This window comes from Mustela nivalis, assembly GCF_964662115.1.
Source record: "Mustela nivalis genome assembly, chromosome: Y".
In the NCBI taxonomy this organism is placed as follows: domain Eukaryota; kingdom Metazoa; phylum Chordata; class Mammalia; order Carnivora; family Mustelidae; genus Mustela; species Mustela nivalis.
Window position 1 is genome coordinate 28,779,562 of NC_139041.1, and position 109,115 is coordinate 28,888,676.

The window sequence follows — 109,115 nt, forward strand, 5'->3', positions numbered from 1 at the left end:
TGGCTACTGCTTTTTGTTATTTTTGAAGTCAGTGTGAAGTAGGAAGTAAATAATGAGCCTTTATGAATAGCTAGCTATCCGATAGCTAATACTATCAGTAATAGTATTTTTCTACAGTTTATTACTTTTTCTGTGTTCCAAGATTCATTGTTTATGCATCATACCCAGTGCTCCATTAAGAATAGTTGAGAAAATACAAATTCATTGAATACTAAAGTGGAATGTGCAAAGATACATTACAAGTGGTGGTGGTTAAAAAATGTATAAAGCAGATTAAGAAAAATGTACAACCTTTTGAAAATATAGGGTGTTACATTTGGATCTGTCATGTACTGCTATACCAACAGTGTCAATGAACTTTATTCTCATGAACAGAAACATTATTCCGTAATTTTTGTCAGAAACAGAAGCTGAATAGCGTCTAAAGCATATCATACTGAACTTTGAAAATTGAGTAATCATGAAGTTGTATTACAATTTTTTTTCATAAAAATAAAGATGAAAATTTTCCTGCAAGAGAAGAATTACCCTGAATCACTATTTCAAAACACTAAATGGATTTGGAAATTAACTTCCTGCTAAAGATTTTTTTTTTTAAGATTTTATTTATTTATTTGACAGAGATTACAAGTAGGCAAAGAGGCAGGCTAAAGATTTGATGTTTCTTAATTCAACCTATAATCACAAAGTAATCAGCACTTATATGCAAAACTTAATGATACATCTTTGTGTTTGGTTTCATATTACAACTTGCTCCTGAGGGGGTGCCTGGGTGGCTCAGTAGGTTAGCCGCTGCCTTTGGCTCAGGTCATCTCAGGGTCCTGGAATTGAGCCCGGCATCGGGCTGTCTGCGCAGGAAGCCTGCTTCCTCCTCTCTCTGCCTGCTTCTCTCCCTGCTTGTGATCTCTGTCAAATAAATAAATAAAATCTTAAAAAAAAAAAAAAAAAAAACTTGCTCCTAAATAAAAACAAAAGTGGCCCATAAAAAGATGTACAATTGTCCCTGTGTTTCACATGACCCAGATTCTTATACGTAGTTTTTTACATTTTAAAGAATTAATTTATTTGACAGAGAAAGACAGCAAGACAGGTAATGCTGGCAGGGGGAGTGGGGGAAGTAAAGAAGTGGGAGAAGTGGAAGAAGCAGGTGTCCCAATACAGCATGAGCTGAGTCAAAGGCAGACAACTTAATGGAACCACCCAGGAACCCCACATGGTCTCAATTCTTTCACTAAATGAAGAGTAGTTTCTAATTACAGTAATTGTCAAATGGTGATGTGCAAATATAAACTCTAGAAACGGGCCGCCTGGGTGGCTCAGTGCTTTGGGCCGCTGCCTTCGGCTCAGGTCGTGATCTCGGGGTCCTGGGATCGAGTCCCGCATCGGGCTCTCTGCTCAGCGGGGAGCCTGCTTCCCCCTCTCTCTCTGCCTGCTTGTGATCTCTATCAAATAAATAAAAATCTTTTTAAATAAATAAATAGACTCTAGAAACTAGAAACTGTAAATACAGAAAGCAAATGCTGGATTTAAGACACTCCCTGGGGCATCTGGATGGCTCAGTCGTTAAGCGTCTCCCTTCGGCTCTGGTCATGATCCCAAGGTCTTGGGATCAAGTCCCACAATGGTCTCCCTGCTCAGCAAGAAGTCTACTTCTCCCCTATTTGCTAATTGCTATGTTACAATAAGCGATCACTGTTTTTCTGACAGGTAAGAAACTAAAACTCAGGCAGGGGGCTATGATTATGTTTGTGAGCAACAAAGTCATGCCTGAGGATAACCTGATAGAATGGAAAAGATAGGAAATAACACAGAGAAGACAACTAGGTCGGTGGGAACAACTTTAGGTATCAGGTTTTATACACACTGGATGCCTGTGTGGCTCAGTCATTAAGCATCTGCCTTTGGCTAAGTCATTAAGCATCAGGTCCGGGGATCGAACCCCATGTACAGCTCTCAGCTTAGAGTCTGGTTTTTCTTTTTCTTTTTTTTTTTTTTTTTAAGATTTTATTTATTTATTTGACAGACAGAGATCACAAGTAGGCAGAGAGGCAGGCAGAGAGAGAGAGAGAAAGAGAGAGAGGGAAGCAGGCTTCCTGCGGAGCAGGGAGCCCGATGCAGGGCTCGATCCCAGGACCCTGAGATCATGACCCGAGCCGAAGGCAGCAGCCCAAACCACTGAGCCACCCAGGCGCCCCAAGGGAGTCTGGTTTTTCATCTACCTCTGCTGCTCCCCTAGCTTATTTATCAAGCAAATAAATAAAATGTTAAAAAAAAATTTTTTTTTACACAGAAATAGGTCTACACCAGCTGGATAAGCAGGAATAAAAAGCAAAGCATTCATTTAAGGGATTCAAACCAGGTCCACAGAATGTTATAACAGAAAAGGATTGAGAAAAGTAGTCTGTTGGACTCAATCACTAAGACACACAAAAAGATACATGCAAACTAAAGTGTATCAGTCTTCCTTGAGATATTTACCTATTCATCTACATGAACTTTTAGAACAAATGTATTAGATACCGTATTTTATCACCTAAAAGACCACTGAAAAGTAAGAGGTATAATAATTGTTCGAGTTCAGTTCTATCAAATGCAGGAGGCAAAGTGAACTGCATGTAGGAAAAAAAGGTTGGTACCAGGCTAGCTAAAACCGTCTAAAACAGAATAAAAGGGTGGCTCAATGGGTGAAGCCGCTGCCTTCGGCTCAGGTCATGATCTCAGGGTCCTGGGATCGAGTCCCACATCGGGCTCTCTGCTCAGCAGGGAGTCTGCTTCCTCCTCTCTCTCTCTCTGCCTGCCTCTCTGCCTACTTGTGATCTCTGTCAAATAAATAAATAAAATCTTAAAAAAAAAAAAAAAAAGAATAAAAGGGAAGATCATTTCACCCTACTGAAAGACTTACTCTATGTTAGTTACTTACTGAAAGTTATCAAGACAATGGGGTCCTGCTATAAAAATATACAGATCAATAATGAAGAGAACATTATAGACATACAAGTATGGCCAAGAGATTTTCAACAAAGTGATTCAATGGAGAATGAGTAACTCCCCAATGGCAGTGAACAATTGGACTCCATGAAGGAGTAAATGACCTTGATCTAAGTTTTAGGTGTTATATTAGTTGACTCTTCACACATTGCTCAAAAAAGTATAATGGTTCAAACCAGGTTTTTAAGTTTCCCAACTTGTTACTCTTATAGTGAAAAAAGCTCAAATCAAATCCAGTTTTAAAACACACAAATTGCTGTTTTATTTTTAACAAAACAAATTAAAATTTCTAACAGTCTAAACCAAGAACTTATTTATTTGTTCTATTCTTTTTAGCTTTAACAAAAAATTACACAATACAATGTCTTTTCTTACGTGAAACAAGAAGAGAAAAGAAACGGAGGTAGAATACAGAAGACTTAAAGCACCAAAATATTCTTAAAATATAAGAAGAAAGGGAGGGGGAAAAAAATAATAAAGAGAACACATTTGACTTCGTCAAGTTTTATTTGCCAAAGTCCAAAATGAAACTGGCGTGGGAAATCATTCACTGCATACTAGTCCCAGTAATGCTGGCGAGAAATTCTGGGAAGAGGCACACAGAGCACTGACCCTAGGAAATGAGCTCAAAATATTACTGTTAACACTTAAGATATCAAAATTCTAAAGTGACAAATTCTAGACAAAAATAATTCAGGACCTAGGAAGGTCCAAAAGGCAGTGGGATTAAAAAAAACCCTTTTCTGCTTGCTGTCATAACTCTTCCTATTGAGGGTAGGGGTGGTGTAGCAAGGGGGTTAAGGAAGAAAGAGAGGCTGCAGAATCTGAACCATTTTGTTGGAAACTATTTTTGTTCCCTTTCAAGTTAGGGCTATGTTCTATAGAAGTCAGGAAAATATTTTCACTATCTGTTTCCTCCTCAAACTCTTCTTCTTGGCTCCCCTGAGGCTTAATCTCTGAGTTTCGGGCCTTTTTTGACTGCAGCTCTTCTTGAACAAGATCTTTGCTTTTCCTACTCAGATCTATTTTCAGCTGTCGCCGCTTTCGCTTCTCCAGGTCTCGACCTCTTGTTCGATTTCCTTTATGCTCAGGCTTCTCCAGCTACAATGATATATAGGCAAGCAAAAAGCACTTGTGGACCAGTGGTCAGGCTTAATCTCCTGGCCCTGCCCATGACCCTTTTCCTCACCTCTAGAAGAGTACGGATCCGCTCTATGTCTGGAGGCTGTGCAGCTTGCAGTAGCTGCCAGATGCTATGGTTCTCATCCAGAGTTACCTCAAGCAGATCTCCCTCCAACATGAGTTCCTCCAGCGGGGCACGGGTTGCCTCAGGCAGATTCAATACAGGACCAGTCAATTGTGGCAATAATGAGGACAATACCTCCAGATCTGCAAATTTTAGGGACAGATGTAGTTAGAGGCTATGCCTAGATTTATCCCCAACACCTTGACAGAAACAACAATAAAACAGGTCACCTTTGTGGTATCTACTCAACAGTCTACCAAAACCTAAACCTACATGTCTTACCTGAGCCCTGAATAGAAGCAACCTTCTCATGGTTTGTCATACTGCCCACATTCAGCCGCAACCCTGGAACCTGCTATGAAGAGTAAGAATGGGTAGGGTAACAGGTTATAGAAAAACCAGGTCCTAATAATTTTTGCACCAACCCCAAATATAGGACATTTACCTCTTGGAGGAGGAAGGTACATAGAGGCTAATAAGAGGGAGCAGTCACAGAATGCAAAAGGGGTAATGCAGATTACACCAAGAGAGACTAAAAATTACAGGGCATAAAGTACAGCCTAAATACAGTATGGCAAGGAGGTAAGATATTTAAGGGCAAGAGCTGGACTGGGCAGCTAACCTTAGGCATATCCTTGCCACAGCCTTCTTTGTGTGGCTCACAAGCAGGGGCTGAAATGTAGGTAGGGGACTTCTCCAGCCTGGGTTTATCCTGCAGTTGGTGACGAAGGTCAGCCAGCTGTCCCAACAGAGCAGTCACGTCTTCAGATGCTAGAACCTGCCTGGCACGGCCTTGCCAAACAATAGCTCTCTCGGTGAGGCACTGTAGGGCTTCACCCTCAGGGAGCCGTACTGGCAGTCTCTGCAGGGCTACTAACAGTGCCAGGATGGTCTCCAGACGTGGGCGCCTTGAGCGCATGCACAGTGGACACAAAAATTTGGTGTCCCACTCCCACCAGGCCAACAGTGGTGATGAGGTGGAAGTGGGTCTTAAAGAGCTGAGGAGGCGGGGTACTGAAACACACTGCCCATGAAACCAATCCTGACATAGGTCACATTGCAGAGCTCCCACCCCGACTGGCACCTGCCCACACACACAGATGGAGGCTGAAGAAGCAGCTGTGGTCGATGATGCCAGTGGACTAGGCTTGGTGGAGTTCATGCGACGCAGCTGCAGGATACCTTCCTTCTCCTTCTGCTCCCCCTCCTTGAAGGCCACGATCTGACATGCCCAGGACAGAGGGAGAGGAAGTCAGCAGAGTGAAGCATTTCACTCCCTTCTCTAGTGCTTTTAACATCTCACTCACAAACCACAGACAGCAAGTAGTCTGCCTATCATTACCCAGCTCAGATACTCTTATTGTCACCAGGCTCTTGTCCCCACATATGCCAAAACTCACCACAGAGCCTGGATCCCTGAGGTCCTGTGCAGACAGTCCCAGCAACTCTGTGTCAGATCTGTACAAGCCCAACTCCTTCTTTATCCATCGGCTACGCTTGCTGGTATCTGAGCCAGCGTCTGCACATGGGCAAAGCACCTGAAGCAGGCAGACAGTGGGAGCATGGCTAGGGTTTCCCTTTCCTTCCCCTCACCAGATCTTCCAATTCCTGATGTTCTCACAATAACCAGGCTTGACACAAGGGAGATGTGAGTTGCAGCCTCAGGTCTTACCTCCAGCAGCGTATAGCATGAATTCTTCTTGAGGAAGGTCTTAGAGGCCTTCTCCCTCCATGAATGTGCTGTTAATACTTGAAGCTCTAACTGTCTCAGCTCTTCCAAACCCACAGGTAGGTCTCGGCCTACAGCCACCAGGCCTTCCAAGTCATCCAAGCATGGATAGTGGTCACCATTCTGCAATAGGGACAAGAAAAATTAAAATATATCAATCATTATTGTGTTCAGATTTGTGCTGGCCAATGCTGAGCATCATGCTGTACAGCTATACAGAAAATACAGAGTCTATTATAAAGAAAACAATGGGACAGCAAATACTTTCACCAAGAACTCCTACTTCAGGGGCGCCTGGGTGGCTCAGTGGGTTAAGAACTCCTACTTCCCTGGCCAAAAAAAAACAACCCCTTCTATGTCAACTATTTTGTTCTGGTTTCTCCTGTCTGGCCCCCTTCCTTTGAAATAGTCTATGATCAGGTGTAGACCCATACTTGTTTTTCTCCTTCAGCTATTTTTACCCTGATATCCTCACAGATCTAACCTGCCGTCTCTACACACTAGCACAAGAGAACTCTGTTATTAAAAAGTCAAAGGCAAAATTGTGTTTCTTCTGCCTTTACATCTGCACCATGAAAGAGGAGACAAGTCCTTACTTGGATCTCATCCACATCAGCAATCCAAGCATGTGCTTTAGCCAGAGCGTCTTTGAGTGCTTGGATGTTAGGAAGGTAAACTGGGATATTTTCTGCCTCACGGATTATGGCTTCCAATGTAGCTGGTGGATGCTTCTGCCTAAAAATGTTTGGAAAAACAGGAATCCATCCTTCAATGTTATATGCGTAAGTTTTTGTTTTGTTTTGTTTTTTGTCCTAGGTTTTACCATCAAAAGCTCCACAACAAAAACTTAAAAATAGTAATGAGCAATAATCTCTCAGGTCTCAAAAACTATAAACACTGAAGCAGCCATTTCAGTCTCTTCTTAAGTCAGGCCTGCTATGTATGATTTGAGAACTAGGCCCACAAATATTTCCTCAACTATTATCTTCTATACAGTAGTAAACAGAGGACTGGATATCATGTCATACCAATCCCTTACAGTTTAGCCAACACCTATCTACAGGTCTGGTGTCTGGATTACCTACTAATGCCATCCCCAGGATCAACCCCAGACTCTGAGGACCAGAGTTACCCAGTATATATGGGGAAAGGATGGGCCCGTCCTACCTGGCCTCCAGACAAAAATGCGCCTTTTCTTCCCAGCGCTCTGCAATGGTCAGTAGTTCCTGAAGCTCAGCCCGGGCCTTGTCTACAGAAGGGCTGGAGGCTATCTTGGCACCTGTAACCAAGAGCCCTTGCATGATGACCAGAGAGCCCCTTTGAGCTGAAGGAGCCAGTGCTTGCTTCACCTCATCTAGCCATCGTGCCTGCTCCACCTGCTGCTGGAGTTGATGGGCTTCAGGCACCTCTACACCCAGCTGCTGACCCTTCTCCAACAAGGACCGCAAAAGTGCTACACTGAGGGGCAGTGAGGCCAGGGCCTCCCGAGCCTCAATTTGGTAGGCCTCCACTTGTTCCAAAACATCCTGCAAACATATAGGATAAAGAAGAGACTCTGTACTCATCTAGATGTGCAACCACCTGCCCTCAATCTGTTCCCTTTATATTCTCTCTTAGGCATTTACACTTATCTTCAGCCATAAGCCAATAACATATACTTACTATCAACAAAAACCCTTTATTTGCCACAATAACCCTGCTTTTCCTTTAGTTATCTCAATTTTAATTTTTTCAAGATCACTTTAATGTGATGTTACCCTTCCAAAAGCTTCATAAGTCTGAATTATTTAAAAAAAAAAAAAAATCTGCATATCTCCTTCACATTCTCCAATGTCAAAAGCCAGATAGATATGTAGCCCTGTGTTTAGTATTCTTACTATTTTTGCTTGGAAGGATATCTGCTTGAACTATATAGTTATGAAGCTATTAAAATATAGATATTGGACCACCCAACTCTGTAGTATCTGTTCTAAGCCAAGAATTCCCTCTTTACCTTGACATCCCCAATTTGATGCATGGCACATGGAAGGTTGCCCATTTGCTCAAGAAGTACTCGCAACTCAGGCAGGGTCAATTGCGGGGTTTCAATCCTACAGGAGGTAAGGGGAAAAAAGATTCATTCACTGACCCTGCTAAGGCCACAGTGCCTTTTCAGTAAACCAACATCTTTATTTTATTTCTGTTATGGTACCTCTGAGTCAGCATCAATTCTTGGGAACTATAAACCATTAAATTGAAAAAAACTTGGAGGGCGCATGGGTGGCTCAGTGGGTTAAGTCACTGCCTTCGGCTCAGGTCATGATATCAGGGTCCTGGGATCGAGTCCCATATCGGGCTCTCTGCTCAGCGGGGAGCCTGCTTCCCTCTCTCTCTCTCTCTCTCTGCCTGCCTCTCTGCCTACTTGTGATCTCTCTCTGTCAAATAAATAAATAAATTCTTTAAAAAAAAAAAAAAACTTGGAACATTTTGTATTGAAACTATTAGAGAATACTGAAGATATCAAAGTGAAACAATAAAAGTTTCAGAAGAATGTATGCTTTTCTGGGATACCATTAGAAAAATTAAAATTAAAACAAACATTTCTTTTTTGGAGAGTAACAATGTAAGATGACTGCTACAAGGCCTCACTTGTAGAAGGCCTCACTTGTAGGCCTCATTGATTAAGGATGATAAAGAAATCAAAATGAAATTTAAGAAGGAAACATAAAAGATTCAATAGAATCTTAGAGTAGTACCTTTCAGGGTGACACTAAGAAAAAAAAAGTTAATTACATTTAAAATAAATACCAGAATTTTTAAGAAAACCAGACAAACGAATTAAGAAACAAGGAAGGACTATTATGAGATGATGCAGAAGAGTGAAAGTAATGGACACATTACAGTACACAGAAGAGCAATAAATGAGAGATCATTATGTGAGAAATGCAGTATCTCTAAGTATTAAGTTCTTAGATACCCTCTTTGGTATATCTAAGATATAAATATATATATACATGTATATCTACATATATACCTATAAAAATAAAAATTGAGTAGTCATTTAGTGCCTCATCTCTGACTCATATATTTGAAGTGGACAGACATGTGATTATACACATACTGTGAGAAAAATTAAGAGAGGCCAGAAGTTAGATGATTAGAACTGAAGGTGGATTAAGATTACAAATACTAAAAACTACAGCCACCTAATGAGTATCTCATCAGGTCAAAATAGGAGAAACTGTCTTTCTTTGGAAGGAGAAAAGGAAAACACATTGCCTAAGAAAAGTGAATTGATTACACTTTAACCTTTAATTAAAAAAAAAAAAAAACTCTGAATTTGAAAATATCTGACTGAGATATTGTGATTAATACCTTCAGCTATTTTTTAAATGAATTTACAAAGCATGTGTATATAATCACCCAATTTTTAGAAAGAAAAACTTATCTAGTATTCTACACACTTGGCAAATAATAAATAAAATTTAACATCTAAACCTGTGTATACCTACAGAATCAATCATTAATTTTCTGGAAATCTGATGCTCGAATATTTTTTTTTTTTTTTAAAGAACCAAAAGAAATTTATTTGTAAAATTTCTTACTTGACCAGTGGGGAGAACCAAGAAACACTATACCAAAAAATGCTCAACTAACACCCTAATAGTCTCTAAGCTGGTTCAGACAAGAGAACAACAAAAGTAGCTCTTGATTATTAGGCTGGAAAGATGTACTTCTTTATGTCTTTCAATTGCACAAAGAGATACATTTAACCACATGGTCTGCGCAAGTAGCATAGTAGTATCTGTAGACATAATTGGGTCATAGCTTCCATGGTGCTATTCCTTGTCTACCTTACATAGCTGTTTCACCACTCTTGCTAATTTCTTTGTCGGCTTTCTCTTTTTCTTCTCCTTTGTTGGTTTTTGTTTTTTCTCTTTCTCTGATGTCTCCTTTCTCTTCTGCCCGTCCACTGTCAGTTCTTCTCTCTTCCATGGTTGCCTTCTTTCTCTTCTTCTTTGTCATGAACACTGGTATAAACTGCTTTGTTATAGCCTTCTCGGTTCCGAGCAATTTCAATTGCCAAAAATTGTATCCTGGGGGCAAAGATGGTGTTTTCCTCAGTGTAGCCCTGGGAACAATCCAGTGGCAACAAAGTACCATAATTGAAGTCTTCTACAATCCCGTCAAACTTCAAGCAGAATGGCCTCCATTTCTCTTTAGCCGATTCTGATTTGAGCTCTTCTGGATCCAACACATCTATCCTGAGTTTCTCAAAATTTTCCCGAAACTCAGAATAGATTTGGTCACTCACTTTGGTGAGTTTCAGGAACTGTGGGTCAACTGATAAAATCAGCTTGTAGTAGACTTCAGCATGCTGCATTGCTCTCATGGCCCAAGCCATCTCAATATCAGGATCGTTGCCATAAGACTCGGCTGGGAGAGAAAGAGCATGTGCCACAGACGCCAATTCCCCAGAAACCGGCTCAGCAGTTCCACTGGTCGTCTCCATGTTGCACCCGACAAAGCAAGCACCTGTTTCCCGGAAATGACTATTTGCAAACCTGATGCTCGAATATTTTTATGAAATCTGCTAACTAACAGACTGCAATAGTTCACCTGCATCTTCATTCTCATTGCCACTGATGGAGTAAGTAAGCTTCTTCAACCAGATTACATACATAAGTTTTAGATATTAATGTGCTCACACACATAAATTAACTTTTATACTACATGGATTCTTTATTTATGACCTTTTTTTTTTTCTTTTTGTTTTTTTAAAGATTTTATTTATTTATTTGACAGAGAGAGATCACAAGTAGGCAGAGAGCTAGGCAGAGAGAGAAAGGGAAGCAGACTCCCTGCCGAGCAGAGAGCCCGATGCGGGGCTCGATCCCAGGACACTGAGATCATGACCTAAGCCGAAGGCAGCGGCTTAATCCACTGAGCCACCCAGGCGCCCCTATGACCTTTTTTTTTTCTTAAGATTTTATTTATTTATTTGACCGAGTGAGTGCACAAACAGGAGAAGCAGCAGGCAGAGGGAGCAGCAGACTTCCCACAAGCCCCAATGTGGGGCTCAATCCCAGGACCCTGAAATTATGACCAGAGCCAAAACCAGATGCTTAACCCCCTTAACCAGATGTTTAACCCCAGACCCACCAGGCATCCCATCATTTTCATATACTAAACCCATTTTTGCCCTCTTCTCTAACTTACCTGGCCTCCTGACCACTGACCAACCCCAGGACTTGGGAGGCACAAGCCTCTGCTTCATTTAGGCAGTTCCTCAATCGCTGAAGTAGGTCACTGTTAGGAAACTTCCTCTCACGAGCCTCAGACTCCAGTGCCCTTAGCTCTTCAAAGCCTGAACACAGAGTAGAAGTTGCAGAAAAGTAAGCAGTATTAGGGAAAAGAGGAGGAGAATTGGGAGTGCTGAAGAAAACCCACAGTAACCTCTGTTGCTGGGGGTTCTTCCATTCGTGGTCACTTACTACGCTTCCGGCCATCCTCCACTTCCAAGGCCACTCGTACTTTGTTGGCCCAGGTGTCAAAGGATTCAGCCCGAATCTTTAGCTTATGCAGCATGGCAGGAAGTTCATCCAAGGTGTATCGGTACCTGGAGAAAGGGAGCAAGGAAATGTACATGTGGCTCAGCTCTAAAACCTCCTCTGTCTTTCAAGTAGACCCCATGGCTCACCGCAGATACTGCCGACTACTCGAGCACTTGCAGAGATCATTGATGTGGGAAAGGCATACAAGGCCATCTGGGCAGTCATAGCAGGCCAGAGCTGATAGGAAGCACGTTGTCTTGCATTTCATACACTGGCGCTCATCATCTGGGAGCAGCTCAAAAGCCTCTCGTTCAGCCTCCGTGACGCCCTGGGGGTGTTCAACCCACATATACTGTAAAGACTAGGAGCAGGGCTGTGGACACCCCACCTCAGCCAACACTGAGCCCTGCTGTGGGCTCAACCTTGTAAGGATAGCTGTAGAGAAATCGGAAGAAAAAAATATAAACACATACAGGTTCTGTCTTTCCAATTCAAATGTATGAGTCAGAGATGAGGCACAGAATGACTACTCAATTTTTATCTGTCTCCCTTTCAGAAGTCTACTCTCCTGAATCCCTAAGCCATGTTTCCCACCACCCACCTTCTCCAATAGAGCTTTTCGTAAACGTCGCTCCTCTTGCACCATAATGAACATCTCCTTGTGCACAGCCACAGCCAAATTCAGATCCAACTTCTCTGGAAAAGCAGCCATCTTGCAGATAAGCTCCTCATGGGAGAAAACACAGTAGCGCCGAAGTCGCCGGTAGTGTTCAATGCACTGGCGTCCAGCAGGTAGCTGTAAGTAGTTTAAGACTGTGTGTGGCCATATTCAGCCCACAGTATTTATGTTCTCCACAATGATCTCTGTCCACATTCTTTATCCCTTTCTATCTACAAGCCTACCACAATCCAGACTCACCCAGTCAGCAGTGCAAAAGTTGACAGCCTCAGCAAAATTATAGCCTTGATTAAAGCCACTGTGGTAAGCACGAGGAAATGTGATGACAAACTCTCCTGCACACTGGTTTGTGCGGACCACCTAAAGAAACAGACAGGAATGTACGTCAGGATGAATGAGAGAATGTGCACTTAAGGTCTGTAAATTTTGTTACAGATCTGGGAAGTGACCGGAGAAACACATAAAAGGTCAGGACAATTGATAGAAAGTGCATTTTATGTCTTTATAATTTTATTATATATCTGAAAAGTGAGAGGAGAAACACATAGGCTCTCTCTTCATATATGTAGGCCTTAGAAGAGAAAATAAGAATGGAAGTTTAAAAGTGATATTTGGGACACCTAAGTGGCTTAGTTGGTTGAGCTTCTAACTCTTTTTTTTTTTTTTAAAGATTTTATTTATTTATTGGACAGACAGAGATCACAAGTAGGCAGAGAGGCAGGCAGAGCGAGAAGGGGGAAGCACGCTCGCCACCGAGCAGAGAGCCCGATGTGGGGCTCGATCCAAGGACCCCGGGATCATGACCCGAGCTGAAGGCAGAGGCTTTAATCCACTGAGCCACTCAGGCGCCCTGACCATCTAATTCTTGATCTCAGATGAGGTCTATATCTTAGTGCTAAGGAGGAGGTTCTAGCCCTGCATCTGACTCAACGCCCACATGGAGACCTCTTTTAAAAAAACAGGATATGCAAAGAAAGGGGAAAAGAAAAACAATGTGCAATTCAAGAAGGTAATACAGGGGTGCCTGGGTGGCTCAGTGGGTTAAAGGCTCTGCCTTCGGCTCGGGTCCTAATCCCAGGGTCCTGAGATCAAGCCCTGCATCGGGCTTGCTGCTTAGCACGGAGCCTGTTTCTTTCTCTCTCTTTCTGCCTGCCTCTCTGACTACTGGTGATCTCCGTCTGTCAAATAAATAAATAAAATCTTAAAAAAAAAAAAAAAAGAAGGAAATACAAGTGGTCCATAAATATATGACAAACATTCTTAACTTATTCAACAAATAAAGAAATGTAAGTTAAAAAAATCAGGACATGATAGGGCGCCTGGGTGGCTCAGTGGTTGAGCCGCTGCCTTGGGCTCCGGTCATGATCCCAGGGTCCTGGGATAGAGCCCCGCGTCGGGCTCTCTGCTCAGCAGGGAGCCTGCTTCCTCCTCTCTCTGCCTGCCACTCTGCCTACTTACGATCTCTGTCTGTCAAATAAATAAATAAAATCTTTAAAAAAAAAAATCAGGACATGATGGAAGAGGAACTCCAAAATCTCATCTCTCTACTAAAACAATGATTAAACTACTAAAATGTAGCAGAGTATTTTTACAACTCTGTTGAAAAATCACAACTACAAAGAGTAGGACATTTAATGAAAAACAAAAAAGCTTCTAAATTTTGGCAAAAGATTCTGAGGCAATATATTTTTCCTGGCTACCATCCCTTCATCCAGTATCACGAACTACCTTGGAAGTAATAATATTAAGATCCTGGTGCAATACACTGATACCAAAGAACTCAACATAGATCTTGTTTTCAAAGAACTGAGGTGATATGGTTTGACCTGACTTATCTCCTGGGAAAAACCTGGCTCAAGACCTGCCTTTATTTATACTGCCTCTGAGTTTAACTAAATAGAAATGGATTCCCAGGCTCTGCTAGCTGAAATATATAAAAAGAACTGGATTAGCCACAACCACCTGTGATAAAAGAAGAGACTAGACAAAAAAGATAAATTCTAGAATGCCTAAGAAGGAAAAGGCAGGAGAAGGAGATATTTAGAAAAATACAGGTTCAGGAAAACCCCCATGTATTTTTGGGAATTGAGAAAGCCACATACATGCTATGAAAAAATTGAAAAGACCCTTTGCTCCATCTCTGGTTAATTTTAAGGCTCCACACAAGGAGAAGGTGAAGGCTAATGCAGTTTTAAACAGCTTCACAAAGCAATAAAAAAACAGATCAAAACACAGCCAATCTGTTAAGAGTAAAAGGCTATTATCTTTTCCATTTTTTTGGTTTAAGGAAACTCCATGGTGACAACAAAGAACAACTATAAACTTGACAAGATAGTTAAAATTATGAAAAGCTGCATAGTATCATAAGTCACTAGGGAAATGCACATTATAGCCACAAGATACCTCTTCTCACCACTGTAACATCCATAATTTTTCTTAAAAAACATAGAAAAAGGGGCGCCTGGGTGGCTCAGTGGGTTAAGCCGCTGCCTTCGGCTCAGGTCATGATCTCGGGAGTCCTGGGTTCGAGCCCCGCATAGGGCTCTTGGCTCAGCGGGGAGCCTCCCCTCTCTCTACCTGTTCTCTGCCTGCTTGTAATCTCTGTCTGTCAAATAAATAAATAAAATCTTTAAAAAAAAAAAAAAACACAGAAAAATAATAAGGCTGGCAACACAATGAAAAGAAAGCAAAACCGGGGATAATGTAAATTAATGCAGCCACTGTGCAAAAGAGTAGAGAGGTTTCTCAAAAAAATTAAACACAGAAATACCATATGATCCAGTAATTCCAGTTCTGGTTATATAACCTAAAGGTTATATTTATACCACAAGCATATATACATATACGTGTGTGTGTGTGTGTGTGTGTATCACAGTCATATAACCTTTAGGTTATATAACGAAAACTGGAATTACATATATATAAAACCTCTGGTTATATAACCTAAAGACTGGAAAGCAAGGACTGAACAGATAAATCTGATGCTCAGATTTTGTACACCAATGTTCAGAGCAGTCTTCATGTTAGTTAAAGACGACGACATATAAAAGACAATTTCAGAAATATCTGAACAAGTCCCAAATTTTATTTATTATTTGACAGAGAGAGACAGTGAGAGAGGGGTAAACAGGCTCCCTGCTGAGCAAAGAGCCCGATGTGGGACTCGATCCCAGGACCCTGGGATCATGACCTGAGTTGAAGGCAGAGGCTTTAACCCACTGAGCCACCCAGGCGCCCCAAGTCCCAAATTTTAGAAAAGAATGAATCTATGCATTCAAGTAAGACAAAATCAAATATAATCAAACTGTCAAAAGCTAAAGACAAAGGAATCTTGAGAGCCTCAAGAGACAAACAATTCATCATATAAAACAGATACTCAGTTAAGAGTCAGATTTCTCAGAGAAATCAGGGATGTCAGAGGGCACGGAATAATGTATTTAAAGGGATGAGAGAAAAAAGGAAAGAAGAAATTAAGACACTTCTGGAGAATTAACTGAGTAAATCTATCTCTACGAGATAGAAATCATATAGATAAAAGGGCATTCCAGTATTATACCAGGCACTTTTACTGTTAAATATAAAAACCTATATTGTATTTTTTTGTTTAAGACATAACTAAAGTATGCATAGAATAATAAATATAAAAGTATTTAATGGGTGCATAAAGATATATTTTGTGGGGCGCCTGGGTGGCTCAGTGGTTAAGCCTCTGCCTTCAGCTCAGGTGATGATCCCAGGGTCCAGGGATCGAGTCCCACATCGGGCTCTCTGCTCAGCAGGGAGCCTGCTTCCTCCTCTCTCTCTGCCTGCCTCTCTGCCTACTTGTGATCTCTGTCTGTCAAATAAATAAATAAAATCTTTAAAAAAAAAAAAAGATATATTTTGTAATAGTCCGACAAAGGAAGAGGGACAGAACTACATAGGAATAGAAGTTTTTTTTTTAAACTTACCATTGAAACTAAGTTGGTATTAATTCAAATTACAGAGATATAAACTAAAATAATAATTGTAATCACCAAACAAACCATTATGAAAGTAACTAAAAAATAAACAATAAAGAGGATTAAACCAGTACACTGCAATTAGCCAATTAACACCACGAAGAAGAAAGAAATGAAAGAACTGAGGATCAAAAAAGGTGTAACTACAAAAAACAAACTACAAATTGGCAGAAACTAAGTCCTCCCTTACTGGTAATTACAAAAAATTTCAAAATCAAACTCTCAGAAATAAAGACAATGGGATGAATAAAAAACATGGTTCAACTCTATACTATCTGTAAGAAACTCACCAAGGTAATGACACAAAGAGTATAAAAATCAAACAATGGAAAAATTTATTCCAAGCACAACAGTGAGCAACAGAGAGCAAGTGCTTCTATAATAAAACAAAACAGGCCTGAATAAAAAATTGAGATAAAAAAGATTATACACTGATAAAAGGGTCAATTCACCAAGAAGCTAAGCGAATATGTAAGAGAAAAAGAGCAAAGAATGGATAAAATGAGAAGCTACTTCCTTGAAATGATAAACAGTCTTTGTCACAAGACAAAGATTCAAATTATATCAGAAATGAAAATGGGAATATTAACTACCAAGTTTACAGAAATAGAAAAAAGGTAAGACAATAGTATACATAACTGTCCAATGGCAAATCAGGTAATGTAAGTAAAATGTACAAATCTCAGTCCTAAATATGTGTGGTAGTACATGCTGAGTGCATAAGAGGCAAAGAAACAGTAAGCAAGCCAAGAATCGTGAGGCAGAACAAATTGTTTAACTAGACAACCTCATGATTTCATCAATATTCAAATTTACCTGCTTTTTAATGCGATAACAGTAATGTTGAAAAGAAAAAGTTCAAACAAGAATTTATAAAATGTCAGTAATATCTGAAGGAAGCCTTGAAATGCCAAAATCACTTTATGAAGACAGAAAAACTGAAATGGACATAAGTTATAAAAAAAATTGTGTACGGCTGACCTATACCTTTCAAAAGTAGGTATGACACAATTACAGTATGTTGCAAAGATAGTTAATAGAGTAACTCCAGTTACTTCCTTTACCTTTTATAAATTGCTGGGTACTTACCATTTTCTGCAAAACTGGCTAAAATAAATTAATCCTAGAAATTCCCAAATCTGAAACCAATCTTGAACCCCAATTTAAATTTCATAAAATTAAAATTTATACCCACTGATGTTAAAAGACAACCAATCGTAGACTAGGAGATACATTAAAAAGGTCAAAATCCACCTTTTATGTTATTTAAATAACTATCTGATCTCTCCTCTCCCTTCATCTTAAGGATACCCTAGTGTTCTTTACAGGAATGCAGCTTGACAACAGTACAGAAAGACAGAAAGATATGAGACTAAAGCTAGTACCCTCACCAAAATGCATGTAACTTTATTTCTGTGAAACTAAGTTCTTCCTCATTTCCCTTCCACTCTAGCACAAACATTAAATCTGCTTTGCCCCTTATTTCCAGGTACTTACTGGTACACCATGGGACATGAGGGTGTTGGGATTCATGAGGGTGACAAGTTGGTGGAGCAGGTCAGGCTGGCTATCAAATAGCTCAGGTGTCAGCTTCTTCATCACCTCCTCCAACTGCTCTGCTGCCAATGAGGGTACCCCATACCAGGTTTTTGGCTCACCCCTGCTCAGGTCAAGAGGAGATAATATAAAGTCTGGGCATATCCTTGTACGTGAAAGAAGTCTTAACATCCATCCCAGCCATTTGGATCCCACTCACCAGTGCAGATAGTTAATAGAGTAACTCCAGTGATCCTCAATATGCCAACAAAATGCTGAGAATACCATGCCTACATACAGCCAGGGAACCTTCATGCCTGAGATGTCTGCATTGATGTGGCAGAGAACAGACTGATCCAGCACTGGCATTACATTCAGATTCCATCCACTGGTTGCATATTCCTGTTAAGCCCAAGATTTGCCAGCATAATTAAGAAGCAGGAAAAGACAAATTAAACCAGGCATATGTAGAAGACAGTTCTCAGGCATGCTCTTTGCTTTTATTTAAGAATACAGACACAGTACTCATGGTATTTTCATATTCATGATACCTCATGATAACCCAGTCATGACAATTTCCATTATTTCTGAAAGCACATCTTTCTTTTGGAGAGAAAGAGAAAACACTATCGCTCAAAATATTTATCCACAATCCACAATTCATCTGTCCTAAAACTAACAAGCACTGTTCATAGGTTTTCTCTAAAGTCAATTTTCCCATTATCTGCTAAATTCTATGCACTAGGTACAGCAATTAGGTCTATAAATAACCCTTAAGTAATTTACATTTTCTAAACATCATAATCCTATTTTTCTCTTATGTGCCTCTGTATTACTGATCCAAACAAAACAAAAAAATATGTTATGCTCTAAATCTTGCCCAAACCTTAACTATACTGGGTATTTTCTATAGGATATTTCAGACTCTCTCTCTCCCAAACTCTAAATTTACTAAACTACTTATACAATCTCATCCATTTCTTTCTTTGTTCTGTATTGAAACGTAAGTTATTGATTCATTTGTTGGGGAGTATCTGTCAGTGAAAAACAACATCCATGAAATGTCAAAGTACGAAACTCTAAAAGCTGATCTCTAAACAACAATAAAGAAACTAACAAAAATTATTAAATTCATTTTTTTTTAAAGATTACTTATTTATTTGACAGAGAGATCACAAGTAGGCAGAGAGGCAGGCAAAGCAAGGGGGAAGCAGGATCCCTGCTAAGCAGACAGCCCAATCAATGTAGGGCTTGATCCCCAGACACTGAGATCATGACCTAAGCCAAAGCCAGAGGCTTAACCCACTGATCCACAAGCTCAGAAAAGGTATCTAGATTTCCATCTCTGCCTGATCATCAAGCGCCCCCTAAATTCACCTATATGAGAACTCTGCATAATAGTCAAAGGTTACTGCTAACTAAAAGACAATAATGAAAAAATAATTAAAAATAGTAAAGCTCCGGGGCACCTGGGTGGCTCAGTGGGTTAAAGCCTCTGTCTTCGGCTCAGGTCATGATCCCAGGGTCCTGGGATCAAGCCCCACATCGGGCTCTCTGCTCTGCAGGGAGCCTGCTTCCTCCTCCCTCTCTGCCTGCCTCTCTGCCTACTTGTGATCTCTGTCAAATAAATAAATAAAATCTTAAAAAAAAAAAAATAGTAAAGCTCCATGATATTTTAACCTACTGTTGCCCATCCCCCACCTCATGGCTGTGATAATCTTGAAGACAGCAACCTACATTGGTCATGTGGTTTCCTTATTCCAGAAAAAACAAAATGTATGTTCTCAAAAGATTTTGTCTGCCCTGTCATAAGCACAGCTAATGCAAAAGGCTTATCTTTACTCAGAATTTAACCAGCCTAACTCAGAATTACCTAAGAGTTCAGAAGTAGCTATAAAGAAAATTTCTTGAAAATACGAATAGGCAGAGAACCTGGGTGGCTCAGTGAGTTAAAGCCTCTGCCTTCCACTCAGGTCATAATCCCAGAGTCCTGGGATAGAGCCCCACATCGGCCTCTCTGCTCAGCAGGGAGCCTGCTTCCCTTCCTCCCTCTCTGCCTATTTGTGATTTGTCAGATAAATCAATAAAATCTTAAAAAGAATTATATATGGCCTATATAAGCACTGAAGAGTCACAAACAGAGCCAATCTGGAAAGAATGAAAAAATATTCAGGGACAATGCTACAAAAATACTGTCTGCAAAAATAGTTCTGAAAACTCACTTTAAACAAACAAACACAACTCTAAGGAGCCCAACAATAAGAAAATGAGGGACAAGAAAACTTAATTTCCAGGGGTGCCTGGGTGGCTCAGTGGGTTAAAGCCTCTGCCTTCGGCTCAGGTCATGATCCCAGGGTCCTGGGAACAAGTCCTACCTGAGGCGCTCTGCTCAGGGAGAAGCCTGCTTCTCCCTCTCCCTCTGCTTCTCTCCCAGCCCCCCATCCCATTCGTGTTCCTCTCTCGCTCACTTCACTCTCTCTCAAATAAATAAACAAATAATCTTTAATAAAAATTAGCTACTATGGGGGTGCCTGGTTGGTTCAGTGGGTTAAAGCCTCTGCCTTCAGCTCAGGTCATGATCTCTGGGTCCTGGGATCAGGCCCGCATCCAGCTCTGCTAACCAGGGAGACTACTTCCCTTCTCCCTCTGCCTGCCTCTGCCTACTTGTGATCTCTATCGGTCAAATAAATAAATAAGATCTTTTAAAAAAAATTAGCTGCTGTGAAAACTAATTCAGTTTTAAATTTAAAACAAATTACGAGAAGGCCAACAAGAAGATAAAGAAAAAAGTATGAAAGGCAGGTAAATAATGGTCAAATTAAAATAAGAAGATTCAAAATATGGGATTTTATGATAGAAACAGAGAAGTGATCATAGAACAAGAAGAAGATCTAACAATTATAAATATTTATGCCCCCAATATGGGACCAGCCAAGTACATAACACAACTATTAATCAAGATAAAGAATCATATTGATATGAATACATTAACAGTAGGAGATCTTAACACACCACTCTCAGCAACGGAGAGATCAACCAAGCAGAAAATTAATAAAGAAACAAAGAGCAGTGAATGACACTGAAACAGATGGAACTCTTAAATATATATACAGAACATTCCAGCCTAAAACCACAGAATACTCATTCTTCTTGAGTGCACATGGAACCTTCTCCAGAACAGACCACATACTGTGACACAAATCAGGTCTCCACCAATATTAAAAGACTGAGATTATTCCCTGCATATTCTCAGACCACAATGCTTTGAAACTGGAACTCAACCATAAGGAAGAGTTTGGAAGAAATTCAAACCCTTGGAAGCTAAAGACCATCTTGCTCAAAAATGTTTGGGTCAAGTAGGAAATTAAAGAAGAACTTAAAACAATTCATGGAAACCAATGAGAATGAAGACACATTGATCCAAAATCTAGGGGATACAGCAAAGGTGGTCATTACAGGGAAACACAGAGCCTTCCAAGACTCACTCAAAAAGAAAAAAAAAGAAAAAGAAAAAGAAAAATACCAAATACACAAACTCTCTTTACACTTTAAAGAAGTGGAGAATCAACAAATTAAGCAAATCCCATGCACAAGAAGAGAACTAATTAAGACTGGAGCAGAGATCAATCAGAGAGAAATTAGAGATACTATAGAGCACATCAACAAAACAACAAGCTGGTTTTCAGAAAAAATTTATGATACTGAAAAAAAAAAAAAAAAGGAGAGAGAGAGAAAGGACCCAAATTAATAAAATTATGAATGAAAGGGGAGAGATCATGACTAATACCGAAAAAATAGAAACAATTATCAGAAATTACTATCAACAACAGCTATATGACAATAGTTTAACACCGTAGAAGAAATGGATGCATTCCTGGAAACCTATAAACTTCCAAGACTGAAACAGGAAAAAACTGACAACCTGAATAGACCAATACCTAGTAACGAGATTGAAGCAGTGATCAAAAATATCCCCAAAAACCAAGAGCTCAGGGGCACCTGGGTGGCTCAATGGGTTAAGTCTCTGCCTTCAGCTCAGGTCATGGTCTCAAGGTCCTGGGATGAAGCTGCGCATCGGGCTCTCTGCTTCCCTCTCAAGCCTGCTTCCCTCTCTCTCTCTGCCTGCCTCTCTGCCTAATAAATAAATAAAATCTTTACAAAAAACAACAACAACAAAACAAGAGCTCAGACCTGAAGGGATTCCCTGGAAAATTCTACCAGATATTTAAAGAAGAAATAATAGGGTTGCCTGGATGGTTCAGTGGGTTAAAGCCTCTGCCTTCAGCTCAGGTCATGATCCCGGGGTCCTGGGAGCAGAGAGCCTGCTTCCTCCTCTCTCTCTCTGCCTGCCTCTCTGCCTACTTGTGTGTGCTGTCAAATAAACAAATAAAATCTTTAAAAATAAATAAATAAAAAAGAAAGAAAGAAAGAAGAAATAAAAGCTATTCTACTGAAGCTGTTGCAAAAAATACAAACAGAAGGAAAACTGCCAGACTCTTTTTATGAAGCCAGCATTACCCTGACCCAAGCAAAGACCGATCAAAAAGCAGAACTTCAGACCAATATCCCTGATGAACAGAGATGCCAAAATTCTCAACAAGATCCTAGCTAATAACATCCAACAGTATGTTAAAAAAAATTATCCAACATGACCAGGTGGGATTCATCCCTGGGCTGCCAGAGTGGTTCAACATTCACAATCAATCAATGTGATAGAACTAACTAATTAGTAAGAGAAGAGAGAAGAACCACATAGTCCTCTCAACCGATGCAGAAAAAGCATTTAACAAAATAGATGGGGCGCCTGGATGGCTCAGTGGGTTAAGCTGCTGACTTCAGCTCAGGTCATGATCTCAGGGTCCTGGGATCGAGTCCCTCATCAGGCTCTCTGCTCGGCAGGGAGCCTGCTTCCTCTCTCTCTCTGCCTGCCTCTCCATCTACTTGTGATTTCTGTCAAATAAATAAATAAAATCTTTAAAAAAAAATTATTAAAAAAACAAACAAACAAAAAAAAAAACAAAATAGAGCATCCTTTCCTGAATAAAATTCTTCGGAGTATATGGACAGAAGGAACATTCCTTAACTTTATAAAATCCATCTATGAAGAACCCACAGTGAATATCATTCTCATTGGGGAAAATTGACAGCCTTCCCGTTGAAATCAGGAACACAACAAGGGTGCCCACTCTTGCCACCACTGTTCAATATAGTACTAGAAGTCCTAGCAACAGCAATCAGACAACAAAAAGCAATAAAAGGTATCAAATTGGCCAAGAAGTCAAACTCTCGGGGGCACCTGGGTGGCTCAGTGGGTTAAGCCTCTGCCTTCGGCTCAGGTCATGATCCCAGGGTCCTGGGATCGAGCCCCACATCAGGCTTTCTGCTCTGCAGGGAGCCTACTTCCTCCGCTCTCTCTGCCTGCCTCTCTGCCTACCTGTGATCTCTGTCAGATAAATAAAGAAAAAATCTTTAAAAAAAAAAAAAAAAAAAAGAAGTCAAACTCTCTCTCTGCAGATGACATGATACTTTAAATGGAAAACCCAAGGGCGCCTGGGTGGCTCAGTGGGTTAAGCCACTGCCTTCGGCTCAGGTCATGATCCCAGGGTCCTGGGATCGAGTCCCGCATCGGGCTCTCTGCTCAGCAGGGAGCCTGCTTCCCTCTCTCTCTGCCTGCCTCTCTGTCTACTTGTAATCTCTGTCTGTCAAATAAACAAATAAAATCTTAAAAAAAAAAAAATAATAAAAAAAAAAAATAAATGGAAAACCCAAAAGACTCCACCCCCTAAATATTAGAACTCATAAAGCATTTCAGTAATGTGGCAGGATATAAAATCAATGTACAGAAATCAGTTGCTTTCTTACACACTAACAATGAAAATACCGAAAGGGAAATTAGAGAATCGATTCCATTTACTACAGCACCAAGAACCATAAGACACCTGGAAATAAAACTAAATGAAGAGGTAAAGGCTCTGTACTTGAAGAACTACAGAACACTCAGAAAAGAAATGGAAGAAGACAGAAAGAGACGGAAAAACATTCTATGCTCACGAATCAGAGAAAAAAAAAATGTTAAAATGTCTATGCTGCCCAGAGCAATCTATACTTTCAACATCATCACTATCAAAATAAAAGCAGAATTTTTTAAAGTCTGGAACAAACAATCCTAAAATTTGTAGGGAACCAGAAGACCCCAAATCGCCAAGGAAATGTTGAAAAAGAAAAACAAAGCTGAGGGCATCATATTGACTGATTTCCAGCTTTACTACAAAGCTGTGACCACCAAGTCAGCATGGTACAGACATAAAAAGAGACACATAGACCAGGGGAACAGAGTAGAGAGCCCAGATATGGACCCTCAACTCTATGGTCAATTAATCTCCCACAAACCAGGAAATAATATCCTTTGGAAAAACGGTCTCTTCAATAAATGGTGCTGGGAAACCTGGACAGCTACGTATACAAGAAAAAAACTTGACCATTCTCTTACACCATACACAAAAATAAACCCAAAAAAGATGAAAGACCTCAGTGTGAGACAGGAATCCATCAAAATTCTAGAGGAGGACATAGGCAATAACCTCTTTGACATCTGCCACAGCAAGTTCTTTCACGATACGTCTCCAAAGGCAAAAGAAAAAAAAGCAAAAATGAACTTTTGGGACTACATCAAGATCAAAATCTTCTGCACAACAAAAGAAATAGTCAACAAAACAAACAGGCAACACAGAGAATAGGAGAAGATATTTGCAAATGACACTGCAGATAAAGGGCTGATATCCAAGATCTATAAAGAACTTCTCAAACTCAACACTGAAAAAACAAGATAATCATTCAAAAAATGGGCAGAGGACATGAACAGACACTTCTCCAATGAAGACATACAAACTGATGGAAACCTTCCATCATTAGCCATCAGGGAAATTCAAATCAAAACCACATTGAGATACCACCTTGCAACAGTTAGAATGGCCAAAATTAACAAGGCAAACGAGTGTTAGAGAGATTGTGGAGAAAGGGGAACCCTCTTACACTGTTGGTGGGAATGCAAATTGGTGCACTGGGAAAAGATTCCTCAAAAAATTAGTAATAGAGCTACCCTATGACTTGGCAATTGTATTTACCCCAAAGATACAGATGTAGTGAAAAGAAGGGTCATATGCACCCCAATGTTCATGGCAGCAATGTCCACAATAGCCAAACTGTGGAAAGAGCTACGATGTGCTTCATAGATGAAGAATATGTGGTATATGTATACTCCATACACAATGGAATATTACTCAGCCATCAGAAAGGATGAATACCCAACTTTTGCACCAACATGAATGGGACTGAAGGAGATTATGCTGAGTGAAGTAAGTCAAGTACAGAAAGTCAATTATAATATGGTTTTATTTACTTGTGGAACGTAAGGAATAACACAGAAGCCATTAGGAGAAGGAAAGGAAAAGTGAATTGGGGGAAATCAGAGGAGACAAACCATGAGACTATAGACTCCAAGAAATAAACTGAAGGTTTCAGAAGGAAGGAGGATGGGGGGACGGGTAAGCCTGGTGGTGGTGATTAAGGAAGGCATGTATTGCATGGAGCACTGGGTTTTATACATAAACAACACATCATGGAACACTGCATCAAAAACTAATGATGTATTAACATAACACAATTTAAAAAAAAAAAAAAAGCACCACCTTCTGCTCAGGTCATGATCCCAAGGTCCTGGATTTGAGTTCCACCTCAGTCTCCCTGCTTAGGGAGGAGTCTGCTTCTACCTCCCCCTCATCCCCACCCACTGTGTTTCTCCTTCGCTCACTCTCTCAAATAAATAACCTTTTAAAAAATTAGTTATTGTGAAAACTGATTCATTTTATAATTATTTAAAACAAATTACGAGAAATGAAGAAAATAAAGAAGTATGAAAGGGAGGTAAAGAATGGTGAAGTTAAAATAAGAAAATTCAGGATATGGGATTTTACGATAGAGACAGTGAAGTAGTAGTTATGGTAGAAGCATTCATAGCTAGAATTGATGAAAGGTGAATTCTCATAGAGAAACAAAATAAACCCCTGGTATCTTATTATTTTTTTTTAAGACTTTGTCAGGGAGAGAGAGAAAGAGAGCACAAGCAGGCAGAGTGGCAGGCAGAAGCAAAGAGAGAAATAGGCTCCCCGCTGAGCAAGGAGCCCAATGTGGGACTCGATCCCAGAACCCTAGGATCATGACCTGAGCCAAAGGCAGTGGCTTAACCAGCTGAGTCACCCAGGCAACCCAACCCCTGGTATTTTAAATTAAAAAGTCACATCTCCTACCAAGAAAAACCGCCATAATCCAAAACAAAGAGATCTTACGGCAGAGAAGAAAAATAAATTAGATTACTTATAAACGTTAAGATTCAGAGTTGATGTCTCATAAATCAATAATCCAAGAATATTTTTAATGTATGGTGAAGAAAATAACTCCTACGCCAGATTTACACATATTCAGAGCAATAACTTTTTAAGAATAAGGATAAGGGGCGCCTGGGTGGCTCAGTGGTTTGGGCTGCTGCCTTCGGCTCGGGTCATGATCTCAGGGTCCTGGGATCGAGCCCCGCATCGGGCTCTCTGCTCCGCAGGAAGCCTGCTTCCCTCTCTCTCTCTCTCTCTCTCTGCCTGCCTCTCTGCCTACTTGTGATCTCTGTCTGTCAAATAAATAAATAAAATCTTTAAAAAAAAAAAAAAAAGAATAAGGATAAAGAAACATTTCTTTTTGACAAAACAAATTAAAGATTAAATACCTTTACTTAAAAATTTCTAAAGATTTCATGTCAAACAAAAAGGAACAGTCTTTGAACATCAGAGCTTCAAGAGAAATGGTAAACCAAAAAGAGAAAGTATACACATGAATAGGTGTATATTAAGCTTGAAAATATAAAAGAATAGGGGCGCCTGGGTAGCTCAGTGGGTTAAGCCACTGTCTTCGGCTCAGGTCATGATCTCAGGTCCTGGGATGGAGCCCCACATCGGGCTCTCTGCTCTGCGGGGAGCCTGCTTCCTCCTCTCTGCCTGCCTCTCTGCCTACTTGTGATCTCTGTCTGTCAAATAAATAAATAAAATCTTTTAAAAAAATAAAATAAGGGGGCGCCTGGGTGGCTCAGTGGGTTAAGCCACTGCCTTTGGCTCAGGTCATGATCTCAGGGTCCTGGGATCGAGTCCCGCATCGGGCTCTCTGCTCAGCAGGGAGCCTGCTTCCTCCTCTCTCTCTCTGCCTGCCTCTCTGCCTACTTGTGATCTCTCTGTGTCAAATAAATGAATAAAGGGGCGCCTGGGTGGCTCAGTGGGTTAAAGCCGCTGCCTTCAGCTCAGGTCATGATCTCAGGGTCCTGGGATCGAGTCCCGCATCGGGCTCTCTGCTCCGCGGGGAGCCTGCCTTCCTCTCTCTCTCTCTCTGCCTGCCTTTCCATCTACTTGTGATTTCTCTCTGTCAAATAAATAAATAAAATCTTTAAAAAAAAAAAATAAATGAATAAAATCTTAAATAAATAAATAAATAAATAAAATTTTAAAAATAAATAAAATAAAATATAAAAGAATAAACAGATCTATTTTATAGAGCAAAAAAAAAATGTTTAAGCCTAAATTAAAAAAAAATTTTTTTTAAGATTTTATTTATTTATTTGACAGAGCGAGATCACAAGTAGGCAGAGAGGCAGGCAGAGAGAGAGGAGGAAGCAGGCTCCCCGCTGAGCGGAGAGCCCGATACGGGACTCGATCCCAGGACTCTGGGATCATAACCTGAGCCAAAAGCAGAGGCCCAACCCACTGAGCCACCCAGGTGCCCCAGCCTAAATAAAAATTTTACAAATATTAGAAGAGAGGTGAACAGAACAGTAGAAATCTTACCTCTCTTTGGATGGGGCAAAATTCCAATAAATTTAAACAGTAAGTTGCATTTACTATCTTTTTAAAAATTTTATTTATTTATTTGAGAGGGACAGAGAGGGAACACGAGCCACTCAAGTCCCCTAAGCTGTAATTTAAGTATTAAGAATAAACATATATAGGGGCGCCGGGGTGGCTCAGTGGATTCAAGCCTCTGCCTTCAGCTCAGGTCATGATCCCAGGGGCTGAGATTGAGCACCTCGTCGGGCTCTCTGCTCAGCAAGGAGCCTGCTTCCTCCTCTATCTGCCTGCCTGCCTCTCTGCCTACTTGTGAGCTCTGTCTGTCAAATAAATAAAATCTTAAAAAAAAAAAGGGGGGGGGGGGATGCCTGGGTGGCTCAGTGGGTTAAGCCGCTTCCTTCGGCTCAGGTCATGATCTCAGGGTCCTGGGATTGAGCCCCACATTGGGCTCTCTGCTCAGCGGAGAGCCTGCTTCCCTCTTCCCTTCCTCTCTCTGACTGCCTCTCTGCCTACTTGTGATCTCTGTCAAATAAAAATCTTGAAAAAAAAAAAAAAGTATTAAAGGGGCGCCTGGGTGGCTCAGTGGGTTAAAGCCTCTGCCTTCGGTTCAGGTCATGATCTCAGGGTCCTGGGATTGAGCCCCACATTGGGCTCTCTGCTCAGCGGAGAGCCTGCTTCCCTCTTCCCTTCCTCTCTCTGACTTCCTCTCTACCTACTTGTGATCTGTCAAATAAATAAAGTCTTATAAAAAAAATAAAAAGATGTCTCTTAAAAAAAAAAGGTATTAAGAAGAAACACATATAGGGGTGCCTGGGTGGCCAGTGGGTTAAAGCCTCTGCCGAGCAGGGGTTAAAGCCTCTGCCAGCATGCGGGGCTCAATCCCAGGACCCTGGGATTGTTAGGGCCAATTTAATGTTAAAACCTGTTTAGGTAGCCATATTGTTGTTTACATCCACTGACTTCATTCTGGGAATAAATGCCCCAGAAGTTCCTGGTATCAGTTTCATGTATCGATTCTGGGAGCAAATGCCATAACAATAGAATCCACGTACCTTGGGTCTGAGGTTATACCCTGTAAGACCAGCATGTGAGATTGGGAGGGGGTCGCTCTCTTCGGAGGCGGCCCTGGCCCATCAGTCTGACTTCTAATACTTGGCACAGGATAAAGCTTTACATAACTTTCACTTTGTCTCAGGCTCGTTCCTTTGATAATGGACCCCAACATTCTGGGGGCTCATCTGCAATCAAATGACGAGAACTAAGCCATCATCAGAATTTCTGGGAAAAGCCTCCAGAGGTAAGATCTCGAGATTTTATTCTGCGGGATCTGGTCTATCTGGTTGCGGAGCTCCAGGGGTATAGCCCACCGGGGAGAAGCTGGATGCAGCATTGCTCCCCAGGGCTGGAGTGGATGCATGATGCCCCATTCCTCCACTGTAGATCGCCAGGGTTTCGAGACCCCCTAGGTGCTCAGGGGACCTGCCAGGGGGTTCGAGTCCCCCTAGTGGTCACCGGGGGTTCAAGTCTCCCTAGGCAGTCAGGGACCCGAGAAAATCCCCACCATTAGCAGGTTGTGTTTTTGAGTTCGGATTGTTTCTTACACAGTCTTAGACTTGGTATCTAGTTGAGGAGGGCTGCTGGGTCTGGTCTGCGGTTGCCTTTGTCTTGTCTTTTTGTTGTCTGTTGTTTGTTGTGTTTGAAAATGGGACAAGCGGAGAGTAAGGGACCTATGACACCCCTAAGCCTTGTTCTTCAGCATTTCAAGGATTTTCAAAGTTAAAGCCACCCAGTTGGGTGACAAGGCTTACCCAGGAAAACTCTCTAAAACTGGGAATCCTTTCTCTGCCTTCTGGAAGCACTACCCCTTCTGTTTCTGTACCGACTTGGGTGCAGCCTGCATAACTGGCCTCTAGACTGTCCTCAGTGCTTCCTGCACCATGGCTCCTTCCCTCTTCACTGTCAAGGAGCAAGAAGAGCAGCCCCCCACTCCAGATCTTCCCACCCGTGTCTCAGGTAAACATTAAAAATGGAGTGGGTCCAGGTGTAACATAAGCAGTATTTGAACTAAGTTAAGTTTGTTGGTTTAATTAAGATAGACATGTCTTTTGGGACACCTGCATGGCTCAGTTGGTTGGACGACTGCCTGCGGCTCAGGTCATGATCCCAGAGTCCCGAGATCGAGTACCGCATAAGGCTTCCAGCTCCATGGGGAGTCTGCTTCGCTCTCTGACCTTCTCCTCGCTCATGCTCTCTCTCACTATCTCTCTCTCAAATAAATAAATTAAATCTTTAAAAAAAAAAATGACATGTCTTTAAAGTTATAGCAGTAAATGTGAAACTTCCAAGTTCACCAAAAGTCAAATAAGCTCATTCTATTTGTTAAAATCTGTAAGCAAAGAAATAACTGAACTGATGGTTAATTGTCTCAAAGTTTTAATGGGTAATTATTAAAGTAGCTTTCAAAGTCTTTGATAACCTAAAAGCTTAAAGTTCTGGTTGGATGGCAAAAGGAATTAAATTATAAACATCTAGGTCTTAACCAAATCTAGGATAAAATGCTGAAGCACTGAGTACCTGATGTAGGTTTGTGCTTTTGACTTCTTACTGCAAAGAAACTAAGAATATTTAAATCTTCTGGTTAACATGTTTTGTGCTTAAATGATTCATAAATTTGCCATCTACAGAATTCTGTTGTAACTATTCACTGGTTAATACTTAGCCATCACTAGAGACTGAAGTGTTTCTAAGAATAGAAAATTCTGCTAACTGCAACTAAGACTGATGGAAGTAAGGGTAACAACCCTATATGTAAAAAAGTAGGAGATACATAAGAAAGATAAGAAATGGAAATACATTTTGCTAAAGATAAAGGTAATTTTATACTAAATCAGATGGTGTTTGGAAGAAATGGCTTGGGACAAAACCTGGATGCAAAAGAAAGTTGTAAAAGGTTTGTGAAGGCAAACACATACACAAAAAAGAGGGCCTAACAGAGTAAGTAGTTTTGTCTTAAAGTAAAATGTCTGGTTGCACCAGAACATGAAATGAGGTAATAAAAACTAAACTTGAAGGTATACAGTAAGTCGTAGGCGGCTTGGGAAAGTGACTTTTGGTTTATAGGTTTGAAAGGAAACAATGAAGTAAGTTGAAAATTTGACCATTTTAGATCAGTTTTGATGGATTTATTCACAAGAAGGATAAAAAGACTAATAAATCTCTTCCTGTAAAATGTTTCTGTTCAAATGAGGCATAGTATTTAAGGAAGGAAGACTAAAGCCCTGTATCATGGCAAATCTATATTGGTGATCCACTCAAGTAAATGTTGACTATTATGTAAACTAAAAGGACACTGGCATAAAAAATCTGCTTTCTCTCTGTTCAAAAAGACAAAGTTTTCTTAAATTAATTGATCTACTGTTAAGAGAATGTAAATAATTCTCTCTTTGCCTGCCCAGAGAAACCCGTTTCTATGTTTTATTTTATCAGATCTTAAACATCAGTACTCCTATTTAAGCATGTGCTTTAAAACTTAGATTTTAACAATTGTCAACAAGATTTAAATTGTAAATGATATCTCTTTGACTCATAAGGTTTTTCCCTGGTATACTGTTACTCAGGAAGTATTCCTAAACCAATGATAAACGTTGGGTTACATTTGGGTAAATGCTGGAACTACCCTAGAGGTTCTATACATTTCCTAAAGTTTTAATGTTTTGATAAAGGTCACCACTTGATATTTAACCATATAATGAGTTTTTTCATTTGTAATTGTTTTAATTCTCTTGTAAAATGAATTCCGCCTTAAAGGAAATTCATATGAGAGACTTTCAGGACAAAACCAGGTCTCTGAGATGCTGAAATCCTGGAACTGAAATGGGTTAAAAATTTCCAGAAGTAAGAACTACATTCAAACTAAACCAGAATTAGTAACATGGACTAGATGAACTGAAATATTATAATGTTATGTCTCTTAATGTTTTGTCTTATTTTAAACAATTACTGGTTCTGTAATATTTACTCTTCCAAACAAGGGAAACTTTTTCTTAAGTTATCTGTATCTTACAGAAATGTAAAAGTACTCATTTGTAAACGAATCAAGGCATTCAACTTTTCTCTCTATCTGAACCTTCTGAAATTCAAAAGGTCTCAGTAAGAGATGCCTAGGTGGCTCAGTTGGTTGGACGACTGCCTTCAGCTCGGGTCATGATCCCAGAGTCCCAGGATAGAATCCCACATCGGGCTCCCAGCTCCATGGAGAGTCTGCTTCTCCCTCTGACCTTCTCCTCGCTCATGCTCTCTCTCACTGTCTCTCTCTCTCAAATAAATAAATAAAATCTTTAAAAAAAAAAAGGTCTCAGTAAGTATTCTTTCATCCATGGCAATCAGTCATTTGCATAAGTTCCGTAAGAATCTGTTCTCCTTATAACAGAATACCACTGAAAACACTGGTTATTTTACCAAGGCACTGACTGGAATGTCATATTTTAGAAAGACTCAGATGTGACCAGACAGGTTAAAGGAACTAAGTTTGACTTTATAAAACCTGGAACCATAAAGCCCCCTGAAACTGTTGGCCTGATACCTTGCTTACAGAATTCCCAGCAGCCTCACCAGGTGAGTAAAGGATATCACTTCCTGGCAGGTGTAGGAACCTCAGGATATACTTGGGACCTCCGGAAGAGGAATTCACCCAAATACACAGGTATTGCATGCATGTCTGATGGCAATTACTTGGCTTGGCTTCTGGCCTGGGGACGCTATTACAAGTTCAACCTACAGGTTCCTATAAGAAGCTCCGGCAAAGCAGATTCTAAAAGATCTATATAATCACTCAATGTTCTTGCTGAGCTTATGTAAATAATTCGGCCAAGTTTGTTAAAACTAGACTTGTTTTTCAAATAATTAGTCCTGATTTAGCGATCTCTGAAATGAAGGTTATTTTAGAGAGAAAAATTACCATACCTTTATGGATATTAAATTCTAGATTTGGTTATTTTTACATGTTTATTTATCTAAGCTAGACAACTTAAGGTAAACTTCAGAGAAGTTGCACAATAGCTTGTTTAGATGATATTGCCTAATATTCTGTAGGGATAATAACAAAACCCATATATGGGGTTATATAATAACAGAACCCATAACACAAATATATGTTAGTTTTTATGAAAACCTTTTCAGGCTGGGTAGAGGCTTTTTCTGCCAAACAAGAGATAGCAGGAATAGCAGCCAAAGTGCTCTAGAAAAAATAATTCCTAGTTGGGCCCCCTGGTTTTACTATTACTAATGCTTCTTTTTGGCCCCTGCATTATTAATGCCCTAATGTCATTTATACAAAAAACTGGGGCAATGGGGCGCCTGGGTGGCTCAGTGGATTGAGCCGCTGCCTTCAGCTCAGGTCATGATCTCAGGGTCCTGGGATCGAGTCCCGCATCGGGCTCTCTGCTCAGCAGGGAGCCTGTTCCCTCTCTCTCTCTCTGCCTGCCTCTCCGTCTACTTGTGATTTCTCTCTGTCAAATAAATAAATAAAATCTTTAAAAAAAAAAAAAAAACTGGGGCAATAAAAATGTTAGTCCTGCAAACTCAATATAACCCATTAGAACAAAAGAGATAAAACTGGCTGAAAAGTCAAGGAACTGACTAATCTCCAAAGAAAAGGGGGAAATGTTAGTGCCAATTTAATGTTAAAACCTGTTTACCTATTAGGGCCTGCTTAGCCAGAGTGACTCCATACTGCCTAGGTAGCCATACTGTTGTTTACATCCATGGACTTTATTCCAGGAATAAATGCCCCAGAAGTTCCTGGTATCGGTTCCAGGTATCGATTCTGGGAGTAAACGCCTTAACAATAGAAGCCACATACCTTGGGTTTGCGGTTATGCCCTGTAAAACCAGCCTGTGAGATCGGGAGGAAGTCACTCTCTTCGGAGGTGGCCCTGGCCAGCCAGTCTGACTTCTAATGCTTGGCATACAATAAAGCTTTGCATAACTTTCACTTTTGTCTCAATCTCTTTCCTTTGATAACAGACCCCAACAGGGATCATGACCTAAGCTGAAGGCAGACGCTTAACAACTGTGCCAGATGCCCCTAAAATTTCCCCTCTTAAACTGCTATTATTCTTTCTGGAACAACTGTCTCATAAGGCTTTACATGAACTCAGTGTATATACAAAGCTAAACACTATTTGTCTAGGCTCTGGCCATCATGGTAAAACAGAAATCAGAAAATGAATAACTGTTCAATACTAGGTAAGATGCACTATCTTTTAGCTTCTTCCCAAGTAAGTTTTGCTCTACCCATATTGTTTGGCTGTTCCAAAGAAATTTGTCATGTAATTAGTTAAATTTTCAGACATCTTAATGGGTCTGACTCATGATATGAGATCACCTTGGATAAAACTAGTAGTTTCTGCATTACTCTATTTATGCTACATGATGAAAACAAATTAAAAAGTCAATGAGGGCATTTCCCAAAGCTTTCTTTCAAATTTATATATTAATATGAGTAAACTGGTGATAGCAGTTGTTTGTCTATCATGCAAATAACCAAAGATGGTAGCTTTAAGTATTTACTTTCAGGGAAATCAGAAGGACCCCTGTACCTCCTAGTTGAAAAATCCAACGTTTCATTCTATTCCTGTTTTTTTTTTTTTTTTGCCATCACAAATGCAGAATGGAAACAGTGATGGTTATGGCAGTTATGCACACTCTGGGTTACTGAAAGATCAACCAATACCAGTAACCCTAATCTGTCTTCCCACTATGTGAAAAAAGCACTATATGGAAGGACTTATGAGAACAGATGGTTTCAAAGGCTAATGACTTTCCCTATCTGTGCTGTTAATATGAGTTACAAATCACATTACCTCTTCCTCAGGGGACAGGCTGCCTTTGCTACTGCTGACAGGAAATCCACTGCCAAATTCTTTGGAATGAATGTCTGCTCCATACTCAACCGTCACATCCTCCTCAATGCTGCTCACCAGTCTCCAGAATTCCTTCTCCACAAGTTCTGTAGGTACCATCTGCAACAAGAGATGTAAAAGATGATCACAGTACACTATATTCTGGCCCCATACCTGTATGAGCATAAGACTTATCAGACAGTAATCCTTATATCCCCACTCCACAATCACATACATGCACAGGCATGCTGAAGTAGTCAGCCTTGAAGGAATCAGCCATTTCACCAAAGCTCTGCAAAGTGTACTCCTGGGTGGCCTGCTCGAAGCCAAAGGCTTCAGGGGGCCTCTTACACTCCTAAAATAGAAAGTATTTCAGCAAGAAAGAGAAAACAGGCAAAGAACCCAAAAAGAACAACAGGAGATATACCTTATGTTCTACCCTCCCCCTTTTCTTATGTTTCAAGGTAGGATGGTTTCTTCACTATCTACTAAACCTATTTTTTTCCTTTGGTAATATGGTTCACACCCTTTGTATTATGGTCCATCCTGTCCATGTTTTAAGTGTATACAATCTGTACAACCACTCTTGCTTAATAACCTATAGGTCATCAAAACCTGACACAAACACTAAGAAAAGGGCAGCCAGTAACATCTACTCTAGTTTCCCTTAAAACCAGGAGGCTAGATTTTTAAAAACTACCAAGAACTAAATTTAAAATATTTATATTCAACAATCATACCGCCATGATACACTTCGGGCATCTCCAGACCCCTCTAGGGATTTCAGGAAGGGGTGGCATTAGGCAGAAGATGTGGTAACTGTCATCGCAGCCCTCGCACAGAAGTAACTTATCATCCTCATCCCCTCGGAAGCATAATCGACAGAGGTATGAGTCCATCTACCAGGAAAAATAAAAATATAAGCTGCCGGCTCCATAATACCTTACCCTAGGTTTCCAAACCACTTATCTGAACAACTAACACCAAGCAATGACTAGTGATGTTATATTCATGAGTTCACTATATGGGGGAAAAATATGACAGGATATAAACTATAATGAAATAATTTAATACATCAAGAAATAAACCATGCTTAAGGTGCTTAGAGAACAACAAAGTAAATTTTTTTTAATATAAGATTTAATGGCACAAACCTAAATGATGAAGGTATAAACCGCCATGGATCACTCAAAAAGTTACATATGGTTAATAATAAAATATGCTCAATGCAAATTGAACATAATAAACCCTACTGAACAAACATCCAGTAATACCTGTTACTGTGTAAAGTTTAATACTCTAAAATGTGTCTTCAATTTTCATAATGAATAGGTCACCAAAGTAGCATGCCATTAGAACAAAACACTAGGGGGCAAGGCCGAACAACTTAGATACTTAGATACCACAAAAATAATCTAGTATTAAGATCAAAAACAAAACACATCAAAACATTTTTAGCAGAATGAATATTAGAAAAACCACTTGGGCACCTGGGAGGCTCAGTGGGTTAAGCCTCTGCCTTTAGCTCAGGTCGTAATCTCAAGGTCCTGAGATAGAGGCCCGCGTTGGGCTCTCTATTCAGCAGGAAGCAGCCTGCTTCTCTATCTCTCTCTGCCTGCCTCTCTGCCTACTTGTGATCTCTCTGTCAAATAAATAAACAATTAAATCTTTAAAGAAAGAAAGAAAAAAAACACTTGAAGTGAGAATAGGGTACACTAAAGAATCAAAACTAAAATGATCACGAAAAAGAGGAAAGATGTGACTCAGAGAGTAGGACAACATATATGTCTGTATGAAGACATAATATATCTGTATGAAGCTGGAGAGATACATATATATAAATTTTCATATTAATATAGGAGACACACATATGTCAATGTACAAATATATACACATATATTATTGTATGTATTTACACACACACCTGTACAATTAGCTTTCTTACATATACATGTGTAGCAGTGACCTTTAGTCCCAGCAATTTCAATCCTTTCACAATAAAAATGCCTACGTATCTTTCCTAATGGCATGTATTTTTACAGTAGTATTATTCAATTTCTCTCCAAACTGCAAACTACCAAAAATTCCATGAATAATAAAGAAACTAAGAAATCATAGAGGTATTTTTAAGAAATGTACTTAATAAAACACAATACAGTGAGAACTTACACAATACAAAGCGTATCAATGAACAAGGAAAGCAATACAACATTATACACTGATATTACTTAAAAGTACAAAAATAAGGAAAGCTGTTTTTACATATTAAAAATTTTTTGAAAAAAAAATTTTGTGTATGCATGCTATACTGTAACAAAAAAAGGCAACAGGTGCACCTAGGTGGCTCAGTGAGTTAAGGCCTCTGCATTTGGCTCAAGTCATGATCCCAGGGTCCTGAGATCAAGCTCAGCAGGAAGTCTGCTTTGCCCTCTCTCTCTGCCTGCCTCTCTGCCTACTTATGACCTCTGCCTGTCAAATAAATAAATAAAATCTTAAAAAAAAGGGGGGCAATAGAACTAGGTGACCAACTAGATGTAAAGGTAACAGAAAAGTCCTAAAAGACTCCAGACTTCACATTTGGATGACAAAATCTTGCTACAGCCTGTAACATAACAAACTCAAGGTCAAATGGGAAAGTGACCATAATATATATAATCCCTAAGTAATGAGGAAGAGATACGAGAAATACAGGAGCTAGAATTTAAAATACAAATCTTTCCAAAGACAAAATTTTTAGGGACAACTGGATGGCTCAGTCAGTTACATGTGTGCCTTCAGCTCAGGACATGATCCCAGGACCCTGGTATCTAGTCCCACATTTGAGCTCCCTACTCAGTGGGGAGTTTGCTTCTCCCTCTCCCTGCCACTCCCCACGCTTCCGCTTTCTCATTGTTTCTCTCTGACAAATAAATAAGTAAAATGTTTTTAAAAAGAGGTAAAATTTTTAGGAACATCAGTAATTACAGAGTAGGCATAGTCAAATAAAAATTGGGAAAAAATAAAAGTACAATTTGCTAGAAAAGAAAAAAGATAAACAAGAAAGGAAACTGACCATTCCATAAACCAGAGACTCCAAAATATTCAAGTGATTCTAAAAATCCTTCTAAGTAAGCAGCACAAAATGGGAAAAGAGAAGTCACAGACATTAAAGGCACAAGGCAAGATCTGCTATATGAGATGTTCTATTTTTGAAGCATTTGCCAAAAACAACCCGCTTTCACTTTAGTCCTACAATATACAGATGTAAGTCAAGCTGAGAAAATACTTGTTACGGGTATTGGAAAAGATTCAGCAGCATGGGAGAAATTTCAGATTTTAAAAATAGGAGATGCAAATTTCCCTCCTAAGTATAATACCCGGAGTATGTTTCTACTCCTTCCTAGCCATCTGTTTCTTCATATAAAAAAACCCAGAAGTAAATGGAAGGGAGGAGAATGTAAGGTGGATTAACTCCAGGTTCCACCGAGTTCTGAAAGTTCAAACACAGAGGGGAAGAGAAAGATGGTGAACGAGTCAGGGACCCCATTTCAAATAGTCCCTTGAATTTAGCTGGCTATCTACCAAGCTATTCTGAACACCCATGAAATCAGCCTGAGATTTAAAACTGTACATCTGGATCAATATGGGGGCAGATGATCATCAGTCAAGAGGTACAAAGGAGGAGTGTCTGGGTAGCGCAGGGGGTTAAAGCCTCTGCCTTCGGGCCAGGTCATGATCCCAGGTTCCTGGGATCGAGCCCCGCATGAGGCTGTCCACTCAGCAGGGAGCCTGCTTCCCCCCCCAATCTGCCTGCCTCTCTGCCTACTTGTAAACTCTATTTGTCATATAAATAAATAAAATCTTTAAAAAAAAAAAACATAAAAAGAGGTACAAAGAACAGAGTTGTGATTGCTTGGGCAGATTTGGGAGGATAAACAGAAGAGAGACGGAGCCTACCAGAAGCTAGCCATTGGAAAGTAACATAATACCGCAGGGCAAAAGTGTCCTGCTCCTGAGGACCAGCGATAGCTTGTAGACCAGGGGTGGCAGGTCAGAAAAAGACTGATAACAGCACTCAAACACAACACAGGGGCTTAAGGGGCAAATTCAGGGACCAGGAAGCTGCAAGCCCCGACCTCAGCCTGCAGGCCTTGGGGACTGGCCACTGGCACCTCAGGTGCCACCCAAGCCCACCCAGATCCAGACTGTTCGCAGTTTGGGAGACACAGAGGGTAGAGGCAAGTGGGGGTCTGGGCTGACTGCTAAAAGGATCACTGGGTGTGCACCACCTGTGGAATGCTGCGATTTTCAGCGGTGCTTACAGAGGGGAAGACTGTGTGTTCCAAAGGGTTCAGAGAGGAGCAAACTGTGGCTTCTCTTCTCTGAGATGGAGGTCTGGGTGTGGACATTTTCCTTTGCTCTGATCCTCCAAAAAGATGTGAAAAGGTGCTGGAAAATGAAACCCAAAACTCAGCTTCAACAGAGCCCACCCCCTTGATACGGGGCAGAGCAACTCCGCCCAAGTAGGACTGACTGAAAAACAATATGGCATGACCCTCTCCCAGAAGACAAGCTGGAAGAACAAGAGGATGACAACCCAAGGGTACCTAAAACTGTAAAACCCTAACACTAGGGGAAAATAGTATATTGAACTTCTGTTGTTTGCCTCACCGCCTGTGTATTTCTCAGATGCAACTACTCACTTTTTTAAAAATTCTTGCTCATGTGTTTTCTGTTTTCTTTTTTTCATTTTTTCTTTTTTTATCATGTTTTCATGTTTTCTTTTTTATCATTTCAATTAGGTGGTTAATACAACATATCCCATAGTGACTATTTTTAATTTTATTTTTTCAGTGTTCCAAGATTCATTGTCCATAATAACTTTTTAACTAAAACTTTTTCACACATACACTTTATGTGTATATACATACATACATTAAACATATGTATGTTGAATATATGTATACATTGAATATATATACACATTGAAGCTTACACATATACATATACATACATATATGTATATACACATACATGTGTGTACATATACGTGCACACATACATATATATACATATACATGTGTGTATATATGTATGTATAAGTTTTAATGTAGTCCTTTTCTCCCTATTCAATACTGCCTTTATATATATATATATACACACCAGTTTTAATTTCCTGTATTTCTGGGAAGTAAGGTTTTCAAACAAACAAAAGAACAAAGTAGGGCTTTCAAACAAACAAAAGAACAAAATATTATTTCACATAAACAGAAAAAAATGCACCCAGGAAGAACTGAAATCACCCACAACATCCACATCAAGAGATTATAGCCACCTTAACTTAGACCCCCTTTATTGTTTTTTATTTTTGTTAGTCTTTTTGTTTGTTTTTGGTTTTATATTTTATAATCTTATTCTTGGGATTCATAATGGCTGGGGGCATTTTTTTGGTGGTGGCTCCCAATTCTTCTGAACTTTCTGAGAGTGCACTTTGCCTGGACTGTGGTTGATATTTTCGACTGTACATCCTCTCAACCACAACTCGAGAATAACTAGGAGGAGGAATTCCCAACAAAGAAAACACCCAGAGACAACAGCCTCTCCCACAGACTTAGTGGATATGGATATAAGCAAGATGTCAGAAACAGACTTCAGGGCAAGAATTATGAGACAATAGCTAGGCTTGAGAAAACCACTAACAGCAGCATAGAATCTCTAAGGGCAGAAATGAGAGTTAATCAGGCCAAACTTAAAAATGAAATGCAGTATAAACCAGATACTCTAACAACTAGGAAGAAGGACGAATTAGTGATCTAGAAGATAAACTGATAGGAAGGAAGGAGGAGGCCTGGAGTAAACAGTTTAAAATCTATGAGAACAAACTTAGAGAAATCAATGACACTATGAAACATTCCAATGTCAGAATTTTTGGGATCAATGAGGGGATAAGGAGAAAGAGAAGACTAGGAGATATATTTTTAACAAAACCATGAAATGTTACAATGTCAGAATTATGGGGATCCCTGAGCGGGCAGACAGAGAGACTAAAAGATATATTTGAGCAAATTGTAGCTGAGAACCTCCCTAACCTAGAAAAGGAAACCAGCATTTGCGTCCTAGAGGCAGAGAAGACCCCTCCCAAGATCAAGGAGAACAGAAAACTCACAAATTTTAGAACCAAGGACGCCATCCAAGGGCAGTTAAGGGGAAGAGAGTCCTTACATACAGCATAGAGACATCAGAGTAACGTCAGACCTATCCACAGAGACCTGTCAAGACAAAAAGGGCTGGCAAGACATATTCAGGCTATTAAATGAGAAGACCACACAGCCAAGAATTCTTTATACGGAAAGGCTGACATTCAGAATGGATGGAGAGAAAACGATCTTACGAGACGGGCAAAAGATGAAAGAATACATGACCACTAACCTAGCTCTGCAAGAAACATTAAGGGAGGGGTTCTATAAAAGGACAAAGATGCTGAGAGGAATATGGACCAGAAATTTACAGAGACAATCCATAGAAACATGAACTGTACAGACAAGAGGATGACAATAAATCTGTACCTTTCATTAGTAACCCTCAACATGAACGGCCTAAATGCTGCCATAAAACAGCACAGGGCTGAAAACTGCATACAAAGACAGGATATATGTTATCTAAGAGACTCATTCTGAGCCTAAAGAAACATCCAGACTGAAACAGGATGGAGAATCATTTTTCATGCCAATGGGACTCAAAAGAAAGCAGGGTAGCAATTCTTTTATCAGGCAAATTAGAATTTAAAACAAACACTGTAATAACAGATCCGGCAGATACATTTGTAAAGGGTCTAACCAACAAGAAGATCTAACAACTGTAAATACCTATGCCCCCAATATAGGAAGAGCCAACTACGTAACCCAACTGTTAACCAAAATAAAGAATCAGATTGACAAGAATACATTAATAGTAGGAGATTTTAACAATGCATTCGCAGCACTGGACAGATCACCTAAACAGAAGATCAAAAAAAACGTAACTTTGAATGACACACTGGCTCAGATGAACTAAGAAATATGTACAGAATAATCCACTCTAAAACAACAGAATAATCATTCTTCTTGACTCCACATGGAACTTCCTATGAAATAGACCACATACTGGGTTACAAATCAGGATTCAACCAATACCAAAAGACTGATATTATTCCCTGCATATTAGATGACAATGGCTTAAAACTGTAACTCAATCACAAGAAAAGTTTTGAAAAATTCAAACACTTGGAAGCTAAAGACCATCCTGCTTAAGAACATTTGGGTCAACCAGGAAATCAAAGAACAACTTAAACAATTCATGAAAACCAATGAGAACGAAAGCATATCGGTCCAAAACCTACGGGCTATGGCAAAGGCGGTCCTAAAGGGGAAAGAGAGAGTCATCCCAGCCTCATTCAAAAATACAGAAAAATCCCAAACACAAACTACCTTTATACTTTCAAAAAATTGGAGAATAAAAAAATTAAGCCCAACCAATGCACGAAAAGGATAATAATTAAGATCAGAGCAGAGATAAATGAATTACAAACCAGAGATACAGCAGAACACATCGACAAAACTAGAAATTGGTCCTCTGAAAGAATTAATGATATTAATAAACCACTGGCCAGACTTAACCAAAAAAGAGAAAGGACTCAAATTAGTAAAATCAGGAATGAAAGGAAAAAGATCATCACTAACACCAACAAAATAGAAACAACAGAAATTATTATCAACAGCTAAATGGCAGTAAGTTAAGCAACCTAGAAGAAATGGCTGCATTCCTAGAAACCTATAAACTTCTAAGACTGAAACGGGACAACTGACAACCTGAATAGACCGATGACCAGTAACAAAATTAAAACATTAATTAAAAACCTCCCAAAAGGGACGCCTGGGTGGCTCAGTTGGTTAAGCAGCTGCCTTCGGCTCAGGTCATGATCCCAGCATCCTGGGATCAAGTCCCACGTCGGGCTCCTTGCTCAGCAGGCAGCCTGCTTCTCCCTCTGCCTCTGCCTGCCATTCTGTCTGCCTGTGCTCGCTCTCTCCCCATCTCTCTCTCTGATAAATAAATAAAATCTTTAAAAAAATAATAAAAAAAATAAAAACTTCCCAAAAAACAAGAGTTTAGGACCAGATGGCTTCCCACGGAAATTCTACCAAACATTCAAAGAAGAAATCATACCTACTCTACTGAAGCTGTTCCAAAAAACAGAAACAGAAGGAAAACTTCCAGACTCTTTCTATGAAGCCACCACTACCTTGATCCCCAAACCAGGCAAAGACCCATCAAAAAGGAGAATTTCAGACCAATATCCCTGATGAATACAGAAGCCAAGATTCTCAACAAGACCCTAGCTAATAGGATCAAACAGTACGTTAAAAAGATTATTTACCGGGGCGCCTGGGTGGCTCAGAGGGTTAAGCCGCTGCCTTCGGCTCAGGTCATGATCTCAGGGTCCTGGGATCGAGTCCCGCATCGGGCTCTCTGCTCAGCAGGGAGCCTGCTTCACTCTCTCTCTTTCTCTACCTGCCTCTCCATCTACTTGTGATCTCTCTCTGTCAAATAAATAAATAAAATCTTATAAAAAAAAAAAAAAGATTATTTACCATGATCAGGTGGGATTTATCCCTGGGATGCAAGCGTGGTTCAACATTCGCAAATCAATCAACGTGACGAACAAATCAATACGAGAAGACAGAAGAGCCACATGGTCCTCTCAATCGAAGCAGAAAAAGCATCTGACAAAATACAGCATCCTTTCCTGATTAAAACTCTTCAGAGTACAGGGATAGAGGGAACATTCCTCAACTTCATAAAATCCATCTATGAAAAACCCACGGTGGATATCATTCTCAACGGGGAAAAGCTGAGAGCCTTTCCCTTAAGATCAGGAACACGACAGAGATGTTCAACACAGTACTAGAAGTCCTAGCAACAGCAACTGGACAGCAAAAGGAAATAAAAGGTATTCAAACTGGCAAAGAAGTCGTCAATCTCTCTCTTCTCAGATTACATAATACTCTTAGGTGGAAAATCAAAATTCTCCACCCCCAGAGTACTAGAACTCATACAGCAATTCAGCAACACGGCAGAACACAAAATCAATGCACAGAAATCCGCTGCTTTCTTATACCCTAACAATGTGACTGTAGAAAGAGAAACCAGAGAAGCGATTCCATTTACAACAGCACCAAGAACCATAAGATACCTTGGAATAAACCTAACCGAAGAGGTGAAGGATATATACTCTGGGAACGAAAGAATACTTAAGAAAGAAACTGAAGAAGACAAAAACATGGAAACACATTCCATGCTCACAGATCAGAAAAATAAACACTGTCAAAACGTCTATCCTCCCCAGAGCTATCCGTACTTTCAACGCCATCCGCATCAGAACAACAGGGCATTTTTCAAAAAACAATCCTAAAACTTGTAGCGAACCAGAAAAGACCCCAAACTGCCAATGAAATGTTGAAAAGTAAACAAAGCTGGGGCATCACACTGCCTGGCTTCAAGCTTTATTACAAAGCTGCAATCACCAAGACAGCATGGTACTGGTATAGAAACAGACACATAGACCAGTGGAACAGAGTAGAGAGCCCAGATATGGATCCTCAACTCTATGGTCAACTAATCTCCCACACACCAGGAAAAAAAGATCCTTTGGAAAAAAGACAGTCTCTTCAATAAACAGTGCTGGGAAAACTGGACAGCTATGTACAGAAGAATGAAAGTCAACCATCCACTTACAACATACACAAAGATAAACTCAAAATGAATGAAAGAACTCAACGTGAGGCAGGAATGCATCAAAATCCTATAAGAGAACACAGGCAGTATTCTCTTCGACACCAGCCACAGCAACTTCTTTCGAGACGTGTCTCCAAAGGCCAGGGAAACAAAAGCAAAAATGAGCTTTTGGGACTTCATCAAGACAAAAAGCTTCTGCACAGCAAAGGAAATGGTCAACGAAACACAGAGGCAATCCATGGAATGGGAGAAGATATTTGCAAATGACATATAGACAAAGGTCTGATATCCAAGATCTATAAACAACTTCTCAAGTAAAATCTTAAAGAAAGAAAGGTGAGGGCACCTGGGCGGCTCAGCTGGTTAAGCAACTGCCTTTGGCTCAGGTTATGAACCTGGAGCCCGGGACTGAGTGCCACATCAGGCTCCCTGCTCATCAGGGAGTCTGCTCATCCCTCTAACCCTCTCCCTCTATGCGGTTTCTCTCTCTCAAGGAAATAAGTAAACTCTTTTAAAGAACTTCTCAAACTCAATAGCCAAAAAACTAATAACCCAGTCAAAAAATGGGCATAAGACAAGAAACAACACTTCTCCAAAAAAGACATACAAATGGGTAACAGATACATGAAAAAATGCTCAACATCACTAGCCATCAGGGAAAGACAAATCAAAATGACAATGGGATATCACCACAACCAGTTACAATGGCAAAAATTAACAAGAAAGGAATAAACAAGTGTTGGAGAGGATGTGAAGAAAGGGGAACTCTCTTACACGTTGGTGAGACTATAGTTTAAGTTGGTGTAGCTACCGTGGGAAACAGTATGGAGGTTATTCAAGATGTTAAGAATAGAGCTATCCTCTGACTCGGCAATTGCACTACTGGGTATTTATCCCAAAGATACAGAGGTAGTGAAAGGAAAGGGCACAGGCTACCCCAAAGTTTATAGCTGCAATGGCCACAGTTGCCAAACTGTAGAAAGAACCGAGATACTCTTCAAAACATGAAAAGATATAGATGATATGGTCCAATATATACAATGGAATGTTACTCAGCCATCAAAAAGTATGAATAGCTATCATTTGCATCAACATAGATGTAACCAGCGGGTATTATGCTAAGCGAAATAAGTCAAGCAGAGAAAGACAATTATCATTTGTTTTCACTCATATATGGGACATAAGCAATAATACGAAGGACCACAAGGGAAGGGAGGGAAATCCAAAGGGGGAGAAATCAGAGAGGAAGATGAACCATTCTCTATTTCTCACAGACTCCGACAAACAATCTGGCAGTTTCAGAAGGGAGGAAAGTGGGAGAAGGGGATAACAGGGCGATGGTATTAAGAAGGGCATGTGTTGGGGCACCTGGGTGGCGTCAGTGGGTTAATGCCTCTGCCTTCGGCTCTGGTCATGATCCCAGGGTCCTGGGATCGAGCCCCGCACTGGGCTCTGTGCTCTGCAGGGAACCTGCTTCCTCCTCTCTCTCTCTGCCTGCCTCTCTGCCTACTTGTGATTTCTCTCTGTCAAATAAATAAAATCTTTAACAAAAAAAAAAAAAAGGGGGGGGGGCACGTGTTGTGATGAGTACTGCATGTCACACCTATATAATGGCTAACTAAGCATAATAAAAAATACATATATACATACATACTTACATAGTTTCACTTGGGAGAGAAAAAGTGTTAGAAAATCATAGGTGGGGAACCTGGGTGACTAGGCGTCAGTGGGTTAAAGCCTCTGCCTTGGGCTCAGGTCATGATCCTCAGGGTCCTGGGATGGAGCCCTGAATCGGGTTCTCTGCTCAGCAGGAAGCCTGCTTCCTCCTCTCTTTCTGCCTGCCTCTCTGCCTAGTTGTGATCTTGGTCTGTCAAATAAATAAATAAAATCTTTTAAAAAAAATAATAAATCATAGGTTAAGTCCTTACAAACTGGGCACTACTGTGATTCCTCCTTAATTGCATGGTCATCTTGGTACAGGGCTCTCCACTGTGATTCAGGTCCTCTCTTGGCAATGGTGACATCCTTTTCCCATCCTCTCTTCGTTCCTCCTTCATCAGAACCGTGCGAGGGCATATGACACCTTCTTTATCTAGGGCAATCAGAAACAAATCTGAAAACAAATCTATTCTCCCATCAAAGTCAACAAACCAACTCTCCCACTTCTGTACTTTAACCCACACATTGTCACATTGTCTCTTGGCTTTATTATGCTTCACCTTTCTTCCGTAAAGTCTTATCCCTGGCCATTAGCCCCAAGCCCATCATCTTGGGACCAGCCCCATAGATCTGCAGTTTCTTCAGCTCTGGATTCTTCTCAATATCTTCCTCTGTAGGTTCTGGCTATAAAAACAAGGTTCAAAGAAGGAAACAAGTTACATATATGTATATATACACACATACAAATACATATTTCAGGCAAGATCTAAACTTCCATTATTTGCAAATTATCTTGGGAAGTATCCCAAAAGAAGTCACAGAGAGTTAAGTCAATCAACAGTTTACACTTATCTTTAACTATTTTAAGATTTAATTAATTTATTTATTTAAGGAGAAAGCGAGAGAGTCAACACAAGCAGGGTGAATGGGAAAGGGAGAGATAGGCTCCCGTTGTGCAAGGACCCTGATGTGGAGCTCGATCCCAGGACCTCAGATTATGACCCAAGTCAAAGGCAGATAACTGACTTAGCCATCCAGGTGCCCCTAATTTTTAACTATTTATTCATGATGTACTCTTACCTGTAGGTAAGATGTGGCCAGACAGGAGTTAATGAGAAATTTCAGTGGTAACTACCTTTCTCAAATGTTTTCCTGCTATGAACAAAATAGTAAAATAGTTCTGTGTTCGTAAGGCTAGATCAGCTTAAGTAGCATAAAATATATAAATAATACTACAGAATTCACTAAATACAAAGGAGTTTTTCTACAGCTCAGTAAGATACAAATGGGAAGTTAGGAGGATTCCAGTTTGAACTCAGAGCAATAGAAATAACTTTCTTCTCCCAATATAATCGAGGATCCTAGAAAACTGTAAACCCATTATGTGTCATAAATACACATACTGAATACCATTTTTTTTAAAGATTTTATTTATTTATAAAATGACAGAGAGAGATCACAAGTAGGCAGAGAGGAAGGCAGAGAGAGGAGGAAGCAGGCTCCCCGCTGAGCAGAGAGCCCAATGCGGGACTCGATCCCAGGACCCTGAGATCATGACCTGAGCCGAAGGCAGCGGCTTACCCCACTGAGCCACCCAGGCACCCCACTGAATACCATTTTCAGTATATCTTTTTACTGCACATCATGAGGTATCTTTTATCTGTGTTGGAGTCTACTTTCATTCTACTTTTAAAGCCCTACTGTAGTTCTCCGTTTTATTTAAAATTTGAGGTTTTTGTAGATTTTATTCTATACTTATATACAAATGCACATAATAACATATTTTCTGATTCTGATCTAGGCCCAAAGTAACTTATGTAGAAAATGACATATAATGTACAACCATGATAAACCATGATACCATGATAAACACAGGATCAACTGGGATAGAATGGGGGTAGTAAAAATAATCTCCCAATGATCAGACACAAATCCAAGAGAAACACAGGAGTCTGGAGCTCAAAACAGAGGTTTGTTCAATCAAAACCACAGTGAGATACCAACTCATACCAGTAAGAACAGCTAAAATTAACAAGTCAGAAAACAACAGATGTTGGCAAGAATTCAAAGAAAGACGAACCTTCTCACACTGCTGGTGGGAATGCAACCTGGTGAAGCCACTCTGGAAAACAGCATGAAGGTTCCTCGAAAAGTTGAAAATAAGCTGTAATCCAGCAATCACACTACTGGGTACTTACCCCAAAGATACAAAAGTATTATCTTTGGGGTAAATGAAATGAAGGGCCGGGGCGCCTGGGTGGCTCAGTGGATTAAGCCGCTGCCTTCGGCTCAGGTCATGATCTCAGGATCCTGGGATCATCCCGCATCGGGCTCTCTGCTCGGCAGGGAGCCTGCTTCCTCCTCTCTCTCTGCCTGCCTCTCTGCCTACTTGTGATCTCTGTCTGTCAAATAAATAAATAAAATCTTAAAAAAAAAAAAAAAAAAGAAATGAAGGGCCATGTGCACCTGAATGTTTACAGCAGCAATGTCTAAAATAGCTAGACTATGAAAAGAACCTAGATACACACACACACAAATGGCTATGCAGCCATCAAAAGAAATGGCATCTTGCCATTTGCAACAACGTGGATAAACTAGAGGGTATTATGCTGAGTGAAATAAGTCAATCACAGACAATTATTATATGATTTCTCTAACATGAGGAATCTGAGAGCCAACACAGGGAGTCATGGTAGGAAGGAAGGGGGAAACAATGAAACAAGATGCGACCAAGTAAGAAGACAAACCTTAAAGACTCTTAGTATCAGGAAACAAACTGGGGAGTGGGGGAGGGAGGGATAGGACTGATACTGGGGAGGGTATGTGCTATGCTGAGTACTGTTAACATGATTCAACAGACCTGTACCACTGAAACAAATAATACACTGTATGTTAATACAGTAAAAAAGAAAAACAAAAAAAAGAGGTTCATTCAAGGATAAAATTTCTGGATCCATCAAACCATAAGTCTGTCCCACAGTTCATCATTGTATAATAATAATATTCCACAGGTAACTTACACTTTTCTTATTATATATCATTAGTACTATTTCTATTATTTGGTATTATAAACAATGATGTAATTAACTGTATTAACCACATTCCAATTTTCTGTTATTTTATATTCTGACATCTTGTAGATCTTGCTAGCCTAAGAAACTTGCACCTGTAAGGGTTTGCTAATTCTTTTTTTTAAAGATTTTATTTATTTATTTATTTGACAGACAGAGATCACAAGTAGGCAGAGAGGCAGGTAGAAAGAGAGAGAGGAGGAAGCAGGCTATCCACAGAGCGGACAGCCCGATGCAGGGCTCGATCCCAGGACCCTGGGATCATGACCTGAGCCGAAGGCAGAGGCTTTAACCCACTGAGCCACCCAGGCGCCCCAGGGGTTTGCTAATTCTTAAAGGCAGTGAATTTGTAGTTCAGTCCACCTTTCATATACACACCAAGCAGTATCATATCTCAACTTCCAACCATCTCCTTTTCCAACCTTCACACTCCCAAAATTAAATTGGCCAGGTCCAAAACAATTTCAGATAGTCCCTATGCTCCAGAGCCTAGCGGAATAATTTAAACTATTCAATCCTAGAATGTTTATCCCACCCTGTCTCAGCTGCCTCAAGGAAACTCAGATAAAGGCTACAGCCTATGTTCTCCTCTTGCTTCCTGATCCTTACTAAGATTAATGCTTTCTCCTGTGGCTCTGCATGATGTGCTTTGACTCTTGTTTCTAGAAGAATTGTAACTTTAAAACTTTTTAGTGGCACTGAACTCTCCAGGTTGTCATCCAGTCACTTTTCTACATTAAGACCTAGACATAGGGCGCCTGGGTGGCTCAGTGGGTTAAGCTGCTGCCTTGGCTCGGGTCATGATCTCAGGGTCCTGGGATCGAGTCCCGCATCGGGCTCTCTGCTCAGCAGCGAGCCTGCTTCCTCCTCTCTCTCTCTGCCTGCCTCTCTGCCTACTTGTAATCTCTGTCAAATAAATAAATAAAATCTTTAAAAAAAAAAAAAAAAGACCTAGACATAAATTACAAATACCCATATATTTGTTGTACACTATTGTCTAAGATTTATTTTTTTTTTTTTTTTTTTTTTTAAAGATTTTATTTATTTATTTGACAGAGAGAGAAATCACAAGTAGGCGGAGAGTCAGGCAGAGAGAGAGAGAAGCAGGCTCCCGCCGAGCAAAGAGCCCGATGCGGGGCTCGATCCCAGGACACCGAGATCATGACCCGAGCCGAAGGCAGCGGCTCAATCCACTGAGCCACCCAGGCGCCCCTGTCTAAGATTTATTAATAGAAGACATGCACCTTTGAAATTTTAATAACTTAAAATTTTAACTTTAGTTCAATCTTATACTACCAGCAGTGCACAAAGATGCCTGATTCCTCATTCTTCACACATTTTGATTTTACCAATCAGTTATATAAAAACAAATACATCGGGCGCCTGGGTGGCTCAGTGCGTTGAGCCGCTGCCTTCGGCTCGGGTCATGATCTCGGGGTCCTGGGATCGAGTCCCGCATCGGGCTCTCTGCTCAGCAGGGAGCGTGCTTCCTCCTCTCTCTCTCTCTGCCTGCCTCTCTGCCTACTTGTGATTTCTGTCAAATAAATAGGTGGAATCTTTAAAAATAAATAAATAAATAAATAGATAAAAAATAAAAACAAATACATCACTATTTTATGACATCAATTTATAAGTGAGATTAAACTCTTCTGAGTTACCATTCTGTACGGTTTAATAGAAGACTTGAAAACAGGTTGTGAAAGATGATTCTATCAGCATAGTAGGCATAGGACTCTTAAGTGCCACATTTATTACTTTACAATTTTACATTATATATTCATTATACTACACACATTATACGTAACACTGTATCTTGAAATATAATTCAAAGTACCTTTTAAAAGAGCTAACTAATGCTTTTATTTTTTTTTTAAGATTTTATTTATTTATTTGACAGAGAGAGATGACAAGTAGATGGAGAGGCAGGCAGAGAGAGAGAGAGAGGGAAGCAGGCTCCCTGCCGAGCAGAGAGCCCGATGCGGGACTCGATCCCAGGACCCTGAGATCATGAACTGAGCTGAAGGCAGCGGCTTAACCCACTGAGCCACCCAGGCGCCCCTAACTAATGCTTTTAAATATAAAATAAATATTAAATATGAGTGGAGGAAGGCAAGATGGCAGAGGAGTAGGGGACTCTATTTCAACTAGTCTCCAACAGAGCATCTCCAGCAGCCAGTTTCGAGGTATGAACCAGGGAGCTATGACTCTGTGGGTAGATACCGAAAGATAGAACAGAAGCGCTGGCACTGGGAAGGAGAAATAACACGAGAGCACAAAAATGTCCCAACCTGGGGCCTGGGCACAGACTCACAATAAAAGCTATGTGAGGGCGCCTGGGTGGCTCAGTGGGCTAAAGCCTCTGCCTCCGGCTCAGGTAATGATCTCGGGGTCCTGGGATCGAGTCCCACATCGGGCTCTCTGCTCAGCAGGGAGCCTGCTTCCTCCTCTCTCTCTGCCTGTCTCTCTGCCTACTTGTGATCTCTCTGTGTCAAATAAATAAATAAAATCTTAAAAAAAAAAAAAAAAAAAAGCTATGTGAAAAGGACTATAGAGCAGAGCCCCAGACTGAAAGCTGGAGCTGTGGAACAGACGTGTGAACCAGGGGTGGCTTGTGGTTTTAGAAGCAGAGATGTGTGGGGCGCCTGGGTGGCTCAGTGGGTTAAGACGCTGCTTTCGGCTCAGGTCATGATCTCAGGGTCCTGGGATCGAGTCCCGCATCGGGCTCTCTGCTCGGCAGGGAGCCTGCTTCCCTCTCTCTCTCTCTCTGCCTGCCTCTCCATCTACTTGTGATTTCTCTCTGTCAAATAAATAAATAAAATCTTTAAAAAAAAAAAAAAAAGAAGCAGAGATGTGCCTGGACCTGGAAGCGAGGGCTGGGAGTGCTGCCTGGGTTGTAGAGCACACAACCCCAGGTGGCTGTGGTTTTTAGCAGACAGAAGTGGGGACAGTATGGCCTGGAGAGCCAACCGAGGGGCAGGCTGCGATCTCTCTGTTCTGACACAGAGGTTTCAATAAGGTCACTTCTGCTCTTACTTACTCTGAGGGGGGACGTGGAAAGCCACCAGAGAAAGCCGCAAAAGCCCTTCAAAACCAGTTTTCACTGAACCCATTCCACCTCCCCATAGGCGGCAGGGCAACTCTGCCCAAACAGGGTTGCATGAGTAACAGCATGGCAGACCCCTCTCCTCAGATGACAGGCTGGAAAAACCTAAGGTCCCTATAAAACAGGTGCATGCATCTTGCTTCAGTTGTGGTCAATAATTTGGACCCTACACATTCCCTCAATCACCCCTCAACAGAATAACTAAGAGGTGGAACCACCAACATAGGAAAAACTAACGAGTCTGTGCCCTCTGTCACAGAACTAATGGATATGGATAAAAGCAAGATGTCAGAAACAGACTTCAGGGTAACAGGTGTGCAGACAATAGCCAGGATGGAAAAAACCACTAATGGCAAAATAGAGACTCAAAGGGTTAGAAGTGAGAGCTGATCTGGCAGAACTTAAAAATGCTATCAATGAGATCCAGTCTAATCTAGATACTCTAACAGCCAAGCTAAATGAAGCAGAAGATCAATTAGTGACAGAAAAGAAGTATCAGGAGGGGGCCTGGCATAAAGAACTTAAAATCCAGGAGCACCTGGGAGGCTCAGTCGGTTAAAGCCTCTGCCTTCCCTTCGGCTCTGGTCATGATCCCAGCATCCTGGGATGGAGTCCCACATCGGGCTCCTTGCTCAGCAGGCAGCCTGCTTCTCCCTCTGCCTCTGCCTGCCATTCTGTCTGCCTGTGCTCGCTCTCTCCCCATCTCTCTCTCTGATAAATAAATAAAATCTTTAAAAAAATAATAAAAAAAATAAAAACTTCCCAAAAAACAAGAGTTTAGGACCAGATGGCTTCCCACGGAAATTCTACCAAACATTCAAAGAAGAAATCATACCTACTCTACTGAAGCTGTTCCAAAAAACAGAAACAGAAGGAAAACTTCCAGACTCTTTCTATGAAGCCACCACTACCTTGATCCCCAAACCAGGCAAAGACCCATCAAAAAGGAGAATTTCAGACCAATATCCCTGATGAATACAGAAGCCAAGATTCTCAACAAGACCCTAGCTAATAGGATCAAACAGTACGTTAAAAAGATTATTTACCGGGGCGCCTGGGTGGCTCAGAGGGTTAAGCCGCTGCCTTCGGCTCAGGTCATGATCTCAGGGTCCTGGGATCGAGTCCCGCATCGGGCTCTCTGCTCAGCAGGGAGCCTGCTTCACTCTCTCTCTTTCTCTACCTGCCTCTCCATCTACTTGTGATCTCTCTCTGTCAAATAAATAAATAAAATCTTATAAAAAAAAAAAAAAGATTATTTACCATGATCAGGTGGGATTTATCCCTGGGATGCAAGCGTGGTTCAACATTCGCAAATCAATCAACGTGACGAACAAATCAATACGAGAAGACAGAAGAGCCACATGGTCCTCTCAATCGAAGCAGAAAAAGCATCTGACAAAATACAGCATCCTTTCCTGATTAAAACTCTTCAGAGTACAGGGATAGAGGGAACATTCCTCAACTTCATAAAATCCATCTATGAAAAACCCACGGTGGATATCATTCTCAACGGGGAAAAGCTGAGAGCCTTTCCCTTAAGATCAGGAACACGACAGAGATGTTCAACACAGTACTAGAAGTCCTAGCAACAGCAACTGGACAGCAAAAGGAAATAAAAGGTATTCAAACTGGCAAAGAAGTCGTCAATCTCTCTCTTCTCAGATTACATAATACTCTTAGGTGGAAAATCAAAATTCTCCACCCCCAGAGTACTAGAACTCATACAGCAATTCAGCAACACGGCAGAACACAAAATCAATGCACAGAAATCCGCTGCTTTCTTATACCCTAACAATGTGACTGTAGAAAGAGAAACCAGAGAAGCGATTCCATTTACAACAGCACCAAGAACCATAAGATACCTTGGAATAAACCTAACCGAAGAGGTGAAGGATATATACTCTGGGAACGAAAGAATACTTAAGAAAGAAACTGAAGAAGACAAAAACATGGAAACACATTCCATGCTCACAGATCAGAAAAATAAACACTGTCAAAACGTCTATCCTCCCCAGAGCTATCCGTACTTTCAACGCCATCCGCATCAGAACAACAGGGCATTTTTCAAAAAACAATCCTAAAACTTGTAGCGAACCAGAAAAGACCCCAAACTGCCAATGAAATGTTGAAAAGTAAACAAAGCTGGGGCATCACACTGCCTGGCTTCAAGCTTTATTACAAAGCTGCAATCACCAAGACAGCATGGTACTGGTATAGAAACAGACACATAGACCAGTGGAACAGAGTAGAGAGCCCAGATATGGATCCTCAACTCTATGGTCAACTAATCTCCCACACACCAGGAAAAAAAGATCCTTTGGAAAAAAGACAGTCTCTTCAATAAACAGTGCTGGGAAAACTGGACAGCTATGTACAGAAGAATGAAAGTCAACCATCCACTTACAACATACACAAAGATAAACTCAAAATGAATGAAAGAACTCAACGTGAGGCAGGAATGCATCAAAATCCTATAAGAGAACACAGGCAGTATTCTCTTCGACACCAGCCACAGCAACTTCTTTCGAGACGTGTCTCCAAAGGCCAGGGAAACAAAAGCAAAAATGAGCTTTTGGGACTTCATCAAGACAAAAAGCTTCTGCACAGCAAAGGAAATGGTCAACGAAACACAGAGGCAATCCATGGAATGGGAGAAGATATTTGCAAATGACATATAGACAAAGGTCTGATATCCAAGATCTATAAACAACTCCTCAAACTCAACACCCAAAAAAGCAGATAATCATGTTAAAAAATGGGCATAAGACATGAACAGACACTTCTCCAAAGAAGACATACAAATGGCCAAAAGACACATGAAAAAATGTTCATCATCATTAGCCATCAGGGAGATCCAAATCAAATCCACAGCGATACTACCTTTTACCACTTAGAATTGCAAAAATTAAAAAGACAAAACAAGTGTTGGAGAGAATGTGGAGGAGGGGGAACTCTCTTACACTGTTGGGACTGCAAGTTGGAAAACAGTGTGGAGGTTCCTCAAAAAATTAAAAACAGAGTTACTCTATCACCCTGCAATTGCAAGACTGGGTACTTACCCCAAAGATACAAATGTAGATAAAAGAAGGGCACAGGGTACCCGAATGTTTACAGCAGCAATGTCCACAACAGCCAAACTCTGGTAAGAGCCAAGATGCCCTTTAACAGATGAATGGATAAAGATGTGGTCCACATATACAATGGAATATTACTCAGCCATCAGAAAGGATGAATACCCAACTTCTGCCATCAACATGGATGGGACTGGAAGAGAATCTGCTAAGTGAAATAAGTCAATTATCTGATGGTTTCACTTACTTCTGGAACATAAGGAATAGCACGGAGGACATGAGAAGGAAGGGAAAAATGAAGGGGGAGGGAAATGAGAGGAACAGATGAACCATGAGATACTACGGCTATCTGGAAACTGAGAGTTTCAAAGGGGAGGGACTGGGGGGATCGGTAAGCCCAGTGATGGGTATTAAGGAGGGCACATACTGCATGGAGCACTGGGTGTTATACAATGAATCATGGAACACTGCATCAAAAACTATGACATACTATATGACTAACTATATGGTGACTAACAACATAATAAATTTTTTTTAATGACATAACAGGTATTATTCTTATCCTTTCAAAAATCTTACTATGCGTTCTTGTATTACATATACCTAGCTCCAAATTGGGGAAAAAAGGTATCATTCCCAATTTGTCACTGCATTTACTTCTTTTGTGCCTCAGGCAGAACTTATTTATAATTTTTTTCCTCTTAATGTTCTGCAAGTACAATTTGTTTTGGTAACTACACAGTTTTAAGAATTTTTAAGACCTTTCCCATAAACTGGACAATTTCATTCTTAAGAAAAAGTATCTAAAGATTCCTTGATTTTGAAAATATTTTGTGTCCTTAGCTGATAATTACTACTTTTAAAGAAATTTTTCTGATTCCCAAATTATTAGCTCACTTTTCTTAGTTAGATAATTATGTGATGCTACCTTGTTTGAAGAACTAAATCACTCATGCAGAATGTATCCAAACTGCACTAATCTGAGCTAAATCACCATCTTTCTTCCTTCTACATCCAAATATTAAAATATTTAAAATTTTAGTATAAGTTTTACTCAGAAAGTATGTAAGAACAAATAGCATTACCCTTTTTTAGTTAACATAAAACGTATTACTTGCTTCAGGGGCACAGGTCTGTGAATCGTCAGGCTTAAAGAATTCACAGCACTCACCACAGTACATAGCCTCCCCAGTTCCATCACCCAGCCACCCCATCTTTCTCCCCCAAACTGCATTATCCTAATGAAATGTATTTTAGAAGCACAAACATCCAAAATTTAATGAGAACATATGTGGACACATGAAACAGGGTTTTTTTGGTCATTGTTGTTGTTGTTGTTTTTTAAAGATTTTATTTATTTGAGAAAGTAGGCGCAAGAAGGGGATCAGCAGAGGGAAAAAACAGACACCCCAGGGAGGAGGAAGCCCGATGCAGGACTCAATCCCAGTTCCGGAAGATCATCACCTGAGCCAAAGGCTCAGGTCCTTTGGTAACTGACTGAGATACACAGGGGTCCTCACAAATCAGGTTTAGCAAGAAATAAAACTAAGTCTCTCTTGTCTGTGTTTTTAATTTTCTGATACTACATCGTTTGACACATGAAAACCCCTGCCTGGATGGGGAAAGACTTCTCCTCTGAGGTTAGCCAATTCTTTGAAATACCAAAGAACCCAGCAAAGAGTTTGCATTTCATACTCAAATCAACCAATCGGGGGCCATACCTTCAGTTAGGCTTCGGCACAAGAGGACGTAATATTCCTCTGCCTTAATCATCTCAGGGCCAGGTACCAGGCAGGAAGGAAACAGGAGTGTTCCAACAGATTAGAGTCCACCCAAACTGTTCAAGCCAGCCAATCCTAAACCATTTTCCTACTGCGCCTCGCCCTTCCCTGAGAAACCCCATTAAGGTCATAACCTAAGCTTTCCCCTTAGCCTGTTCCTACAACCTGACTCATGCTTTTGCTTTGTACTGTGGCCCTGTGAGGCAAGTCTCCTGAGTATAACTTTTTCCCAAGCTTCCCTTGTGGCTGACTATCCATCTCATAAAAGAACACAGAACAAAACTAACAAAAAAAGAGACAACAATACAGAGTCTATGTGAATCAACCCAAGATTCAAGAAAACCCCTAAAACTATATTAGAAAGAGGGGTGTCCACATGGCTCAGTCAGTTAGGCTCTTGGTTTCAGTTCAAGTACATGATCTCATAGATCGTGAGACTGAGACCCATGTCAGGCCCTTTATCTCTGTCCCTCCCCCTGCTAATGTGGGTTCTCTCAAAGAAATAAATAAAATCTTTTTTTAAAAGCTATATTAAAAGAGTATGTTTTTAAAATGTGTAAAAACAAAACTACCAGAACAAAAATATTACAAACAATACCCATAAAAATAACTCATTCATTTTCAAATAAATCCATCTTGAACCAACTATACATGAAAAAAAAAAAAAAGAATGTCTTATAGATATGAACTGAACAAGTCCTAGATAAACTTTGAAGTTTTCGGGGAAAAAAAAGGCACTCACATCAGGTTGTAGTCTTTTTGCCCGCCGACTATAGCTACTAAACTTGGAAGGCTGCACAGACTGTCTAAAGGGAATGCTGTGGGGTTTGTATTCCTTGTCTTTTTCCTCATTGTCAAATGGGTGAGTGTTACACTGCTGGGAACATGAGAAAACCTAAGGTCAGGAATTAGTCACATTCATAATCAGCAAATAATGAAATGATTCCTTTATCTTAAATCTCTAACAATGAAAGCTATACTTCCTTCTTAATTACACAAATTTACCATTTATATTTTCTGTGATAAAAGCACACATACAATGAGAATTCTTCTACATATCTGCTTATGTATAAGCAGTAAAGCATAGTGGAGAACAGTCTTTGCAACCGACTATCAGGTTTAAACCTAGGCTCCTATTCTTACTTTGTATTCCTTGTGCTGTTCCAATACCTTTGTCAGAAAAGTGGACAATATAAATATCAAATCCAACAGAATTACACAGATTAAGTAAAATAGCCATTTACAAATATTCACGTATACACAGTTTCACAAAATGCCCTGAAAATAATAAAACTTAAAAACGTTATTTTAGATACCCAGCGAAATTAGTTTCCACTCCTTGAGTTAAACCCAGTATCAAAATATTATCCTTAAACTAACTTTTATTTGCACTACTCTTAAAAAGCTTAGTAATTCCGTAAGATAATTATCTTTATCACAGAGGATGCTTTTGTCTTATACTTTGATAACCTTCAAGAGAGGAAGACAGAAAAAAGAATCCTCCAATTCTAACATAGCTGCTCTAACGTATCTAAAACGTCTTCAAAATATACTTCATACTTCTTCTCAAACTGAACAATATTTTCCAGAGCCAGTTCCCAAAATTTCTATCAATGTACATAAAGATTCTAAGCCCTGACTGCTCAGGAAGAAGCTCAATCCAAAAAAAGGAAGACAAGACTAGAAAGCAAAATCATATTAGGCACCAAATCAGCTAAGAGCCCTCACCACAAGGTTGGCTCCGGACTGAAACATTTCATAGGGGTAAATGATGCGCTCATAATGAGATCGTAGCAGGGAGCCAATATTTTTGCCCGGCGGATAGTGGAGTCGTTGGGCAACTCGGGCCCAACGACGGTCTTTGCAAATGGCTTCATAGCCACCTTCCTCCATCACAATCTGCAAGGATAAGAAAGGTGTATATTAACTGTGTGCAAACTAAGAGACCTAAACAGTAGCAGAGAGGGTTAAAAATGAGGACTGTGCACTCCCACCTATGTCAATTGTTCCAAGATGAAAAGATTTTGTAAAAAAATATTGGCAAGTTCTGTGTTGTGTGCTTTCCTACTTAAAGACACAAAATTCAACCACAGGGTCTCCTACCCAGGGGGTTTTACTTTTTTTTTCTCTTTAAAGCAGAAGTACTCTCACCTTACTAAGGCTGTAGAGATCCAAGATCCGCCGTTCCACATTGGGAATTTTTAATGAAGAACCTTGGATTTCCCAGAATTTTGCAATCTGATCCAAATAGTTCAGTTTTACTCTGGTCTGAGCCTGGGGAAGAGAGAGTCTTATGAGACTGGTTTACTCCTTAACCTGACTGTGGTCCAATGTAACTTGAATGAACAAGTATTGTTTCATATATCTACAGTGCTCTACTAGGCTAGAATCTACATTTCAATGTCTATCTTACCACTAGTGTCTAACAAAGGCTCAACTAAGCTGATTCTTCAATCTAAAAAGAGAGCTCAAAGAGTGATGCCTCAAAGTCAAAATCTTTCATCCCTAAATCTAAAGCACCATCCTTAGATTTAGTAAAGGAAAGGCTAAGCAAGACCATTTAGGCTTAATCTAATATCTTCCTTACAGCATGCTGTAGTCTATACACACTGAAAAAAATGAAGTATTTTTCTATGTTATGTCAAAAATTTCTATAATTTCTGAATTAACCTTCTCTTATGCTAAGTCGTTTTGGAATTTCTCACCAGGCTAAAACTCATAATAGCAAAGGAAAATGCCACATCATTCATTAGCTTTCCATATTTAATACTACAAAGCTGAATATGCAGGCTGTTGACTGCTTTAAAAAATAAAATTTGTCTTTCCTAAATACTGTGATCCATATCAAATACAGTCCATCTTATTCAAAAACTTATGTACTACCATCACTCAAGTGGAAAATTTAGTTGACCATGTATCTGTCCTGAACTTTGCTCTTATGAAGAAATCAGGGAAACTCCACAATGATAAAATATGTTGGCATGGGCAGGAAAAAAATCTGTCTTCTTGCTATCCCTAATTTTAGCCAATTCTACGGCAGAAAAATATGTCATTCAATTCTGAAAAAAAAAAAAAACTCTTCTTCATGTGCTGTCATTTTGCAGACGACTTTATAAGAGATGAATATTCTCGAAAAAATGGAACTGGGGTTAGAATCAAATATTATCGCCTTTAAAAACATGTATGGTTAACTACAGTTATATAAGTATTAGTAAAGTATCATCAGAGCTCAAATTCCAGCATAACTGGATGACTTTCCATTTTACCTCCAGTTCATTTAGCCTCTGAATGCGAGGTGTGAATCTGAAGTTGTCAACTTCTACTGCAAAGGGAGGTTGCCAGTCCTAGAAGAAAATAAAAGAAGATCTTATTATGGCATAGCAAAGGATAAAGATGGGAAGAACTAGAACCATTTGTTTTCAGTATAACATTCCTCCCTTTTAAGACTTCTGGTTGCTATTTTTTGCTCCTAAATGTTCAAATGGTTGCCTCTTTAATACCAAGTAAATGAAAAAGAAAAACAACAACAACAACAACAAAAAAACACCTTCAAAACATCTTGGTACGTGTCTTCCAACAAAACAAGGAGAAAAAAAATAAAACAAATCTTGAGAAAGGGCCTAAAAGATTAATTTGAAAATAATGAAGCACACCTCAATGTGGACTCACTTGTTAGGTTCTTACTAAAGTTAAGAAAAAATGTAACATGGATCAGAAGTGATTTTTTTTTTAAGAATTTATTTATTTATTTGACTGACAGAGGTCACAAGTAGGCAGAGAGGCAGGCACAGAGAGCGGGGGAGGCAGGCTCCCTACCGAGAAGAGAGCCAGATGCGGGGCTCAATTCCAGGATTTTGGGATCATGACCCGAGCTGAAGGCAGAGGCTTTAACCCACTGAGCCACCCAGGTGCCCCTAGAAGTGATTTTGAAAGCTGGATCACTATTTATTCGCACTCACAACAGTGTTTTAAGAAGAGAATTATAATTAGTAGTAGTAAGAAAAATATGTACAAATAGAAGAAAGAAATGTAGTCAGATTAAGCATCTAACAAATGAGTAATAACGTGTGCATTAAGAGGACACGCTGAATTTTCATTTCCGTCATTTAAAGTGATAGCCTAGACGCAGTTAAGTTTGCCTTCTTAATTCAGAGAAAGGTAACAGTTTCAGTTAGCAGTTTTGAGTAAAACAAATCCAAAAGAGAGACCTGTCCGCGAAAACCAAATTAAATAAATGGAAGATTTCACATCCGCCCGCATTCTCACCTGAGTTTTTACAGCAGGAGGTTAAGCCCAGGGGTTAATAAGAAAATGTATATAATTTTTGTGGGTGTGTGTGCTTTCAGTTATATCTCAAGACTTGGAAGTACATCTGAACGTTTTCAATGTAAATATTATTGTTTTAGAAATGCATGTGTTGTAGCACAGCATAAAACCAACTTCAAATTCTTTCTTATTTTCTTTGTAAAATAACCCCACGAGGTCCTACGGTTGGAAGCCACCTCTCTGATGCTACCGTATCATGGTTATTTACAAAACAAGAAATTATACATGCATACAGTATTTAACAACAAGAACTAACGAGTTAAGGCCTTGCAGTACTCTAGTTCCCAAGCCGATTTCCAAATTTTGTTTCAGAGGCTTACCGTTGGTGGACGGATCTTGCAAATACCCGACTTTTCTGCAATGGGCCTGATTTTCGCGATGTAGCCCAGCGGATCTCGGAATTCGGCCCAGGTAGGTTCAAACACTGGGCACTCTGGCGGCGGTAGGAACTCGTCGGACCCTGGATCCATCCCGTGCTCAGATGTTAATTTGAAAAATGCTTTCCTCTTTCTTCGGTGGCATATGAATTCTTTGTTGTCGAAACCTGGGCCCTGGAGGGCCTTTATTTTCCTTTAACTTCTACCGTTCTTTTAATTCATGCGATTGCTCACGACTCTCAGTTCTACAACCACCATCTTGACCCTGTAGCTTTTCCGGTTACTTTACACTTCGTGTCACTCCGCGGATGGATTCTTCAGGCGCTAAAGCATTTCGAAAACGGAGCTGTTCTATGTGAGCTAATAAAAGCTACAAACACATAATGGAGTTCACTAAAACAAAACAAGTGCCATAAACCAGGAACTCCAGTAACAATGAACAGTTCTTCAACGGAAGAGGAGAGTACAATCACAAATAAAACCGCCGGATCTTTTTTTTTAAACAAACACAACTGCGCATGTTACGCCTGCGCAGTAGACGGAGGATCGTAAAAATCCCTGTCGTCTATCGTTCACTTGTTTTTCACACAGAAAATTCCACATTTAGTGAAATTGCAAGCCCACTGCGTTCTGTTCCTGCACCCTTGCAATCCACGACGTCGTGACCACTCATCCCAAAGTCCTTGAAACAATCTCCAGAAACTTACTGGCTTTTCAGTTACTCACCTGGCTTTATCCTAATAGAGTTACAACTCTTACAATCCTAGAACTATTTGTAAAACACGAATTGTTTTTATTCGTGTACACTATTTCACTTAAATACGCAGTTGGCATGCATACATTTTCTTACTGCATTTCTACAAACTAAAGATTTCATTCATTTATATCTAAACAGTGGTAGGGGCACTAAAAACTTTTATTAAAAAATGCCAAATAGGGGCGCCTGGGTGGCTCAGTGGTTGGGCCGCTGCCTTCGGCTCAGGTCATGATCTCAGGGTCCTGGGATCGAGTCCCGCATCGGGCTCTCTGCTCGGCAGGGAGCCTGCTTCCTCCTCTCTCTCTCTGCCTGCCTCTCTACCTACTTGTGATTTCTCTCTGTCAAATAAATAAATAAAATCTTTTAAAAAAAAAAATAAAAAATAAAAAAATAAAAAATGCCAAATAAATGCATCCCCTAAAAATTAGAAACAATTAGTTAAAAACTAAGTGCATTACTACAAACACCTAGTCAAATAATTACATAGACTGTTTTGCAATTCCTAACTATCCATACAATCAAATAAAAGAATCAGGCTACGAAAATAAAAAATTAAAAACCTACTTGCCTTGTGGAAGAGCAGTCCCCTTATTGAACAGACACAAACACTATGACAGCTACCAAATAAAATGTAGCAAACACTAAAGTATCAAATAGAAAAAAAAAAAAATACCTAGTCCTATTTCTCAGAAAAATACCACATTCATAAAAAAGAGTAAACTGTTCTGATCACAACCCCCAGGAAACTCTAATTTGGAATGACCAAGCAAACTACACCTTATCCCTTGTTATTACTACGTTGGTCTCTAAAAAGATGCAATTACTGCCCTAGTTATTTCTCAAATTACAATTACTTAAGTATTATCTCAAAAGCTGTTAGACTTAGCTATATACAAATTTTTTTTCCAATGTCTTACTTCTATGTTTATATGACAAATTTGCTATAATTTCTTGTCTTCCAATTACTACGATTTACTTTTACACTGTGAAATCCATTTTGCAGTATCTTCTTAATCTATGCGTTTGAAGGATTACAAAGTAAGGAAGTGCCCATTTGTTCCTTAAAATTTACTCTTTTTTTTTTTAAAGATTTTATTTATTTATTTGACAGACAGAAATCACAAGTACGCAGAGAGGCAGGCAGAGAGAGAGAGAGAGAGAGGGAAGCAGGCTTCCTGCGGAGCAGAGAGCCCGATGCGGAGCTCGATCCCAGGACCCTGAGATCATGACCTGAGCCGAAGGCAGCAGCCCAAACCACTGAGCCACCCAGGCGCCCCTTAAAATTTACTCTTGAGGTGAGGGAGGGAAGTTACTCTGGGGGGCACATGGGTGGCTTAGTGGGTTAAGCCTCTGCCTTTGGCTCAGGTCATGGGCTAAGGGTCCTGGGATCCAGCGGGGCATTTGGCTCTATGCTTAGTTGGTAGGAGCCTGCTTCCTCCCTCTCTTCTCTGCCTGCCTCTCTGCCTACTTGTGATCTCTCTCTCTCTCTCTCTCAAATAAATAAATAAATAAATAAACAAAATCTTTAAAAAAAAGTTACCCTTGAGTACATGGGTGGTAAGTCGTTAAGCTTCTGCCTGTGGCTCAGCTCATTGAGCTCTTTGCTCAGTGAGGACTGAGCTTCTCTCACTCTTCTCTGTTCTCTCTAATAAATGGTAAGATTTTAATTAATTAATTAATTAATTAATTAATAATTACTCTAAAAAATTAACTGTTATACCCCCATTTTGACAGTGGAAAAGAAATTTTTGCTTTTAGGTTTCTTTTCTTTTTTTTTTTTTTTTTTTAAGATTTTATTTATTTGACAGAGAGGGCGCCTGGGTGGCTGGGTGGGTTGGGCCACTGCCTTCAGCTCAGGTCATGGTCTCGGAGTCCTGGGATCGAGTCCTGCATCGGGCTTGCTGCTCGGCGGGGAGCCTGCTTCCCTCTCTCTCTCTTTGCCTGCCTCTCCGTCTGCTTGTGAATAAATAAATAAATAAAATCTTAAAAAAAAAAAGAAGAAATCACAATTAGGCAGAGAGGCAGGCAGAGAGAGAGGGGAGGAAGCAAGCTGCCTGCTGAGCAGAGAGCCCAACGTGGGGCTCCATCCCAGGACCCTGGGATCATGACCTGAGCCAAAGGCAGAGGCTTTAACCCACTGAGCCACTGAGCCACCCAGGTGCCCCTGCTTTTAGATTTCTTGATGTGACTAAAAGACTCTTTCTTTTAACACTATTCATTTAACAATACTCTTGGTTATTTCTTTTTTCCAAAAGCTTATCCACTTGACCTAGGTTATCAGCATTATTAATTTATTAGGTTAAGTATATTATGTTTAAATGTTTATTTTATCATTTTCTTCTTGTTTTCACATGCTAGCATTTCATGTACATTTTTCTTTTATATTTCATAAAATCAGATTTGCCGTGGATTACCTTATACTAGTAATCTTTCATAGGCTTAGATCTACTCCCCCCCCATAATCCTAGAATCACTTTTTATTAAACAGGTTTATTGAGATAGAATTCACAAAGTATAATATTCTCATAATATTCTCCATCTTAAAGTATACAATTTAGTTTATTTACATAGTTGTTTAACTCTGACCACTGTCAAATTCCAGAACATCTTATTACTTCAGCAAGAAGCCCCATATACATAAGCAGTCACATCCCACTCCCTCACAAGCACTAATCAATTTTCTGTTACTATAGATTTCAGTATTGGATATTTCCTAAAAATGGAATCATGAAGTATGTACCTGGCTTTTTCCTTTGTGTCTGGCTTCCTTACTTTCACATAATGGTTTAAGATTCATCCATGCTGTAACATTTTTCAAAATTCCACAAGATTGGCTATGAAATGTAAACATTTCATTTGAGGTGTGCAAATTATAATTTTATATTTAATGACAGGATAATCTTTCATTGTATAAATAAACCACATTTTTTTATTCTTCAGTTTGTGAACATTTGCTTCTACTTAACTATGAGTGATGTTACTATAAACATTTGTGTACAGATTTTTTGCATGTGTATGTTTTATAATTGCTGGGTTATTTGGTAATTCTGTGTTTAAACTTCTCAGAAACTGCCAGTCTATTCTCCAAATTAACTCTATGAACCTAATTTACACCAGATGTGTAAAACATTCTGATTTTCCTTCTTTATAACACTGTTGTTGTCTTACTGATATGTTCATCTTACTGTTAATGTAGTATCTCATGCACTTTTGATTTGTATTTTCTGAATTACTAAAAATTATGAAAAATTTTGTGTGCTTATTAACCATTTGTAAGTCTTCTTTAGAGAAATGTTTTTTCAACTTGTTTGCTCATTTTAAGATTGGATTGTTTGACTTTTTGTTGTTTAGTGTTTTTTTTTAATAATCTAAATATTTTCTGCTGTAAGAGTATGAGTGATCTAGGGGCACCTGGGTGGCTCAGTGTCTTAAGCCTCTGCCTTCCGCTTAGGTCATGGTTTTAGGGTCTTGGAATTGAGCCCTACATCGGGCTCTCTGCTCAGTGGGGATCCTGCTTCCCTCTCTCTCTTTGCCTGTTTCTCTGCCTACTTGTGATCTCTGTCTGTCAAATAAATAAATAAAATCTTAAAAAAGAAAAGAGTGGGACGCCTGGGTGACTTAGTTGGTTAAGCCACTGCCTTCGACTCAGATCATGATCCCAGCGTCCTGGAATTGAGTCCACGTTGGGCTCCTTGCTCAGCGGGAGCCTGCTTCTCCCTCTGCCTCTGCCTGCCACTCTGCCTGTGCTCACTCTGACAAATAAATAAATAAAATCTTAAAAAAAAAAAAAAAAAAAGAGTATGAGTGATCTAAAAAAAGACAAAAAACAAAAAGCTTTTTCCAATTCTGTTGTCTTTATGCCCCACCAGTCATGGCCTTTGAAGTATAAATGGTTTTTGTTTTGTTTTGTTTTGTTTTTTAAATACTTTTATTTATTTGGCAGACAGAGATCACAAGTAGGCAGAGAGGCAGGCAGAGAGAGAGAGAGAGAGGAGGAAGCAGGCTCCCTGCTGAGGAGAGAGCCTGATGTGGGGCTCCATCCCAGAACCCTGAGATCATGACCTGAGCGGAAGGCAGAGGCTTTAACCCACTGAGCCACCCAGACACCCCTGAAGTAAAAATGTTTAATGTGATTACTGTCTGCTGTATTTTGCTTTTGTCACTTGGATTCTCAGTGATTTAAAAAGGGAAGGCTTTACTAACCCAGAGTCACTTATATTCCCTTGTACTCTCTTCTGAAAGTTTTATAATTTCAGATTTTACATGAGAAGTCACATTTTATGTATACTGTATATTAGTGGTCCAGCTGTTTATCTTTGTTTGTGGGTATCCAATTGTGCTGAAACAATTTCATGAAGACATAATTATGTATTTGATGGTTCTTGGCACCTTTGATGAAAGTTAATTTGCCTTCCATACATTTTTTCCCGAAATTAGTAATTCTATTTCATTAATTTTTATGTATATCCTAGTACCAATACCACATTGTTTTGGTAACTGTAGTTTTGTTGTATGCTTTTAATTGGGAAAAGGGACTTTTTCTTTTTTTTTTTTTTTCCATTGCTTTTTTTTAAGATTTTTATTTATTTTATTTGTCAGAGAGAGAGAGCATATACAAGCAGGGAAGAGGCAGACAGAGGAAGAAGTAGGCTCCCCACCAAGCAAAGGGCCTGATACAGGGTTTGATCCCAGGACCCTGGGATCATGACAGATACTTAACCAACTGAGCCACTCAGGCATCCCAGGAAAGGTAAGTTTTTCTTTCTTTTTTTTTTTTTTTTTTAAGATTTTATTTATCTATTTGACAGACAAGAGATCACAAGTAGGCAGAGAAGCAGGCAGAGAGAGAGGAAGGGAAGCAGGCTCCCCACTGAGCAGAGAGCCTGATTCTGGGCTCCATCCCAGAACTCTGGAATCATGACCTGAGGGGAAGGCACAGGCTTTAACCCACTGAGCCACCCAGGTGTCCCAAGGTGAGTTTTTCAATATTCATTTAGCTATTGTATGTCTATTGCATTTCCATATGAATTTTTGTATCAACTTGAATATTTCTCCAAAGAAGTCAGCTAAAGTTTAGATAGGAAATGTGTTGAATCTGTAGATAAGTTTTGGGCATATTGCCATTTTAACAATATTAAAGTTTTCTAATTCATGAACAGAGGATGTCTTCTTATTTACTTAGACATTCTTTAGTTTCTTTCAAAAAAGTTTTATAGGTTTAGGGGCTTTTAAGTGGCTTAGTCATTAAGCTTCTTCCTTCAGCTCCAGTCATGATCCCAAGGTCCTGGGATTAAGCCCCACATTGGGTTCCTGCTCAGTGGGGAGCCTGCTTTTCCTTCTCCCATTCTCCCTGCTTGTGTTCTCTCTCTCTCCCTGTCAAATAAATAAAAAAAATTTTAAAGATTTGTCATTTTAAATGTACACATTTTATACTTATTTTATTAATTTATTCCACATCAGTTTATCTTATATGCTACTGTTAGTGGAATTTAAAACATTTCATTTTTTAATTATTTATTGCTAGTGTATAGTAATATAATTGATTTTTCTGTGGGCACCTGGGTAGCTCAGTTGTTAAGCGTCTGCCTTCTGCTCAGGTCATGATTCCAGGTCCTGGGATCAAGTCCTACATCAAGCTACTTGTGATGAGGGAGTAGGAGGCTGGCTGACGACAAACCACCCCCTCTCCAACCGCTCCCCTAGGTAAAGTGTGTGACTTTCCTCAGGCACCCCTAACTACCAAAAGCGAGAAACAAATAGTTAACTTGGAGAAATCACAATCCAAGGAGACAGGAGCCTCCCTTGGTCTACAAAGAAGTTACCGTATCAATAGCACAATTTCCAGAGGCAAATAACTCAGTTCCTCAAACCCTAAGGTCACCCTCCTCTCCATAAACAAAACTGAAGGAGGCTGAATCTCTTCTGAACCTAAATCTCACTAACAAAGATGCTTGATAGCAGGATTGTGACATCCCACCAGGAATCTCCCATCTTGATGTTAATGGCTGGCCAAAAGACAACACTGATGAGCAGCATGGCCTCCGGTATCCACGGACCCTGTAGGTCCTCTTTAGCATATGAAAGCTCCGTTGAAACCTCCCTGCCCCTCACCTTCCCCGAACTGCAAGGTACAGAACCTGCCATCTCTCACAACCCCAAGGCAGTAGCTCTTCTGCCCACAGGTCCTGTCCCCGTGCTTTAATAAACCACCATTTTGCACCAAAGATGTCTCAAGAATTCTTTCTTGGTCATCGGCTCTGGACATCAGCCCACCAAGCCTCATCTAGGTTCTAGAACTTCATCACTTGCGCAGTAAAGAGCATGCTTACCCCTCTTGCTCTGCCTGCTTGTGCTTGCTCTCTCTCTCTTTCAAATGACCAAATAAAATCTTTAAAAAGAAAAAAGCAATATAATTTATTTTTCTGTATTGATCTTGTGCCTTGCTAACTTCAGTTATTCAGTTATTCTAATAGTTTGTTTTCTTTTAAGATTTTACTTATTTATTTGACATAGATCACAAGTAGGCAGAGAGGCAGGCAGGGGTGGGGGGAAAGCGGCTCCCACTGAGCAGAGAGACCCATGCAGGACTCAATCCCAGGACCCTGACACCATGAGGCTTAACCCTCTGAGCTACCCAGGTGCCCCTGTTTTGTTTTGTTTTGTTGATATTGTCATCCATTTACAAGAACAACCTTACAGACAAGGTAAGTGATAACAGCCAGCAAAACAGAATTTATTCAGGAATATCAGAGGAAATTGCAATTTGGGAACAACCAAACTCTGGTTAACCATAGCCAAAAGAGGATGAACAAAAAGAACATCCTATTATACACAGAAAAGGAGGAAGCTGAGAGACCTTGTTCAGAATAAAAGATTTTTGGAGGAAAACCAGAGTTTGATGTAGTGACAGCTTCTCATTAACTGCAGACAACTAATGTGGTTAAGGCTTCTAATTGACTGTTAATGGCCTTCATCCATTTAATCCAATGCCCAGCCCAACTCCCCTCCCCGCCAGCAACCCTCAGCTTATTCTCTACGGTTAGGAGTCCACTTTATCATTTGCCTCTTTTTTTTAGTTTTTTCCCCCTACTTCATCACTCTTTTTTTTTTTTTTTAAGATTTTGTTTATTAATTTGACAGACAGAGACCACAAGTAGGCAGAGAGGAAGGAGGAAGCAGGCTTCCCGCTGAGCAGAGAGCCCGATGTGGGGCTCCATCCCAGGACCCTGGGATCATGACCTGAGCCGAAGGCAGAGGCTTTAGCCCACTGAGCCACCCAGGCACCCCATACTTCATCTCTTTTGTTTCTTTAATTCCACATATGACTGAAATCATATGGTATTTGTCTTTCTCTGAGTAACTATTTTTGTTGAGCTAAGTACTCTCTGGCTTTATCCACATCATTGCAAATGCAAGATTTCATTCTTTTTTATATTTAATATTCCATACAAAGAACATTACATCTTCTTTATTCATTCATCAGTACTCAGACATGAGCTGCTTCTATAATTAGACTATTGTATATATTATAATGTTTATAGCAGCATTATTGATGTACATTGAGGTACAGGTATCCATTTGAATTCATATTTCTATATCCCTTGGGTAAGTAGTCATTCAGTTGCTGGGTCATAGGGTAGCTCTATTTTCGACTTTTTGAGGAACCTCCATGCTGTTCTCCAAAGTGGCTGCACCAACTTGCATCCCCCCAACAGTGTAGGAGGATTTCCCCTTTCTCCACATCCTCTCCAACACATGCTGTTTACTCTCTTATTAATTTTGTCCATTCTAACTGGTGTAAGGTGGTATCTCACTGTGGCTTTGATTTTATTTCCCTGATGCCAAGTGATGTGGAGTATCTTCTTAAGTGTCTGTTAGCCATCTGGATGTCTTCATTGCAGAAATGTCTGTTCATGTCTTCTGCCCATTTCTTGATTGGATTACTTGTTTTTTGGGTGTTGAGTTTGATAAGTTCTTTATAGGTCTTAGATACCAGCACTTTATCTAATACGGCATTTGCAAATATCTTCTCTGGTTCCATAGGTTCTCTTTTAGTTTTTTCAACTATTGCCTTTGTTGTGCATAAACTTTTTATCTTTTTTTTTTTTTTAAGATTTTATTTATTTGTCAGAGAGAGCGAGCGAGAGCGAGCACAGGCAGACAGAGTGGAAGGCAGAGTCAGACGGAGAAGCAGGCTCCCCGCAGAGCAAGGAGCCCGATGTGGGACTCGATCCCAGGACGCTGGGATCATGACCTGAACCAAAGGCAGCTGCTTAACCAACTGAGCCACCCAGGCGTCCCATAAACTTTTTATCTTGATGAAGTCCCAGCAGTTCATTTTTGCTTTTGTTTCCACTGTCTTGAAAGATGGGTCTAGCAAGAAGTTGCTGTGACCAAGATAGAAGAGGTTGCTGCCTGTATACCTCTATAGAATTTTGATGGATTCATGTTTCACATTTCAGTCTTTCATCCCTTTGAATGTGTTTTTGTGTGTATTATATCTCACCTATGGTCTATCTACAAACACAGGGAAGTTATTATTAGAAATTATTATTAGAAAGTGATTTCTATTAAAATCAAAATTAAGATACTATTTAAAAATATTATGTGCCAGGGCGCCTGGGTGGCTCAGTGGTTAAGCCGCTGCCTTCGGCTCAGGTCATGATCTCAGGGTCCTGGGATCGAGTCCCGCATCGGGCTCTCTGCTCAGCAGGGAGCCTGCTTCCTCCTCTCTCTCTCTCTGCCTGCCTCTCTGCCTACTTGTGATTTCTCTCTGTCAAATAAATAAATAAAATCTTAAAAAAATATATTATGTGCCATATAATCTTAGCAAAAACTAAAAAAAAACTTAGTAAAAACTAAAAAAAATAATAATAATTCTGTTAACTGGAGCTATAATCAAGAAGATTCTGTTCTTACCACTTCCTTTTTGCAGCTATAAACCGCTTTAGTAAAGTTGCAGGATACAAAATCAATGACTAATAACAGATGTGTTTTTATACTGTTGACATAAACAATCTGAATATAAAATTAAGAAAATAATTTAATTTCTGGCATTTCAGTATACTAAAGATCACATAGCAGAAAGAGAAATTAAGAAAACAATCCCATTTTCTGTTGCATCAAAGGGAATAAAATAGCAAGGAATAAACTTAACCAAAGAGGTGAAAGACCTGTACTTGAAAATCTGTAAAACACTGATAAAAGAAATTGAAGATGACACAACAAAAAAATACTCCATGTTCATGGATTGGGAGAATAAATATTAAAATGTCTAAGCTAGGGACACCTGGGTGGCTCAGTGGGTTAAGCCTATGCCTGTGGCTCAGGTCATCATCTCAGGGTCCTGGGATTGAGCCCCACATCGGGCTCTCTTCTCAGCAGGAAGCCTGCTTCATCCTCTCTCTCTGCCTGCCTCTCTGCCTTCTTGTGTGTAGTAGGTAAGTGGTCTGCCTTCTTCTGCCTGCCTCTCTGCCTTCTCTGTCTCTCAAATAAATACATAAACTCTGAAAAAAAAAATGCCTAAGCTACCTCAGGGAAATACAAATCAAAACCACAATGAGATACCACTTCACACCAGTCAGAATTGCTAAAATTAACAAGTCAGGAAATGACAGATGCTGGCGAGGATGCAGAGAAAGGGGAACCCTCCTACACTGTTGGTGGGAATGCAAACTGGTGCAGCCACTCTGGAAAACAGCATGAAGGTTCCTCAAAAAGTCGAAAATAGAACTACCCTATGACCCAGCAATCTCACTACTGGGTATTTACCCAAAGGATACAAATGTAGTGATCCAAAGGGGCACATGCACCCCAATGTTTATAGCAGCAATGTCCATAGCCGAACTATGGAAAGAACCTAGATGTCCATCAGCAGATGAATGGATCAAGAAGATGTGGTGTATACATACAATGGAATACTATGCAGCCATCAAAAGAAATAACATCTTGCTATTTGCAACAACGTTTATGGAAGTGGGTATTACGGTATTATGCTGAGAGGTATTATGCTGAGTGAAATAAGTCAATCAGAGAAAGACAATTATCATATGATCTCTCTGTATGAGGAATTAGAGAGGCAGTGCAGGGACATTATGGGGAGGGAGGTGGGGAAAAAAATGAAACAAGGTGGGATCAGGAGGGAGACAAATCATAAGAGACTCTTAATCTTGGGAAACAAATTAAGGGTTGCTGGGGGCTGAGGGGATAGGATGACTGGGTGATGGACATTGGGGAGGGTATGTGTTGTGGTGAGTGCTCTGAAGTGTGTAAGCCTGACGATTCACAGACCTGCAAATAACACAGTATATGTTTTTAAAAAATGCTACTTAGAGCATAAACACTTAATGAAATCGCTATGAAAATACCACCAGCATTTTCACAATCTAGATAAAAAGTTCTAAAATTTGAATTGAATACAATAGCTCCTAAATAGCCAGAGAAATATTAAGCAAGATTAACAATGCTGGAAGTAGGGGCGCCTGGGTGGCTCAGTGGGTTAAGCCGCTGCCTTCGGCTCAGGTCATAATCCCAGGGTCCTGGGATCGAGCCCCGAATCGGGCTCTCTGCTCAGCTCAGCAGGGAGCCTGCTTCCTCCCCTCTCTCTGCCTGCCTCTCTGCCTGCTTGTCATCTCTCTCTGTCAAAAAAAAAAAAAAAAAAAATTAAAACAAAAACAAGGCTGGAAGTATCATAATCTCAGATATTAAGATATAGCAGAAAGTAGTGACTAAAGGAGTATGGTACTGGCACAAAAATAGACATAGATCAATGCAACAGAATACATAGTCTAGCAATAAACCTACAATTATATGGCCAATTAATCTGTGTCAAAGGAGGTTAAAAAAAAATGCAATGGGAAAAAGAGAGTCTTTCCAAGAAATAGTGTTGGGAAAACTGGACAGCTACATGCAAAAGAATGAACCTGGACCACTTTTTTTTGTTTTTTGTTTGTTTGCTTTTACAATATATAAAATATAGGGGCACCTGGGTGGCTCAGTAAGCATTAACATTTGGCTCAGGTCATGATGTCAAAGTCCTGGAATCCAGCTGTGAGTCTCACTCCCTGCTCCATCTCCCTCTGTCTGCCACTCCTCCTGCTTCTGTTGTCTTTCCCTGTTTATGTCAAATAAACAAACAAACAAACTCTTTAGTATATGTTTACATATCTATATTACATACTCAAAATTGGTTAAAGAGCTAGATGTGAGGGACACCTGGGTGACCTCAGTTGGTGAAGTATCTGCCTTTGGCTCAGGTTATGATCCTGGAATTCTCATAATGATCCTCACATCAGGCTCCCTGCTCAATGGGGAGTCTGCTTCTTCCTTTACCCCTCGCCCCTTGGGCTTGCTTGCACTCTCTTTCATTAAGTCCATCAATCAATCAAAAAAAAAAAAAAAAAGACTTAAATGTGAGACCTGTGACCATAAAACCCTTAAAAGAAAACATAATTTCCCTATGTGATGCAACAATTCTAGTTACAAGAATGTGTCCCTCACATCTAGCTCTTTAATCAATTTTGAGTATGTAATATAGATATGTAAACATATACTAAAAAATTCAAAATATTCAAAAAAATATTCAAACACTAGTTTCACATAAATGTTTAAAAAGCATCAGTATCCATAATGGTTATAAGATAGAAACAATGCAATTTTCCACTAACATAACATATTAATGGATTTTTTAAAGTGTGGTAGGTATACACAGTGGAATATTAGTAACCATAAAAGAAATGACATCATGATACATGTTACAACACTAATAAACGTCAAAAACATTAAGTGAAAGAAGTCAGACACAAATTGTCGCATACTGCATAATTCTTTGTATGTGAATATGTACATATCCAGAATATATAAATTTATTAAAACAGAAAGCAGAGGAGTGTTTTCAGGAATGAGAAGAAAAGAATAGGAAGATTGCTTAATGCGTTGTGTGTCTGTTTTGAAGATAATAAAGAAGGGTTTAGAAATAGATGTGCACAACATAGTGAACATACAAAATGCCACTGTTTTGAACACTTTAAAATAGTTGATTTCACTCATGAGTGGAATTGAAGAAACAAAATGTATGAGTAAGGGGAGAAAGAAGAACAAAAAGAGAAAAGAAGGAGAAAAACTGAGACGAGAAAGACAAACCAAGAAACAGACTCTTAACTATAGAACTATAGAGAACAAACTGATAGCTACCAGAGGGGAGGTGGGTGGGGAATGGGTGAGAAAGGTGATGGGGATTGAGGAGTGCTTTTGTGAGGAGCACCAGGTAGAGTATGGAAGTGCTGAAACATTATATTATAAACTGAAACACTGATATAGTATTGTATTCTAACCAACTGGAATTTAAATGAAAACTAAAAAATAAAATGGCTGATGTTTTGTTCCATGAATTTCATTTAACAAAAAGAGTAATACTGTTTTGTTCTCTGTCAAAAATATTTTAGCCACTTCAAAATTACATTGTTTTAAATTCATTTTTATATAACTTGGTTTGCTCTTTATTTTCCAAAGAAATTGAATTTTATTTTATTTTTTTTTTTTTAAAGATTTTATTCATCCATCAGAGAGAGAGGCGGGGAGAGAGCGAGCACAGGCAGACAGAGTGATGGGCAGACGCAGAGGGAGAAGCAGGGTCCCCGCCGAGGAAGGAGCCCGATGTGGGACTCGATCCCAGGACGCTGGGATCATGACCTGAGCCGAAGGCAGCTGCTTAACCAACTGAGCCACCCACGCGTCCCAAGAAATTGAATTTTAATCTTAAAGTATAAAATACAATTTTGTGATATATGAGTTGAATAATGGCTGTGAAAACTTTTTTCATTTTACATGAAAATAAGCTTCAGGGTTTACTTGAAAATGGTCTAGGCAATGGCAACTTTTCTTCTCCTTTGTGTTCTACAGAAAGGAGAAGAGGGCTTATGTGTATCAGAGTCTCCTAGAGTAGGCACCAATACTATATTAATTGTCTTACACATTAAGAAAACACTTGTGGGGCTCAGTGGGTTAATCCGCTGCCTTCTCATTTCATAGAGATAGATACATTAAGAGAGGGAACAGAAGTAGGGCAGTGGGAGAGGGAGAAGCAGGTTTCCCGCCGAGGAGGAAGCCCGATGTGGGGCTCAACCCCAGAACCCTAGGATCATGACCTGAACCAAAAGCAGAGGCTAAATTGACTGAGCCAGCAGGTGCCCCATAATTAGTTTTTATCAGGATGCTACATTACATGACCAGTTATAAAAAAACAAATGAGCAAAACTTTTTTTTTTTTTTAAAGATTTTATTTATTTATTTGTCAGAGAGCGAGCAAGAGCGAGCACAGGCAGACAGAGTGGAAGGCAGAGTCAGGGGGAGAAGCAGGCTTCCTGCGGAGCAAGGAGCCCGATGCGGGACTCGATCTCAGGACGCTGGGATCATGACCCGAGCCGAAGGCAGCTGCTTAACCAACTGAGCCACCCAGGCGTCCCTGAGCAAAACTTTTTACTGTCTGATTTTCCTTTTTAAAAATGTAAAAATTTGGTGCCTGAGTGAGCCTCCTGAGCCTTTGCAGGATTAGAAGCAGCAGAGCTCAAATGGGGCACAAAAAGGCCTGGCTTATAGGTGCTCCAATGGGTACAGCCAGCCAGCTGTGATGGCATGGTCTGAGGCTTCTCAGAGATGCCAGAAGAGTAGATGGGGCTAAAGCCCTGCACTATTCCCAGGCATGGTGTGTGGAAACCCACTGTGGACAGTGAAACTAGGTGCTAGCCTTGTGCTCTCTGTGTGACTATAAAGTGGAAAGTGCCACTCTGTCCTGTGACCACTTCCATGGGTTGAGTCCAACCAAAGATAGAAGTGAGGAGAGAGGAAAGTGGTGGTCTGCCCACGGGAGTCCCTAAAAATTGGACTTTGGGTATAAGAAAAAACAAATGGCATTGAATGAATGAATGAATGAATGAATGAATGAATGAATGAATGAATGAATGAATACTAAATAATAAATCAAAATAAATAAATAAGGACCCAAACACAAAACTGCTCAGAATCAGGCAACATGTGAATACAGAGTTCTTACAGAAACAGGGGACTTACAGAACAAGTGTGCTTGACTGGTCTTCTGAGAGGGCTCACTCAAGAGTGGGGAGCTGGGAATTTTCAGCCCTAGGACAAGGAGAGGGGAAGCAGAGCCTGCTTCATTCCACCTATCATTGCTGAAAAACTTTAGGAAGGAAACCAGCACCACCTACTAGAGTCTGGAAATTCACAACAAAGTCCTGCCTCCCCATGCCCTGGACAAGCCTTTCCCCTAGGGCAAGTCCAGCTGGCAATCCACATCACAGGCACCTTTCCCAGGAGACCACCACACACCACTGCTCCCACCAACTTTCTTGAACAGAAAGAACTGCGATGCTTTGGCTCTAGGGGAGAAAGTGATCCAGTACCCTTTCTACTTGAGGTCTTTGTTGGTTTGTGGTTATTTGTTCAGTTATTCTGTGGTCCTTTCAATTCCTTCTCTTGATTCCTGGTATACTTTTATCTCTACTTTATACATAATCACCTTCTTAGTTTTAGTTCTATTTTATTTTTCAATTTGTGTGTTCTCTTTGGTTTTGATGGTCATGGGGTCTTTCCTTTATACATATAGGTATGTAGGTTTCAGAATTATTTCATCAGATTGTATTTATTTTCCTTTGCTCTTAACCATACTCTCTAGATTCTTCAGAAAGCAGGGCAAAATGCATCCAGGTTCTACTTTTGTTCTTGTTTTGTTGTAGTGGTAGGGGTGCCTGGTGCCTCTGTTGTTTTCCTGTTTGTTTGTTTTTCTTTTTCTTTTTTTTTTTTTTTAAGATTTTATTTATTTATTTGACAGAGGGAGAGAGATCACAAGTAGGCAGAGAGGCCGGCAGAGAGAGAGGAGGAAGCAGGCTCCCTGCTGAGCAGAGAGCCCAATGTGGGGCTTGATCCCAGGACCCTGGGATCATGATCCGAGCTGAAGGCAGAGGCTTAACCCACTGAGCCACCCAGGTGCCCCTTGTTTTGCTTTTCTTTTCTGTTCTCCTCTCTTGTTTTCGGGACAACAGGACTCTATGGAGAAATTCACCTGAAAAGAAAGAACAGTAAGTTGTCCTCACAGCAAGGGATTCAGTCAATATGGACATAAGTCAGATGTCTGAAGTAGAATTTGAAACCATAAGCATAGTCACTGGGCTTGCAAAAAAATAAGAAAACAACTAACTAACTAACTAAATCAACAAAACCCCTCATTCTAGAGACCAAAATACTCCACTGTAGCTTGGCCAGAATGCAACATGCTCAATCTGAGAGGCAAGACCAAGTGGAGAGGATCAGACTAAGGACAGGCAAAGAATCTTGTATCAGTATAGTAGAAGGGAAAGGATGGGAGAATAGGAACCTGCAAAGAACAACAGAACTCTACTAGATCACAAAGGTTATCTTAGGGAAATTTGGCCATCACTTTAAGGAAATGAAGATTCCTATTGTAGGAGATCCCGAAGAAGATGAGCATGGAAAGAGTGCAGAAGAAGTGATAGCTGAGAATTTCCCTAATACCGGGAAAAACACGAGCACTGGAGTCCATGAAGCACAGACAATGGCCCTTCAATCCACAAAAATAGGGCAGTATCACAACCAATCAAACAGAAACTTACCAATGACAGGGAGAAAGAGAACAGACTGAAAGCAGCTGGGGAGAACAGGTCCTGAACTAACAAGGTAGACACAGAATGCTTATAGCAGACCTGTCCACAGACACCTGGTAGGCTGGGAAAGGACTGTTATTTTATATTCAGTGTTCTAAATGGAAACATCTGCTACCAAGGACCCTTGATCCAGCAAAACTGTCATTCTGAAGAGAAGGAGAGGTCCAGAATTGCCAATACAAAGGAATTTGGGAACACAGAGGCAGCTCTGCAAGAAATAGTAAAGGGAACCCATGGAGAACAAGACGACACCAAAAGTTCCAAAGCCCAGAAAGCAATAGAGATAATCTACAGATACCAAGAACTTACAGGTTATATATACAATGGCACTGAATCATGTCTGGTCATCATTACTCAAAATGTAAATGGATAGAACACTCCAGTCAAGAGAAAGGCAGACCACACCACACCACACCAAATCACACCAAACTGCAATGCAACAAGACCTATGGATAGTTGTCATGCAAAAGCCTCATGTCTGGCCCCAAGAACCTCCTCATGGACAGAGACAGGGTGAAGCATTTGTCATGCCAATAAACATCTAAAGGAAGGTAGAGTAGCCACACTTCTCTGAGACCAAAGAGATGTTGAGCCTCATACCATTAGACATGAAGAAGGACACGATATCCTACGAATGAGCCTACCCAATAAAAAGGTCTAAAAAGTGTACATATTCATGCTCCTATGATGATGGGAGCAGCCACATAGAACAAGCAATTAATTACCACCTTAAAGCTACCTATTGATAATAAGCCAATAATCCTAGTAGGAGATGAGAACAGCCTACTCCCAGCCAAGGACAGATCATTGAAGGAGAAGATGAACAAGGAAACAAGGAAACATGCTGGACCAGGTGGCCTTCCCACATCTATTCAGGGCTTTTCTGATTAAAGCAGCAGAATACCCTTTCAGTTCCAGTTCCAGACAAGTCAGTGGCTCAGCTGGTCAAGTGCCTGACTCAGTTTGGCTCAGGCCTTGATTACAAGGTCTTGAGATGGAGCCTCTCATTGGGCTCTAAATTCAGCAGGTGTCTGCTTGAGATTCTCTGCTCTTGCTCTGTCCTTTTCCCTGCTCACCCATACTCTTTTTCTCTCTCTTGCTCTCTCTCAAATAAATAAATCTAAAAAAAAAAAAAAACACGGGCTCTCTGCTCAGCAGGGAGCCTGCTTCCCTCTCTCTCTGCCTGCCTCTCCGACTACTTGTGATTTCTCTCTGTCAAATAAATAAATAAAATCTTTAAAAAAAATAAAAAATAAATAAAAAATAAAAAAAAAAAACAAATGAACGAACAAAACAAAAAAAATCAGTGGGTCAAAGAAAAAAATAAATCACAAGTGAAATTAGGAAAAAACCTGAGTAAAATGAAAATGAATTTAAGAAAGCAAAATTACAAATGCAGTTAAAACAGTTCTCAGAGGGAAATTAGAAACACATATCAAAGGAGAATATTTCAAAAAGTAATCATTTAAACTCTAAAGGCAGAAAGTATAAGATTTTTTTTTTTAAGATTTTATTTATTTATTTGACAGAGAGAGATCACAGTAGACAGAGAGGCAGGCAGAGAGAGAGAGAGAGAGGAGGAAGCAGGTTCCCTGCTGAGCAGAGAGCCCGATGCGGGACTCCATCCCGGGACCCCGAGATCATGACCTGAGCCGAAGGCAGCGGCTTAACCCACTGAGCCACCCAGGCGCCCCAAGAATTTTTTTTTCTTAAAGACTATTTATAGGGGGCGCCTGGGTGGCTCAGTGGGTTAAGCCGCTGCCTTCAGCTCAGGTCATGATCTCGGGGTCCCGGGATGGAGTCCCGCATTGAGCTCTCTGCTCAGCAGGGAGCCTGCTTCCCTCTCTCTCTCTATGCCTGCCTCTCTGTCTACTGTGATCTCTCTCTGTCAAATAAATAAATAAAATCCTTAAAAAAAATAATAATAATAAAAACTATTAAAAAAAAGACTATTTATAGGACACCTGGGTGGTTCAGTCAGTTAATCTGATGCCTTTGGTTCAGATCAGGATCTCAGGGTCGTGGGATCAAGCCTTGCATCATGTTCCCTGCTCACCAAGGATCCCACTCTCCCTCTGCCTGCAACTTCCCCTGCTTGTGCAACCCTTTCTGTCAAATAAATAAAGTCTTTAACAAAAAAAATAAAGATTTTATTAGAGAGAAGGGAAGGGAGAGACAGAGGAGAGTGAGAAACAGGCTTCCCGCTGAGGAGGAAGCCAGACTCAGGGATCATAACTTGAGCTGAAGGCAGAAGCTTAAACAACTGAGCCACCCAGGTGCCCCTAGAGCAATCTTTCCTCAACTACTTAAACTGTAAAGTACTACAAAAAGTAGAGCAAGAAAACTTTATGCAAGAAAGAAAAAAAAAATTACCGAACAGACAAATGTAATAGAGAACAGAAGGAGAATTAACAAACCAAAAGTTCATACTTTGACAAAACTGGTAAAATATTAGCTAGACTTAAAGACAAAAAAGAGTCAGAAAACTACCTAGAAAAAAAAAGTAAAATTACTTAACAATGAAGGTAGGGGTATTACTACTAAACGTATATAAGGAAAAAAAAAGTTAACACCATGAATAATTAAAAATCAGCAATCTACGTAAGTAGACAAAATGAACACATTTTTAGAAATGCACAAAATACTAAGTGATGAAGAGTATCTTCATACCTATAACAAGTATAAAATAGTTAATTCATCACACACACAAATTCCCCCACCAAAAAAGCTCAGAACAAGATGAATTTGGGGCGGCTGGGTGGTTCAGTGGGTTAAGCTTCTGCCTTTGGCTCAGGTCATGATCTCAGGGTCCTGGGATTAGGCCCAAAGCCAGAGAAAGACATTACAGACTAATTACAAAAAATTAGACTACATTCCTGATGAATATTGATACAATATCCTTAATATTAGCAAACCTAATGAAGTAGCATACTGAAAGGACTATAAAGGATGATGTAGAATTGTCCTTGTAATATACCAAATTAACAGGATAAAGGACAAAGTATCATTATCATATCAACTGATTCAGAAAAACACCAGACATAATTCAGTATCCTTTTATGCTCAAAACAACAAACCAGGAGTACATGAATTACCTCACCATAATAAAGAATATATATGAAAAGTTCATGGCTAACTTTGTACTTAATGGGGAAACTTAAAAACTAAGGTCAGGATCAAATAGAGATGGTAGTGAATAAGCCAATCACACACAAAACCAAATACTGTACAAATAAAGTGAAGTCCTCATTTTATAAAAAGTAGAGAGATGGTTATCAGGGAACTGGTGGGAGTGAGGAAAGGGGAATTGTTTAATGAGTACATATCTTCAGAATTTGCAAGACGAAACAATTGTGGAGATCTGTTTTACAACAGTATGAAAATATATATATATCTGAAAATATATGAATATATATATATAAAATATATTTTTTCTTTTTTAAAAAGATTTTATTTGACAGACAGAGATCACAAGTAGGCAGAAAGGCAGGAAGAGAGAGAGGGGGAAGCAGGCTCCCTGCTGAGTAGAGAGCCCAATGTGGAGCTTGACTCCAGGACCCTGGGATCATGACCTGAGTAGAGGCTTAATCCACAGAGCCACACAGGAGCCCCAATAGTATGAATATATTTAACCTAGTATATTTTACACTTAAAAGTGGTTACTATGGTTAAGTTTTTTTTTTTTAAGTTTAAGATTTTTATTTATTTGACAGACAAAATATCACAAGTGGGCAGAGAGGCAGGCAAAGAGGAAGCTCCGGAGAAGCAGGCTCCCCGCTGAGTACAGAGCCCCATGGGGGACTCGATCCCAGCATCCCAAGATCATGACTGGCAGAGGCCCAACCCACTGAGCCACCAGGCACCCGAGTTGTGTTTTATTTTTTACTAGGATTCAACACATTGTTGAGTCCGCAATTTTGATATAATAGGTATAGAGTGCTCCCAATGTTTTGCATTTACAACCAATTTCCAATGTTGATAATGGCAGCCCTGGTTAACAGTTCAAAAGCCAATGCTCTGAGGGGTGCCTGGGTGGCTCAGTGGGTTAAGCCGCTGCCTTCGGCTTGGGTCATGATCTCGGGGTCCTGGGATCGAGTCCCGCATCAGGCTCTCTGCTCAGCAGGGAGCGTGCTTCCTCCTCTCTCTCTCTCTGCCTGCCTCTCCATCTACTTGTCATTTCTGTCAAATAAATAAATAAAATTTAAAAAAAAAGCTAATGCTCTGAAATATTACACCCTTAAAATACTGACTGGTCATGGTTTTCCTTATACAAACCCTAGAATATGTGGGAAATAGAGGAAATTATAAAATTGTAATTCCAAAGAATAGGGCAATACAATTATTGGACTAGCTGGGGGCACAGGCCTGGTTAGCGGTTTTTGCTGTGTTCTAGCATAGCTATTTAGTTGCTGTGGTCTTGTTTTACTTATAACTCTGGCCAGTGACATTTATATTCCCTTTAATAGTTAACTCCAATTTTTACTTTTTGAACTATCAAGCAAACAACACACATTTCTCTGTTAAAGGACTGAAGAATCTTTAAAATAAAAGATATTTTGGAAACAAGTTATTGTTGCACAACATTGTCAGTGTACTAAAGACAACTAACTCTATACTTTAACACAGCTTTAACATGTTCTGTGCGTTTTATGTCAATAAAAACTGTCTTAGGTCACAAAAAAATGTGATATTTTAAAAAAAATTTCTACTGTAGACTGAATGTTTAGTCCCCCCCTAAAATTTTTTTTTTTTGAAAGATTTTGTTTATTTATTTGACAGACAGAGATCACAAGTAGGCAGAGAGGCAGGCAGAGAGGAGGAAGCAGGCTCCCTGCTGAGCAGAGAGCCCTATGTGGGGCTCGATCCCAGGACCTGAGATCATGACCTGAACCAAAGGCAGCAGCCCAACCCACTGAGCCACCCAGGCGCGCCCCCCCCCCTAAAATTCTTATGTTGAAATGTAATCCCAATGTGATGGTATTAGGAGGGGAGGCCTCTGAGACAAAAGTGATCTTGAAATCTTTTGCTCCTTCTACCATAAAAATGAAGAAAGAGAGATCCATCTCTCAATTAGGAAATGGACAATCACCAGACACTGAATCTGTCTGCGTCCTGATTTTGTTCCAGCCTCCAGAGGTCTAAGAAATAAATTTCTATTATTCATATTCACCCAGTCTGTGATATTTTATTACAGCAGTGCAAACAAAGTAAGAAAACTTCTCATAACTTTTATACAGCTTCAGATTTTTACTATGACATTAACCCAACTAAAAAATGTGTCAGTGTCCACTACAGTCCTCGAAACTAGGCACAAAAGACAATTGTACAGCAGGTCTTTTTCTGTGGATATGATAGTAATAATCTTCACTAACTGCTATGAAATTATACTAAAATGAACTTTAAATGCTCTAAACATCACTTCAAGTATGGATTTTCTAAGACCTCGGGAAATGAAGATGGTAAAATAACAAAATCTTTTATGGAAGTAAAAGAAAAACAACGAGTTTCATGAATATATACTGATAAAAAAAACTCACCAACTTGCTCTTTACAATTCTAAAATACTACTTGTAAACTCATAGGTTTAACATCTGAATCCAAGTCACAAAATCAAAAGCAATTATGCATTTTGCATTCCATTTTAAGAATTGGAGAACTGAAAATAGTCAACTTTTTCATTAAATTTAACAGAACTGCACATTTTTTATGAAAAAGTGTTTACCTTAATACTAATATCAAATAGACTAAACACCAATTAACAAGAAAATATTGATTTTTATTTTTGCATGTTATTCTCAAGTACACATTTACAATAGTGTCACACCTTCCTGTATGAATTTCTTATTAAGTATTTTAAGTATTTTACAATGTGTACAGAGGAAGAGATATATAATATTTAATAGGCTATTTCAACAAAACAATAACTTAAGTTCTTGTAAAAATCTGTACCTTTTAAAACATTAAACTGAAACATCCAAACTTATTAGCTTTGCTAATCAAATTTTTTTAAAGAACCCAAACAGCCTGCAACTAATATCAGTACATAGCAGTAAGTACAATTTCATATTTTCTTTATAAAAAAAAATGTTTTATCATATTCACTTGACCAAATCCTAGTAATTACCTTTTAAAGGTTTCAATATTGTGCTTAAAAAACAAAACAATTATGTAAGACTCCAGACTATGAGAGAAATACAAAGTATGTAAGTGTTGTGTTCTTTATCTTTCAGTTTCTTTTAAAGTATAATTAAATAGCTATTTATCTGGATTAATTTTAAAGAATGTTTTAAAATTCTTAAATGTAAACTTTTATTTAAACATTTCCTTTTGTATTACTCCAAGGAAAAACCAAATGGAAGAAAAACTGAAAAAATTATCACACACAAAAAAGAGTTTTAAGAACAGGACAATGGATACTAAAAATGGGTAAAACATATATGGGAGTAAAAAAGGCTTAAGAGGTTCCAAATCCATCCTGTTGCTTGGCTGGCATTCTTATGTGCCTAAAGCACTTGATTTAAAAAGATTAAATTAATCCAAACTTCAAAACTCCCAATATTTAGATTCCTAACCCTATAAATACAACTTCTGAATATGAATATTAGTGGCACAGAGAAAAGGCAGAAGATAGTAAGAGTAGAAGGCAGCACCACAATGAAGTTGCAAGGGAGCTAGCTATCAAGTGGGAAGAGAAATTTCTATTCTTGAATAATGTGCCAGTATATATGTGGCAATACCCAATTTAAGTAAACAAAAACTGTTTCCTATATTTTTGAAAATTCATATAACACGAACCAAATTCTAATTAACTGTTTAAATTCATTTTATATCTATTTATAACTCACTCACTGCTTAAAATATGCCAACTCTGGAAAAAAAAAAAAAAACAACTGAAAGACTTGGTAATATTCCAAATAAAGTCTCATGTTTTCATAACGTACTTTAAACATATCTTCTAATCAAAGCTAACTTAAATTAATCTTCCTCAAATCTGCTAAGAAATTAAAAATGGGCTGAACTTGCCAATTTTAATTAGCACCCATCCTCTGCAGCCATGTCTTTTTAATCCTAATCTTTACTTTGTGAGAAGACATTTCTTTTTCATGCTTCGCAGTGACTACTGAGAGATTTATGGTTAGATATTCATTAGCTTTTCCATAAAATTTAAGGTATGAAGCTAAAATTATATAAAAATATTCTATCTAGAAATACCTTGTCTTTTCCAACTCCTAAAGATGTTTAAAGAAAATACCTTCACTCTTCAAAAATACACTATCCTTATATTCCAACTTTCCCCTCAAGTTTAACTTAATCTTTATGAATACTAAGTTTGCAAAATGTTCTTTCATATATCTCTGGATCTTTCATTTTGTTGTACAGTTAATACTTTTCATTACAGACTTAAATTTGGGATTGTGTTTGTAAATATGTGAAACAAGTAACACACAGGCACATATAAAACCTGGAGTAGACTTACAGATCCAGTTGCAAAACAGTCTAGGAGCTACCATTTAACTCTAATATTCCAAAACTCAATTCACAGTTAAGTCTCAGCTGTAGAATACAAGTATTCCAAAACAAAACTACACGGACAGAAAAACAACAAACAGGAATAAGCAAAACCTTTCAGTAACTTTCTGAAAGTGTGCTATGCTGACAAAAGATGTACTACACAGAAAGTCACAATAAAGCTTATTTTGTCTGTTGAACAAAATGAAAAACAGAAACCTAGCAATGTTCTGCATTTAGCAATACTAGAGGCTCAAATGGAAAAGTGTCATTGTCACACAGTCTGAAAAATTAAGCAAGATAAGAAAATTACTTTCATATAATGATTAGACCCAACAGTAAAATCTGTTTACCATTAGCAGATGTTCCCATTTAATATGAAAGATTTATGAAGGAAAAATGAGTCAAAGTAAATACTTTTAGAATTACCAATCCTATGTTGTTTCTTTTTTATCTTTAGGTGGTCTTAGAAGTACCATCAATGTATATAAAGTGGATACTTAAATAAATAGTAAAACTTCTAAGACTGAAAAATTCAGTACAGAATCAGAGATTCCTTTTTAAAAGCAATTTCACTGTTGCTACTTTTTGCCACTGAACAAATTGAATAGGATCCAGAACACTCTATTAAGTAAGATGTAAAGAAAAGTTGACTAGAAGCAGTAATTCTATTTGTACACAGCATAAATCGATATACAGTATTGCATGTGAATGAGACTGGCTTTAAAATGAAATTCCTGCTTCAAGGCCAACATCTCCACAAATGTCTGTAACGGGACCGTTAGGGCAGGCCCATTTCTTTATGATGTCGCATTATGTGCTGGTTCTTTTCAGAAGGTCTGCGGAAGCCCTTCTTGCAGTACTCGCATCGGTGAGGATAGTCTTTTGTGTGGATGGAGATGACGTGCCGTTTAAAGCCCGAGGCGTCTGTAGTGCTATACTCACAGTACTCACACTGGTACACTTTCCTGCCACTGTGCGTCTTCATATGCTTTTTAAGCTCATTCTGTTGCCGAAATCCCTTTCTACATCTCTTACACCTGAACGGAAGATCTTTCGTGTGAACAGAGAGAATATGGCGACTTAGGACAAATGGATCTGCGATCTTAAAGTCACAATGTCTACACTGGTGCATTTTTTTACCCTTGTGGGCAGCCACGTGTTTCTTGAGTTCGGAAGGCCTGTGAAAGCCTTTATCACACATGTCACACTTATGGGGGTAGTCCTTCGTGTGAACCGAAATTATATGTCGTTTCAAATCGCTTGAGTTCGAGCTCTTGTGGTCGCAGTGCAAACACTGGTGTGTTTTGCTTTCTTGGTGGATAAGAGCATGTTGCTGCACCTCTTTGGTATCTGAGAAAGTCAGAAGGCAGATGTCACACTTGAACGGCATCTCTTTACTATGCTTCGTTTTTACATGTGTTTTCAAGTTAGAAGAGTCTGCGGACCGATACTCGCAGTACTGGCACTGGTATGGCTTCTCGCCGGTATGGATGCGCATGTGCTTTTTGAGCTCTGACGGGTGACGGAAACCTTTCCCGCACTCCACACAAATATGAGGAAAGTTCTTGCTGTGGACCGCCAAAAGGTGGCGATTCAACAACCCTTGTTCAGCTGTCTCGTATTCACAAAATTTACACTTGTGCATTTTGTTGGCTCCTTTCTCCTTATGCACCATTTTGTGAGTAAACAAAGCCCCAGCATGAGAGAAATGCTTCCCACACTCATCACATTCGATGGCCTTCTCTGCCTTGCTGGTCAGCTTGTGACTCTCCAGGTGGTTATGTAAACTTATTTTCTTGTTGGTAGTGTACTCACAGTCAGTGCAGCGGTACTTCTTCTTGGTAAGGTGTTCAGGATGGTTTTTCATGTGCCTTTTCAAAAAACCTCTCGACTTAAATTTTTTCCCACAAATCATGCAAGGATAGACAGTCAAGGGATGTCCATCAGGGCCAATAATTATTGCTACAAAAGGAAAAGACAAGACCATGAGTGACTGAGCCAAATTCCATTCTGTTTTCTTCAACCACTTAAAAGTGATTATTCTGAGTATTATCAGACAAATACTCAAGTTAACATTCTTTTCACTGTTCTTCAACAAAAGAGATAATACCAAAACCCAGTAATGACGAGAATCTTGTCCAGAAACTTCATTCAATGTAACCACCCATATCACTCCCAATTTCAAATGAACAGACAGGGGTGCCTGGGTGGCTCAGTCGTTAAGTCTCTGACTTTGGCTTCCGTCATGATCCCACAGTCCTGGGAGAAGAGTCCCGCATTGGGCTCCTTGCTCACCAGTAAGCCTGCTTTTCCCTCTCCCATTCCCCCTGCTTGTGATTCCTCTGTCACTATGTCTCTGTCAAATAAATAAATAGACATTTAAAGCCACATGTATTTGGATATCTATAAAACATGATTCATTAAAATAAAGTTCACCTTTCAATTTTATTACTACAAGCCAAATAAAGTTTAACCACTTACTAAAAAACTGTAATATGCAAAGTAGTATACAAGATTATACTGGAAAGAAATTATTCAATAGACAACAGAAGTATTTGTCTTGCTCCTCAATAAGTGCCTGCTTCATGTTGACAAATACTTAAATTTGTTCATTAGAGTTAAATAACGTAATTTTAGCAATTTTATTTCCACCAAAATATCCTCAGATCTTATTGTCCTAAATGTCTGACTCAAAACCCATTTCTTTTTATTCCAGGAAATCATTCATGAATATTACTGAATTCTTAAAATTATTTTTCACTTCAATATACAAAAGCTACATATGATCTAGCAGCTAAATTGCTATCATTAATACCTCTATGGGTACATACTGGTTTAAACTCAGAGCTTGCACAGCATACTGCACTGTGGAACTTGTGCACCCTTACCTGTTTGGTACTGCCTGGAATCAGGTCTTCTCCTTTTCTTTGGTTTTTGTTTAGCCAGTCTACTGAGCCCAGCAGACTCATCTATGTGCAAGAGGGCACTTGCAGTGCCATTCCGGTTTTCAATGCCGTCAGAATTATTACCTAACAAAATATATTAAGGAACAAAATTACACGGTGTTCTTTATAAAGAATTACGGATTCTTTATTAACTAGAACAACAAAAAGCCACGATACTCATGAATGACAAATTCCCCATCCAGGTAATGGGCTTTAAGGGCAAATTTATGTACTAGGCAACAGAAAAAGCCCAGCTTCCAAATTTAATAGCATTTTGACACTCAAGTGGTAAAGTCATGATCCAGATATACTCAAGATAAAAAATTTCTATTTATCTCTTACATAATATAGGCAAAGAAGATTCCTATTAAAATTAAGGCAAAAGGCAGACTATAAATAATCATCCTTCCCATCTTTAAGTCACTATACTGGTACTTCCTATTTCTGAAATCTGAAGCTATAGAAATCATTTTCAATAATAAATTCATGTTCCAGAACCATGCAATCCTTTGCACCACTATGTATGTGACTTACCATAAGCCGCTGCCCACGCTATTGGCATGAAGGTTTTGATTTCATTGTCGTCCATTTGTTGTTCATGCACAGCAGCTGCTGCAGCTGCTGCCACTGCAGCATCCTCCTCTCCTACTATAACTTCCATATAAACTTCATCAGCAATTTCAGCAACATCTAATTAGAAAATCATTAGAATTCTTTAAGACCAGGTTTATAGAGACTAGACAGAAAAAATGCTTGCATGAATTCAGACAAAGAAAAAAGTTTCAAATGTTACATGCCTATTAAATTATTTTCACACAGTAAATAGTCCATAAATATTTGTCAAGTGAACCATTCCTTTCTTGGCTTTCAACACTGTTTATTTTTAATTTAACATCCTAAGCATACATTAAGAGTCACTAATGTTCCTCTTTGGTACATGACAGTACAATACTATCTACAATAGTACTGTTTACTTTCTTCAATTAGTTGCATTTAAAAAAAATTAACTGTATACAAAAACAGAATTTTCTCCCACAAAAAGGGCACCTACTTAAATCATCATCTTCTTGCTGAGAGTCGTTGACAGTCATATAAACCATCTTTTCTCTTGGTACTCGAATACTGCTATTCTGGTCAAGTAATTCAACTCCATGGTCATTCTCAGGCTCACTCTCCACAATGTCTACAGTGCCACCTATCAGGGAAGATGACAGCTCCAAGAATTTATCTGAAAACATCATTTCCACCTGTTTCACTTATTACATTTAATATACTTTTATAGTGCTACATGGAAATCCTTGTTTAAAAGTCATCTTCAGGGGCGCCTGGGTGGCTCAGTGGGTTAAGCCGCTGCCTTCAGCTCAGGTCATGATCTCAGGGTCCTGGGATCGAGTCCCGCATCGGTCTCTCTGATCAGCAGGGAGCCTGCTTCCTCCTCTCTCTCTCTCTCTGCCCGTCTCTCTGCCTACTTGTGATCTCTCTCTGTCAAATAAATAAATAAAATCTTTAAAGAAAAAAAAAAAGTCATCTTCAGTGACGCCTGGGTGGCTCAGTCAGTTAAGCATCTGCCTTCAGCTCAGGTCATGATCTCAAGATACTGGGATCAAGTACCGCCTTGGGATCCCTGCTCAGCAGGAAGCATGCCTCTCCCTCTGCCCTTCCCTACCCTACCCTCCGGCCCGCTTGTGCACTTTCTCTCAAATAAAATCTTCAGGGGCACCAGGGTGGCTCAATGGCTTAAAGCCTCTGCCTTTGGCTTCGGTAATGATCCCAGAGTCCTGAAATTGAGCCCCGCATCGAGCTCTCTGCCCAGCAGAGAGCCTGCTTCCCCCTCTCTCTCTGCCTGCCTCTCAGCCTACTTGTGATCTCTGTCTGTCAAATAAATATATAAAATCTTAAAAAAAAAAAAAAAAACTTCTAAAAAAATTTTTTTTTAAGTTATCTTCAGAAAATATTTCAAATGTTCTCAATCTAAACCACCCAAAAGAAATCAGGTTGAAGTGGCTGATCAGGATGAATAATATCCTGAAGCTTTCCTCTTACCTAAGTCATCTTCTCCAGGGTCAGCTTTAAAAATATACACCTTGATTACTTCAGGACAAGTGCCATCCACCTTACAAGGATCTATTTCTGACTCTGTGTTCATGGTCATTCCAGAGGAGCCACCGTGTTCTATTTTGCCAGCATCATCCACTGAAAAGCGAAGAAATACATCATAAATAACAGTAACAGACACTTAAATAAAATACTACCTTTTTGAAAAGTGTTTTAAAAATACAATCTCTAATTTGACTCATATGAAATTGAATGATTTCATATCTTAAAAAGTAGGAAATTCAACAAATACATGTTGCAAATATTCTAAAAGTGGGATGAGAAATTCAGGTAAAAAATATTTTACTTAAAGCAAATTCCTGGTAGCCTTAAAAACTAACAAAAGTAATGAGATTATATTCTATATCTTTGTATACACTATTATCCATAAAATGAAAGGATTATTATATTGTTAAAGATCTTGGGAAGAATGTCTTACGATAAGATAACCAAATCCTGGTCTTAATACATTTTCTTAGCACTGTCTTATTAGTGTTTTGACCATTATGTGTGGTCTTATCTGTCTCTTAGTATAATTTTTTTTAATCAAAATACATTCAGATACATTGCAATGGTCAATGTAAATTCTACTATCAAAATATTTAAAGTTAAAGCTGCACACAAACACAAACATGGTATATACTTGAATGAGGCACACACTTGAGTTCATAAAACTGAGTCTGAGTCATTGCTGGCAAATGCAGCAAATGTATACTTAAATATACAGTGTTCTCAAATACCTTAATGAATGTAGTCATTATTATATTTTTGACAAAAAAAAAAAAAGATACCAATATAGACACACATGGCTCATGACAGTGGAGATTCAGGGGATACAGAACAAACATTTCGTAATTTATTCTTTATAAAGGAGGCTAATGAAATACAGTATTATGCTTAGTATTGGGAAACCTGAAAATAATGTCCCAAAGAAGCAGACTTGGATTGGAAAAATACCAAAAGCATAATTCCTATGAAATGTAATCTTTTATCCACTGCTACCCACAACAGCCATCCAATGATATCTCTGGCACAGATCAAAGTGAGGAAAAGACTAATGAATGAAAACTTGGCCAATATGATCTAACTTCTCACAAAGTTGGATTTATTGATGTTGAATATATTAGAGAAAAAGCGCAGAAATGTTCACTTTGCTCCAGATAAAACTGGCCTGGCTGCTGTAACTGCAGACAAAGCAGAGAAGAAACCAAAGCCCAGAAAATATAATTTGTCTTCCATTCACCTAGCAAGTCTTCTCATTTTCCTTTTAGTTCCCTTTCTGGTGTTCCCCTGCTAGATGTGATAAAAATACATGTATTATATCTTTATGATTGGACATTAATGTTTTATTCAATTCAGCAATGCATCATAACAGTAATTAGACTCTGGGCTAGGTAAGTTATTGGAAATACAAATATGAAAAAGTTATGGACTCAAAGTTTATAATCTAACAGAAAGGGAAGAGGTGTAGGGGTAACAGAAACGGGTGATGGGTATCAAGGACCCCTTGTGTGATGAGCATCAGATATTGTATGTAAGTTTTGAATTACCACACTGTAAATCTGAAACTAATATTACACTGTGTTACCTAACAGGAATTTAAATAAAAACTTTAAAAAAAGATAAAGTGATAAAATAAGGGGTGCCTCAGTGGCTCAGTACGTTAAAGGCTCTGCCTTTGGCTCAGGTCATAATCCCAGGGTCTTGGGATCAAGCCCCACATTGGGCTCTCTGCTCAGCTGCGAGCCTGCTTCCCGCCCCTTCTCTCTGCCTGCCTCTCTGACTAATTGTGATCTATCAAATAAATAAATAAAATCTTTACCTAAAAAAAAAAAAAAAAAAAAAAAAAAAAAAAAAAAGTGCACTAATAAGATAGCTAGCATTTATTAATACACACACTGCAAAATACTTACACTAAGTTGTAAAGGTGGTGTTAAAAACATCACTAATATTTTAAAATAGAGCAAACTCCGCAGTTTAGAAAAGTTTAACGTTTAGGGTAAGATACCACAACAAGTAAATCCAGTGATTCTAGTCAGAATTCAAAAGAAATCCACAAATCATAAGTAACCTTAAAAGATTCAAAAATTCCATTTGCCTCGTCAAAATTCTTTCACAGAGTAACAAAGAATATTTTTACATAGAATATTAAGATGAATTGTCTTTCAAAAGCCAACACTGAAAGAAAGTAAAAATACACTTAACACTTTATTTTAGTTTCTTACTTAGAAATCAAGACCACCCCTTGCCAATATATCATATGCACAAAAATGCTTTCAAGTAGCATCCTAAAATCTTACAAATATAGAAAATCCTAAAACAAGTACAAAGTGAAGGAGGAACATCTGCAGTGACTTGTACTAACCTGGAGGTCATTCATACTCTTGGTTAAAATATTTTAGTGAATGCTCTATGGAGTCAGACTGAAGTAGGCTGAGGATTCTATGGAAGATGGATGTTAATTTCTTTAGGAAGTTTAATGCAGGCGTGCCTGTGTGGCTCATTTAGTTAAGAATCTACCTTCAGGGGCGCCTGGGTGGCTCAGTGGGTTAAGCCGCTGCCTTCGGCTCAGGTCATGATCTCAGAGTCCTGGGATCGAGTCCCACATCGGGCTCTCTGCTCAGCAGGGTGCCTGCTTCCTCCTCTCTCTCTGCCTGCTTCTCTGCCTACTTGTGATCTCTCTCTGTCAAATAAATAAATAAAATCTTTAAAAAAAAAAAAAAGAAAAGAATCTACCTTCAGGGGCGCCTGGATGGCTCAGTGGGTTGGGCCTCTGCCTTTGGCTCATGTCAGGATCTCGGGGACCTAGGATCGAGCCCTGCATTGGGCTCTCTGCTCAACAGGGGGCTTGCTACCCCCTCTCTCTCTCTGCCTGCCTCTCTGCCTACTTGTGATCTCTGTCAAATAAATAAATAAAATCTTAAAAAAACAAAACAAAACAGAATCTACCTTCAGTTCAGGTCATGATCCCAGGGTCCTGAGATCTAGCACTATCTTGGTCTCCCTGCTCACTGGGAAGCCTGCTTCACCCTCTCCCTCTGCCTTTGCTCCCCCTGCATGTACTCTATCGAATAAATAAATAGTATCTTTAAAAAAAATCCTTTAAGAAGCTTACTGCAAAAAAAGGAGAATAAAGGAATAGTCAGAATGGATTGCAGGATCAAAGAGGTAACTCCATCAATGATAAAAATACTTAAGTATGCTCATAATTTGGGAATAATAAAGAAAGTAAGGGGCGCCTGGGTGGCTCAGTGAGTTAAGCCGCTGCCTTCGGCTCGGGTCATGATCTCAGGGTCCTGGGATCGAGTCCCACATCAGGCTCTCTGCTCAGCAGGGATCCTGCTTCCTTCTCTCTCTCTACCTGCCTCTCTGCCTGCTTGTGATCTTTCTCTGTCAAATAAATAAATAAAATCTTAAAAAAAAAAAGAAAGTAAGAGGCCCGAGGTCAGGGACATTGTAAATTATAGAATCAAGATCTTAGAGGGAAAGGGAAAAGAAAAAACAAGGAACAAGGATGAAGAAAGGATCCTTAAAAACTAAAGAAGAAAAACACTCTTCCTTTTGAGACTCAAGGGCAAATCAATAGGTCTAATAGTTACCTTGTTAGGGAAAAGAGGGTAGAACTGGAGGTTTTAGCCATATACAAAGTGAAGGAGGCAAGGATATTTACCTATGTTTTATATAGTTTGTTGGTAAAACCACCATGTCCTTAATTCTGGACCTTATGTATACTTTGAGTCTTGTTTTCAAAGCTAACTACATGTTTTCTGACCTATCCTGCAGACTGAGCTAAGTCATTTTCTTAAAGGTAGCTTTAATATGTCAAACAGGTAGCATTAGAGGACAGAGATCTCAGCATTCAGGCAAGAGAGTTCTGAATAAACCTAAAACTTCTTTAAAGGACTCATCTTTGAGGAGTCTGAGACTACAGGTAAGCCGGCCTCTTTTGGAAACTTTGTAATAGTGACTCTAAGTATGTACTGAAAAATCTTAGTATTTTGTGCTTACAAGGTCACACAAGATGCTCATAGAAATATTAGTTTGTGGGTAATGGTAAAATAAAACTCCTGAAGACCTCACCACTTAATGATGATGCAACTTAAAAAATGTTACATATTTTCCTATAGCTTATAAAAGATCTGTGTGCTCCTAAATATTAAAAAGTTATGTTAGAAAAACATTCACACGTCAGGTCTACCTGAGAACAGCACAGTTAATCCTTTTCTAGAGAAAATTAGAATTCATCTTGAAAATTTCACCTTGGAAAGGTATCCCACTAATTAAAGTACTAAAATTATCTCAATGAAATATTATAAAAGCAACTTTAAAAAACCTACAAATCTTAAATGTCGTTTTACCATGTAAATCTCACTATTTTAAAACTGCCATTAAAAATTAAAGTCTGAGGCGCCTGGGGGGGCTCAGTTAGTTAAGCGGCTGCCTTGGGCTCAGGTCATAATCGCAGGGTCCTAGGATTAAGCCCCTCATAGTGCTCCCTGCTCAGCAGAGAGCCTCTTCTCTCTCTCCCTCTGCCTGCCACTCTGCTTACTTATGCGCTCTGTCAAATAGATAAATAAAATCTTACCCCCCAAAAAGAAATTAAAGTCTAGAGGTGCCTGGGTGGTTCAGTCATTAAGCATCTGCCTTGGCTTGGGCCATGATCCTGGCGTCCTGGGATCAAGACTTGCCACCAGGCTCCTTGCTCAGCAGGAAGCCTGCTTCTCCCTCTCTTACTCCACCTGCTTGTGCTCCCTCTCTCACTGTTATCTCTGTCAAATAAATAAAACCTTTAAAAAAATAATAATAATAAAAATAAATAAATAAAATTAAAATTAAAGTCTAAAAATAAACTCTGGATAATAAATATCTTGAGATATCAGGAAGTGATTTCTACACAACTGCCTTTTTAAAAAATGTAGTATCTTCAGGCTCTCTGCTCAGTGGCAAGGCTGCTTCTCCTCCTCATTCTGCCTATTGCTCTCCCTGCTTGTGCTCTCTCCGGCAAAAGAATAAATAAAATCTTAAAAAAAAAATGTAGTAATAAAGAACTAGAGCTTTACTGGGTTTCAGTAAATTCACATACTTTGCAACCATCATCACCATCTAATTACAGATTATATCCATCACCCCCTAAAAATACCTCTAACATTCTTTGGCTAACTCCCTTTCCAGAACTTATTCCACAATTAGACTACCTAGGTAAACACTCCTCAACTCTTTAACTTTATAGATATACCTCTTTCAGACTTGCCAAATACCCCTTTCTTTATTTCTTAAGTATTTTATTTATTTGACAGAGATCACAAGTAGACAGAGTGGCAGGCAGAGAGAGAGAGGGGGAAGCAGGCTCCCTCCCGAGCAGAGAGCCCAATGTGGGTCTCGATCCCAGACACTGAGATCGTGACCTGAGCCAAAGGCAGAGGCATAACCCTCTGAGCCACCCAGGCGCCCCAGACCTGTTACTTTTTTTTTTTTTTTTTTTTAAGATTTTATTTATTTGACAGACAGAGATCACAAGCAGAGAGAGAGGGGGGAAGCAGGCTCCTTGTTGAGCAGAGAGCCCGATGCGGGGCTCGATCCTAGGACCCTGGGATCATGACCTGAGCTGAAGGCAGAGGTTTAACCCTCTGAGCCACCCAAGTGCCCCATACCTGTTACTTTCAAAGTTCACCTGTTTTGTAGCATGTATCAGTGCTTCATTTTTTTATGATCAAATAATATTCCACCGGATGATGACATTACATTTAAAATATCAATTCATGAATTGAAGACATTAGGGCTGTTTCCATTTTTGTTTGGCTATTGGGATGCTTCTATAAATGGGAAGCCTGGGTGCCTCAGTTAACCATCTGCCTTCGGCCATTTTTGTTTGTTATCTTCTTAAAATAGTTAACATCGGCAAGATCACAAGCATCGGGGGACGTCTGCTTCTCCCTCTGCTTCCACCTGCCTCTGTTTGTTTTGTCTCTGACAAATAAATTAAAAAAAAAAAAAAAAAAAATCTTAGGGTCCCTCAGTGGCTCAGTGGCGCAAAGCCTCTGCCTTCGCTCAGGTCAGGAACCTGGGGCCCTGGGGTCAAGCCCCATACTGGGCTCTCTGCTTAGCAGGGAGCTTGCTTCCACTTCTCTCTCTGCCTGCCAAATAAATAAATAAAAATCTTTATTAAAATAAAATCCTAAAAAAAAAATGCTTCTATGAATATTTGTATAGCAACTATTTTATGGTATGTTTTTAATTCTCCTGGGTCTATGCTTAGGAGCAATAACTGAGTCATACTGTAATTCAATGTTTAACTTTTCAAAGAACTACAAAATCTTCCCTAAGTGGGTAAACAATTTTATATTACCAATCCCAGTTTGAGGCTTCTAATATCCCCTTTCTTGCAAAACTTATTTCCCATTTTTTAGAATACCCATCTGAGAGAATGTGAAGAGGTTAACTCATTTTTAATGGTTTTGATTTGTATCCCCCAAATGACTAATGATGATAAGCATCTTTGATGTACTTATTTTCTTCTTTGGAGAAATGTGTATTCAAGGTTTTTTCCATTTCTAATTGCTTTGCTTTTTTATTTCTGAGTTGCAGAGATTCTTTATATGTTCCAGTTCCTAGACACTTAGATATAACTTTACAAATATTTCCTTCCATTCTGTTATCACTTCACTTCTTCATAGTATTTTTGGAAAATAAGTATTTTCAAATATGATAAATATATGCATTTTTTTCTTTTCTTGTGCTTTTGGTCACCTATCTTAACAACCATTACTTTCGAGAATACTTACACCTACCTTTTTCCTAAGATGTTTTCAATTTTAGCTCCTACAGATATCTCTGACTGGTTTTAAGTTTTTTATATATCTCAAGGTAGCAGCCCAACATTATTCATTCATGTGTGAACATGCGGTTATTCCAACACCATTTGTTGAAAAATCAGGCTATTCCTCTTTAAGCTATGAAAAGTTCAAGTTGTGAAAACTCAACTGGTTAGAAGATGTATGGGTTTATTTCTCAACTCTCAATTCTATTTCACGGGCTTTTATGTCTGTCCTTATGCCATGTTTCATCTGGGTTACTGCAGCTTTTTTTGTTTACCTAGGAATATCTAAGTTTCACTTTATTTTTAAAGTTTTAGCTAGATACTTCTTAGTTGAGTATATATATTATATATAGCATATAATATGTAAATGTATTAGACTTATTTCCTTCAACCTGCTGAACAGATCATCTGAATGTATCACCTCAATATATGAATATAAATATATTGCTTTTTAAGTCTACATGTTTTTAAGAAGAAAAGAGCTCTCACCTCTTTGAGGAAGGAGCATTTGAGGATGTGATGAGTCAATTCTGTCTTGCTTTCAAGAATTCTTTGTAAACTTTTGATAATTTAAAGTTCACCAAACTTCTTAGCTTGTATGTATAGATGAATATTTTTCATCACATTTCAGAAATTTTCACCTACTACTTTTTGAGATATTCTTTCAATCCATTTCCATTTTTGCTCTACTTCATTCCTCTCCTTCTGGGGACTGTCTATGCTAGTATGCATACAGACAGGTCTAAAAAGCTACATTAATTTTTCTTCATTCTTTTTTTTCCTTCTACTCAGAGTGGATTAATATCACCTGATACGCATACAAATCTGCCAATTCTTTCTTTGCCTTTCAAGTTTGAGCCCTCTGGCTAAATTGGCATTTTAGTCTTTTTATTTTAGGTCCAGAATTTCTATTCAGTTTTTTTTAAGTTTCTCCTTATTGATATCCTCTGTTTGGTGAGACATCATTTTCATACTTCCCTTTATTCTTTTTTTTTTTTTTTAAGATTTTATTTATTTATAAAAAAAAAAGATTTTATTTATTTATTTGACACAGAGATCACAGGTAGGCAGAGTGGCAGGCAAAGAGAAAAGGAAGCAGGCTCCCCACTGAGGAGAGAGCCCAATGTGGGGCTTGATCCCAGGACTCAGGATCCCAGGACCTGAGCTGAAGGCAGAGGCTTTAACCCACTGAGCCACCCAGGTGCCCCCTTTTAGTTCTTTACAATGGTTTTCTTTAGCTCTCTGAACAAATTTAAAACAGCGGATTTAAAATCTTTATTAAGTTCACTATCTAGGATTCCGCACGAGTTTCTTTCTTTTTTTTCTTAAAGATTTTATTTATTTATTTGACAGACAGATATCACAAGTAGGCAGAGAGGCAGGCAGAGAGAGAGAGAGGCAGGCAAAGCAGACTCCCTGCCTAGAAGAGAGCCCAATGTGAGACTCGATCCCAGGACCCTGGGATCATGACCTGAGCCGAAGGCAGAGGCCTTAACCCACTGAGCCACCTAGGTGCCTCTCCTCACGAGTTTCTACTCACTGTACTTTTTCCTGTGTTTCTGTCAGGATTATTGTTTCTTTGCACATCTTACATCTTTTGTCCAAAATTAAGTGTTTTAAGTAATATAATTTGACAATGCTTTATATCAAATTCTCCCTAATAATTTAATTGCTACCTCCTTTTAGTGCATGGTATTATCTCCTTTAAAGTATTAGAAAACTGCTTAAAAATTTTCTAAATACATTTTTAGAGTCCTTATTTAAAAAGGCATCAATTCTAGTCTAATAAACAAAAACTTTTCTTAATTTTTATGAAAACAAATTTTAAAAGCCTAATCAAGACATTTTTCCTAATCCTTATTCATGTTTCAAAAATATTTTCTTGTGTATACTTACTTTTAGAATTCCAAAATTTTAGTCTGTATTCTATTAGATTTTAAAAACTTATGAACAAAACCCAACACCTGATACAGAGCTTACAGTGATGTTACATACATATCCAGTAATTAGGACAGAATAAGAGAATGCCTTCAACATGTATAAAAAAATACAAGTGCAGTATTTTAGTATCCCTTCTATTCCAGTAACTACTAAACCAATATACAAACCATAAACTCTATTGATCCTCAGATTTTGTACATTAGATATTAAAGTTAAGATTTTATTTATTCATTTAATACAAAACTGGCAACTAATTAGAAACTAATACCAGGTAAAATGAGGAAAACACCTAAACTAGATGGCATGATATCCATATGATTTCAACTATAAAGTTAATAAATATGTTCATTCAATGAATAATTCACATGTAATATGTACAAGGTTTGTTGCAGGATATATCTAGGTGGGTAAGATTCATTAGTTTTGTTCTAAAGACAGACAAAACTAATTTAAAAGAAAGAGTATGATCTAGAATACAAAATGATATATAGCAGATATGCTGTAATAATGAGCACCTGTGTCTAGATACACTATGACACAACAAAAAATGGAATTCTTTCACGGTTATAAAAGTGAGAACTGCAGAAGGAAGAAACTTGATGAGACGGACTCTAAACACTTTTATGAAAACACTTTATCAGCCATGTAGAGCCCATAACTCACTGAAATTTCTAAAGAGAATAGTAGACATCTGTTTAAATTCTTAAGGTGTACATGTTGAATAAAAATATTAAAGGACTGAAAATGTTTGTTTCATGCTATGAAAATCATTAATATTGATAGATAATTATAGCATCTCAGTTTTCTCTATTATGCAAAAACACAGATCAGGCTACAATTCCTCTTCACACTAAACAAAAAATCCTAAACAGTTACCCTCTAATACAGCATTTGAGGAAGTATCTTTCCTAGAAGGCAGAAACAAAGATATCAAGAAAACTAAAATGTCTGGACAAATTTATCTTACAAAAATCTTATATTCTAAATTTTTATTGAAACTAAATCGTAAATTACTTATAATAAATTCTACCCCCATCTCTGCCTCTTTTAAAGTACGAAACCAAAGTATGAACTCAAAGTCCAAAAGTAAATTATTGTTAGCTACTTCAACACTACTTGGAAGAAGGTTTTATATAGAGAATGAATTTAATGGACATTTATTAAACAAGACTCTTGACATTATCAAGTTAAGCTGGATGTAAAAAAATTATAATTAATAAATAGCATAAGATCACATATAGGGTAAATAAATACCTACTCTATTCCTAAACTTACCCAATCTCTGTGCTATGCTCAAAGACACAAGGGAACAAGACTTGTATGTAGTGCTGATAAGAACACATTGAACTCTGTCTATATATGATAAACTTGATTCCAAATACCATAATGATCCCATAAGCAGGTGAATTGGGAGTTATTTAAATCAGCAGGTAGATGATGGGTCTATCTAACAAAGTAAAACTTCACCGATGTAGAGAATGTATCTAAAAAAGAAAGATCAGAGACACCCACCCAGGGAATCTACTAAAAGAAGTATCAGGACATCTACTATATAACTAAAACTATGTCTAATTATGTGCTAAATGATAAGAAGGTAAACAGCATCTAGAAAGCCAATATGCAATAAGAAGCAGTGAACAGAGTATAAAGCCAATGATATTAAATCTCTAATCATTCTAGAAGTCTACATAAATTAGTGTTTATGGTTATGTATATGACCACTTTATTTCAAGACACTATACCAACACAGTTCCAAAGCCAATAATGAATTTGTTTTTAAAAATATTGTCATTATTGGGGCGCCTGGGTGGCTCAGTGGGTTGGGCCTCTGCCTTCGGCTCAGGTCATGATGTCAGGGTCCTGGGATTGAGCCCCGCATCGGGCTCTCTGCTCATCAGGGAACCTACTTCCCCCTCTCTCTCTGCCTCTCTGCCTACTTGTGGTCTCTGTCAAATAAATAAATAAAATCTTAAAAAAAAATTTTTTTTTCATTATTTTGCAGGCAAAAGAGGAGTGGTATGGAAGAAAATAAGGACAGAAGTCACTGCACAATAAAAGACAAGATTTTTTTCAAGCTAAAATCCTTTCTAGGTTCAGTAGTTATTCTGATAAGGTAATAGCCTAATCACATCATCATGTTATTTCTGATTTCTAATAGTTCATTCTTTCCAGCCTCCCTCATCTCTTTTTTATTTTATTTTTTAAAGTAGGCTCTAGGCTGGGATGGAGCCCAATGCAAGGCCTGATCTCACAACCCTGAGATGAAGACTTGAGATGAGATCACGAGTCAGATGCTTTACCAACTGAGGCACAGGTCACCCTCAGATTAGAAATAACTCTTTAGGTGCACCTGGGTGGCTCAGTGGGTTGAGCCTCTGCCTTTAGCTCAGGTCATGATCCCAGGGTTCTGGGATCAAGCCCCGCATTGGGCTCTCTGCTCAGCACTCTCTGCCTACCTCTCTGCCTACCTGTGATCTCTCTCTGTCATATAAATAAATAAAAATCTAAAAAAATAAGTTACAAAAGGAATGGTGATTAAAAAAAAAAAAAAGGAAATAACTCTTTTACCACTTCAGTTTTCTTAATTATAGCTTACCTTAACAAGATCCAAACTAGGACAATAATGCACATAGGCCTGTGACATTTATCTTAATTTAGTTAAGTTTAAGTAAAGAAAATGTCATCCTGATATATGATAAAAAATAGACCTCAAAAATACCTTTGACAATCACTATACCCCAAAGACTTACAGGAAATCATAAGGTAGTCCTCACAGTTGCTTTTGTCATCATCTTGTTGGTCCACAGGGATCCCATTGGCATCTATGACTGCTTCAGAGGCACAATCTGCTACCAATACTTCTTCTGAAACGACGTCTGCTGTCAGAGGGTCAGTAATGATTTCTGCTTCTACTACACTATCATGAACCATGTGTTCAACATGTCCAATATCAGACACATGTATAGAATCACTTGTTAATACATGTTCTGGCACAGACATTGAGGCTGAAGTAATGTCGGAAGCTAAAACATCATCTGGGACCGTGCAGTGTGCTAAAGAAACTTCTTCAGTTACATCTGAGTCAAGCACTTGCTCAGGAATAATGACATTTTCAGATATATCTGCTTCTTCTAAGATATCTGAGCAGTGAACATCCTCAATCACAACATCCTCTATAACATCTTGGATTACAACTGAATCTGGGTCATCAGGAACAAAGTTATGTACAGTTATATCTGAATCCACAACATCTGAAACAAAAACAGTTTCTTGAACTTCCACAACAATCTGATCACCATCCATGTGCGTAGCATCAGTTCCTTCAAAAAACAAAAAATTAAAATGACAAATTTCAGGTAGGCATGCATGACTGTCTTCAATGATATAAATGATATTTAATTTCTACCAGAAAACAGAATATATTCTGTTTTCTCAAACACTGAAATAGATTAAGGAAATAAAAAGGGAATCTATTTTTGATTCATATAACAGATAAAAATTAACACAAGAACTGCTTCTACTCAACCCTCTAAATTAACAGATTAAGAAATACTAGGAAACAGAAAACGTGAGGCAGTCGCAGAAAAGTATTTTTTGAACATCAACATTAAAATCTCCAGGAAAATAAAATCCTACGGGATAATTATAAATGTTAAGGAAGTAAGATAAATTCAGAAAACAAACCATTTTCCTTCATATCTGTTCCATTTTTCCTTTCTTCTACATTTCTTATACATGTCAGTTTTCTTCTTTTCCACACTATTACTTACTTTTCATTCCTTCCATTTCTTTCTTTCCCTCTTTAAAATCAACCCACTATATGCTGGTGTAATGTTCCAAAAGTATCCACCATATATGACTGGATATTTAGAAATTAAATTGTGAATTTAGGCAAAGAATTGGGGCGCAAATGAAAACAGAGCTAGGAAGCTATAGAGGAGCAACAATAGCTGATTAAAGATTTCTGTGGATAGATAAAAGTGAACCTGCTCTGGAGCACTGGAGGTTGAGGTTAGTGGAAGTGGGTCATACCAACTTCATAAGAATACTGTCTCCATCTATCCTCCTCCCATCACCCACACTCCAATCCCAAGGCAGCTTCACCAATTTTAAGAAATACTATTTCTAGTCCACTCCACACTAAAGAATAAAGCTATAGGAGTGAAACAATCGCAGCCCAGTGAAATTAAATGACTTCACCAAGATCACACAATTGTTTGCACAGCACATGGTACTCAGTAAGTATCACTCTGAATGAATGAGATGAATGGGAACAGAAACAAAATTATTCTTACAAAAATTATAACATAAAACAAAACAAATCTGGTATCTTGGCTCCTGGTCCAAAAAATTAACAAATATGAAGTTTTACCTAAAAAAAAGCTACTCAATTAAGCTATTGGTCCTGGTTGTGACTTAGGAAAGTTGGCCTAAAGCAGGTGCCTAACTCAGTGACTGTGTCTCACTGCCTAGGCCATCAGAGAAACACAGATACAACTAACAAAAAGGATCAAGAAAAGCCAAAGAATGATAAAAGTTGTAGCAAGTCCTTAAAGTCAGTTAATGCCCACTTGAATTACATATCGAAATAAGATATTTTTTTCATTTCTATAGAATTATTAATTCCTTTCAATCATCTGTCTTTGTTTCATATTTAATAGTTCACATCAAGTAATACATCACTTTAATCTCCATCTTCAAGACATAAATGCAGAACCATTTAAAGGCAAGAGCACTGCTTAAGAAGTGTAAGACAGAGAGAAGTATTTAGAACTTATTCATTTTGGGACCTTGGGCAAGTCATTTAACCTCTGAGTTTCAGTTTCCTGTCAGTAAAATGAGGACAGTATTATCTGCCATGCATACCTCACAGGACTGTTGGTGATGATCAAATGGGAATATATGGGAAGTGTTCTGAAAAACTGTCATGAGAGGTTTCATTATTATTAGTACAATGAAAAAGGAGGCCCTAGCAGATTAAGTGACTTGCTCAAAGATGAATGAACACCATTAAGTGTCAATAATGAGGGCTAAAATGCAAACAGCTCATGACCCAAGACTGCTGTGGCAAGATTAAGCTAATAAATACCTTGAGTTTTTCTCCAAAGAACTTATAAGTCTCTCTGAAGCACATTTTTATACTTCACTATGTTCAAGTGAAGAAAGAATTAACTTTGCATGTACCACCATCAAAATGACACCACCAAATATGAGTCAAAATACCACCCCAAACTGTTTAAGAAACACAAATGCATGCACACACACACAGCATTTAGAAATCATACTAAAATCCTCATGTTTCTTGGTAGAATCAGTATCTACTGCTTTAATATATGGCAAATATCACATAAAATTCAGTGAGTAAAATTTTAATTACCAAGAGTAGAATAGAACAGTAAATAATTTTATATTATAAAATCTAGTACAATCGTTTTCAATACTAATCTACTGAGAACCTTGGGTAATCTGGTTGCTCATTTTTTCCATTGTTAGAACTTCATAAACAAAGTTTTCTTTGTGTAGTCGGGAAAACAAATAACATTCTATGTGGCTGATGCAGAAGGCTTCCTGAAAAGCCTCTTGAGAAACAGAGTTTGAAAGCAGGAAAACTTTCAAAATACAGAGGAGCTTTACAACTGGACAATAAAAAAAAAAGTGAAATGATATGCTCCAAGTATTACATAAGGATGAGTATGCTACTGGAGTAGTAGATAAAAGAAGAAAACTGGGAGCCTGGAAAATAGTTCTAGTATTACAGGTTTAAAATGAGATAACAGTGCTTAGGCCCAAGTGGTAGGAACTGCTACGAGCAGTGGTGATAGGTAGATCTCCTTACCCACCCACTCCACCCTATCCACCCTGCAAGATGTCCACACTCCCATCACTGGAACTAAGAATATGTCACATTATGGTTTATGCCAGAAGGTTTTTACAGATACAATTAAAGTCATAAATCTTATACTGAAAATTTGAGTGAGTCCAATCAGATCACACAAACTCTTAAAGCAAAACTTTCCCAGGTAGTATCAGAGTTGAAGCAGAGTTTTAATTTTGAGAGACTTAATTCACTGTTGCTGTAGGAACTACATGGAAAGCATGAGAAGGAACAAAGCAGTGGCAAGGAGCCAAGACAGTCCCGCAGTTGACCGCTATCCATGAAATGGGGACTTCAGGCCTACATTTAAGGAAGTGAATTCAGCTAATCACCTCAATTATTTTAGAAGCAGAATCATAGCCAAAGTCCCAGAAAGGAATAATAATACCCTGTTCACACCTTTAATATAGCCATATGAAATCCAAAACAGATAGCCATCATAGACTTTTAACCCAAATAAACTGTGAGACAATTTTATTGATTTAGAATACTAAACTTGTTGAACTTTCGGTGTTGTAACAGAAATAAATCAGGTTTTGGTACCAGAGAATGGACTGCTCCTATACAAATGCCAAAAAATGCAAAGTGACTTTAGAATGGAATATTCTCTTGAATAGACACCTAGTAGAAATATGGATGTTAACAACTCAAACTTGTAAGAACTCAGAAGAAATGACCAAAGTAGAGAAATCCTACACAAACTCAAAGAACATCAAAATCACCATGCACAGACTGTTAACAGAAATCCAGACTATAAAAACTCTGCTAGCAAGGGCTCAAAAAGAAGTAAGAAACATGTTCATGGAAGAAAGGAGTATCTTAGTTACAGGTTTTGATAGATATACTACCTATATATTATAGGTTTTGATTGTATACGACAGTTATGTGAAAAGTGTAACTTAATGATGAACTCAGTCAAGGAGAAAGGAGATTTCAGCAGTGTTGAAGTTGTGGCCTTGTTTCTTTTTGATGCTTATAAAAATCAAGAAAAATAAAGTTAAATTGAAACAAAAAAGTAGCAGGACTTGAAACCTGTACAAATTTTTAGCCTGTACAAATGGCAAAAAGGAAAAAAAAATTAAAATTTCAGGCAAGAAAATTCTAGAACAAAAGCATGCTATGTATGGCTCTATGACTCTTCCCTGAAGATCAGTAGGTCTGAAAATGCACTCATTTAATATCTCTTTTAAGTCATTAATAGTGTGCCTCACAGATACCTTCAATCAAACTACAGTACTTAGCCTAAGGGGCTTAAGAGCACTGTGCCTCACCCATCTCCAAGAAGAAATGCTTTATCTCTGAAAGGTATATAGATGAGAGTCTTGTCTAATGAAGTAAATTCTCACGGCCCAGGAGATACACAAAATTCTTTAAAAAATTAAAAAAAGAAAATTTGGGGGACGCCTGGGTGGCTCAGTTGGTTAAGCAGCTGCCTTTGGCTCAGGTCATGATCCCAGCGTCCTGGGATCGAGTCCCACATCGGGCTCCTTGCTCCACAGGAAGCCTGCTTCTCCCTCTGACTCTGCCTTCCATTCTGTCTACCTATACTTGCTCTCGCTCGCTCTCTCTCTGACAAATAAATAAATAAAATCTTTACAAAAAAAAAAAAAAAAAGAAAATTTGGGAGTGTGTACTGAAAGGGATAGAGAAAGTATCTTATTAAGAACAGCTAGACTTCCAAATTCTAGGTGCAGAGCAAGTTAATAAAACTACAGACCAATTTATCTTCCTTTTCAACCTGTTGTAACCAGAATATTCAAAACTGCACTACCACTCACAATGGGAACAGAAACCTTCTCTGGCTTTGTAAATCCACGAGGAAGAATAATTACGCTTCAGAACTTGTACTTACTGGACTACACCCAGAGTGTTATGGGTCCCTGATTTAGATGCTATGAGATTTCTGAGTTGCTTCATTTATCTTCTTTTTGGCAAATATTAAAATATTTAGTATGTGAATGTTAAACAACATACACTATACAAGCAATGGGCCAAATAAATCAAATAGCAAATCAAAATACGTCTCAAAACAGAAGGAAAAGAGGGGAGCTTGGGTGGCTCAGTCATTAAGCATGTGCCTTCAGCTCAGGTCATGATCCTAGGATGCTGGGATCACATCCCACATTAGACTCCCTACTCCACGGGAAGCCTGCTTCTCCCTCTTCCATTCCCCCTGCCTGTGTTCCCTCTCTCACTGTGTCTCTCACTGTCACTAAATAAATAACATCTTAAAAACAAAAAAACAAAGGAAAAGAAAACACAACATTCTATAACCTATGGGATGCAGCTGGACTGCTTAATTTTAGATGAGAATTTTGGATATTAAGTGAAAACCTCAAAAGAGTGAATTTTACCATGGGAGGAACATAAATGTAGACAGTGGTAGGCAGAATGGTCCCCAAAGATATCCAAACCCTAAAATCTGGATTTTTTAAAAAAATACATTATTTATTTATTTGACAGAGAGAGAGATCACAAGTAGGCAGAGAGGCAGGCAGAGAGAGGGGGTAGCAGGCTCCCTGCTGAGCGAGAGCCCGATATGGGGCTTGATTCCAGGACCCTGAAATCATGTCCTGAGCCAAAGGTGGAGGCTTAATCCACTAAGTCACTAAAGCACCCCCTTATCTCTGGACCTTGAAATATGTTATGTGACATAGTTAAAAAGTCTTGGACATCTAATTAAAGTTATAGATATAAGAGCAGATAAAATGTAGATTACTCTGGATAAACTTCTGGCTAGAGTAAGATGTGTTGTGAATAGGAATGCCAGAAGATTTAAACATGACAGAGACTCAACTCACTGTTGCTAGAGGAAATGACACGTAAAACAAGAAAGGGAATGTGGGCAGCCTCAAGAAACAAAAAGTGGTCCTCGCTAACAATCCATAAGAAGAAAAACACAGGGAACGAAGTCCAGCCCAAGTCTGAATGTTTATGAAAGAACTAGAAAATTTAATAGTATAACTAGGGAAAATGAGAATAACAAGACAACAGTAATTTTTTTGATACTGATGCAGTTACTGACACGAGTATGAGCTGCCTATGGGATTCTGACAGGATAACAAGATACCTAAGTATGAATCAGTGTAGGATCTAGCAATTCATCCTCTTGATAAGCAAACTCCAAATCTGGCAGATGGGAAGTGGAACAACCCAATAATTTATCTATAGATATACCTATTCCATCAAAAAAGGAGTTTGGCTCTTGTGGCTGCAATTCAAGTTCATCTTCATCCATGGCCTTTGATTCTCATTAGTCACAGCTCCTAAGCCAGGAAATAAAGTATACCAAATATTAATTATATTAGTCACATACTTAAAATGTCATCATGATCTTTACATTTCTGAAATGCTCGAGTTTCTTAATTTACCAAAAACTTATCAATGTAAAATAAAAGGGAACATACTGATTTCCAGTGATGTATGCGCAGCTCTATCATTTAATGTATGAAAGTGCAGTTAAACAGGTTGAGAGTGTTTGGGGATTTTTGTTTGTTTAATTACAGCATAAGTTATATAAAGTGAACAAATCTTAATTGTTCTGCTTAATAATTTACATATATAAATATGTATAATAAATAAATGTATATATTTAAAATTATATTAGCATTGTTCAGACTGGGATACAGAACACTGCTCATACCCCAGATGACTCCCTCTTACCTCCTCTCTACCAGCAATCCAACAACTCTTTGAGAGTCACCTTAATATATTTTGTTTAGGGGGAATTTCAGCAAGATTTTATTGTACTTTTAAATTTAATGTAGTCTGCAACCTTTCCCTCATTACAAAATGGTAAAAATACAAAATCTGTAACAATTCTTGATACTCTTTGGAGATTTCTGTGT

General features: G+C 39.1%; 3 protein-coding genes across 49 annotated transcripts in view; all 3 read right to left on the reverse strand.

The window, feature by feature from the left end:
* Positions 1-3,476: 3,476 nt before the first annotated feature.
* On the reverse strand, positions 3,477-62,149 carry LOC309856857 (lysine-specific demethylase 5D). 12 transcript variants are annotated; one of them, XM_082718537.1, is made up of 26 exons: positions 61,575-62,147; positions 60,195-60,272; positions 59,080-59,202; positions 58,657-58,827; positions 57,671-57,805; positions 46,463-46,586; positions 46,172-46,335; positions 35,234-35,392; positions 34,729-34,848; positions 34,455-34,613; positions 17,934-18,115; positions 17,675-17,837; positions 12,417-12,536; positions 12,099-12,293; positions 11,644-11,825; positions 11,438-11,562; positions 11,163-11,310; positions 7,957-8,053; positions 7,131-7,489; positions 6,560-6,698; positions 5,907-6,086; positions 5,635-5,772; positions 4,857-5,456; positions 4,517-4,586; positions 4,178-4,377; positions 3,477-4,089 (listed from the first exon to the last, which is right to left on the reverse strand). In XM_082718537.1, the coding sequence occupies exons 1-26, from the start codon at positions 61,722-61,724 to the stop codon at positions 3,754-3,756; spliced, it is 4,617 nt and encodes a 1,538-aa protein (XP_082574663.1). In that variant the 5' UTR covers positions 61,725-62,147; the 3' UTR covers positions 3,477-3,753. The 12 variants fall into 12 exon arrangements, with proteins under 12 accessions (XP_082574663.1, XP_082574662.1, XP_082574668.1 ...); XM_082718536.1 differs by having other exon boundaries at positions 4,517-4,589; XM_082718542.1 differs by having other exon boundaries at positions 4,517-4,589; positions 56,869-57,805; positions 61,575-62,141.
* LOC309856879 (protein PBDC1-like) lies at positions 9,489-10,698 on the reverse strand. The gene is given in 2 exon segments (XM_082718677.1): positions 9,489-9,924; positions 9,926-10,698. Coding segments are annotated over 2 exon segments (657 nt in total). The 5' UTR covers positions 10,456-10,698; the 3' UTR covers positions 9,489-9,797.
* Positions 62,150-83,838: 21,689 nt separating the features above from the next.
* Positions 83,839-109,115, reverse strand: part of LOC309856861 (zinc finger X-chromosomal protein-like) — a 62,799-nt gene continuing 37,522 nt past the window's right edge. For 11 of the 36 annotated variants that reach the window (XM_082718590.1, XM_082718620.1, XM_082718604.1 and 8 more), the window contains 7 exons: positions 108,445-108,533; positions 102,143-102,712; positions 90,584-90,733; positions 89,592-89,735; positions 89,075-89,230; positions 88,484-88,624; positions 83,839-87,557 (listed from right to left, as the gene is read on the reverse strand). In XM_082718590.1, coding sequence (XP_082574716.1) covers positions 86,374-87,557; positions 88,484-88,624; positions 89,075-89,230; positions 89,592-89,735; positions 90,584-90,733; positions 102,143-102,712; positions 108,445-108,505 — 2,406 coding nt within the window. In that variant the 5' untranslated portion in view covers positions 108,506-108,533 and the 3' untranslated portion in view covers positions 83,839-86,373. Of the gene's footprint in view, positions 87,558-88,483; positions 88,625-89,074; positions 89,231-89,591; positions 89,736-90,583; positions 90,734-102,142; positions 102,713-104,258; positions 104,315-108,444; positions 108,602-109,115 lie in introns of all 36 variants that reach the window. The other 25 variants (XM_082718601.1, XM_082718595.1, XM_082718599.1 and 22 more) reach the window with 7 other exon arrangements.

Coding starts and splice junctions, on each gene's coding strand:
- LOC309856857 (XM_082718531.1), bottom strand. CDS start 61,724: ATGGATCCAGGGTCCGACGAGTTCCTACCGCCGCCAGAGTGCCCAGTG. Junction 17,838..17,933: donor TCTATTAACTATCTGCACTG/GTGAGTGGGATC, acceptor TGACCTGAGCAG/GGGTGAGCCAAAAACCTGGT. Junction 7,490..7,956: donor ATCAAATTGGGGATGTCAAG/GTAAAGAGGGAA, acceptor ATATGTTTGCAG/GATGTTTTGGAACAAGTGGA.